The sequence below is a fragment of the Thamnophis sirtalis genome, unplaced genomic scaffold (genome assembly GCF_051295495.1).
Source record: "Thamnophis sirtalis isolate CommonGarterSnake01/CBP01778 unplaced genomic scaffold, rThaSir2_p1.2 scaffold_5, whole genome shotgun sequence".
In the NCBI taxonomy this organism is placed as follows: domain Eukaryota; kingdom Metazoa; phylum Chordata; class Lepidosauria; order Squamata; family Natricidae; genus Thamnophis; species Thamnophis sirtalis.
This window is the reverse complement of record NW_028261385.1, coordinates 19,521,245-19,665,423: the sequence shown is the minus strand read 5'-3', so window position 1 is coordinate 19,665,423 and position 144,179 is coordinate 19,521,245. Positions and strand designations below refer to the sequence as shown.

At 39.6% G+C, this 144,179-nt stretch overlaps 3 protein-coding genes and 1 non-coding gene across 7 annotated transcripts; 3 read left to right on the top strand and 1 right to left on the bottom strand.

Moving 5' to 3' along the window:
- Positions 1-35,136: 35,136 nt before the first annotated feature.
- SUB1 (SUB1 regulator of transcription) lies at positions 35,137-47,374 on the bottom strand. Of its 2 annotated transcripts, none has more exons than XM_014066800.2 (6): positions 47,286-47,374; positions 43,061-43,127; positions 42,497-42,517; positions 41,704-41,829; positions 38,193-38,301; positions 35,137-35,465 (listed from the first exon to the last, which is right to left on the bottom strand). In XM_014066800.2, the coding sequence occupies exons 2-6, from the start codon at positions 43,124-43,126 to the stop codon at positions 35,386-35,388; spliced, it is 402 nt and encodes a 133-aa protein (XP_013922275.1). In that variant the 5' UTR covers position 43,127; positions 47,286-47,374; the 3' UTR covers positions 35,137-35,385. The 2 variants fall into 2 exon arrangements, with proteins under 2 accessions (XP_013922275.1, XP_013922276.1); XM_014066801.2 differs by having other exon boundaries at positions 41,704-41,823.
- Positions 47,375-51,014: 3,640 nt separating this feature from the next.
- ZFR (zinc finger RNA binding protein) lies at positions 51,015-94,369 on the top strand. Of its 3 annotated transcripts, none has more exons than XM_087715383.1 (20): positions 51,015-51,216; positions 51,347-51,431; positions 60,480-60,762; positions 62,486-62,624; positions 64,520-64,738; positions 66,142-66,389; positions 68,911-69,102; positions 69,250-69,544; positions 70,691-70,884; positions 74,660-74,779; positions 75,664-75,809; positions 76,005-76,167; positions 76,864-77,069; positions 78,674-78,824; positions 81,856-81,997; positions 86,268-86,365; positions 87,195-87,290; positions 89,941-90,052; positions 90,222-90,319; positions 92,952-94,369. In XM_087715383.1, exons 1-20 carry the CDS (start codon positions 51,180-51,182, stop codon positions 93,129-93,131), a joined length of 3,204 nt encoding a protein of 1,067 aa, XP_087571509.1. In that variant the 5' UTR covers positions 51,015-51,179; the 3' UTR covers positions 93,132-94,369. The 3 variants fall into 3 exon arrangements, with proteins under 3 accessions (XP_087571509.1, XP_087571511.1, XP_087571510.1); XM_087715384.1 differs by having other exon boundaries at positions 51,018-51,216; positions 69,250-69,532; XM_087715385.1 differs by lacking the exons at positions 86,268-86,365; positions 89,941-90,052; positions 90,222-90,319; positions 92,952-94,369 and having other exon boundaries at positions 51,017-51,216.
- On the top strand, positions 59,421-59,555 carry LOC148045295 (small nucleolar RNA SNORA66). The gene has a single exon (XR_015696850.1). It is a non-coding gene; the product is annotated as a small nucleolar RNA SNORA66 (small nucleolar RNA).
- Positions 94,370-100,625: 6,256 nt separating the features above from the next.
- MTMR12 (myotubularin related protein 12) lies at positions 100,626-143,959 on the top strand. The gene is made up of 16 exons (XM_087715382.1): positions 100,626-100,886; positions 111,153-111,207; positions 112,126-112,262; positions 112,783-112,855; positions 115,415-115,545; positions 117,199-117,292; positions 117,774-117,897; positions 119,002-119,077; positions 121,365-121,471; positions 123,542-123,666; positions 124,245-124,323; positions 127,035-127,105; positions 131,974-132,146; positions 137,228-137,395; positions 140,841-141,002; positions 141,272-143,959. Exons 1-16 carry the CDS (start codon positions 100,641-100,643, stop codon positions 141,845-141,847), a joined length of 2,397 nt encoding a protein of 798 aa, XP_087571508.1. The 5' UTR covers positions 100,626-100,640; the 3' UTR covers positions 141,848-143,959.
- The last annotated feature ends 220 nt before the right edge of the window (positions 143,960-144,179 follow it).

The window sequence follows — 144,179 nt, the reverse complement described above, 5'->3', positions numbered from 1 at the left end:
GAAGCCTAAGAGAATGCAGTCACTGGTGACCAACAACAAAGAAATTGCTTTGGTCTATTCACGGAGTTGTTCTAGTTCCTTGAGCCTGACAGCTTCCATTCTTGCTTCTTCTGAAGCACCTGTTCTGCATAATTTTCCAGGTGTGCCAGGCCTGCAGGAGCAGAACAACCTTCCATAACTACAATAACCCGCTCCCTCTTGAAAGGGAGGGATGCGGATGACCCTTTACAAGGTAGAGCTGAGGAATTTGTTCAGTTTCTAATGGATAAAGTCGCTCGGATTTGGACAGACCTGGACTCCAATTGCATGGTACCGGGGGAAGGTCTTGAGCGGAGCTTATGGAGCGAGTTTCAACTTGTTGCTCCTGAGGAAGTGGACAAGGCTATGGGAGTGGTGAGTGCCTCCACTTGTATACTGGACCTGTGCCCCTCCTGGCTGGTTTCGACCAGCAGGGAGGTGACATGCGGCTGGATCCAGACGATAGTTAACACCTCTCTCCGGGAGGGATCCTTTCCGCTCCTCTTAAAGGATGCGGTGGTGAGACCCCTCCTGAAGAAACCTTCTCTGGATCCAGACATTTTGGGTAACTATCGTCCAGTCTCCAACCTCCCCTTTGTAGGGAAGGTTGTTGAGAAAGTGGTGGCCTTTCTACTCCGGTGGTCCTTGGATGAAACCGATTATCTGGATTCCTTTCAGTCGGGATTCAGGCCTGACTACAGCACAGAAACTGCTTTGGTCGCGCTGATCGATGATCTCTGGAGAGCCAGGGATAGGGGTCATTCCTCTATCCTAGTGCTCCTTGACTTCTCAGCGGCCTTCGATACCATCGACCATGGTATCCTTCTGCGACGGTTGCGGGAGGTGGGAGTGGGAGGCACCGTTCTTCGGTGGTTCTCCTCTTACTCTCAGACAGGTTGCAGTCGGTGTTGGTCGGAGGACAGAGGTCGACCCCTAGGCCCCTCAACTATGGGGTGCCGCAAGGTTCAGTCCTGTCCCCCCTCCTATTTAACATTTACATGAAGCCACTGGGTGAGATCATGCACCGGCACGGGATTAAGTATCACCAATATGCAGATGATACACAGTTATATCTGTCCACCCCGTGCCAACTCAGTGAAGTGGTAGAAGTGATGTGCCAGTGCCTGGAGTCTCTTAGGGTCTGGATGGGAATGAACAAGCTTGCACTCAATCCCGACAAGACCGAGTGGCTATTGATGTTCCCTCCCAAAGATGGTCCAGCTATTCCATCGCTCAGCCTGGCAGGTGAAATTATACGCCCCTCAGAGAGGGTTCGCAATTTGGGAGTCCTCCTGGACCCACAGCTGACTTTAGAACACCATTTGTCGGCTGTGACCAGGGGGGCCTTTGCCCAGGTTTGCCTGGTCCACCAATTGCGACCCTTCCTGGACTGGGAGGCCCTTCGGATAGTCACTCACGCCCTCGTGACCTCAAGACTGGATTACTGTAATGCGCTCTACATAGGGCTGCCCTTGAAGAGTATTCGGAGACTTCAGCTTGTCCAGAATGCAGCCGCGCGAGCTATTGTGGGTGCACCTCGGTACACCCACGTCACACCTATCCTCCGCGAGCTGCACTGGCTGCCCATTGGTCTCCGGATACGCTTCAAGGTGCTAGTCATTACTTTTAAAGCCCTACATGGTATCGGACCTGGGTACTTGAGAGACCGCCTCCTGCCAATTACCTCCCAAAGACCAGTTAGATCCCACAGACTAGGTCTCCTCCGAATTCAATCTGCCGGCCAATGCCGGCTGGCAACTCCCTGGGGGAGGGCCTTCTCTGTGGCTGCTCCGGCCCTCTGGAACGATCTCCCCGTCGAGATCCGGACCCTTACCACCCTTCAGGCTTTCCAGAAAGCTACTAAGACCTGGTTGTTCTGGCAGGCCTGGGGCTGTTGAATCTTCCAGCCCCATCCGAGGTATGAATGTTGCCGTTTTTTTAAATTGTCTGTCTTTTTACTTTTATTTTGTACCCCCTCCCCCCAGATTGTTAGCTGCCCTGAGTCTCTCGGGAATAGGGCAGCATACAAATTGAATAAACCTTAACCTTAATATTTCTTTGCTCTTTTCCTTCCTCCATTCATGAAGCAGAAATGACTGATCATTTGAAAGATACTGGATCATTTATTAATTGGTATAAATCTTGTAAGTCCCACAAAACCAGGAAGGGAACGCATGGTCCCTTGAAGCCTCAACATTTTTGGGAATCATCTTGCAAGAGGAAGCAAGTCAAGCCAAACCTCTGGAGTTACCCCAGACCAGCAGGAACCAGAGGTTTGCCACACCTCAAATATTATACTAGCATCCGCAGAGACACTTGCTCAAAGCACATCAACCTCAACAGGATATGTTAAATTTACGCATGATGCGATGGGGCAGCACTAAAGGCTAGATGCCAGTGGGAAGCCAAATGCTTGCAACATCTGGCTTCTATGTTTTACCCTGTTCAATGATTGCAAAACATTACATACTATGTTACGTGGACAATTCAGATAGACTCATAATGAAATTTTCCTTTGATGAAACCTGAAGTACGATGTAAAATCTTTGGAAGTCTCTCTTTTTCTTAAAACAGGGAAGGTAGAAAGACAATACAATTTTTAAAATGCAACTATGTAAAATATGAGGACAAGCAACAAAAAATGCAGCAGATGTTTCCAGCCGTATTTTTATGAGAAGGGTTTTCTTTTAATAAACTAGAAAAAATGCTCTACAGATGTTTGATTCCACATCACAAGTGTCCAGCCTTGGTAACTTGAAGACTTGTGGAGTCCAACTCCCAGAATTCCCCAATCAATATAACCAGTTAGAGAATTCTGGAAGTTGAAGTGCATAAATCTTAAAGTTGCCAAGGTTGGATAAAGGTAAAGATTCCCTTCGTACATATGTGCTAGTCGTTCCCAACTATAGAGGGCAATGCTCATCTCCGTTTCAAAACTGAAGAGCCAGCACTGCCCGAAGACGTCTCCGTGGTTATGTGACTGGCATGATTAAACGCCAAAGGTGCACGAAACGCTGTTACCTTCCCACCAAGCCAAGTATGGATACCCTTGTTCTATATCAGGGGTGTCAAACTCAATTTCATTGAGGGCCACATCAGGGTTGTGTTTGACCTCAGGGGCCAGGGTGGGTGTGGCCAGGGTGGGTGTGGCCAGCTTGACATCACTTACGTTGAGGGCTCCTGTGGAGCTCCAGAGCTCCGTTTTCTGCTGCGATGGCCTTCTGCAACCCTCTGCTCGGGGGTCCGCCTGTTTTTGCTAGCAGAGGCACCATGGGCCAGTCTTTCACTATTCGCAGAGCTTCCCCGCCGGTCAGACCTAAGCACCCCATGGGTTTCATCCAGCTCAAGGCCTTGAGTTTGACACCCCTGTTCCAGGGGTGGGTTTCTCGCCCCGTTTCAACCGGTTCAGTTGGAACGGGGCCGGCGGCGTCCTCGTGCACGCGCGCGGTGGATGCATGCGTACTAGCGTCTGTACGATGCTCCAGCTGCTCCTGGAGGATCGTGCAGGCGCTGTATGCGTCCTGCGCATGCGGGAAAGCGCAGAACTCGTCAAAACTGGGTAAGGAGCGCGGGTGGGCCCTTCGCCGTTCCCGGAACTTACTTCTGGGTTCGCCGACCAACCGGTTCACGGGGACCGCCGCGAACCGGTTGAAACCCACCCCTGCCCTGTTCGGTATTATTAAGATTGAAGAGTAAAAATTAAACATGAGGATGGAGGAAATGATAAATAAACAGCAAATGCATCACTTCAAGAATTGATGTGTTCTTCTTTTAGGTAGCTTGATGGTAACACATTCTGCCCTAGCTAAACTTTCAAAGGGAAACCCGGGACATTACAATCACCCCGTGTCAAGAGGCAACATTGTCACCAGGTTCTTAAATATTACCATATTTTTTGGAATATAAGACGTACCAAGATTTTGAAGCGGCAAATTTTTTAAAAAAAAGTTTTTGCACTCTGTAAACCTCCCAAAAACAGCCTGTTTTTTGCAAAAACAGGCCCGTTTTTGTTTCTTTTTTTCAAAAAAAGGGCATGAATAGCCTTTAGGAGGCTTATAGAGTGCTCGGAGGGGGGGCAAAAAACAGGCAAAAAAGGGCTCATTTTTCACAAAAACAGGGTCATTTTTATCAAAAAAAAAAGGGCATGCATAGCTTTTAGGAGGCTTGTAGAGTGCTCCTGGGGGCTGTGGGGGGCAACATTGAGCAGAAATTGCCCATTTTTCGCTCATTTCTGCCCTCCCTAGCCCCCCAGGAGCACTTTGCAGGCCCCCTAAAGGCTATTCATGGCCATTTTGATGAAGGGGCAGTGTTTCGAGAGGCAAAACAAATGCTGTATTCAGTGTATAAGACACACCCAAATTTTCAGCCACTTTTTTGAGGGAAAAAGGTGCATCTTATACTCCAAAAATACGGTATATGGAAGTGTCACTATCTCAAAGGAGTCGTTATTGTAAAACCAGCCAAAGATATCCTTCACCCCTCTGCCAGATAAGCCTCAAGTGATTAAGCTGTATAAATAGTACCACGTACATGATGGGAGAAATAAGAATATGAATGGTGCTAAATAAATATCATTAAGACCTCCAAGAGGACTGAAATATTTCACACCAGACCTTTATAAGACTAGTGGCGTCTGCTGGAAAACACGGCAGTACCAAAATGACTGTACATGTCAGCAATGTGGCCATCTTTTTAACTCCTCCCTTAACCCAATAGTTTTAATTCTAGTTTACTTTATAGAGTTGCTTGACAGGGAGATGCGCAGCATATACATTTAATGAATAAAACTTTTTGGATATATTTTTTAAATACAGTTTGCTGTTGGATTGTGAATTGTTGAGTTTGATAGGCTTCATTGGGAGGCTATCCATATCAGTGTGGTCCAATCATTTCTAAAGTTTTACTAGAGCTAGTACTTCTAGTATTACTAGAGCTAATATCATAAATCACTTTTGATACTATGAGCCAGCACTGTGCAGCAGCTGCCAAAAAAGCCAACACAGTTCTAGGCTGCATAAACAGAGAGATAGAATCAAGATCATGTGAAGTGTTAATACCACTTTATAATGCCTTGGTAAGGCCACACTTGGAATACTGCATTCAGTTTTGGTCACCACGATGTAGAAAAGATGTGGAGACTCTAGAAAGAGTGCAGAGAAGAGCAACAAAGATGATTAGGGGACTGGAGGCTAAAACATATAAAGAACGGTTGCAGGAACTGGGTATGTCTAGTTTAATAGAAAGAAGGACTAAGGGAGACATGATAGCAGTGTTCCAATATCTCAGGAGTTGCCACAAAGAAGAGGGAGTCAAACTATTATCCAAGGCACCTGAGGGTAGGACAAGAAGCAATGGGTGGAAACTAATCAAGGAGAGAACTGAGGAGAAATTTCCTGACAGTTAGAACAATTAATCAGTGGAACAGCTTGCCTCCAGAAGTTGTGAATGCTCCAACACTGGAAGTCTTTAAGAAGATGTTGGATAGCCATTTGTCTGAAACGGTATTGGGTTTCCTGCCTAGGCAGGGGGTTGGACTAAAAGACCTCCAAGGTCCCTTCCAACTCTGCTATTGTATAAGATTGTATAAGATTATTGTGGAAAATTCAACAGGAGTACAAAAATACCACCCCAGAAACATAGTCACAGGATTGAACAATGAAAGCAGCGCATTTAATCAGGCAAAGTTAATCAGAAAAATAATGGATTGTTTTTCTGGACAGAGGAGTCAAGAGAGGAATAAGCCTGGAGTCGTTGCATTTCCACAAACAATTCAAGTCCAATACCCCACTCCACCCCCAGAATTCTGTTAATTCTTATCTAGCACCAATTTAGTGCTGACCATTAGTTAATTAGATTATTCTATATAGGTCTGAGTAATAAATCAGTTTAACTGGATTTTAATTCCAGTTGATACTGATTCTTCATGCCTCACTCTTTTCAATAAAGCTTGCTGGTTTCTCTCAGAAAGAGAATGGTTAGAATTTCATATACAAAGTTGTTTTCTTTGGCTTTGAATCTGAAGAAACCTTATTTTTCCCAGTTACAGCAGGCTTCATATGCAACAGCCAGGTTTTTCTGCTGCAATTTACTTCATTACATAACAATATCATTATGCAAACAATGCAATTATTGCCATTTACATCCATTCCAGTCTTCAGTGTAATAAGTAAATGCTTGAAAATCCTGCTCTCCAAATTAAAAGCTTTCCCTCAAAAATTTAGCTCCTTCCCTTCAATTGGTCCACTAAAACTAGCTTTCACTGTAATGGAAACCTAATACCTATGATCTATAAATCATCAATGATGGCTTAGCATGTTATATGAACTCTGTCAATTCTGAACAGTTTAATAAACTAGAACTAAACAACAATGCTGTAATGTGATCTGTATAAGGTAAAGTTTCCCACACACATGCGTGCTAGTTGTTTCCGGCTCTAGGGTTGGTGCTCATCTCTGTTTCTAAGCTGAAGAGCCATCGCTGTCTGAAGACTTCTCCATGGTTATGTGGCCGGCATGACTAAATGGCGAAGGCATATGGAGCTCTGTTACCTACCCACCAAGGTGGTCCCTATTTTTCTACTTGCATTTTTTACTTGCTTTCGAACTGCTAGATTGGCAGAAGCTGGGACAAGTAACAGGAGCTCACTCGGTTATGGGGCACTAGGGATTCAAACCGCTGAATTGCCGACCTTCTGATCGACAAGCTCAGCATCTTAGCCACTGAGCCACCGCATCCCTATGTGATCTGTATACCAAATCATAATTTCTCCAACCACTTTCTAGTTCTTGCAGCATAACACATACATGTATGTATGTATGTATGTATGTATGTATGTATGTATGTATTTATTTATTTATTTATTTATTTATTTATTTATTTATTTATTTATTTATTTATTTATTTATTTATTAGACTTAGACACCACTTCTTTTTTTTTTTCTGAATATTTTATTTCATTTTCATTTTCATTTTATACAATCACTTATATACTGTGCATAAAAAAAAAGAAAAAAGGAAAAAAAAAACCCAACATAACACTTCATTCCCCCATACACCCTCTCTTCTCCCCCTCCAACTTTCCTTTCACCCCTCCAGCATTCCCCTCTTCTACTTCCCTACCCCCTCAGACATCTCCCCCTCCCTCCATTTCACCCTCCTTACATTCCCTCTCACTCCCTCTTTACTTCTCCCTTCTCTTTCCCTCTTCTCCTCACTTTGGTGTATCCATACAATTCAATTTGTTTTTTACAATAAAAGTAGAAAAAGAAAAAAAGAAAAAAAAAGGAAAAACGAGCCGCAGTACACAAGTGAATTCTTATTGTTCTAAGGATTGAAACTGTAATTCCACCCTCCCCCCTCCCCTCTATAATCCCCCCTCCCTAACCCCCTTACGGCTTCGCAGGTCCCATGCCCGGCATAGTTCTTTAACAAGCATTTGAGTATAATAAGGTCAGCTAACTTTAAAATTAAAAAAAAATAAGATAAAAGTAAGGCCAAAAAGAAAAAGGAAAAATAGTAGAAAATAAGAAATTAAAAAAAAAAGAAAAAACACCCACACTCACACACAAAAAGAAGAAAGAAACAAAAAGGGTCAATAAACCCACTACGTTAACACAGCTTCCCATTATCTGTAAATCTTAAACAATGTGACTCATTCCAAATTTCGATTATTTTGCTACTTGCAGGGTTTCAAACTATATTAGAGCCAGGTAAGTTGATCAATTAGAATTCCCCAACTAAAAATCTCCTTGCTTTGTCTATCTATTCAGACCTTTAATTTATCTCTTTTTTATCCAAATATCCAAACCTTTCTATAACACCATTAAACTCAAATACTTCTTTCATTTTTCATTTCCAACACCTCCCTTTCTATCCTTACCCACCTCCACATATAAAGTTTTTACCTTCCACCCTGCCTTTATCCATATCCACATATATATTTTATCCACATTCATTGCTCCTCCCATGTTTGCTCCACTTTCCTGAAGATTCTCCGACCAATCTTTCTTAACCTTATATTGATATAGCAACTCAAACAAACATCAGCTTGCGTTCTAGCCCCAGGTAATCTAATTAAACTTTCGCTGCCCTTCCCTCTCCCACGCACCTCCCAACTCCGTTCGTTCCAAACCGCAACTCAAAAAGATCACAATTTCCGTTCTCCTCGCCTAAGAAAATAGTTCATGCACAATTTGAGTTAGAGTTCAGACAAAACTTCTGTAGAATATATGTCCACAATCAGCAACGCTTCTTTCAGTCTCCATGTCTCATCATCAATATGCCACTTTTCCATTTTATCCCAGACGGAAATCATAAAGCTTTAAAAACATCGCTTAGTCTTTATTCTTTAGTCTTCTGCCCTTCCGGAAGAGGAAAGCAACACCCTCCGCCTTGTAGCCACGTGTCTCGCTGTTTGTCTTCTCCTTCTCCTTGTCTCTCCCCAGATCCGAATGAATCAGGAAGTCCCGCCTTCAAGGTCTCGTAGTAAAATTTTCGGGCTTCACAGACGGAGTTAATGCGGTGTTTTTGGTTGCCAAATGTAACTGTAATACCAGCTGGGACTTCCCATTTGTATGAAATCTGAGAGTTTCTGAGCTCTTCAGTTAAGAAAGCGTACTGTCTTCTTGTTCTTAATATTTGAAATGGTATCTCTTTAAAAACAATCAGGTCATCCCCATCAATTCTCAACCTCTTTCCGTAGACCCTCTGTATTATCTCATTTCTAGATTCCCTTGTAGTAAAGTATATTATTATGTCCCTCGGAAGCTGTCGCTGTTTTGCTACCCAGGAATTCTGGCGGTAAATTCTTTGAATCTGCCAATCAAAATTATGTCCCGGACTTCCCACCAAGCGACTGAAAGCTTCAAAGAATGTCTGTTTCAAATTCTCCTGTTGGTTTTCACGCAGCCCTCTAACTCGTATAGCAAAGGCAGACTTGTTATAATTTATCATGACAAGTTCTTTTTGGGCAGATGCAATTTCCTGTTCTAACGTTTGAATTTTTGATATCAGATTAAGGTTAGTTTCTTCCAAAAGTTCCAATTTGTCCTCCGTTTCAGCAATATAATCTGTCATGACTGTCATTACTCCGATCATATCCTGCTTTGCCTGAGCAATTTTAGCATCAAATTGATCACATAAATCCGATATCAGTTGATTAATCTCCTGTCTGAAATCATTAAGCGTTTTGAGAAGGAATTCTTGTGTTAGCAAATCTCCCGTGGAGGGTGTAGGAGACAAGGGTAGCGACTTCATAGCAGTTTTTGGAGATATGTTATTAAGGAAGCGCTTCTGTTTAGGTTTGGGAGCCATTCCAGAATAAAAATAAAAGACAAGCAATCAAGCGAGCCAAAAATCAAAGTCTGTGCTCCCCTCAGTTAATCTTTTAGCAATTAGTACGGAGAAGCCTTCAGGAGGGTAGGGTCAACTAGCTGCGTCAGATCAAACACAAAAGCTACGAGATCGCCATCTTGTGACGCAGCTAAAAAAGAAAGGGAGCCTTTTGCGAAGTTGAAGCTGGTATTTTAAATAGTAATAGAAGAAATTCCTCGGGAATGGTCCCCGCCCGGATTGGCTTTTAAATAGCTTAGTTTTGTCCTGGGGGGGGAGGCAATCTGCCTAGGCTGCAAAAAAGGCAGCGCGGAAAACTGGCCGGAGTAAAGGCTCAGCTAATGTTGAACCTCTTCTCCATTCACAGCAAAAAGAAAAGCTATGAATTACAAAGAGATCCTAACGACTGACCTTCTCCCTGCCCCTTTCTGCCAGAAAGGGGAGATATCTATAGATCTTATAAGATATACGAACCAGAGTCCTGGCAGGAGCTTTATTGAGCTCCCGACGGCGGCAGCTCCTCCCCTCGAAGCCGACTTAGACACCACTTCATAGAGCTTTCAGCCCTCTCTAAGCAGTTTACAGATTTTTAGCAAATTGAGTCAGAAAATTGCCCCCACAGTCTGGGTCCTCATTTCACCCACCTCGAAAGGATGGAAGGCTGAGTCAACCTTGAGCCGGTGAGATTTGAACCGCTGAACTGCAGATAACAGTCAGCTGAAGTGGCCTGCAGTACTGCACCCTAACCACTGCGCCACCTCGGCTCCTTATTCCTTATTCCTCATGGGCTAACCTAAAATAGGAAGGAGAACCAACATATTCTATATCAACTACCCCTGTTTTCCAAAAAATAAGACCCAACTGGAAAGTAAGCTCTAGCATGGTTTTAGGATGCTCATAATATAAGCCCTACCCCCCCCCCAAAATAAGCCCAATTAAGATTGTCAGCCAGATGGATGCATTTAGTACTGTATTTTCCCCAAAATAAGACCTAACTGGAAAATAAGACCTAATCAATCTTTTGGGGCAAAAATTTATATAAGACCCGGTCTTATTTTCAGAAAAATGTATCTTTTCCACTAAGAGTCCTCCAAAAGATGGAAGTAGGAATTAATAATGGGATGCTTTGATTATGATTGTGTCCTCAAAGGATTTTATTCATTGCCATTGGTTTTTTTTTAAAATTTATACCCCTGACTTTAGAGTTATACACATGGTCTTCAAACCAACCTTTCCTTGTGCTTTATTTTTGTATTTGTGAAGAATTGTCACGAATTTTGCTGGAGTCCCAAAATTATTTGGAGCAGTGGTGAAGTTCAATTTTTTTTTACTAACAACTCTGTGGTTGTGGATTGGCGGTGGGGTCCTGTGATTGAGTGGGCATGGCCAACTCAATGTCACTCATGGCCACGCCCACTCAACCACATGCCCCCACCACAGTGGTGGGATTCAAATAATTTAACAACCGGTTCTCTGCCCTAATGACCAGCTAGGTAGGTGGAGCTTGGTAGCATTGTGACTGGGTGGGTGTGGCAAATTCAATGTCACTCACGTAGATGGGCTTCACCTTAGCTGTTACAATGTAATAAGGGTTAACAGAAGAGGCAGTTTCTGTAAGCAGGGCAACAAAGATTAGGCTAGAAACAACACCAGAATATTTCCTTCCTTATAGGATTAGCTCTGTAAAGTGGGGAAAAAAACAAAATGAGATTTCTTCCAACAACCGGTTCTCTGAACTGCTTAGAAAGTTAACAACCGGTTCTCACGAATAGGTGCGGGCTGGCTAAGGTGGCGCAGTGGTTAAATGCAGCACTGCAGGCTACTGCTAGATCAGCAGTTCAGCGGTTCAAATCTCACCGGCTCAGGGTTGACTCAGCCTTCCATCCTTCCGAGGTGGGTAAAATGAGGACCCAGATTGTTGGGGGCAATATGCTGACTCTCTGTAAACCGCTTAGAGAGGGCTGAAAGCCCTATGAAGCGGTATATAAGTCCACTGCTATTGCTATTGGCTGAATCCCACCACTGCCCCCACCACCACCAAGCCACGCCCACAGAACCCAGTAGCAAAAAAATGTGTGCATGAGTCCATTCACAGCAGAGCTGCTTCTCTCTTTATGGTGCCCCCTGGTCCCCTCCCTTCCAGGAGTTGAAGTACCTTAAAGGGACAGGTTGCAGCAGCTCTGCTGTGAACAGGGGGGAAAATGTTTAGATAGTCTCTGCTGCATTTAACATTGAATTCTGTGGCAGAGACAATCTGAACATTTCTCCCTCTGTTCACCGCAGAGCTGCTGCTCCATTTATGGTCCCCTCCGGCCCCTTCCCTTCCTGGGTCTACCTTAAAGGGACAGGCTGCAGCAGCTCTGCTGTGAATGGAGGGAGAAACATTCAGATTGGGTGGGTGGGTCGAGCGGCTAGAAGAGGTGAGCGGCGACAGGGCGAACAGGGATTTTTGCCACCGGTTTGGAGAACTGATGCCAATCATCCCTGCCAGTTCGACCGAACCGGGCCGAACCGGGAGGATTTCACCCCTGATTTGGAGGCCTCCACCCATTTGTTATGTCTTTTACTGCACTTACCGGTACTTACTAGCACTGATCATATTATCCAGGTTGGATAATAAAACATCTGCAAGAAAACAAGCAAGCTCAGAGAGCACTGAGGACTCCTCGCTGTGCTTACTGCTTAATGAAGGCTGAAACGATTCTTCAACTTGGCATCCACAATTGCTATAAATTACTGCCGCAGCCTGTCCTCTGCAGACTGAATTGTTACAGACCTCCTGAGAACTGAAGCAGAGCAGGAAGTGTGTATCCAGATAAGAGATTGTGCAAGAAGGAAGATAGGATTCATGTGGGATTTTAATCTCTACTAGAACAAATTGGATAACAAGTGTACGGTCGGGAGAACAGAGAATGCATCTCATTATTGCCAGATCTCCTGTTTTGACTTACTCCCCCTAGCATGGTTTTGCGTATGTTCTTAATCAGAATTGATAGCACAACTTCTTTTAACAAGCAGGCCCTTCTGTCAGTTCAGGCTGGCGTTATCTATGCTGTTACAAGATTGGCCCTAGGAAAGTGATGGCGAACCTTTTCAGCGCCGAGTGCCGAAAAGGGAGCGCGCACACATGGGCCGCTGAGTGCCAAAAAGGGAGAACTTTGCACGCTTGCTTCGCACACAAACATACTTGTCTCGGCTGCAACCAGGAAGAGAAACTGCCTAGGGGGCATGCGCAGGCTGGAAAAAGTACTTCTGATTTCCAGCACGCACATGTGCGCTGGCCAGCAAGTCTTCTGGTTACTGCCATAAAAATGCATGCACCGATCAGCTGGCCTCTGCGAATGCTCCCACCGCAAAATGGAAGACCAGCTTCCAGCACTGCTGCATGCGCAAGGGCCAGCACGCCAGAAACCCGGAAGAGGAATGGACGACACCGCGCATGCCAGGTGACATGGCTCCACTTCGGGCATGGGTGTCATAGGTTCACCATCACGGCCCTAAGACATGACCAGACTCAATTTGTAGTTGCACATATTGACCAACAATTTTTGTCAGTCTTCTTGATAATACTGGCCTCCAGCAGTGGTGGGTTTCAAAAATTGTTGGAACCTACTCTGTGGGTGTGGATTCCTTTGTGGGAGTGGCTTGCCACCCATGTGACCGGATGGGAGTGGCTTGCTGCCCATGTGACCGGATATGAAATTATGAATTAGTAGTTAGGTCGGTCCAAGTAGCTATTCAGAAGTTAGTGATTAGAAGCAATCGTAAAGCAAGATATGGAATTAAAACCAGAAATATTTTGTTGGCTATTTGAAAGGGAGTATAATATAATATATATTTAATTTTATACATGTTAGCAGCTGTTGGAATTGTGTTTGCACAACAGTGGGAAAACAGAGATATGTAAATGAATAAATATTACAATGTGCAGGAATAAATAAATTGACAATGAAAATCAAGAAGGCTTTGAATACTTTTCACGTAGGATTGGTTTTAGCAATTGCCAACTAACGGAAACAGAAATTAGAAATCCAAAAATATGAAAGAAAACCCCAATTATGTAAGGAAAGGTCCCTAAAATGTATAAGGAAATATTACTAGATCATTATTAATGCGTATATAACTGCGGGACATTACACACCCACCACTGTAGTTGTGGTCTGCTTTCTGGCTCCACTGGTGGAACTTCTTCTAACCGGTTCGGTAGATTTGACGAACCGGTTCTACCAAATAGGTGTGAACTGGTAGGAACCCACCTCTGGCCCCCAGGTACCATAGTACAACAACTTCTAGAATGGCTAGAGGAGGCATTTTGCCTTTGAACATCATCAGTTCATCAAATAGCTATTTCAAGATGGGTGAGAGCAGATACCTGCACACAATGAAAATTCAGGCAGTCCTTGACTTATGCAGTTCGGTTAGTGACAGTTCAAGGTTACAGTGGCACTGAAAAAAGTAACTTATGACCATTTTTCACACTTATGATCATTTATTTATTTGGGAGATTTATATTGCCAGCTATTTGCACATGGTGACTCAAGGCAGCTTAAAGGTAAAGGTAAAAGTTCCCCTTGCGCATATGTGCTAGTCATTCCCGACTCTAGGGGGCGGTGCTCATCTCTGTTTCAAAGCCGAAGAGCCAGTATTTTCCTCTCCTAGGAAAATGAGATATTTTAAGAAATATTAAAAGGACAGAATATTTCCCCTAAAAGGGAGGCAGAAACTCACCCCCCCCACCTTTGTCAATGGGGCATTAAGGCCTGAGTCAGTCTATCTACATAACAAAGATCTACCTCCTTCAGGCAGAGCCATAATAGGAATCCCAAAGCCTTTTCATTACAACGTCACCCAGCAAGGCTCAACCAAGGCTGGGACTCAGGACAGCCTACAGAGTTTCCCCTGCATGGCCCCATGGGAGTCTGACAACCAATCAGAATAAAAACTCAAATTCAAAAGCCCAGAGAGGGTCTAAAACTCAGGAACTCTCAGCATTTCTTCCCCTTTTTTCTTAAACCAAGATCTTAAAGCATGTGATCCTGTCCACCATTAAAACCACCTTTCCAAACAGTCTCCATGGTTCTACTGTCTTTTTCCCCACTTAGAATGAAACCCAGATGGATGTTTCTTCCAACAAAGCTATTAGCAGTGCCCCATCAATGATACCTGTTGGAAGTCAGGGGAATTGGGACTCACTCTGATCATCTGCTATGATGGGAGGTTGGCTATGCAGAAAGTAGACAGCTGAAAATAGACACCTTCGAGAGAATCTCTCCCCTGGTATAGCTGACAAAGGGAGGAGAGCCCTTGGCTTAGAGGTTAATACATCTACCTAATATGTAAGTAGCCCGGGTTCAGTTCCCACAAAGGTATGGCTAGCTGACCAGAGCTAAATAGCTTGAAATAGATCTATACTAGTCTCCCTTTATTTCTTTGTCAGTAAATATAAATTCAACACAAAAATAGTTTGTCACAAAAGCGACTGCCCGCGAAGGCTGCTGGATTGGGGCAAAAAGGCAAAAGCGGAAGCAGTATGCTCCGCCCCATATTTGGGTAGACAAGGCTGCCTTGATTTTTTTTAAAAAACACTTTCCATTCAAGGTCCACTAGTAGGGCCAACTTGAAGTCAAACCAGATGCCTCCCCAATGGAGAAAAGGCAGTTTTACAGACCACTGGGTCAGTGGTGGGTTTCAAAAATTGTTTGAACCTACTCTGTGGGTGTGGCCTCCTTTGTGGGAGTGGCTTGCCGCCCATGTGACCGGATATGAAGAGGCCGATGACACTTGTCAGAACCACCTTAAATTACCTCACACACAGCACTGGCATGCATAAGAATATGATGTAAACTTGTTTTTTAAAAGGCATCTTTGGTTTGCGTTAAAACAACTTCAACACACACAATGTTCTGATTGCACCACAAACGCAGTAGTCATCCTTACCTTTCACAGAGGCACTGAGTTTTATAAATATGAGCATGATAGTGTAGAATAATCATATCCAAGGACCAGTGGCGGGTTTCAAAAATTTTTGGAACCTCTTCTGTAGGTGTGGCCTGCTTTCCGGGTCCACTGGTGGAACCTCTTCTAACTGGTTCGATAGATTTGACGAACCGGTTCTACCAAATAGGTGTGAACTGGTAGGAACCCACCTCTGCACTGGGTTCATGTGGAAAGATTATCACTAAAATGTGGGTCATGTGAATCGTGGCCAACACACCAATATTTGATTTCTGCAGTGAAACTATCAGCTTACAAAGGAAGCATCCGTGTTTTCCATGTAGGCTCAGCCAAGCTGCACTCGGACTTAAAAGGCTTGTGAGGATATCAAAATTTAGACTCGGTAGCAGCTGAGTCCAGAACAGCCAACGGGGGAGTATAATGCTGGAAATAAAGATCTGCAAAATAGGTTTACGAGGAAGGGTTTAATATGCAGGTGTTTCATAGTCACAGGCAGGAAGTGATAATGGGGTGAGTGGGAGAGACTCTTGGGTAGATGACAGCTGCAGACAGATATCGTGCTTCCTTGCACGTATGCCGGAAAGGGAGCGCCTTTTAACATAATGGAGTATTTTAAAAATGGCCTCCAAGGGATGTGAACTCCCTCAAGCTCCTCTGCCAGAGGTCTCTCTCTCTCTCTTTGCTGGATTCAGATATTATATCTCCCTAACCAACACTGCTGGGTGCAGTTGAGCTTGACTATCGACGGCAAGATGGACATGTCCACATGGTAATGTTTCTTGGTAGCAATCTAGATCTGATTTGCTGTTGTCTTCTTCTGCATTGTTTTTTAACTAGTTGAGTCGAGCACTCAAGGAGTAACTCAGAGGTGGTATTCAGCCGGTTCGGACTGGTTCGCCCGAACTGGTAGTGGAAATCACAGGTGGGCCCACTCACCCGCCCCATAGCTCTATGCTGTACTATTTAGACACATTTTCAAGCCAAAGCGCATGTGCGAAAGGCTGAGATCATGCATGGATGGGGTGTGTGCGCTCACATTCATGAACCAGTAGGACACGAAAGTGAATACCACCCCTGGAGTCACTGATTCCCATTCAAGTCCTAACTCAGTGGGCCCCAACCAGGGGTGGGTTTCTGCCGCCGTTACTGCCAGTTCGTTGCATGCACAATTTGCTGAACACATTTGTTAAGCGAATCACTGTGACTTTGGCGTCCCCATAGACTTTTGCTTGTCAGAAGGTTGCAAAAGGGGATTGTATGACCCCGGGATATTGCAACCATCAACAATGTGGAAAATGGTCATGTCGCTTTTTCCAGTGTCATTGTAACTTCAAAAGGTCAGTAAGTGGACTGTTGTACGTCGAGGACTATCTGTACAGCACATAGCGCTCTGAAGCTCACAGCAAATATAGTGAATTAGAACTCTCAGAAACTCTCATCACTTACTGTTGTGGCCCAGCAGGAGCCGTTGGAGCTGCCACCAGACTCCGACAGGGAGGGGCCCTTTGAGTCGGCTCTGGAGGATGTGGAGGACCCTGGACAGGGTTCCGACTCCTAGCAGAGCGCAGAGAGACTGGTTGGCCACCAGGAGGCACCTAAGCCGTGGACCAGTGGGGAGGAGACAAGGGAGTGTGATCCTGATGTCAGCAGTGAGTGGTTCCTGGATGCCCGGCACCCAAGAGCTAATAGGCGTCAGGAACAGTTGCGCAAGTACAGGGGGTAATTACACTCAGCTGCTGGTAATTAGGCTCCTCTCCAGACTGTAAAAGGACTGCTTGTGCACACGCCCCTTTTGCAGAAGTCAACGCAGGAACTAATGTTGGAGAACGTTATTGTGAGCTTGGCAGGCTGGATTGCTGCCACGGCTTATCTGTGCTGGATTGCTGCCCAAGCTTGTCTGTGCCGGTTTGCTGCCAAGGACCTGTCTGTCTGTTAATTAAATGCCATAACTTATCTTTGGCTCGGTGTGTGTTGGTGTGGGACGAGGAGGGCAGAACAACTGACCATACTAATGGTGATAAAATCTGGACTGTCAGTGACAGGTGTATATGTACTGAATGGGTTTTGTCATTGCAGTAAGCCATAATGTGATGTGATTTGATTTGATTTGAGCTTAGACCAGGGGTGTCAAACTCAAGGCCCGCAGGCCAGATCCGGCCTGCAATGTGGTTGGATCCAGCCCCACATGGGGTCCTTCTGGAAAATGTAAGGGGGGGGCAGCCCACATCACTTCAGCTCGGTCTACCTGCGTCACTTCGGCCTGCTCTACCCAGTACAAAGAGGAAACATGCCAGCAGTTTGGGAAACAGTGTCAAGCTGGCCACCCCCACCGAGTCAACCATGCCCACACAGTTGGCCACTTCCACCCAGCCCCCCAAGGTCAACCACAGCTCTGATGCGGCTCTCACTGAAATTGAGTTTGACATCCCTGGCTTAGACGGTTTATGAATTCAATTATTTTAAAAAATAATCACACTATTTAGGATACATTTTCATTCCATCTCTTATATTTTATTCCAGTCTGCTACAAGACATGTATCAGGCTAAGCCATAAGGCACACTGATTTGATTTCAGCTGAACGCACTGCAGGAAACCAGGCATTGTGGCCTGTAAACCGTGATTTAAGGCATCGTATCTTCCGTGAATGCAGCCAGCTGTAGCTTATTCAATAAAGGTATGGAAAGCAGCCCTGGTCAACTGGCACCAATCTGACCCACGTTTCAGCCTGAATCTCTGAGGAGAAAACTTTTTTTTTCCAAGGTAAATTCCCAGAAAACCTTGTTCACGCTTGCAGTTGCAGCTGTGTCTGCTGATTTTGGGAGTGATGGAAAAGCATGATGCCTTCTGGATGAACTGAAAATGATCAGCAGAGGCTGAATGCTTCTTTTTTCCCCTCTGCCGTTTCCCTTTGTCCTCCCTACGGACTGAAACAATTTGATCGGTGTCATCACAGCCATTCTGTTGCAAGTTGTTTTTACGGGTACACAGAGAAGGGGCCAAGTTTAATGCGTGAATCCAGCAAAGTTAAGCCTTTGGTTCACGAGCAACCCGCCCCCCTCCAAAAAAATGCATCCCCCAAGCCTTGATAGAGCAAACCTCCAGTCTAACACTCATCCTCCCCTCTCCCCTAACTCCCCACCCCACCCCATAAAATGAGTATGTTCATTGGCATGGCTGCCTGTTTACTTAGGTGGATGTTCCGTTTCCGTTGTTATTTGGACCAAAACCATCTCCTTCTATCCATTCCAAGGGCTATTTGCATGCTGTTTTGAAGACATCTCCTAGACATTTTGGGCACCAGAGGGATTAATAACTTTATCCAAATGTTTTCCCAGAGGTTGGTGTGCAAGAGAAAAGTATTCGTATTATCTGCCTTTAGACAAAGTTGAGTTGACAAGGCTAATTCAATCTGTGCAAGGATTAGTTAGGAATAAAAAAAGTTAAAATGGCTTTTTGGAGTCATCGGAGCTTCATGTTTGCTCTCTTGCCTTTTCTTCTATCCAGACATTTCCTTATGGCAGGCAGGGGACGTCCAAACTTCCAAGACCTCGATCTGTGAATAAGCAGGTTGGAAGGCAATTCAGGTAAATAAGCCTTAGATCCAGAGCACATGACACCATGCGTGGAATTCATAATACTGGCTAGCAATGTCAGAGCAATTTCACACCGCTGCAAGGCAGGGGGTCTCCAAAGTTGGCAACGTTTAAGATTTGTGGGTTTCAATTCCCAGAATTCTGGGGATAGCATATTTGGAAGGGGGGTGCACACAAATGTATAAAACAAAATTGTGCCTCACAAAACATTGTGTGATTTTAAATGGAAAAAAAACCCTTAAGGATTAAATCCAATAAAAAAGGAAGATAGATAGATTGTGGTAGCCATATTCCCCAAGGATCACTGTCCCAATACACAGAAGAATGGATGGATGGATGGATGGATGGATGGATGGATGGATGGATGGATGGATGGATGGATGCAGGGGTGGGTTCCTGCCAATTCTAACCTCTTCTATAGAAGAGGTTCCACAAATCTACGGTGCTGTTTAGAACCGGTTCCAGCTCTCTCCCCCCGCCCGTCCACAGCACACTTGCCCCAGCCACCGCTCACTGATTGGCTGGCTCACCAATCGCCCCACCCGCCTCTAAGAGTCCTATCTAAACCTTAAAGTCTTAAAGATGTCAAGTTTGAACACCCCTGGTTTTTTTTCTAAAGGATTAGGGGTGCAAGCGTTTTGTAACTTGACAGCTTTAAGACTTGCACACTTCATTGTCAGAGTTCCTGAGCCAACATGACTGGAGGAGGAATTCTGGGAGTTGAAGTCCACAAGTCTTAAAGCTGTCAAGTTTGAACACCCCTGGGGGGGGGGGTTTTCTAAAGGGTTAGGGGTGCAAGGGTCTTGTAACTTGACAGCTTTAAGACTTGCGTGCTTCAAATGCCAGAGTTTCTGAGACAACATTTTGGTTGCTAAGCAAGAGCGCTGTTAAGTGAGTTTCACCACATTTTACAAGTTGGCCATGCCTACCGAGTCACATGGCTGGCAAGCCACTCCCACCCAGTCACATGGCTGGCAAGCCACTCCCACAAAGCAGGCCACACCTACAGAAGAAGTTCTAAAAAAAATTGAAACCCACCACTGGATGGATGGATGGATGGATGGTTGGATGGCTAGATGGGTGGGGGGTAGTTAGGTAGGTAGATAGATGGGTGGGGAGGGAGGGAGGGAGGGAGGGTGGGTGGGTGGGAGAGAGAGGCAAGCAGACAATGTATACATGTTTGCAATTTTGTCATAAGGCACCCATTTATTACAGAACGTTTGGAGTCGGAAACTCTTAGTTAATTAAGCAAATAATTCTGGGCTTTCTATTTCTTTCTTTTTTGGAGAATTGTCTTAAATTCAGAGTTATATTCTTTCTCGGAAAACGCAGCATGTAGAATTGAGGAGTTCTTGAGGAGAACTCTATGACAATTCACCACAGCCAACTCGGCACAGGACAACTCAGTGTGGCATAAGAATTACACTAATATCAAAGAAATTGTGGAATGGAATCGTTAAAGAAAGGATGCAAAAGGAGAGGCAGAATGAAATGTGAATGGCAGATATTAAAATGTTTTTATTTTATTTTAAATAATTATATAGAATTGTTAAATGGCCCCGCAGCGAATAGTCCTGTGGCCACAGCAAGTTGGCTCTGCCGAGTTGTCCCAATCCATTGAGGAGTGCCCTCCTTTTAACCCTGAGCTACAAATATTCTCCTTTTATTGGCAATGTGTAGAATTATCAATCAGGGTTTGAGCAGCTACTGTAAAAGCATTATAGCTCAGCATCCCAAACCAAAAAAGGAAATCGTGCACCAGAATAGATTCATCTCATCGGTCCTGCCGGATCCCGGATTTCATCAGCTTTCCTGCCAACTGGAATGTCTTGGCAGGAGGATCTTGCATTCAGCGGGGCTCCAGAGTTATGCATTCGTTTTTCCAAACCTGGCTGAGAATTCTGGAAACTACAGAGCCTATTTTCTGGAAAGCACCAGGCTCGGGAAGGCTGATGTCTAGGTTTACCTGCCAGTAAAAAATACTGAACACAATGGAATGTGTTGTCCAAGAGCTTAAGAGTGCTCAACAATATATTAGATTGCACTCGGTTTGCCTGAAAGAATCCTTCAAGATAGGAAGCCTTTCCTTACGGAGGCATTTCTGATGTACAAGCGTTCGGTTGTGGAATCCCACAATTTTAACCTGTGGTGGTATGGTACCACTCAGAAAGCAGAGGCTGCATCATTATACTTAGCTCTGCATTACTTTTTCATCAGAGCATTACTAACTTAGAGACATGCAAATTGTATGGTTTGTCCAGAAAATCCAAGATAAATGTTGAGCTCAAAGTGATATTAATCAACACACACACTTAACGTATCTCTTGAGCTTTCTTCATTTCTGAATCTTCAAGATTGCCGGTACAGAAACGTTTCGGAACAGCTCTTTGAAATGCTGAGAGCATGTTGTCAATCTTCAAAATGACTGAAAATAGCTGTTATGGAGAGTATCATAGACACAAAGACAGTATTTTCTCATCACGCTGCTCCTGATTACCATAGCACTGTCTTATGTCTAAAGACATTTACTTGTGTAGTATTGCTATTGTCCTTCTTATCTTTTCTACTACCTTCTCCTATCGGTATTGTATAATTATGATCCTATTATTTTGTTGTTTGTATGTACACTGAGAGGTTATGTACCGGAGACAAATTCCTTGTGTTTTCAATCACACTTCACCAATAAAGTTTTCTATTCTACTCTATTCTGTTCTGTTCTGTCCTGTCTTGTCCTAGCCCTTACTATCCATTACTATATCTACCCCACCCCATCCTACCCCACTCCACTCTACTCTATTCTACTCTACTGTACTCTACTCTTTACCAAAAAGCAAGCTTCCTGAACCAAAACTAAAAGACATTAGTTTAGGATGAGTGAGACTCAGATTTAAGAGTGTCCTCAGCCATTGGGTGATTTTAGCCCAGCTACATGCTCTCAATCCAACCAAACTACAAAAATATTGTTGGGGAAAAGAAAATACAGAGCATTCTGTAGAGTCTTGAGCTCCTAGGGAAAAGAAGCTAAACTAAATCAGCTGGTGAGATTTCTTCTAATGCTCCCTCCCAACTTGAGGCTGTTTATTGCCCTTCTCTACATGATACAGGCCACCATTAATTTGTCCTTGAAAATTAGAATCCTATTTACCGTGTTTCCCCCAAAATAAGACAGAATCTTATTTTCTTTTCCCCCTCCCCCCCGAAATAAGCACTTGGCCTTATTTCGGGGGAGATCTTATTATTTTCAAGGTGCAGGAGGCAGCAAGCATGGTCACCTCATGGCTGCTGCTGTGTTGCAATATTTTCAGGGAGGGCTTATTTTCAGGGGAGGGCTTATTTTAGTGCATGCACTCCAAAGCCCAATTGGGTTTATTATCTAGGGAGGTCTTATTTTGGGGAAAATAGGGTATGATTAATCTAAATGCCACTCCGAAACCTATGGTCCCATTCAGACCCTACTAATTTAGATGACATCTGAGGGACAATAGCACCACACAAGCTCACTCCTTACCTTTACAAGAGAGGCAGCTTCTTTCCATTTTATCTTTAATTTCATTTTGCTGGCACCTTAACTTCTATAGCCTTGCAGCAACAAAACAGCATTTTTTGGCAATTTTGGACCCCATTTCTTTTCACATCCCAAATCAGCTAGATAGGAGTAGTGAGAATCATCTTTTTATAGCAGCTGTCACCCCCCCCCCTTTTTTTTTCCTTATCCAAATGCTGGAGAATAACACTCCACCCTAAAATATTTGGGGGTTCTGAAAATGGCTGTCTAGATTGACAGTATAAAAATAGGAGCCACAGTTGCTATGAAAGGACATTTTGCCATGAAGTGCTGCTGCTGAGAAATTAAATAAGACAACACTGAGCCAACATCTACAAAGTGGGAGCAGAAGATTCCACAGACAGAGACAGACGGGCTCAGGAGCCAGAACAAGTGAAATTGGAACAATTCACAGCAATTTGGTCTCTAACTACATTTCAACAAGTTTCTTCTAGGCCACATCACCTGCGACAGCCAGGAATCAGTTTTCCATCTGTTTGGATTCTTTTGCACGATAGTCATAAACACATTACATGTTCTTCATTCACTGGCCATTTTTCTTTTTTCTTGAGTTTTTTTTAAAATGATTTTAAAAGGACAAGGGAAAAAAATGAGATGTTCTGAAATTGTAATAATGGTATTTTTGGCAGCGTCTTCGCTCTTTCATGAAGGAAAAAAAAAAAAGCTTCAGACAGCCGAGCCCTATTCCACTAAGCCTAGATGCACCTGGAGAATTCTCCAAGTTAGACAAACCCTCTTAAGGGGCCTGGGGAATCGCTCTCCATTAGGAACAACCACAACAAAGGTAAGATTAAAGATACAGGTGCAGAGTGAGAAATGACGAGCCCGTCTGCTTGGAATTGTAACTCGTACAAAACATCACTGGAAAAGCAAATGACTTTCCTTTTTCCTTCACACTCTACATTTCCATTCTCACCACCAGGATGCAATCCATCAGTTTATTCTGATCCCTCATCATCCAAGCTTTGGCCCAAGCGTTTGGGTTTCCATGAAAGAGGCACGGTAATGCATGAGGCAGTATAGCAGCTCAGGTTGGATTTCAAGGTTGAATTTCAGGCCCAATGGCCCTGTTCCCCCATCTCAACAGAATGTGAAAGGGGATGAAGGCACTGTGTCCATAGCCACGTAGCCTTGTTATCCTTTCAGAAAGAATATTACATATCCCAGCATTTCTTCCACCTTATTTTCAAAACAAAACACTTTGTCCTCAGGAAAAGGGTGTGAACACAGTTACAGATGGCTCGTTGTGTTACTTTTGAGGAAAAACTCCCTATGCTTCTCTAAGGAAAAAAAGGGAGGCTTTCCTCAAGTCAATGTGCACACTTCATTTGAGTCAAGGAGCTACCATCATGAAGGTTGCTTAGACAGGCTGTTGTTTTCACTAACAATTGTGAGGGGGTTTTTTTCCTTGCTTGTTTTAGCAAGGAGTCAAATGTGTAGCAGAATTGTAAATCATGGAACAGCAATTGATTGGAAGGAAAGATATTAGCTGCATCTTTCACTGAAGTCACAAATATGGCCATCTAAAGTAGGGCACAAGACAAGACAAGATAGAAAGACCTCTACATGGATTAGAGAACAAACAAAATAGCAATAGCAATAGAAATAGCAGTTAGACTTATATAGCAATAGCAATAGCAATAGCAGTAGACTTATATACCGCTTCATAGGGCTTTCAGCCCTCTCTAAGAGGTTTACAGAGTCAGCATATTGCCCCCAACAATCCGGGTTCTCATTTTACCCACCTCGGAAGGATGGAAGGCTGAGTCAACCCTGAGCCGGTGAGATTTGAACAGCCGAACTGGAGAACTGCAGTCAGCTGAAGTAGCCTGCAGTGCTGCATTTAACCACTGCTCCACCTTGTATATGATATCATCAAGAGAGGAAAAGAATTGAACTGGAAATGGGGGGGGGGTCACATAGCAAGAAGGTCTGATGGCAGGTGGATCAAGGCAGTCATAGAATGGATCCCATTTTTGATAAAAAAAAAGTGTTGATGAAAGAGACCTAAAACAAAATGGATTGAGATATCAGCAGGTGTTGTGGACCCAATTGGCAAAAGAAAGCTTAGGACCCTATTGGTTGGAAACATACTGCAGTACATAGAGAATGATGGAGAGGGAGATGATGGAGGAGGAAGAGGAGGAGGAGGAGGAGGAGGAGGAGGAAGAAGAAGAAGAAGAAGAAGAAGAAGAAGAAGAAGAAGAAGAAGAAGAAGAAGAAGAAGAAGAAGAAGAAATAATTAAGCTAGTCTTTAAGACCATTAATAATGACCTAAAGTCCAAGATCTAGCAATATCATTGACACTAGCATGTTCCAAGCTAAGATGGCAGGCAAGGCAAACAACTTCCAAAGTGTAAATGAAAAGTTCAAACAGATATTTCTTTGGTGAAGTTACAGCCAGAAGAGGCTCTGCTGTCTTTGAAGATTTGTTTGTATAGATTAATTTTGGGTGGGAGATTTCTGATGTGAGAATTTTGCCTTCTCACCGAGAAAAGCAAAGTCAACACCACTTTTGGCATAGCTGAAATTCTCTTTGACATTAGTAAAAATAGGAGTCGATCCACGTACAGACAGCACAACCAGGCGGAGAGCTTGCGGAGGTCCAACAGAAGAGGAGGGCTGATGAGCTCCCAACAACACTGTAACTTATTGGGGATTCACAGCAAAGCCGTCTAAGTGGGAAGCCATGACTGAACAGTCTTCAAAAGTTTTCTTGGCTTTTGGAAAGCTCTTCCAAAACAATTTCATGGAAATTATGTATAATTAAATGGTGATGCAACAACCGAGAAAGCACACTGCCATGATTCATATCCTTCCATTTAGCTTCCTTTAAAAAAAAAAAAGTATCTGGCAAAATATTCCTGCTTTTTTGGAACCAATATGGGTTTTATCTGATATTATATAAGCCATGGTCAATAGTTGCAGTAATTTTTCAAGCATTCTGCACAGCACCTGCTGCTGCCAAAAGATGAACAAACAAAAATGTTGGCCCCCACCATAATTATCTCAAAACCCCTCCCTTTGGAAATGAATCTAGCGGCCAAACAGCGGGATATTTCCAAAATATCAAAACTCTCCCAAGTGTTTACGAGTTTGTGGATTTTTGTTTTTAAATGGAGCACACAGTGTAAGCAACAACTGGAGGTCAAGGTTTGGAAGGAAGACTCCGTCCTTCCGTGATAGAAAAATCAGTCCCGATGCCATTGGTTTTTCACAGCCTGGACGTTGTTAATGAACAAGATGTATTTCCCAACCAAGCAAACATAATTGGGGTGAGCCCTTCCAGTGGGACATCTGTGGTGCTCCTACTTTAACAGCTGCTTGGGATCGACCTCCTCCATTTGTCAAGAAAATAGTATTTCAGTGTCTATTTCAATGTCTCCAGCTCTCCTTGGAGTCTATTGAGTTACATTTCCAAACACCGTACTCCAAGCCTGGTTCATGCATTGCACTGAACCATTAAGCGGTTTGGCTTGACTCGGCATATTGTGTAAGTCTACTGTGGGTTGTACCCAGTGGTGGGTTTCAAAAATTTTTAGAACCTCTTCTGTAGGTGTGGCCTGCTTTGTGGGAGTGGCTTGCCGGCCATGTGTCCGGGTGGGAGTGGCTTGCTATCCATGTGACTGGGTGGGCATGGCCAACTTGTAAAATGTGGTGAAACTCACTTAACAATGCTCTTGCTTAGCAACCAAAATGTTGAAGCATTTGAAGCATGCAAGTCTTAAAACTGTCAAGTTACAAGACCCTTGCACCCCTAACCTTTTAGGGGGAAAAAACCCCAGAGGTGTTCAAACTTGACAGCTTTAAGACTTGTGGACTTCAACTCCCATAATTCCTCCTCTCGCTCTTCATCTTGATGATGTGCAGACGGGCAGGGGGAGGGAGCTGGAACCGGTTCTAAACGGCACTGTAGATTTGTGGAACTTCTTCTATAGAAGAGGTTAGAACTGGCAGGAACCCACCCCTGGTTGTACCCCACGGTTTTTGACTTGATGCACTCTTTGAACCCAATTTTGATTAATTCTAGAAACCAAGAGTGAATAAAACTAAGGCAAGGGTGTCAAGCGTACGTCGTTGTGTCGTCGTCACATGACGTATCGTGACTTTTTTCCCCTTCGCTAAACTGGGTGTGAGTGTGGACAGCGCATGACACATTCAGCCCATGAGTTTAACAGCCCTTAATTAAGGCATAGTAGGATATGAGTGGATCCATCACAGCCATTCTAAATTATTCCAGTGCAGATGACAGCAAATATTATATCATGAGGATGGAGGCAGTCTTTGCCAAAAAAAAGTCCTACATTTAATCCATGGCAACTCCAGCTGAAAAGCATCCAAGGACAGGTGATTGGAGAGGCACCTCCAGTTCAAAAAGATACTTCTGATCTAGGAGGGCAACTTTCTTAGCAGTCAAGGAGCCTCTGATGTATGTGCTATGAAAGTAGATGATTGCAAAATAACGTTACGTTCATAGAGGGTACTGGTAAAAGGATGCTGAATGAAAAGGCATAGGGCAGGGATGTCAAACTCAAGGCCTACGGGCCGGATCTGGGCTGTGGGCTGTTTAGATCTGGGCCATGGGGCCAGCCTGGAAATATCAACGGACAGCTTCTTCAGCTCTGACTGGATGGTAGGGAGCGGAGGGATTTATATCCCTTGCAGACAGCTGGTCATTTGCATTCTTTTAGACAGTTGTTGAGGCCACTTGGAGGTTTATCTGTAAATCCTTCCATTCCCCCCACACACACATACACACCCACACAGTCAGGGATGAAGAATCTTTTTGGATGAAAAGTGAAACGTCTCCAAAGAAAAACAAGAAAGTCCAGTTGCCTCTTGAAAAAGCACTTTTGGGACAGGTATATGAACCCTTTGTTTTTCTAGATCACGTTGTGAACTTTGGATGCCTCTTCAGTCTCACGCATCTCTTAGCAAGATGGCCCAAGCACCCTAGATTAAAATAGCTCTACATATTGGAGCATACTGTATTTTGAGTGTCAGAAACACCGAAGCTTCAGGCTGGGTTGACCTATTACTCAGGGCAATTTCCGGAGGCCAGCCAGCCCCCTACGAACAAATGGGGTGAACAATTCCCCTATTCTCATGGCATAAGGGCCTCAAAGGGCAAAGGGCAGGTAGAAAGAATTCTCCACTTATCTCCTGCAGAATCAGGAGGCAAACTGAGAGGGCCTTGTCTGAGGACTGTCTTCCAATCCTGGGCCCACCATTGCTCACATAAAAGAACAAAATTAGCCCCGAGAGATTTTCTTACTTCACTTCCCCCTCGATTCGTCTATCGCAAAGTCAGTCGTACATTTAAACCTAAACTTTCTAACAAGAGTATCCAGATTCCACTCTTATATCCTACTGTATGTGAATTTTCTATGGAAGAAAGAAAAGGTTTAGTGTCGTAAAATGAAGGCGTTTCATCAAATGAAAGCACAGAGACCGAATAACCAATAAAATTTTAGTCTTCCATAATAACCCTTACTGATCATTCAATAAAAAAACTATATCCATACCATAAAAGCAAGGCAAAGAGCTGTGCTGCCATCTAGTGGCTGCTTTTTTTGTTATTTACAGACTGACTAAGATTGCAAGGTAACATTCCCTTGCAATGAAGGAAATTGGTTGCGTGCTGACGGAACAAAACAACTTACAAAAAGACTGTACAAGAATACGTAGCAAGGTTCCCAAGCTTTTCTCAAGGTGATGGGATGACCGGTCTCAGGACTCACAACATAATGCTAATGCAGCTCAAATACAAGTCCTCAACGCCTGACCATTCGTTCAGCAATCTTTCAAACTTACACCTGTACTAAAAAAAGAGGGACTTATGACTGTCCAAAATTATAAGTATTGCCGCAATCACAATGATCAAAATTTGGGTGTTTTGCTGCCTGTCTGCACTAAAAACCACAGAGAGGCTGCAACTCCTCTCACCCATCTAGTTCTCCTGTGCCTTTTCGGTACCCTGCCACTTTGTGCTCTGTCAACCCATCTGATCTTTGCCTTCTCCTCGTTCCCACTGCTGACAAGTGCCTGGTCTGCTGCTGGGCCAGGCATCGGTTGCTAAAATAATAATAAAAGGCCAAAAGCAGTCCCAGGGCTGCAATGTGTCAGAAAGTCCCTTTGCATTGCAATCCTGGGCTGAGTAGGTTGGGCGTTGCAAAAAGAAATAAAATATTTATTTTATTTATTTTCATCCAGTTTCCTTATATGTATGTATGTATGTATGTATGTGTGTGTGTGTGTGTGTGTGTGTGTGTGTGTGTGTGTGTGTGTGTGTGTATGTATGTATGTGTATATATATATACACAAATATAACAAAAGGCAACAGTAAAAATATTGGGTTTCTGTCTGGATGGACTCTTGTGACGAGCCTAATGACAGAGAGTGGAAGTGTGACCTTCCTCCCACACTTGGGCATACCAGGGGTTGTGACTTTAAGTATATACCTCCCACCCTGGCTGGCTGATAAGGAGTCGTTCTCTGTAGCTCAAATGGTTAACTCCCTGCCTGGGAAGGCAATAGAGCACAGGTTCGAATCCCAGTAAGGATATGGCTAGCTGATGAGAGCTAAATAGCTTGAAATAGATCTATACTAGTCTTCCTTTATTTATTTATCAGCACAAATAAAAACACAAATATAACAAAAGGCAACAGTAAAAATATTGGGTTTCTGTCTGGATGGACTCTTGTGACGAGCCTAATGACAGAGAGTGGAAGTGTGACCTTCCTCCCACACTTGGGCATACCAGGGGTTGTGACTTTAAGTATATACCTCCCACCCTGGCTGGCTGATAAGGAGTCGTTCTCTGTAGCTCAAATGGTTAACTCCCTGCCTGGGAAGGCAATAGAGCACAGGTTCGAATCCCAGTAAGGATATGGCTAGCTGATGAGAGCTAAATAGCTTGAAATAGATCTATACTAGTCTTCCTTTATTTATTTATCAGCACAAATAAAAACACAAATATAACAAAAGGCAACAGTAAAAATATTGGGTTTCTGTCTGGATGGACTCTTGTGACGAGCCTAATGACAGAGAGTGGAAGTGTGACCTTCCTCCCACACTTGGGCATACCAGGGGTTGTGACTTTAAGTATATACCTCCCACCCTGGCTGGCTGATAAGGAGTCGTTCTCTGTAGCTCAAATGGTTAACTCCCTGCCTGGGAAGGCAATAGAGCACAGGTTCGAATCCCAGTAAGGATATGGCTAGCTGATGAGAGCTAAATAGCTTGAAATAGATCTATACTAGTCTTCCTTTATTTATTTATCAGCACAAATAAAAACACAAATATAACAAAAGGCAACAGTAAAAATATTGGGTTTCTGTCTGGATGGACTCTTGTGACGAGCCTAATGACAGAGAGTGGAAGTGTGACCTTCCTCCCACACTTGGGCATACCAGGGGTTGTGACTTTAAGTATATATATATATATATATACTTAAAGTCACAACCCCTGGTATGCCCAAGTATGGGAGGAAGGTCACACTTCCACTCTCTGTCATTAGGCTCGTCACAAGAGACCATCCAGACAGAGACCCAATATTTTTTACTGTTGCCTTTTTTGTTACATTTGTTATATTTATGCTGATAAATAAATAAAGGGAGACTAGTATAGATCTATTTCAAGCTATATTATAGCTTTCAAGCTTGAAATAGATCTATACTAGTCTCCCTTTATTTATTTATCAGCATAAATATAACATATATATATATATATATATATATATATATATATATATATATGTATGTATGTATGTATGTATGTATGTATGTATGTATGTATGTATGTATGTATGTATGTATGTATATAGTTAAATACAGGAGGGAAAATGATGACAATCTATATATATATGTATGGGTATAATATAAGGAAACTGGGTGAAAATTGCAAACAGTGATCTGGAAAGGAGGATTAGAAAAGTTTGTTACTAAATATTATGGATGTTTAGCTAGAATAGGACATAAGGATTCAGTGCTATTGGAGGATTTTAGAAATATTAAATGAAATTCCAGTATGTAGCTATTTATTAAATTTTGGTATATTTTATGATGAAGGACGTTTAAACAATCACAGTCAAATAAAAATGGAGGTATAAGGGTAACTTGTATAAATATCTGAGTTAAAATACTATGGCAGAAGATATAAGATTGTTTTGTTATTGGAAAGTTACAGGCTGATAGATGGAAGAATATAACTTAAAACTAGTTAAGATCTCACAGGTTGGGCCTCCTCCGGGTGCCGTCGGCTGGACAATGCTGGCTGGCGGCCCCTCGGGGGAGGGCCTTCTCTGTAGCTGCGCCGGCTCTATGGAACGATCTACCCGTAGAGATCCGGACCCTTACCACTCTCCCAGCCTTCCGAAAAGCCACCAAAACCTGGCTGTTCCAGCAGGCCTAGGGCTGTTGATTAATGTCCAGCCCCACTTAGATAGAATGGATGGTGTGAAATTTTTAACAACTGTATTTTTATTCTTAAATTTTTAAATGTTTTTTATCTTGCTCTGTAAGCCACCCAGAGTCCCACAGGATTGGGCAGCATACAAATTCTATTAAATTCTAAATTCTAAACTTAGTGAAATCTAGTGATAATAGATATAGTTAAATAAATAATTGATAATGATAATAATGTATACAATGTGTAGTGTTATGATAAGTAATAATTGGATATGAATATTGAATGGTACCCATGAAAGGAAGATTAGAAATCCTTTTGGATTATATACAAAAGTTAATAAAAAAGAATTAAGTTAGATACAGTTAAGTCTTGATTATTAGGTGTAAAATGTTATGATACAGGATATAGTCAAATAAATGAGGGATGATGACAACCTATAAATATGTATAGGTACAATATAAGGAAACTAGATGAAAATTGCAAACAGTGATTTGGAAAGGAGGATTAGAAAAGTCTGTTATTAAATATTATTGATGTTTAGCTAGAATAGGACATAAGGATTCAGTGTTATTGGAGGATTTTAGAAATATTAAATGAAATGCCAGTATGTGGCTATGTATTAAATTTCGGTATATTTTATGATGGATGTTTAAATAATTATAGTCAAATATAAATGGAGGTATAAGGGTAATATGTATAAATATTTGAGTTAAAATACTTGAGTTAATATGAATTATGCTTGATGACTGTGGAAGAGATGCACGAAAACCTTTTGTAACCAACTGATGCACTTTCTACAGCAGTGTTTTTCAACCACTGTGCCACGGCACACTAGTGTGCCGTGACATAGTGTAAGGTGTGCCGTGGGAAAAGCACTTTATATATAGTCAATATAGGCACAGAGTTAAATTTTTTTAACATTTTCTAATGGTGGTGTGCCTCGTGATTTTTTTCATGAAAAAAGTGTGCCTTTGCACAAAAAAGGTTGAAAAACACTGTTCTACAGTATGTAAAGAAGGAAGATTTTATGTGTTGTGTTTGTTTTGAAAATAAAATTTAAAATATATATTATTATTTTTTTAAAAAGCCAAAAGTAGTCCTTGAGCAGTGGTGCGCCAAAACATCTCTCTGTAAAATCTTCTGGAGCAGAAACATCAGGGCAAGATAAGAGGCAGCTGCAATTCAAATGTCCAAGGTTCTCTTATAGTCCTATCTGTCTGCTAGGAAATGTGCTGCGTTTAACGCAGTAATCCCCAACCTTTGCGCCTTGACTGGGGGTGGGTGGGGTTGAGGTGAACTGGGCCAGGCAAGCGGCAGGCTGGTGTGCGCATGCAGCTCAACTTGTATATTGCATGCTGGCCCATCGCTTGTGCGAGTTGAGCTGCGTGCATGAACGTCAGCCTGCCTCTCGCACAGCCCAGTTCCGAATAGGCTACAGCCCTAGTGGGTCGCAGTCCAGGGACTAGGAACCCCTGGTCTAATGAAATTCATTGGAAGCTCATCTGGAAATGGTCTTGTCCCTACGACTTCTCTTCTTGCATTGATTATTATTATTTATTTATTCTGCCAATTTCAGCCAAGGGACTCTGGGCTTATCATTCTAAGAGTATAAGAGGGGTCTCCAACCTTTCTGGTTTTGTGGACCGGGGTTGTGTGGTTTGAGGATAGGGGGTGGTTCTGTGCAAGCAGCGGGCCTGTGCACTTGCACAGATCCATTTACGGAAGCAGCGGGTCCCGCTGCTCACACAAATGGAGCTTCCCACGCGAGCGTGTTCACCCACCACCTGGTTCCAAATGGGCCACGGGTCAGAAGTTAGAGACCCCTCCTGCAAAATAATTTTAAAAATAAACATCCCCAAATTAGAAACATATAGCAGCCAAGATAGTTAACCAGCTAACACTGAAGCCAAGAAAACAGGGCCTTTAACAACACACTCCGAGTCCCAGGTCTATATATCCAGCCAGCTTTTTAAAGCTTTAGAATAAGCCAACAGTCTAATCTCTTGAGGGCCATCAACTTCTTATCAATTCCTACCAACCATATAGATTCTCTCCCCATGACAATCTGCCCCTAACCTTCTCTTTCGGGTTTTCTAACAGAGCACTCATCACTGCAATATGCTTGCATGGTGTGACAGAATTGCGGAGTATTAGTTCTGATTGCACAAGCTTTGGGGGGGAAATGGTTTGCTTTGCTGTCTGTCACGTTACCTCGCAATCTTCATAATACTAAGCCAGAGGACACTCCCTGTCAGAAGTGCCAGTCTCAGATAGGACCATTAGCATTAGGTTTGAAATAAAGCACTCTGTGGTAGTAGCAGTACCTGGAGGGTGTTTTTCACAGCTACCATTATTGTAGTCGTGCATTAGACAAAGTTGTGGGGGATAATTAAGCAGCTATTACATTACGCTTGAAGGTGGCATTATGCTTTGTGGTTAGTTAGCCTTCCAAACTAGGACACCGGACTTATGAATGCTAATACAATACTACTTTCTTGCAAAGTTACAGTAACAGAATTTTGTGAACCTGAATGCCCCTTTATCTTCATGACCACTAGGGAGGGTTATGCAAGACACCCTTTAGCCAATTACATTTCTGCCCCAACTCAATTTTTTTTAATCTAATGAATTGCGGCTCTTCCTCCTGTTCCTCAAGTTCATTCCTAGTGCCCATTAGAATACAGGTAATCCTCGACGTACAATTGAATCCAAAATCCGCTTGTTAAGTGAGACATTTGTAAAGTCAGTTTTGACCCATTTAATGAGGTTTGTTATTAAGTGAATCACTGCAGTTGATAACGTGAATCTGCTTTTCCCATTGACTTTTGTCAGGTCACAAAAGCTGGTAAATGAGTCAATTGCGAAGCATCTGAATTTTGATCCCAGGACTATGGAAATGCTGGAAAGGTCTTAACTGTGAAAAACAGTTATAGGTCACTTTTTTCAGCACCACTGTTAACTTTGAAGGGTCACTAAATGAACTCAAGGACTATTCGTACACTTGGAATTCCACTGGTAACTAAACACCATAGTCTATGTGCAAAGTATCACAAAACCTATACAGGTAGTCTTTGACTTACTACCACAATTGAGCCCAGAATCTGTGTTGCCGAGTTCGAAATTAGTTAAGTGGAATTTTGTCCCATTTTACTTTTCTTTTTACACATTTATAAAATGAATCACTGAAATTGTTAAATTGGTAACACAGTTGTTAAGTGAATCTGGCTTCCCCCCCAACTTTGCTTGTCAAGCAGTTGCAAAAGATGGACACACACATGATCCCGGGACACTGCAACCGTCATAAATATGAACCAGTTGTCAAATCACATGACCATGGGGATGCTGCAACGGTTATAATTGTGAAAAATGGTCATAAGTCACTTTTTTTCAGTGCCTTTGTACACCTTTGAATGGTCACTAAGTGAACTGTTGTAGGAGTGTCTGTAGTAGGCAAAGGAAAGTAAATTAAGATTAACATGTGCAGAGTTTAATTTTAGTCAAAAGAGTAAAGAGTTTTCTGCTTCTGAATACATGCAGCATATTTTGTTGCCCCCTTTTGGCTAGTAAGAGGCCAGAAAACAGTTGAGGCGTAATTTGCTGGGATTTGCTTGTGTATTGACAAGTATAATATTACAGTTAGTAAACCACGTTTTATAATTTGATTACTCAGTTCATCTAAACCTGGTTACTGAATTAACCCATTTTCTGGGATTTGCCCTATTATTCTGAACAATCAATTAACCAAACATGCTTTGGGAAACAGAAACTAAATCACAACAAAGTAACAAATAGATTTTCTTACTATAGGATATAGTAGAACCAAATGGTGCTAGCCATTAGTTGAATAGATTCCTGTGCACAGGCTTGAGCAATTGTTGTTATTAGTTGCAAAGTTGTGTCCGACCCATCGCGACCCCATGGACAATGTTCCTCCAGGCCATCCTATCTTCTACCATCCTCTGGAGTCCATTTAAGCTCATGCCTACTGCTTCGGTGACTCCATTCAGGCACCTCATTCTCTGTCGTCCCCTTCTTCATTTGCCCTCAATCTTTCCCAGCATTAGGCTCTTCTCCAGTGAGTCCTTCCTTCTCATTAGATGGCCAAAGTATTTGAGTTTCATCTTCAGGATCTGGCCTTTATTGCATAGGCAATAAGTCAGTTTAACTTCACGTTCGTGCCTGACACAAAAGCAAGTGTGATCTTTTCTCATGTTAGTTTTTTTGAGTCAAGAAGGGCGCCAACAACTATACTCTTACTCAAGTGTATTAATTAAATGTGTTTTATTTTACATCATGATGTGAGAACATAACACCTATTTAATAAAAGTATACACATTTGTAACTTCACTCAGAATACACTTTTAATGCACAATAAAAAAAGCATTCCATCTTACAAATTGTTTGCAATCCAAATATACAATAGCTTGGAAAACAAATAAGTTTAGAAAAAACGAATGCTAATGTAAAAAGACTACTTAAACCTATAAGAGTAGAGTTTCTGTATGGCTCTTCTTTACAGTTTCCTTACTGCGTCATCAATATCAGAAATCTGTTCCTTCAGCTGGCTCCACTGTTCTGGATTTAGAGAGATGCCTGAAATAAACCCAATAAATCATTGGAAAATAGTAGTTTCACAGTCATATAACCATAGTTAATTCTGCAACTGCAGAATTTGCCACTGTTTCTAGGGATCATCTCCCGACAACCCATAGCTCTATGTTAAGAACATTTCAAATTTAAACATGCATAATATGAAAGACAAGTTGGGGATAGCTGAATCAGATATTAAGGTGCCTTGCATAACTGAACTCCTCAGCTGACAATAGAAGATAAGAAATTAATTACCAGAAGAAGAAAATATCAATAGTACTTAGACTTATATACCACTTCATAGTGCTTTTACAGCCCTCTCTAAGCGGTTTAGAGGTCAGCCTATTGCCCCCAACAATCTGGGTCCTCATTTTACCAACCTTGGAAAGATGGAAGGCTGAGTCAATCTTGAGCCTGGTGAGATTTGACCTGCCAAACTGCTGGCAGCCGGTGATCAGCAGAAGTAGCCTGCAGGACTGCATTCTAACCACTGCGGATCTTATTGGGTAATTACCCAAAATGGGTAACGTTTGCATTAATCAATTGTGTAACTGGACAATTACTGTTGAAACAGTAACAAACAACTTGACGAATACTCCTTCATCCTTAACACTGAATTTTCTAAAAGCAAAACTCATGGCACTGTACCACAGCTTTCTTTAAATAATGAATACACTCAAAAGTATTGATTCCTATCTCTGATTTTCATCAAACCAAGTGTTCACATGAGTTGTCAAAAACAAGATGTCAAAAAGAAGTTGCTGGAAAACAGTCAAGTTGATTTATAAAAGCAGGCAGGTCTGGTAACATTACACTTTGCAGAACACACTGTTTCAAGAAATCACTCACATTATTTTCCAGTCCTGTTTAAAATGTTTGGACATGCCTTTCACAGGAGGTAAGAGCAATTATATAATTAAACTGTAATAGATTTAGCAACGTAAGTTCTGAAGTCTTACTTCATGCAGAAATTATGCCAGTTATCATCCAAAGCTAGGTTAATAAAACAACTTAGACCTCCTGTCAAATCAGGAAAGCATCAACTCAGACTGTTGTAACTACCCACAAAACTCTGACCTTTTCTGAAACAAAACTTCTGATGCTTCCAATTAAAGCTGCACAGAGTGCAGAACATAAATAGGAATTATGGAAACACACTTAACAAGTAAATCTATTAATAGCACTTTATAATAATTGGCATCTAATTTCATATATTTTGCATTTGGATAGCATATCTAGAAACATGAAGTACCTTGTTCAAGCCTATAGCTTGAGAACTGTGATGCGAGAGTATAGGCTTTTTTCCAAATATGGAGCTAAAGTTTAGAATTACCTTGCCAAATGAGTTCAAAATGAAATTCAACTCACATTGACAACGCAAGTCTTGTGTAATGGCTAAAGACAGATGGACAGACTTGGAGAATACCGTATTTTCACGACCAAAAGCCGCACCGGATTATAAGCCGCAGTATCAATTAACGTTAATTTTTCAAACTTTTTCCACATATAAAACGCACCGGGTTATAAGCCGCACGTTTTCCGACGCTTCTGGACATCTGTTGCAGTCGCGAGGAGCGGCACGAAGGTTCTTGGCGCTCCAGGAAGCCCCGAAAGCAGCTGGGAGAGGCGCACGGCTTGGTTTCTCCTCCCTGGACGTCGCAGCAGCAGCCCCAAGCGCACCGATCTCTGTGTTTTTCGCATCGGGGCATGCTCTTGCAGCATGCCCCGATGCGAAAAACACAGGGATCGGTGCGCTTGGGGCTGCTGCTGCGACGTCCAGGGAGGAGAAACCAAACCGCGTGCCTCTCCCGCTTCCCGGAGCGCCAAGAACCGTCGCGCGCTCTTCTCCACACTCTCCTCGGCTCCTCACAACTTCAATAGACGTCCAGAAGCGGCAGGGGCTATCGAGCTGGAAATCCAATCCCCATTAGCCCCAAAAGCCGCTTCTGGACATCTATTGCAGTCGCGAGGAGCAAAGCAGCTGGGAGATCTTTTTCCACATATAAAGCGCACCGGGTTATAAGCCGCACTGCCGATTTTGGATCAAATTTTAGGATTTTCAGTGCGGCTTATAGTCGTGAAAATACGGTACATTCATTTTCTGATTTCTGGAACAAGTGTGATAAGCCAGAAAAAAGCCCTAAAATTGGCAATATCAGAAAAATGACAACCTTCCAATAAATCTACGTCCAACATTTTTGAAACAATCTTCAGGAAAAGACACACTATTCAAGGGAGCAACAGAAGCACCAAATGTATTCATTTGGCTACTTCCTATAAATAAGCTGATTGATACGAATCCTTCACACAAGGCACGGATTCACATGCCAAAATACAGCTTTTTGATAGATGGCTTTCATAATGGCTAACCAGATAAAAACAATAGAATGAGGTAGAAAAATCAGCAGCATTACTTCAGTCAACAGACAAAACACATACCTGAAAGTTACTCTATGTGTAAACACTTGCAAGTTAAAAAAAACCTAGCATTTAAGAAAAAGTTTTTATCCCAACTAAACTCCTTCCTATTATACAACTGTCCTACACTGCACTCAGTACTGCACTGTTAAAAGACATACCTGTTGGAAGTCTGTACAAGTTTTTTCAATAATTTCTCTTGTAAGTTAACTAGAATGCCTTGTATTTAGGTCTGGGGCACATGGGCTTAATATTGCAAATAAATAAAATAACATCTAAATGTTGAAACAGCATATGCAAGTGGATAATTACCTTTTCTGCCAGGTTTCATTTCACCTTCTTGGTCCATCCAATATTCTCTAATATCAATTAGGACTTTACCTTTAAAGTCCCGAACATTGACATATCTCATTTTACCAATCTGTCAGGAAATTAGAAAGTCCAGTCATTACTTCAATAAGCACATATAAGTACTTTCTTTAATCACTGCTAATATTTTGAACATTCAGCAAAAATTGTAATTTATATTCTAAAACAAATATGACCAGACAACGGTGGCTCCTATATTTTTGGCAGTGTAATTCTCATTTTTTACCTAAGGACAAAAATTCATCCTGTAAACTGATATCCCCTCCAAAATGGCTGAAAATTTCAACTCCACCCACTTTCAGGATGTCACTGGATTAACAGTTACATCTCCCTGATATTTGAAAGAGGAAATGAACATATCCAATATGGATCTGGCTTCAAAAACACTGCCTAGCCATTCCAGAGGTTGGAAGAAATATTTATTCTCAATAAAACATCTCAGAGGAACATATACTGGCATTGCAGAAAGACAGAATTAGCATTTTAGGGGGGGAAATGTTAAGAAAATTGTATTTCAAAATGAAATTTTATGGCTGCATTTTTCAGAATAGCAGAGTTTCCTTGGGAGGACTTATTACTAAAAAGTGTAGGAGAGCATAAGCATTATGTTTTCAAAAATGTTTGTTTTTTAAAAAGATGGGGGAAAGGCTGCCTTAATTGCTCAAGAGAGAATGCATTACACCAATGAGTCCTTTCAGAAATATAAATGCTTAATTTTTTTAATTTCATTTTTGAAACTACATATTTAGCAAATGTTAATGTTCCAAAACTAATACAGTAACAAGGGGATTTAGAACCGGAGCAGAGAGAATTTAAAGATTAAAATTAATTGACCAATCTATCATGTCAGCAGGAACTAAAAAGACAGCCAGTTTCGAACTGGGAGAAAAGTAAAAACAAGAGGGCATGTAAATAATTTCTAGAAACATTACCGTCAATAAGGCACACAACTATTGGCATTCAATTTCACATCTTTTAACCACTAAGTACAGGCTTACTTATTTTAGGGCACCACCACGACATGAAAATTTAGAAATGAATGATCAGAAAGCAACAGCTGCAGAACAAACCTCCTGAAACCATTCACGGAGGAAACTATAACATTAACATACTACTACAAAAATTAGTTGTCTTTATTAGCAACTACTATAAAAAAGGAGGAAAACCCTTAGAGAGTCATTTTAATAACCTGACCAAGTTTTACACTGTTGATTTAGCCCTTTTTTCTTTTTACAATGAGAATGTAAATTGACCTTGACTTTAACTGGACATATTATACAGGTGGACATTAATTAACAATTTTTACAATAATCAGTAAGGGTATTATATCATAAAACATGAGCATTAACATGAGTGTAGCTCTCCCTGCAAGTTCAAAGTTTCAACTGAACTAAGATATAACCAAATAGATAATATGCTAATCATAAAACCTTATTTTCTAAATTTGATCTCAAACGAATATTTAAGAATAGTACCCACACTTTAATTTGTGTTCCATAAATAACTACTTAGCCAAAACTAAAAATACAAAGTTTAGCATAACTCATTTAAATGTATGTGTTTTTACCAAGTGAAATAATATTTCAGAATCTTATATTCTAGATCATTGTTCGGTATGTTTTCCCTTTGAGCAATCACACAGTAGCGCCTAATTTTTAACTGGAGAGGATTATTTAACCTGCTTCTTTCAGGAATAAACATTTTTACACCAGATAAATCTCTCCCATTTTCTATTGTAACCATTAAATGTAATACTGTAAAGCACTTGTTCTTACAGAAAACTCTACTCCTTCCTAGACCTAGGTCAGGGGTCGGCAACTCACAGCTCTGGAGCTCTTTCATCCCTCTGCTGCAACTCCCTGTCGCCGGTCGGCTCCAGAATTAATAGGGCTTTTGGTTAGGACAGCAGGAAAAAAAAAGGATGCTGCACTAAAAGACTCTATGGTGGGAGAACCGGACTTCTGGTCTGCTCCAGAATTGAACGCGGGGGCTTCTGGTTAGGACCTTTGCGGCTCTTTGAATATTTAAGGTTGCTAACCCCTGAACTAGGCCAACACAACTTTTGATCATTCCGAAGCTCTGCCAAAAGATGGTGCGCTTTGCAAAATCGGTTGAGAAACAAATTTTGCAAAAACTTAAAGCTCTAGGCCAGTGATGGCGAACCTTTTTTGGCTCATGTGCCAAAAGCGGGGGGAGCACAGGGGGGGCGTGCACACACGTGCCACACATGCACGTTTCCACCCCTCTGCGTGCATGCTCGCGCAACCAGTGCTCCTCCCCTGCTTTGGGGGCTCTTTTTTCACCCTCCCCAGGCTTTCTAGAAGCCTGGGGAATGCAAAAACAGCCTCCCTGCCCCCCCCCCCCCCCGGAGGCCCTCGGGAGGCTTCAGGAGCTTCCCTGAAGCCTCCAGACCACGAAAAACTGGCCCTACAGGCAAACCGGAAGTTCAGGAACGGACTTCCAATTTGCGCATAGGGGTGGTTTGAGCCCTCTGGAGCGTTCAGGAGCTCTCAGGCGGCTTACCTGAAGGGTCCAGAGGGCAAAAAATGACCCTACGAGCAACCCAGAAGTGACTTCTGGGTTGCTTGTAGGGCTGGTTTTAGTCCTCCAGAGCCTTCAGGGATACCACCTGAGGGATCCTGAAGGCTCCGGAGGTCTAAAACCAGCCCTACGAGCAAACCGGAAGTCTGTCCCCAAATTTCCGGTTTGCCTGTTGGGCCAGTTTTTCGCACTTCAGAGGCCTCCAGAGGACAAAAAATGGCCTCAAAAGAAGGCCAAACTGAGGTGGCCAGCGCGCACATGCGCGCTGGCCAGCTGAGAGGGCAAGCCTCGGGTGCCCTGACAAATGGCTCCACATGCCACCTGTGGCACACGTGCCATAGATTCACCATCATGGTTCTAGGCCATATACAGCTTTTCCCCCCTTTCAACACTAATGCTAGGGAATGAGGGCAGTACCGTATTCCAGATGTGAGAAAATTCTATTATCTTGAGTGCATGCAACTTCTAGTTGGTCAAATATTAGGAACATGTTAGCTTGCAAAGTAATTTCTGGATAGAAATCCTCTCTTGCTTTGTGCATCCTGCAAATGAAACTGGGTTTTAGTTTACTCGTGGCACACTGTCCAAAATATGCTAAATTGAACCAACAAAGCAGGATATAAAGATGTGGCAGAACCAAGGATAAAGAGGCATGTTGCGATAAACTAAATTTAACTACATTTTCCTATTTCACACTTATTTTCTTTGGCTTACTATTTCTAGCCATTTCCTGCACTTTTTAAAAAGTTACTGGTTATATATGTAAGTGGAACATTAATTGAGCTTATGGGCACCTTAGGAGTAACATGTTACCAAGTCCAGAAAGCAAGGAATTGATGCGTTTCTCCAAACAGGGGAATTACAAAGTACACATCATGCTAACCCAGATTCCAATCAACAAATCAGCAGTTACCTGAAACATATTCTCATCTCTGTTGCTACTTTGCACAGAGGAGGCTGCACCTCTGGAACTTTCACCAGTCTTCTGTTTCTTTACGGGTTTTTCTGGGGCTGTCTGTTTTTTCCTTTTTTCCTTGGCATTTAATAATAAAAAAGAAGGACTTACTGGAGAAGTAATTAGTTTCAGTTCACACAACTAGATCTTTTCCTCACAATTATATGAGAATGGAGAGAGGGGATTCCAAACCTGAATATTAAGCCTCTCTGCTTTTACTCAATGTTACAGCAAGGCTATACATTATTTCCATTTCTACAGCATGACCTAGAATTGAGGCTTAAAATAAATCTAATCTGCTAAATAGGACAGCAAGATAAACTGGTTGGAATTAATTTTAAATTATATTTCACAATCTGTAGTTAAGCTACAGATATGTTACAATTGAACTGAATTTTGGTTTATTGCTCTTCAGTTACAAGAGAAGAAACAACGTGGGCCAAATCCTCCAGTTGGTTTCATTTCTTTTTACAAAAGGAGTCCCAACTTATAAGGCTACTATCTGCCAGAAGTGATCTTACAAAATAAAGGCTACAGTTTATCTATGGGAAAATATTTAAATAAGAATTTGAAAAGCAAAGGGCACTATGTTCCAATTATAATCACATTTATTATATCTAGAGAAGATAGGCCTGAGCATAAATCTGGAAATGGAAGGTTTTTATCTGCAGAATAGTTATGAATGGGGAGAAGGTCAATTAACCTCTTTCTACAGGAGACAATGAAACAGAATATACATTTAATTACTTACTGACAGCAGATGATTTGCATGCTGAAATTTAAAAGAAGACAGAATATTAGTATCTCATTATACAGTCTATTTAGCTTAGCAATCAGAATATTTGTCATAAAAAGGCAAAATACTTAGCAAAGGCAGAAATCCATCCCTCTCTTGTTCCAAGCTTGCTTTAAAAAACCCTTTGAACTGCAACAGTTCTTTGAATTAGGTTACAGTTCATATCCATTCAGCAAGAATATTTTAGAATTTTATTTTAAACTGGATCAATAGACTCAAGAATTTTGAATAAGATACAAAAAAAGATTATAAATGTGATTTCAAGAATGACACTTTCAACTTAAACCACAAAAAATAGCACGTGTAAATATCAGCAAATATTTATTACATAACAGCAAATCATTTTAATTTATATTTTAATAAAAAGTACAGGTTAACTGAAGTATTTTTTTGCCAAAATAATATTTATATGGTTCACTTCATTTGTAGCTTTTAAACATCAATCCAAAGCCTTGGTTCTTCAAGTTCTGTTTATAGTTAGAAAGATAATTCAAAAAGTGTTTTATATAAAATAATCACCGCTGTATCAGCATCTGAATCACTGCCAGATGAGCTTGAAGACACAAGTTCCTTTGATTTAGGCATTCTAGGAAGAAAAAATGCAGTGAAAAATTAGCATGTTTCCAACAAAATGGGACTAACAAATATGCAAGCATACATTATCGAGCCATTCCTTCCACCACTGTGATAATCAAGCATTCAAGTTCCATCAAATCAACAAAGGAAGTAGGATGCAATGGTTAACATATTAAACTAGGAGCTGAGGTTCCGACACACCAATCCATTCACAGAAGCCCACTGGCTGACTCTTTATCCCACCTGCCTCATTGGGCTGTTTTTCTAGAAGAAAAATAGCAAGGAGCTATTTATGGCATCTTAAACACTAAAATGAAAGATGGATTATATAGAAAGTCTTCAACTTACAATTGGTGGCTTAGTGAAGTTATGACAGACCACACAAAAGGGACTTACAACCCAGTTTCAAAGTTCCAATGGTGTGTGTATTGCAGTTATATGATCATATTTCTGGCACTTGACAACCAGCCTCCATGTACAGCCATTTGCAGCATACTGTGGTCACGTAACCACAATTTATATTGATTTTGCTGAAAACTGGCATTTATGCTGGGTTTTCAACAAAAACAGCCCATAGCAAACAATGAGTTCACTTAACAACTATAGCATTCACTTAACAATAATCACAAAAAAGAGTCATAAAAACATGTCGGGTCACATCATGGTTCACTTTACAAACGTCAAAAATTATGCAAGTAATGAGAAGGCTCCATTATACTTCTAAGTCAAGGACTACCTGTAATATCTAGTAAATACCACAATAATATTTAAGGATTAGGATACCAGCTTATTTTAGCATTGAGGTTGTATGAACAACAAGGTTCAAAAAAAAGCACAGGTTTTCCATTTCTTAAGTAATACCTCAATTCCTTCTTTCCTCCATGATTTTCATTCTGTATTATAAAGACAGTGTATCTGTATGTCTCCAAAATGTACTGCATCATTACGTGGCTATCAGAGAGGATGAACATATCCCAAAGCATCTGGAGACACACAGATACCCCACCTTTATAGTAAAGAATGAAACAATGTGGAGAAAAGAAATAGATCAAAAGGTTATGAACATAAATATATAAACAGGGTATCCAGATTGACAGAACAGGTAGAGTGCAGGAGGTGGGCTTCAAGTGCAAGGTTAAAAATAAAAAAGAGTGTGCTAGGAAGGAACCATAGGCAAGTTTTAATACTCTCCACTTTGCTTGGGATATACTGTATTTTTCGGAGTATAAGACACACATTTTTCCCTCAAAAAAGAGGGTGAAAATCGGGGTACACCTTATACACCGAATACAGCATTTTTGGCCTCCCAAACCCCCACCTCCACCAAAATGGCCGTGAATAGCCTTTAGGATGCTTCCAGAGTGCTCCTGGGGGCTGGGGAGGGCAAAAATGACCAAAAAACGGGCCGGGTTTTGCTCATTTTTGCCCCTCCAAGCCTCCAGGAGCACTCTATAAGCTTCCTAAAGGGTATGCAATGCATGCCCTTTTTTGATTAAAAAAACGGGCCTGTTTTCACGGAAAAAAAAGTCCATTTTTGGGAAGTCTGCAGAGTGCAAAAACTTTTTTTTTTAATTTGCCACTTCAAAATCTTGGTGTGTCTTATACTCTGAAAAATACAGTAATTTCCCTTAACAGAGCTCTATAGAAAAATACTATTTGCTTTAAGAAAAAATGTCCTTTATACAATACTGATTGTATTATATTTAAATATAATTGTTTATATTGCACACTATCATGGATAATTACAACTTTTTTTCCCTCTTTAGTGTTCTTGCCTGAAGAATTCTGAGAAATTCTAAAGAGCACAATATTTAACTTCAGTAATCTGATAAAGATTTTGCCTTAAAGTGGACTTTGAATTTTAAACCCTAACACTGCATAATAATCACATTTGTTTTTTATGAGAAAAGAAATATGCAACAGAAGAAAAAGACTAAGACATCAAAATTTCAGGATGAAAAAGTTATAGGCATATTATGATAGGAGAAAAGCATTTTTATATATTTAGAATACAGGAACAGATTCATGGAGAAAGTTAAAGAACTGTGTATGCAGAATGAAAAAGAATAGACAAAAAACTTGTAATTGCAAGAATTCTTGTTCTCGTGCTTTCTTTTAATTGTACAGAAAGTGAAAATGATTCTGCTGTACATCCCTGCAAAATATTACCTGTCATTAAAACAGGAATGCAAACCAAAGTGCCAAGTAAATACTCTGGGACATAATAGCAAAACCATAAAATAGCAGTTATAGAAGTATAATTATGCTTGAATTGTGAAGTGGCCTGCAGCACTGAAATGTAAAACACAGACAATAATGAAGGTATACTCGTCCCATTCAGAGTTTTAATGTACTTTCTGATGTGTTAAACACATGTTTTTTCTTATAAAAATGTATTAATTCATTAATGCAAGGGTACTCATTACTTGGCACAAGTACTTAAAAACCCTTCCATCAACATTTTCATCTCAAGAATTTCATTTTATTTCCTCTTTACTCTTCCTCCTTTTCCCCAAATATTAGCAGACATGTACAGTTAATACGCAGTCAACGGAAGTTATAAACACGTAGGCCAATCCTGCCAATCCTTAAAACCAATCCTTAAAACTGTCACGCAAGGCCTGAGCCAAATGAAATGGAACAGCGTATAAAGAAGTAAATAATTGGAGATGAAACTGAGGCCACAAAGACAATAGTTCAGTGGGTTACTCTCACTTATTCTTTCTTAAAACTTTCTTTTTAACCTCACGACCCCATTTTAAAAAACTATGGAGGACCCAGGACAGTTTGTACAGGTTATACTTGATATTTACCATATCAAAAATTAAAATTGATGCATTTGCTGTCATTTCTCACAAATGTTTGATGGGTTTTGGATACTGCATTATATTCCAATGTAGGCTGGCAAATTATTTTATTTTTGTAGATCTCAGAGCTGGCTTGAGGGACGCCCAAAAGCCTCCTTGAATCACACTTTTGAGAAACAGACCCCATAAATGGACAGAATGGCCTTAGCATCCTTGTATAATTTATGTTGATGATTTATTTAGGATTGCTTATTTAGTGTCCATGACTATCCCTAAGTATTGAATCTAATGTTTCATGATGGATGTATTTTTACAATGACTGTGATCATAATAGGGGCTCAGTGGCTAAGACTCTGAGCTTCTCAATCAGAAAGGTTGACAATTCGAATCCCTAGTGCTGCGTAAGAGTGAGCTCCCGTTATCTGTCCCAACGTCTGCCAACCTAGCAGTTCGAAAGCATGTAAAAATGCAAGTAGAAAAATAGGAACCACCTTTGGTGGAAAGATAACGGCTTTCTATGCTTTTAGTCATGCCAGCCACATGACCACAGTGACATCTTGGGACGATGCTGGCTCTTTGGCTTTGAAATGGAGATGAGCACCGCCCCCTAGAGTCGGGAACGACTAGCACATATGTGGGAGGGGAACCTTTACCTTTACCTTATCATAATCTATCACTATTGTTGTATGTACACTGAGAGCTTATGCACCGGAGACAAATTCCTGCGGGTCTAATCACACTTGGCTAATAAAGAATTCTAATTCTAAAAGGCACAGAAGGGTTTGGAAGTTGTGCGAAGGAGGGAAAGGGTCCAGTATCAAGCGAGGGAACAGAAGCCAAATGGGTTCCTTCTATGACAACCGGACCCAGCCTCTGCCCCCTTGGGAGGCCCACACATAGGAGGGCGATGTAAGCACGAGAGAGCAGGCGAGGGAGAGCGGAGGCACCACAGGAGCGGAGGCGAGGGCGGAAAAAGCCCGCCAGCACCCCGCCTGGGGGAATCCCCCCTCAGACCGGCCCGGAGGGGGCGGATCCCAGCCGCCATTTTCTCCCTCCCTTCGAATGCCTTCGCTGCGCCCCCCCCCCCTTCCTCATTGCCCAACATGGCAGTTTCAAGCCAGAAACGGGGGAAAGGCGGGTCCGGCCGGGGATCCGCTGGTTCCCCACCACACCTTCTCTATACCGAACAACCCCCTTCTTTTCCCCCGGCCTTTTTTGAGGAACTCCTTTGAAGGCAACATGGCGGCTTCGAAAACTCCGCTGCGCGAGGCAGCCCGCACTCCATTCCCGCCTCCCTGATAGAAAGTCGGCGCGGAGGTGGGAGGGGGGAGGGAGGGAATTAAAGGGAAGCGCGCACTCACATTCCACTCGGATCCTTCCACTCCGGTCTTTCTAACGGCTCCCGACCTCTCAGTAGTCCCAGCGCTACTGGAAAAGCGGAAGTGACGTTTGTTAACAAGCCCCGCCCGCCCCTGGCCCCCACGTGGGTGGTGAGAAGGAGGCCCGCTCAGCGGCGCTAGAGACGCGCTGCAGGAGGGAGGGCGGCTCGCGTGCTGCGGTTGGTTTATCTTCTTCAGCCGTTTTTCGCTTCGCCCCCTTCATTAAAACGGCCTTTCCTGATAAGGCAACCTCGCGAGGTTCTGAAATTAGTCATCGTACCTTCGGGTATCGTTGGTGGCATCTTCGTTCACCCCATCTGTAGGATGTGCCTGTACATCGGTACTAAGATCTGTCTTGAGACGTTTGGTTTTTGGATACTGTAAAGGCAGAGCCGCCCTCTGTGAGTTTTTAGGCTCTTAGTTAACAAACCGACAAATGTCCATCCCTTTGTAGCTGCGTCTTGGGGAAAGAGGGGGCGATAGATTAACAGAATTCGAAGGGACCTTATAGGTCATCTAGTCCAACCCCACCCAACCCGGCTCAAGCAGGAGACCCTGCACCAGTGATGGCGAACCTTTTCTTCACCGAGTGGTGCATGTGCACTTGCTGGAGCGCCCAAAACCCAAAGACCAGCTGCCTGTTGTTTGGCTATTTTTCGTGCTGTTTTCAGGCCAAAAATGGCATGAAAATGGCCCAAAAATGGCATGAAAACGGTCTGTGTTTTTTGGCTGTTTTTTAAGTCATTTTCAAACCATTTCCTGGCCATTGCCAGAAGAGTAGCTGGCAATGGCACCTGTGCCCACAGAGAGGGCTCTGCGTGCCATCTCTGGCATACACGCCATAGGTTCACCATCACAGCCCTACACCATTTCTGACAAATGGCAGTCCAATCTCTTCTTGAAAATCTCAAGTGATGAAGTTCCCACAACTCCCGAAGGCAAGCTGTTCCATTGGTTGATTGCTCCCACTGTCAGAAAGTTCCTCCTTATTTCTAGATTGAATCTCGCCTTGGTTAGTTTCCATCCATTATTCCTTGTCTGGCCTTCAGTTGCTCTGGAAAATAGCTTGACTCCTTCCTCTCTGCGGCAGCCCCTCAAATACTGCTATCATGTCTCCCCTGGTCCTTCTCTTCAGTAGACTTCACAATACCTGCACCGGCAGAGTTTCCACATTGTTGGCTGTGTATTGAATAAAGCACTGGGCTTAAAGAGCACTTGGAGACTTAGTACAATATGTGAACTGGCCATTTTCTAGCAAATATATCTAATTATACTATTACCTTACAATTTTCTATGACTAAGTCCAGAGCCTTTCAGACTATGTATATAATTCTAGTGTCTAAAGGCTGTTAAGCACAATCTTCATCCTAGAGTTTTCCTGCATGTTCAGAGTCATCTTTTCAGTTCAAAAAATGCCATTTCACACAATCAAATGCTGTAACCTGGTCCAACTTGGATGGCTTTCAGGTCTGCATTGTGTGCCAGCCACCTTTGCTTTGGTCTTCTGCGCAGGCATTTGCCATCAGTGTTAAAAGTGGTAGGCGGTGCAAGCAATAATGAAATGCTGCTCCTAGAATGTAGCCCATAGGACTGTAGGTGCTTTTCCCACCTTTTCTTTATTATTGATACAATATTCATCTGCTGCAGGAGTATATCATTGCAGATGTGATCAAGTAATGTCCAATGACCAATGAAGCATGCTTATCTCTGTGGCATATAAAACACAATTAGTTTACTTGATTTTGTGGCTTGTAAACCACTTTGTAAAAAATAGTGTTTGTATTAGAAGAATTAATCAGAATCCAGAATAAAATAAAGGGTCATAATTGCTAATCAGAATTGTACTATTTTTCATGGAAAATTAACAGGCCATCAATCCAAACTTTGGTCCAGCTTTTCTCTCTCAAGAATGAGAAACTGAATATACAGGACATTTATCATTTGAGTCGTTGTGTGACTGACCTATGCTCCAAAAAGTAGAACCATCAACCATGTCAGGTGTTGGAACCTGTAAAGGAACCAGCTGGCTTTTGGGCCTAAAGTTGGACTATAACTTACAGACTCCTGGTTGGTCACTAGACCATTATATTAACCACTAGATCAAACTAGTTCTTTGTAAATGGTTTCAGTGCTGAAAGTTAAGCTTCCATGCAGAAATTATTGTTGAAAAATACATAGCATTATTGCTATGCTACTGGCACATGCTAAAATTAGAATGTAGAAATAGTATAACATAATAAATAACATGAAGTAATAAAGTGAGATCTGCTAATAGCATATTTATTCATTTGACATATTTGTCATAGAAACATGCTTTTAACTGGGCCATTTCCCTAGCGCACCATTTGTTAAAAGTGTGGTCCTAGGACTCTCTTACAGGTCCATGAATTCAGAATTATTTGCCAGACTATGTTGAAAAATAATGCAGTATTAAAATCCTCTCAAACAATTGTGAGAAGTAGTGGTGGGTGGCAGAGGATTGATAAATACAAGCCATACAAACAAAAGCTCTTCTAAGGTCCTCCACATTTTTTAACAGTGAGAATTGATCCTAACTTGTTCAGAACAACAGGAATATCACGAGCCACATTTTAGTGAATCCTCTAAAGCAGGGGTCCCCAATCTGTGGGCCACAGCCGACTACTAGGGTGTGGCCTGTTTGCAACACACTCATGCAGCCATGTTTCCTCTCCCGACCCCCAGCCGAGCCACCAAGGTTAGGGACTGCAAAGGTTAGGGACCGCTGCCCTAAAGAAAGACCTGTTTTTAAAAAAATACTCTCTAAACCTATCCCAGCCACACATAGTTAACAACCATTCATTTAGTGACCATTTGAATTTACAACAACATTGAATAAAGGGACAACTGGTGTTCATACTGACAGCCATTGCAGCATCCCTGTGGTCACATGATCCAAATTAGGTCACTTGGCAGTCTATGAACTTACTTTGTGATTTTCCCAGCTGGCTTCCAACAAGTAAAGTAAATGAGGGTAGCTAGATTTAATTAATGACCATGTGATTCACTTAACAAACAGGGTGATTCACTTAATAATTGTGGTAAAAAAGTTCATAAAATTGAAAAATCATTTAAGAACTGTCTCTCTTAGCAACGGATGCTCCAGTCCCAATTGTGGTTTAAGTTGAGGACTATGTATATGGTACAGCCCTAGCCAATCCTTGCAATCCTGGATGTTAAGGGTGGCCCTCCTGCTGCTGAAAGGATGCTCGTCACAGATTAAGAGCAATTGTTTTCAGAATCCAGTATAAATTAATTATACTCAACTCGCTGACACCTCTTTAAAAACTGATTATAAGTGTAAGGAATGCTGTATATAAATCTATTATAGTTTATTCCCCTCCAAACTTAATTAATGTGGCTTGGTTGAGGCTTAGAATGTTGCAAGAATGTCACCATTTATATAACCAATCATTTAAGGCGTTATCCAACCCAGTCATTTTTAATCATGTTTCAACAAGCTATGACAATACAATATGCGAAAACAGCGATAGATAATATAGATATCATGCATCCGCAAGACATTTTTCTTCAGATAATCCGCTTGGATGCGGAGAGGTAATTACACATAATAAAAACTACATTTCCCAGGTGGCTTCACGCCTCCACGCTACGACCTAGCGTAAGTAACCCGGCGGACGAACTACATTTCCCGCCGGTCTTTTCTCGCCTGTCCCAAGCGGCGCATGCGCTGCGACGAGGCCTGGCTCCTTCACAACGCCGTTGGAACCGCGTCGGTGGATGGTGCGAACGGGTGCTTGGCGAGGCGGCTAAGCGATCGCGCGCGACGGCCAAAGACTGTGACCGATAGACCGAGACCGTTTTCACCCCCGCCGCCATTTCGGTCAGCCCGGCTCCATGATTCCCATATGCCCGGTAGTCTCTTTCACCTATGGTGAGTAACGGCTTCGGGCAAGCCGGGGGAGGGGAAGGCCGGGGGGAGGGGAACGAACGCGTCGTCTCAGGAATGGTTTCTAACGAGGTCTTTTTCGCTCCCCTCCTGCACGCCATGTCGTCGCTTGCAGTGCCCAGCCGGCTGGGGGAAGATGCCAAAATGGCCACCGGCAACTACTTCGGATTCACCCACACCGGGGCCGCCGCTCAATATAGGTAAAAGGCGCTTCGGGTCTGTGGCGGGGAGGCCTGGGGAGAGAAAGGCGGCTGACCCCGCCCCAGCCTCGTGTGGGGCTGTTGGTGCTGGGCGCGCGGGAGGCCGCGCGGGAGGCGCAGGCGCCCCAGAGAAGCAGGCAGGTTGGCTGCCTTCGTCGCGCGCGACCGGTCGTCCTCGCCGGCACGTTTCGGAGCCCCCCCTTCCCTCTCCCTCCCCCAAACTCAGGATTTGGGGACCGTTACTCACCACCCCCGCTCTCATTCAGTCGTCCCCCAGCAGGGAATGCAGCACAGCCGAGGCTGTGGGGGGGACTCCCGTCGCTCAATCGCACCCCACGTCCCTGTAGCCCTTGAGCCGCTTTAATGGCGACGGGCTTCCGACCCGAAGGCGCTTTGCTCAAGTTCTCCCAAAGTGCGTTTCTTTTGAAGGTCAAGGGTCCTCAGTGCCTTTTTGGTGTCTACCTTAAATGGCTTTCCCGATTTCAACCAATCTCATAAAATAGACATTGAATTAAATTGAATTCTTCACTGGCCAAGTGTGAATTGGACACACAAGGAATTTGTCTTCAATGCATAAGCTCTTAGTGTACATAAAAAGACAAGATACATTCGTCAAGAATCATAAGGTATAATTGTACATATGTTGTAGACTGCCAAATAATAATAATAATAATTATACAAATTATTATTGTTGTTATTATTTATATATGACCCTTAATACTAGCAAGTGACTGGTGAATGATCTTAGAAATAAAAACAAATTACCACCATGAATACAAAAATTGAAATGTGCAGTCCTTGGAGCTACCACCTCAGACCATCTAGCAGTAAAACAATTGAGGAACTACAAGGAGAAAGCAACACCACCCACCCACCCCAATCACAGATGGGGCGAGCTACTTTATTTAAATGGACCAAATCCTACTTGTAGTTCTGAAAATGTTATTTAGCTGGGTAAGGAAACGTCTGCATGGGGGAAAAAACCAAGCTCCAAGAGCACTGAAGACTCCACAACTCAATCTTGAGCTGTGGATCTTTTTGTTCTTAACATGAAAATACACCGTATAAAATCATTGTTTCTTATAACCTTCAGGAAGAATACAACACAAAACCAGAGTTCTGTACTTTGAAAGGTAGTCCATCCATGTCTGTACTGAATTAACTTTCAACAAGTTAACTGAATTCAGCCCACCCCCAAAATAAAATTTTTGGTCTTATAAATTATAAAAGTTTTAAAGATATTTTGGAAAGACAGCTTTTTATTTGAAATAGTGTGGGACTGGAATATCATACTTTTTCTTCCATGTACATTTTTTTTATATATATATATATATATATATATATGTGTGTGTGTGTGTGTGTGTGTGTGTGTGTGTGTGTGTTTTATTTGTGCTGATAAATAAATAAAGGAAGACTAGTATAGATCTATTTCAAGCTATTTAGCTCTCATCAGCTAGCCATATCCTTACTGGGATTCGAACCTGTGCTCTATTGCCTTCCAGGCAGGGAGTTAACCATTTGAGCTACAGAGAACGACTCCTTTTATCAGCCAGCCAGGGTGGGAGGTATATACTTAAAGTCACAACCCCTGGTATGCCCAAGTGTGGGAGGAAGGTCACACTTCCACTCTCTGTCATCTTGTGACGAGCCTAATGACAGAGAGTGGAAGTGTGACCTTCCTCCCACACTTGGGCATACCAGGGGTTGTGACTTTAAGTGTGTGTATATATATATATATATATATATATATATATATATATATATATATATATATATATATATATATATATATATATATATATATATATATATATATATATATGAATGATAGAATTATTTATATAAATATGTTTATCATTTGTATACCTCGGTAAGTAGTCAGTTAAAACATTTTGTACATTTATAAATATCTCCATACTTAAAGTCTTAAATCACAAAAGGAGAGGGGAGGGCTTCTTAGAAATGGGCCTTGCACCATTTTTATGAAAGCTAGGCAAGCTGATGAATGCAGCGTTTATTAACTACTACTCATTTCTCCTTTTGATAACTGGCATTGTAAAATGATGGTAACAAATACTTTATTTATTTATTTATTAATCATATTTATATAGGTGCCGATCTCATCAAAGGTCACTCTGGGTGAGGCAAAACAATCATATTATGCCTATCCTTTGGAACCTGTGGTGATTGCAGGATAATTTATTTTCCTGTTAGATTTATAATAATGGTGGCAATGTTTTACAATACAAGTGGTATTACCAAGTTCACAATGTTTCATGCTCAAAACACACGTGGTATGGTCAGAATACTAATATCAGACCAGACCATTTTAAGCTTCAGCCATTTTGAATATGAACTATTTTGTATACATTTCACAAAAACTCAAAAGAGATTGGGATTGGGATGAGAAGTATTAACTGGTATGAAGTCAGCAATCAGCTCAGTTATTGAATCAGGACTTGAAGTCAAGCCCTTCTAGTCTAATTTCTTAAGCTCTATACTACCATGTGTATAGCCACAGAATTAAAAACCTAGCCATTTCTTTTTCATATGGTTTATGCATTTTATTTATTATTTTGACTTGGCATGTGACCCAATAAACCTCACTGCATTCATTTGAAATAAACCTCAGAACTGACAACCTTCAGCATTTAGCAGATTTTTTAATCTCATGTGTAGTTTAATTCATCAGTTATTCATCAATTATTTACTTAGCTTTTCTCATTTGGTTTTTCTGAAAGATGTAGCTATATTTTGCTGCCCATATCTAAAGACATACATACATGAATATCTTTATAAAGAGTAAGATTTCATTGTTTAAATCTCATATAAACAGAGATAGGTAAAATAGAGAAGCAAAGCAGAAGATACAAAATAAGAAAAAATCTTAATTTAATTCAGTGTCATTTAAAAGCAATTAAAATAACTGAAATTTGTTAAAAATAACACATTAACATGCATAATCAGCAAAACACTTGGCATAAGTATATAGTTTCATAATAGTTATTTTAGAAAGAAAAGGGCAGTATTTTTTTTCTCTCTCCATTGAGATTCACTGAATTGTATGAGCAATTGCTAAGGTGAAGCCTGAAACTGAATGACTTCTAGAGACCCAAGAAATTATAGTAACTTATATATTAAAATCTGATATACACAGTAAAAGAAAAGTATCTAAATAATATTTAACATGCAGTGTGGTGGTCAGTCTCTCTCCTGTGCTTAAGAATAGGGCGTTTTATTAGGAAACATTCTGGACCATGTAGTCAGATGAAAGTATGATTTTAAGTTATAGTTGGATAAATACAATGATAGCATTAGAAATTTCACCTTAGTTCATAAAGTTTTCTTCATGTACATTTGAATATATTTTTAAATTTTGAATTTGAGGTAAATTAAAAGAATTTAATTAAAATAATTTGTAAGTTTTTTTAACTGAATGTTGACAAAACTTTACATTTTTTGTTTTATGGATTTTACAAGTATAACACTTTTACTTCTAATATAAGATTTAGAAGTAAAAGTGTTAAATAGTATTTATCAGTTGATCCTGGGAATATTTACAGTAAACATGTTTTATTTATTTATTTGCTTACTTACATTTATGTTTAGTTTACGTTTACTCCGCATGTTTTACTCCAGACTGTATGTTTTTAGCTAAAAATAATCTGAGTCTGAAAACAGCTTTTGTTCACACAGGATTGTTCATTATGCAATAAGATAATCCGTTGCTAATTAGTAATAAACAAATATGTGTTAATCTCTGTAGTAATTTCCTCTAGTTGCTTGCTGTAATTACCAACTACTATTAAAATAACTAGGAAATCATTTGGTTAAAATAAACAAAAAGTTAATATGTTTCTATTGGTTTTATAACTGTTTTCCTGATTTATTACTCACTTAACAAATTGAAATTTATTCTTCGGTTATGATTCTTGGCTTGCTGCGAAGTGACAAACTAGAAATTTATCTTTGGATGTAAAGCTACTTGATAATTAATACTTTGGCTTAGCTGCTTCTAGTGCAGCAACTATTGAGCAATATATCTTTCTTGGCTGGTATTCATTAGTCTTAATTATGGGATATTATTGAATTCAAACTGACCAAAAATAGATCCTGGATTTTTGTTTGATTTCCTCTTTGCTTTAAAATTTTGTTTTTCGTGGCCTTCTGAAAGGCTTTGGAAGAAAGGACAAAAAAGCTATGTGTTCAAAGAACATTCTGCACATGTCGTTGAATTCTGGTATTAAAATTGGAATGCTGCCTTTATTTCTGAAAAATAATATGGAAAACTTTCAATATACTTCCTTTGATTTGGTTTCTGGTTTGTATCACAGAAAAGGAAGAAAGTTCTTTAGAATTCTGTAGGAATTGGAGACTTACATTTTAAAGTACATGAATATTCTGTTCCATGTATAAGAATCCAGTGGATATTTTTTCCAATCAATAAATTAAAAATTGATTTTCAGGTTGGCAAAACTTCACAATGCATGTTTCATTTCACCCAAAATTCTTTTTCCAGTTCCATAATTATTAGAAAATTGCTATTGTTAATAGATTTTCCTTGTCATGTAATGATATGCTGACAGTTTAATCAACTCAATCCCTCGTTAGATAGTCCTTCACTTACAACCAGTCATTTAATGATCGTTCAGATTTACAATGTAATAAAGTATGTGTCATAAAACATTGCATTGACCCTTCTCCCCTTTGTGGTCATGTGATCATGAACTGGGTGCTTGGCAACCTGTTTGCACTTGCAACCAGTTTCCAAGCGCCCCACAATCTTGTGATCGCCATTATAGTCTTCTCTGCTAGCTTCCTCAGAAAGTCAGTAGGGAACCTGGCAAGAAAGGTTGCAAGCAGCTGCTGCCTGCTGAAGAATTTCCCCTCCTGTCCATGCATGGTGAGGGGGATTGGACATGTATGGAAAGAAACCTGTGTGCTGGGCTGGAGAAACAAAGCTTGCATCTTTGCAATTCCTGCATTATTTGTCCAACCCAGTGGACAAGTTCTCTTCCATTCACAGCAGGGAAGGGAACTTCTCGGAAGGATTGCAGAAACAGATCAGGTCCCCTGCATCAGAGCCCTGTCTCTGCATCTCCTCAAAGGAGTTCTTCTCTGCACAAGGAGGTAAGGGGAACTCCTTCAAACGGCTGCACAAATGAACCTTAGCTCTTGAAGATTTGAGCTTCATTTCTGCAGCCTGCTGTAGGCATTTCTTTCTGCCCGTAGGGAGGGCAAAAAGAAATGCAGGCAGTTCTTTTGTTTTATCGTTTAACAGCTGTAACTGGAAAAGCTGGAATTGTGTCTATTGAGTGAAGTTGTTATACAAGCGTCTCGCTTAACAACTGCATTGTCAAAGACTGAGATTCTGGTTCCAATTTTTATAAGTCAAGGACAGCTTGTATATTCTGAATTTTGCACTCAGTAGAAAACAATTATTTAGGGTTTTTTGTTTCTCAGATTGGTTCTAATTTGAATTTCTCAGAATTGCTTAGAAACCCTAGGGGAAAAAAAATAGATGACAATTCTTCATGCAATTAAAGCAGAGTAGGAATTACATTCAGTAGCGCGAGATAGGCAGCCTTCTTGGGGTAATATAAAATGGCTGCTGGAGGGAAAGAGTTTGAATGTTTGGTAGGACCCTTTCTGGGAAGAAAAAATGTTTTAAGAGCCTACTTACTCCCACACAGAACATTTCACATTATGTAACAATTCATTCTTGTGTTTTGTCTTATGCTGAAGGAAAAAGGGAAGATTCAAGGTCCTGTGATCCCACAATTGGCTTGTTTGTTTGCTTTTACATTCTTGCAGCATGGTGATACAGTGCATTAGCCATTGACACCCCAGGCTCTTGTTCCATCTCTGCTGCCCGTAGGTCGAGGGGAAAGATAATTAAACAGATTTTCAAAGACTAAGAAACATGTTAGATTTTTTTTTTTAAAGTCTGTTTGGTAGCTAGATTTATTGTTGCTTTAAATTTGTTCCTGTTCCTACATTATATATAGTACTTTATTTGTCATACAAGAACTCAAAATGCAAAATTATTAGACCTCAAATAATGCAGGAAGTTAATTTAATTATTGCTGTATTCTTCCTGAATTGTGTTTAAGTAAATAAATTGTTGCTTTACTGGATTCATTGTTATGAATTGTATTTCTCTAGGTAGCTGAGGATGAAAAAAAGCACACTTTGTTGTTACTATTTGTGGATTTTCTGGGTAAAATCATATTGCTTGCAAACAGTATCGGTTTTCCCCTGGGTCATGGTGATTTAAGAGTAGTTTGCAATTTTTTAAAGATTAGTTTACAAGACTATGTTTAAATACAGATAGTCCTTGCTAATTGGGACCAGAAGATGTAACTGAATGTGAGACTGTCATTGAGCTTGGGATGGGGGGCGGGGACACGCTGAATAGAGAACTGATCAGATAAAAGGGAGAAGAGTCTGCAATTGAATAATTGGTAGAGAAAGAAACTTAGAAACATCTACCTCAACTAATCCAATAGGTAAAAAGAAACGGCAGCAGATTTGTACTTTCAAGACTTGCAAGATTCTGTAATGTAGCCTTATGGCAAAGAAGAATTAGCTCATTTTGTCATGCTTCCTGCCTGATCTACTTGGGAGACTGACTGAAACGCCATTGTTAGGTGACACATCATAATTTTAAAAACCACATGACTATGCTGCTTAGCAATAGCAATTTTGGCAGTCTCCCTTAGTATTGTTAAGGACCTTGCATGATTACAACCTGCAGCTTCCTGCTGGATTCCCCATTCCCCTCACTTCTTGAAAGCCAACAAGGAAGGTCACAAATTGCCTGTTTAGGAATAAACATTTTATTTCAAACAATTGTATTCAGTGATACAGTGATATATTTCTAACTGCTAATAGCAATTTAAGGCATCTTCTGTATAGCAATCTGCAAATAACTTGGCCCCATGCCATGCCTTAAAGTAACTACCAGTAACTAGAATTGAACCTAGAGGCGTATTTGTAGCCACCATAAGATACAGAACTATCAGGAACACTTGTGAATCAGTTAATCAAATGCTGCAGTTGCCTTGCATATCTTAACTTAAAAGACAGAATATATAAATAGCCTATAATTTTATTAAATAATTTTGTCCCTTTGTTTTTTGGAAAGATATTTTAAAAACGAAAACAAACTAAATCTTTATATTTCAATGTAGGTTTTGTACAAAGACAGTAAGTCTGTGCAGTTTTCATAATTCATAAATTTAATCAGAATACAGTTGGTCCTCATTTAGCTGCTTTCTCATATAGCAACAATTCACAATTAGGATAGTGATGAAAATATAACTTTGCAACCAACAAAGGTCATTTACAACTTTCATAGGCCTACATAGCAAGCAAAATAACTTTGCGACCAATCATTTACGATTTTCATAGGTTTCTAAAGCAAAGGAAAGCTAATTATTAAGCACAGGCATGGTTTCATTTAGCAACCATTTCACTTTATGATCAGGTTTCTGGTCCCAGTTGTGGTATCTAAACAAGAGCTACCTCTAATAATCTAAGAAACAGGTCTGTAGAAAGTAAAGTTTAATTAGAATTCAGCTTTTATCTAGAAAATTACTTCGAATAATCAAGAGAATAAAATAATTCCCTTTTGTCAGTGCTTCTGTCAATTTAGACATGTTGCAGGTACAGAGAAAAATATCAACTTTCTTAACAAACTGAGCCCATGTAATATTTGCCTTTACTTATTTATACAGTTTATAGGCTGCCCAACAGCTCTAATACTTTAATACAAAAGTACAGAAGCAGAGTTGTTTGGAATGGGTAGCCGTAATAATTTAATAAAATGAATAATTAAATAAAAACATTTCTTACACATAAATAGCTCATGGCCAATATATATCATGGTAGAAAATCAGGAAGATAAAGCATAAGTGAAATAGCGAATTCTAAATAGTGGTTCTGGTAAAGACTCTTAGAGTTTTAAGAATTTCAAAGTGAAAGATCTTGCAAATTCGATCACTGGCATGATGTTGCAGAAGCAAGGGGAACAGATTTGCTAAAACAAAAATGGTAACAGAACCATACCTGCCTTAGAGAAAAAAACAGTACTAAGGCTACTCATTCTGTGCTATAACAAAACTTATTTTTACTAACTAAAACACTGCAAACATTCTCTTACTGAACTTCTTTGGGTATTATACATGTTATGCTTAAATACTGTAAAAGGAATATAAAGATATTCTGTGAAGGAGCATTAGGTGATTCAGCATAATGATTTACTGTATTTTGTGTTTGGTCAGAATCTTTGTACACATTTTTTCTAATGTGACATAGATTGAGATTAAAAGATTAAATGAATTTATATTGTATAGTTCTTGCAAATCTGCTATTCAGAGTTGCCAAGTTTGTTGAGAGGGAAATAAATAAAGAGCAGGTTCCTATGTGCAGGATTATTTATTGTATATTTATTATTTATTAGATGTAGATTCTGAAATAACCTATGTAAATAAGCTTACATAGTTAAAATGAATTAATTGCAAAACTGCATGAATTTCATGTTTCCTGAAATATGTGTCCCTTTCAGCTGTATGATTCTGTGAGGTTTGTCCATTGTATCTCATTCAGTCCTTTCGGAAAGCTGCATTCTTCAATCTAAAAAAAGAAAATTATGAATTTGATGTTATCAGTGTATAATATGAATTTATTATATGTGACTGCTTTTTAGAGGCTATAAAATTAGGCCTTATTAAAAATAACATTTAATTTATGTGAGTTTTACCTGATAAATTGAACCTTTAGAACTTCTGCTCCCCGAATTCAATTCTCTGAAGCTAATTTTAAAAGATAACTAGGAATCGGTTCCTTTGGTAGATGCACTTTCATTAATGGATGCTCATGATATCACTTAATACGTACTTTATTAGGTACAATAGATCCATAATACTGAATTTTTAATTTAACCTTTCTCAGATTTACTTAGACTTGAATAATTTAAGAGCATATTTGCTGGGTATTAAGTTTCATTACTACACAGTGATACTTCTTGGCCTATTCCTATTACAGCCAACAGCCGGCTTCAGGTGTAGCTTACTCCCATCCAACTACAGTTGCAAGCTACACTGTTCATCAGGCTCCTGTTGCTGCCCACACAGTTACTGCAGCCTATGCCCCAGCAGCAGCAACAGTTGCAGTAGCCAGGCCTGCTCCAGTGGCTGTTGCAGCTGCTGCAACAGCTGCAGCCTATGGAGGATACCCTACAGCTCATACAGCAACTGATTATGGTTACACACAGAGACAGCAGGAAGCACCTCCACCGCCTCCACCAGTCACCACACAGAATTACCAGGTAAATATATATATATATGGCTAAAGTATCATTCACTAATGGTGCAGTTCAATTTTTTGTTTAACCACGATTTATGGAATAACTAAGAATTTATTTGATTTGGCTTTCATGCTGGTATCTGTTTGGGGCAGTATTTGGCTTTAGGGTTTAGTGGCCATGGCCTAGACAACAGATTTCCTGATGTTTTACCAGCAACTACAGCTTCAATCTTTACAAGGAAGATGGTCTATTATGCAGACCCTAAGCTTTTGAAGTAGGAATTGATTGGACTTCTATCTTTATAGCCAGGTGTCCTGACTTCTGATTGATCTTTAGCCAAGTTGATTTCTGATTGGTGTAAATTGGTGAGGACTGGTGTTTCCCTTAGAAATGTCAGGAAATCTGTTCTCTAGACCAGTGTTTTTCAACCTTTTTTGTGCAAAGGCACACTTTTTTCATGAAAAAAATCACGAGGCACACCACCATTAGAAAATGTTAAAAAAAATTAACTCTGTGCCTATATTGACTATATATAAAGTAATTCTCCCACGGCACACCTTACACTATGTCACGGCACACTAGTGTGCCGCGGCACAGTGGTTGAAAAACACTGCATCTAGACCACAGTCACTAAACTCTGAAGTCCAACACTGCATAACCAAGAATTGTATTTATACTACATATTAAACTATAGTACTATATTTTATAATTTCAGCAGGGTAAATTCATAAAATGTACAAAGCCCAAACAGTTCTCAGCTTCAGATCTTTTTTATTTCAATGGCTAAATATGTAATATAGATATGCCTGGGAATTTGCATATAGTACATTTCCAATAAGTAACTGGAAAGCATAAACCTCAGAATATCTTTTTTGAGCATATATACTTTACAGGAGAGAAAAGCTGATTTATATATATACAAATTTTGAAGGTCACTTACTCTCATTTTGTCTATTGCTGAGATTTTTAAATGTTTTTTGTAGGTTTGGTCTAGTATTACCCTTATTTCTGTTCAATATTTATTAAAGTTCTAGCTACCGCAAGTTCATGTATTCAGAAAAATTATAATTTGGGGGAAATGACTTTTTACAGAGTATACATAATTCTCAAAAGGTTTGATCATGTCCTTCAAAACTTTAAACAATTATTTCAATTTGTAGCTTAAAATATTGAAGGATTGGGTATTAAGCAGTCTTAATGGGAATTAATGTTGAAGGTTTTTAATAATGCAGTGAAGTATATCATTACCAGATCTTGAACTCAGTCTTAAATTTACCTTGTCTAATATTTTCAGGAAATGTATACTTTCCCAAAAGTTCTGATCCTTTACTGCATAATCAACATTGATTAAAATAATTAAAATGATTCAGTAGTAATCCGTGGCTTAAATCCTATGATAATTAATGTAATTTAAATTTTATACAAGGACATTTTATCTTTCCCTCTGCGTAATCCTCAAACTATTTAAAAGGCAATGGTTTACTTCTGTTTTTAAAAGCGTAAAATTGGTTTGGAAAATAGTTGAAAGAGGAGAAGTAACCAAATTTAGTCTTGGATTCTAAGTTCATTCCAAAAGGGAAAACTTCCTGTTTTAAGAAGTTTTAGGAGAGTTTCACAAACCTTAGAAGAGTTTTTTTAGGAAGCACATGAGCTTCCAAATGTAAATTCCATTATGGCAGTTAATTTACCTTACAAATGAAATCCACATACAGGGTCTTCATTTTTCCCCCATATATTTCTTTAGGACTCCTATTCCTATGTTAGATCTACTGCTCCAGCTGTAGCTTATGACAGCAAGCAATATTATCAGCAGCCAACTGCAACTGCAGTGGCAGCTGCTGCCCAACCACAGCCTTCTGTGGCTGAATCATACTATCAAACAGGTGAGTTGCAAATCCTTTTGTTTTTATCTTATAATTTTAGATTCTAAAAACCATATAATAGTTTACTGCAAGGATTTGGGACTGAGTCTAATTCCTTCCTTAACCTACTTGGGCACAAGTCTGGGATTAAGACACCTGTGAAGCCTTTGTCATTTTTTAAAAAATATATTGTTGGCTTTTCTGGGTAGTTATGCTTTGTTTTGTTATATTTTTAACTATGTTTTAATTATATATTTGATATTTTGTAAGCACTTGGAAGTTTTTGGGAATTGGGTAGCCTTAACAAATGTGATAAATAGAATAGCACTTAGACTTCAGAGTGCTTTACAGCCTTCCCTAAGCAGTTTACAGAGTCAGCATATTGTCCCCAACAATCTGGGTTCTCATTTTACCAACCTTAGAAGGATGGAATGCTGAGTCAGTCTTGAACTGCTGAGAATCAAACTGTGGGCAGTCAACAGAATTAGCATGCAATACTGCATTCTAACCACTACACCTTCATGTCTCTAATAATACTCGTTTTAGTAGTTCAGTTATTACTTCATTTATTTCTTCACCTTGTATAGCCATATAGCTCATGATGACTCTGAGCCATGAACAAACAAAATAAAAACAATCACTAAAAATACATGTCAAAGGAGCAATACAAATTAGCAGGATGCTAGTCAGTAAACAGCGTTCCGTGTGCCTTTGGTGTTTAGTCATGCCGGCCACATGACCGCAGAGACGTCTTCAAACAGGGCTGATTCTTCCATTTTGAAACAGAGATGGGCACCGCCCCCTAGAGTCAGGAATGACTAGCACATATGTGCGAGGGAACCTTTACCTAATCAGTATACTATCCTCCTCCTTTAGAAGTATGCTTACTTAACATTCTCTTAGGGCCCAAGTGAGCAGCCGGATTTTAAGAATTTTACAAAAGACCAGTAGGGTCAGCCTCATCTAAACCTCAGGGGTAAGCTGTTCCACTAGGTGGGAACTATGAAGGAGTAAGGACACTTCCTGAATCCCATCAGATGACATTGCTTGGTAGAAGCAACCAAGAGGATATCAGCACTGTTGTATCTGGTGGTTTCATTTTCCATAGTGCTGAAAGATGTGTTGTGGCTGAAATGGCAGCAGTCACATTACAGTTACATTAGCATTTTTAAAAATATAAATATTCTCAGAACCAAAGTAATAATTTATACCTTCCTCATTCGTAGAAAGAGCACAGTCCTAGACCACTTTTTACTACTTTTAAATTTCCATACATCAAGAAAGCTTGTAGCTTCCTTAAGCACAGCGCATACCCAGAAAAGTTATTCATAATGTTTTTGGGATGAATAGTTAGCAGTCTCTTAATTGACACCTGAGTGAATTTAAAATACGCTGTGACCAAAGTACTTCATTCAGTCTTTTTTTAGAAGATCAGTTCATTAATGTAGTGCTATGCTGATAATTTTCAGCAGGTTTCAAGTTTATTAATATAACTAGTATGTCACCCTAACCTTAAATCAGTATAATGAATCAAATTATATGCCTTGCTAAACAAAAGATGTTTAAGTAAGGTATATTAAAAAGTACTAGTTACAAACTTTATATTCTCTTAGACATTTTGTGATCTGATTGACAAGTACAATAAAATCTTCAGCCACATAAACTTTTAAACTACAGGACATCGGCCTTTTTCTGCAATTGTGTCTGTGCTACTTTGTAGTGGTGGATTTCTTTTTCTGAAAGGTGTGCTAAATGTTATAAAATACATATTTATGGAACCTAAAGATAAAATAAGATTTGTACTCTTATTTTTATTTTAGTTATAAGATAAAAAAGGAAATTGCTTTTTAATATTACAGCTTGGAGAATTCTTGATTTTAACTTTTTTTTTTCTTTTTTTTCTTTTTCTTATCTAGCTCCTAAGGCTGGTTACAGCCAAGGAGCTACTCAGTACACTCAAGCCCAGCAAACTCGACAGGTAACAGCCATAAAACCAGCCACTCCAAGTCCAGCTACTACTACGTTCTCTATATATCCGGTATCTTCCACTGTGCAACCAGTTGCTGCTGCAGCAACTGTGGTTCCCTCATATACCCAAAGTGCCACGTATAGTACAACAGCAGTTACATATTCCGGTGAGTAATGCCTAAACAGGACAGGTGTATAAAATGGAGAAGTCAAAGCTATAAAATTTTGGAATGACATATCTGAGTTTTGTAGAAAAACTAGATTTTACATTCAAATTACATTGGAATGTTTATATGGTGTGCAGATTAATTCTGTGCCTATTTACTAAGAAGCGAGTTGGATTGTGTCAGGACCTTCCTTGAGATAATTATGGGATTGCAGCTTTTAGATTAGTTTTGGCCCTGATATGACTTGGTAAAAACAAGAAGCCAAATTCAGATTGGCTTATCTTAATCCATAGCAGATATGACATGCATACCTATTAAAAGTTATAGTGGTACACATGATGATGAAAAATGTCTTATTATTTTAGAAATCATCAGAACCATGCAAATTAAATTATTTCTTAATATGGCCAATTAACTCATATAGCACTTAGACTTACATATCTCTTCACAGTGCTTTTACAGCCCTCTGTAGTTTACAGCAGTTTACAGAGAGTCAGCATATTGCCCCCAACAATCTGGGTCCTCATTTTACCCACCTCAGAAAGATGGGAGGCTGAGTCAATCTTGAGCCTGATGAGATTTGATCTGCCAAACTTCTGGCAGCCGGTGATCAGCAGAAGTAACCTGCAGTACTTGCACTCTTACCATTTTACCAACTCTTATCTAAAAATCTAAATATTATTTAGATTTCATTGTAAATACAATAGAGAGATGGGCTTTGTGGAATTATTTGGTACTGTCGTGGTTCCTGAACGAAATAGTACTGGAAAGAGGATAAGGGGAGGTTAATATATGGATGGAACAGAAAAATCTTGAATCCTTCAGCGATACCCCTTTCATATCTCAGAGCATAAGTAAATTGTCTAGTTGTGTAGATTCAACTCAGTTTTCTCAGAAATGTCTGCAGATTTCCCAGAAATTAAGTCTATATATTTGGAAGATGTATTAATAGATCTTAAAAATTGCATGTCACTATGAAATTAAACTTCATTGTAGCAATGTTTCCCCCACCCCCTGAAATGAGGTTCCCCCAGAAACCTCATTGGTTCCCACCCTGCTATGTGAAGAGCCTTGAAGATGTGGCTCTTCATCCAGAGAGAGTAAAAAACATTTTGTGTCTTTCCTGATCAGTCTGTCATTCTCACCATCTTTTACTTTTTATGTATTAGTTATTCCCCTTGCCTTAGTTGCTATGAGTGACCCAAGGTCATTGAAAGTCATGTGGCTTACAAATTTTGATAAGTAAATTACCAACTTTTTGTGTACTATATTAATGTTGAAACATTCTTTTAAAGATGAAACCTTTCTTAACAAATGCTATGTTCATGCTGAAACCCTCCTTAAAAGATTAATTGTGGGTTGTATCCCACATAAATGTGACCTGAAATTTTTGTTGTTTAAAGGTACATCTTACTCGGGTTATGAAGCTGCAGTGTATTCAGCTGCATCATCTTACTATCAACAGCAGCAGCAACAGCAAAAACAAGTGGCGGCGGCAGCGGCTGCTGCAGCTGCAACAGCTGCCTGGACAGGAACCACCTTTACTAAAAAGGCACCATTCCAAAATAAACAATTGAAACCAAAACAGCCTCCCAAACCACCACAGATCCACTATTGTGATGTTTGTAAGATCAGCTGTGCTGGACCACAGGTATCAGTAAAAAAAATTCATTGAACTTTAAATGAAACTATATCTATATTGGAAGTATTCAAGAAGGTTTAAGAAGTTACAGTTTTTAGGGGTCTTTCAGTTGCAATAAATTACGATTTTTCTCTTTAGCACAAATAGTAATTGTATTCAAGGCATATTCTATTCAAATCTGAAAAACTTCATCAGGCTTGCTGCATCTACACCATGGGACTTGTTGAGATACAGAACACAATGCACACTATTCTGGAATGCTTTTATTTAAGCAGAATCTGTTATTAAAACTTAGATTAAGCTCCGATTTCATTGCAGGATGAAATCTGCAATGTACTGCAGAAAGGACTGCAGGATTATAGTTTTGATGGGTTCCCAGACACTGTATTTTGATCAAAGCAGCTTCTCTAGTTTATATTTCAAAACTGAAGGAAGCAAGAGAAATAAACTGTCCAAATTTGTGTTCTTTATAGCAGATGCCAGTCTAAATTGTATCGAATTTCTTGCTGGATATTGCAACGAGGGCATAACTTTAAAAAAAAACCTGAAGAATGCAGTCCCTTGTAATCACAGGCTTGTTTAAACAGGAACCTGCTTAAAGAGGCATTGGAGAACATCTAATGGAAACAAATTAAGAGAAAGGACTTATAAGTAATGCATAGGAAACCTGACCATAAATGGTCATACATATCCTGCATCATGCTTTCCATTGTCCTTTTTGCCGCTAGAGATCAAAAATACAAGGGAAACTTCCACATACAGCATGTGCTCCAAATTATCTACATGCAACCTACAAAGAAATATTAAGATTTCTACCAGTTGTCTTTGAAATTGCCCAGAACAACAAAATGTTATGACATGCATCAAGATTATATGGAAATGTTATACTGCCTGGTATCTGTATCCATTAATTGCAAGATAATTGCTTCCATAAATAAATAAATAAATAAATAAATAAATAAATAAATATAATTTGGTTCCTTCAAAATTAATTTCATGTCCTGTTGCTTTAAGGTGCTGGAAAAGGGAGGAAGTTTTTTTCTTTTTTTCTGACTCTGTTCTTGTGTTCTACAATGCATGCATTTATTCTCCTATTAGTTTGTCCAATGTATGTGGGATGGCAGATTTTGCATGGTATTTTGTAGACTCCTTGGTTTTCTAGCTCCCTTTTCCAGCACCTTAAAGCAGGGGTAGTCAACCTTTTTATACCTACCGCCCACTTTTGTATCTCTGTTAGTAGTAAAATTTTCTAACCACCCACCGGTTCCACAGTAATGGTGATTTATAAAGTAGGGAAGTCAATTAAATTAAAAAAAGGAAAGTGCTTCAGTATCGGACAAAACCCCTACCGCCCACCATGAAAGCTGGAATGCCCACAAGTGGGCGGTAGGGACCAGGTTGACTACCGCTGCCTTAAAGCAACAGGACATGAAATTAATTTTGAAGGAACCAGGTTAATCTCCAAAACTGAACACTTCAACAAGAGAATAATTATGGAAGCTATCGAAATAGAAAAACACCCACACAACATGAATAAACGTGATCTATCTACTGATAAGCTTTCCCTTCCTAGAAAAGGAGGGCCATCTGAAGCCACCTGCAGACTTTACAATATCTTGTGTTCCTAATCAACAGATAGAAAAACTGTTCCATATCATTTGGGGAGGATGTAATTTTGGTCAGAGATTTTCTTTCCATAGACCTGAAGTCAGTCTGTATTCAGTGGTGCTAATTGAATGGGTGCTTTCTAGTGGCACTATTCTGGTATATATCACCGTCAGATGCCCTCTTCCACAATAAGAAAATGAAAGACTGGAATTTTCATGACAGTGCTTTTTCTATAATAGACAATTCATGCAAAGTAGGTGTAGGAATCTTTCGGACTTCTCAAGAAGCATCTGTCTGTGTGTGTGTGTAATTTCCATTCAGTCATGTCTGATTCTCGCACAAACCCCTAAAGTTTTTTCTTGGCAAGGTTTTTCAGAAGTGGTTTATCCTTGCCTCCTTCCTAGAACTGGGAGGAAATGACTGGCCCAAGGTCACCCAGTTGGCTTTGTGCTTAAGATGGAACTAGAGCTTACAGTTGCACGGTTTCTAACCTATTGCTTTGCTACATCAAACTGGCTTTTGTGTCTATGTATATAGCTATACAAAAATATGAGTAATGTTTTACTACATTCAAATAAAGGCTATTAAGAGTCAAATTTTGTCATTCTGAAGGTTAGGATTGGCACATTCTCACACTAACAAATGCTAATGTTGCCAGCTTAAGTGATTGGGTGGGGTTACATGCTATAAAATGTAAATCCCTGCTATTAAATTTTATATACTGCTAAGCTAAACTGTCTAATGAAATTACATGAACAATAACAATTCTTTTTAGAACATTTCAGCAAGTTTGGACATTAAAAGTCTCAACATAATAATACAAATTCTGTACCCTTTCAAACTTAAGAATTACCTTATTTTGTTTACATAAAACTTGAAATAATATAACAAATGAACTAATCTCTTTTGTTTTATATTTTAGACTTATAAAGAACATTTGGAGGGTCAGAAGCATAAAAAGAAGGAAGCAGCATTGAAAGTATCGCAGAACACCACCAGTAACAGTGCTTCTTCCCGTGGGACTCAGAACCAGTTGCGTTGTGAGCTCTGTGATGTGTCCTGCACAGGAGCTGATGCTTATGCTGCTCATATTCGTGGAGCTAAACACCAAAAAGTAGGCCTTTCCCCTTCTTAATTTTTTTATAGACTTTAAAGTCAACTTTATACACATTTAGCAATATAAGTCTATTCTATAAGCAATGCATGTTTTATCAATTTTGTTATATTTTGTTATATTAACTATTTTTATTAATGGTTCTAGGTGGTTAAGCTGCATACTAAACTTGGCAAACCCATTCCTTCAACTGAACCAAATGTTGTCACCCAGGCTACATCAGCAACATCGTCTTCTAAGCCAGCAGCTGTATCTTCAAATATCGCAACTAGCAGCAACACTGTGAATTCTTCTGTAACATCTTTGGCAGTGAAAATTCTTACTCCTTCTGCCAATGTACTACTTAGTACAACATCAAACAGCAAATCTACAATTGTTCCAACTAACATTGCTGTAAAAAAGATATCTACACCCAAAATTAACTTTGTTGGCAAGTATAGAGGTCTTTATTGTTAAATTTATAAAAAAATATTAACACTATATATTCATTTATATGTAACTATAAAAATTGCAGTACATTTTATATGAGAGCCAATTTGGTATTAGGGGGAGTTAAGGTAGCAGGCTAGAAACTGGGAGATCATGAGTTCTAGTCCCGCCTTGAGCATAAACCATCTGGGTGACCTGACTTTCTCTCAGTCTTAGGAAGGAGATGATGATAAACCACTTGTGAAAAATCATGAAGGGACTTATCCGGGCAGTCTTTGAGAATTGGACATGATTGAATAGGCAGTCAGATCATTTATTTTTTTAACTGATGGTGATTGGATTTTTGAATAAGGTTCTTTAATTGGACAGATATTTTCCATTCATACCTTTTCCAGAAATCTTGATAATTTTCAAAATTGCTAATTAAGTGTTGAAATGTTAATTACATGCCAGATGTAATAGCCTTAGAAGTTGACCTTTCTAAGGCTTCTTAAAATGTCTTGGCTATGTAGGAGTCTCAGCTTTAAATTTACTTTTTAAATTCTACAGTCTTTAGAATTTGTAATTAGCAATGGAATTAAAAATCACTTGGTCCTCTCTATAACTGCTCTCTCTGAGGCTTGACCCAGCCTTTACATCTCTGCAGTGAGCTCTCCAGGGTCCTGATACAACTTTGTAGAACTGTTTGGAGTTTAATTATTCATCTACATCTCTTATTTGTAGATTTCCCCAAAATTTCACAGCCAATATGGCTATTGCTGAGAATTTTATAAAGTTATACATTTGGAGGGCACCAAGTTCCAGAAGGCTGTTCAATCTATAGAAACTGATGAGAATTGTGTTGTAATCCTCAGCCAGGAAAAGAGATTCCAGAGTAATAGCTTTCCATGTGTGTCATTTGGGCAGCAGATTTTCAGCAGTTGACATAGATATAAATGATGTTTGGACAACTCTTTTATTTGATTATTGTGTTTTTTTTAATATCTGGATTAATAATCTCCAAATAATTTGCAATAAATATATAAAAACACAAAACTAGTTAAGAATGAATAATCAGAATGTAAGTTTCTATGTTGCAGGGCAACTCAAACAAAGAAGCACTATGGGAAGGATTATTGTAGGCAATGGTCATTTTCCTTTTATACTATTTTATTATTAGGTGGCAATAAATTACAGACAACAGGAAGCAAAGCGGATGAAATGAAAGCTGTAGAAAATATCAAGACTACCCCTATTGCCACAGTACAAATGCAGGAAACTAAACCAGATCCCTCTGCTGAACCTGTAACTTCTACAGCTCTTGCTGCTTTGCAAAGCGAGGTCCAACCTGTTGGTCATGACTATGTAGAAGAGGTAATATTGTGAAAACTAAATCCAGATATATCACATAGCGTAAGCTAAATAAAGGCACATTAGCTAGCATAAATGTGTTAAAATTTGCAGAATTGAAATTACAGAATCATAGTATTTAAAGCTGAGCTATTATTGATGGTTACTTAAATTTCACCTTATTTGAATCTAGTTTCATAAAAATTAGTTGCAATGCTGTTTGGCATTTGAGAAAAGAATTCTTATCTTAGCAATTAAAGATTGTTTAAGATATGGAGCATTCTTCAAAATTGAATAATCAGAATTCATATGCAAGGCAACATATATTGGTATACTGTGTTTCCCCCAAAATATGACCCACCCCAAAAAGAAGCCCTATCATGTTTTTAAACACATGTGCTAAAATTAAGCCCTATCCCCAAAATAGCTTTAATTGAGATCCCAGGGTGCAGGGTGGGGTGAGGCACACAGGTGGAGCTGCCCTATTTACCAGGCCTCGCACACTGCGACTCTTGCCTCGCCTTGCAGGCCCACTTCTACAGCCACTTGCCGTTGCTTGCATGTGTTGCCCCCACCCTCCGTTTTGCTGCTGGGCTTCCGAAAAGCCCTATGAAACCAAGAAACGAGATCTGAATTGACACTCGTGTCACCCCCGGACTCCGTTTTGCTGTCAAAGGCTTCCAGAAAGCCCTTTGCAGCTGATAACAGAGCTCTGGTTCAATCCAGAGCTCTTTTATTGACTACAGATGCCTTCCGGAAAGCCTCTGAAAGCAAAATGGAATCCAGTGGGTACCGGACGTGTCAATCTGGAGCCTGTTTCTCAGCTGCAGAGAGCTTTCTGAAGGCTCCGATAGCGCAATGGAGGCCGTGGGCAATGCGTGCAAGTGGCAGCAAGCAACCGCAAAAGAAGTGGGCCGGCAGTGGGTTCCTGGGTGAGGCTGTTGCTGCCACTGCCACAAGGTAAGTCAGTAATAGACACCACCACCACCCCTGAAAAGAAGCCCTATTCGTTTTCTTTGGGGGGGGGGGAAGAAAATAAGGCGAGGTCTGTATATACTGAAATGTAGAGTTTAACTTTTGAAATTGAAAAATGGTGCAATGTTAGATAGTCTAGTAATAAATACTTGTTCTTAAATTGTACCGTGTAGATACAGTAATGTTTTCATATCGTTTACATTTGTGGTAATAGTTGCATTTTACATTAATGTGTGAGAAATAGTCCTGTGCTGGATTTGTATCTTACTGTAATTGAATAGTAACATTAAGAGAGGAGAAAGAAACTAGTTTGCCATTTAGGTTTTCTAAATAACTCTGCCCTCATTTCAAAGTTGTATTGGCAGAAATGGGTTAACATGAATTATTGTGCCTCTGTTGTTAGGAACAAAAAAAATCCAACTGAATTGTGTTATTTCTATATATTTTTTAAGTAAAAAAAATATTTTTTTAATATATTTTTTTCCAAAACAAACAACACATAAAATCTTCCTTTACATACTGTAGAAAGTGTATCAGTTGGTTACAAAAGGCTTTCGTGCATCTCTTCCACAGTCATCAAGCATAATTCATATTAACTCAACTATTTTAACTCAGATATTTATACATGTTACCCTTATACCTCCATTTTTATTGGACTATAATTATTTCAACGTCCTTCATCATAAAATATACCAAGATTTAATACATAACCATATACTGGCATTTCATTTACTATTTCTAAAATCCTCCAATAACACTGAATCCTTATGTCCTATTCTAGCCAAACATTCATAATATTTAATAACAAACTTTTCTAATAATCCTTTCCAAATCACTGTTTGCAATTTTCATCCAGTTTCCTTATATTGTACCCATACATATATATAGGTTGTCATCATTATCCCACCTTTATTTGACTATATCCTGTATCATAACATTTTCCCCCTAATAATCAAAACTTAACTGTATCTATCTTAGTTCTTTTTTTATTAACCTTCGTATATAATCCAAAAGGATTTCTAATCTTCCTTTCATGGGTACCATTCAATATTCATATCCAATTATTACTTATCATAACACTACACATTGTATACATTATTATCAATTATTTATTTAACTATATTATCACTAGATTTTCACTAAGTTTAACTAGTTTTAAGTTATATTCTTCCATCTATCAACCTGTATCTTTCCAATAACAAAACAATCTCATATCTTCTGCCATTTGTAGTATCAATCCTCTAATCATCTTCTTGATCAGCTTTGTATGGACTTCTCTTAGCAACTCCTTAGCAACTAAGATCTCTCATATAATCTTGATGCCCTCTTTCTGTTTCCTTATTCAGTTTGTCTTTGATTGTCAGCAGTTATTAATACTTTTGCTAATGGAATTTCTTTCTTTAAGTCCATAGGTTCTTTAATTTTATCTTCTTATATATCTGGACCTTTGAAATAAATTTCCTCTCCATTTAATTCCTCTTTCTGTATTCCATTCTTTCCATTTTCAGGAACAAACCAATTACCATAGATATCAGCAGGTTTAGTCTTTTTATATTCATTTTCCACTTTGGTTTTTTGAGTGGCAAAAGTGTTGGCTGTGGTCTCAGAGCATTGAGACCACACAACCATCTCGTTGTGACATTGGCTCCTCCTTCATGTTATTTCTATATTTTTTGAAAATATGACTCTGGATAATTTACATTGAATTCTGCCTTTAAAAGCAACAAAATCTATAACATCTTAGAAGAGCCTTACCTGGAAAGTGCTACTGGGCCTATATCAATGATGGTGAACCTTTTTTTGGCTCGCATGCCAAAAGCGGAGGGAGCACAGGGGGGGTCGTGGGGAGGTGTGCCACACCCATAATGCTATGTGCACAACCCCAGCGTGTATGCGTGCAAACCAGCGCTCCCCCAAGTTATGGGCATGCTTTTTTCGCCCTCCCAGGCTCCAGAGGCTTTATAGGAGCCAAGGGAGGGTGCAAACAGCCTCTCCCCACCCCACCCCCGGAGGCCTTCAGGAGCTGAAGCCTCCGGAGCACGAAAAAAACAGCCCTACAAGCAAACTGGAAGTGACTTCCGGTTTATCTATAGAGCCTTTTTTGTCCTCTGGGGTCTTCAGGAGCTTCCCTGAAGGCTCCGGAGGGCAAAAATGACCCTATGAGCAAACTGGAAGTGACTTCTGGTTTGTCCATAGGGCCGTTTCTCGTCCTCTGGAGCCTTCAGGGAAGCCTCCTAAAGGCTCTTGAACGCTCTGAAGGGCTAAAACCGGCTCTACGAGCAAACCGGAAGTCACCTGGTTTGCTCGTAGGGTCGTTTTTTGCCTTCAGGAGGCTTCTCTGAAGGCTCCGGATGGCTAAAACCGACCCTACGAGCAAACTGGAAGTATGTTCCTGAACTTCCAGTTTGGCCATAGGGCCAATTTTTCGCACTCCAGAGGCTTCAGGGAAGCCTACGGAGGGAGAAAAATGGCCTCAAAAGAAGGCCCAAGTCAGCTGGCTAGCACGTGCATGCGCGTTGGCCAACTGACAGGACAACCCTCGGGTGCCCTGACAACCCTTGCGTGCCCTGACACCTGTGGCACGCATGACATAGGTTCGCCATCACGGGCCTATATCATCCAGCTGACTGAAGATTGATGTATATTATTAAACAGACTGATTATATTTTGCACAGGAAGACAGTTTTGTGTTGATAGATTTCTCCCTTCTGGGCTAGTAGGGGGCCTTGAACTCAGTTGTTACCTTGAAAATGTTTTATTCAGGGTTGTTACCACATGATAAGAAGTAGCTGTAGCTGATAACTACATTTTCTTTCTTGCAAAGGTTCGGAATGATGAGGGAAAAGTGATTCGTTTCCACTGCAAGCTTTGTGAATGTAGCTTTAATGATCCTAATGCTAAAGAGATGCATTTAAAAGGAAGGCGTCATCGGTTACAATATAAGGTGAAAGTCTACTTTTGTCTGTTATGGAGATTATAAAAAATATAGGAATTGCAGAAGCCTTAAATAATAGAGATGATTTGTATTATGTTTTCAGAACATATGCATGTTTATTGAAAATATGTTTTGCTGCGTATTGTAAGACTTCATACAAATAGACTAATAGACTTTAGAATCAGCTATTTGAAATAGCATCCTTTGTTTCAAATACTTGCTATCATTACAAACTGATGCATATTCAGTGTTTACTTTTTAACAAAAGATCATTATAGTGAGATACCAATAGTTCTGAAAGACAGGAGGGTGGGCAGCATCTAAGAAAAAATTATTTAATCATGAAATGTAATTCATTCAAAAATAATTCTAAACATTCTTTATTGCTATTTTTTTAGAAAGATTTTTATTTCTAATATATAAACCCTTCATTCTAGGGCATACTCAGAACAAAACAATAAAACTTTTCATATAAGCTTAAAACAAAATAGCCCCATTAGAACATTTTGAGTGGGATTATTTTAATGAAATACATTCAAAATATGGCATATTGCACTATATAGAATAAAGAGGATTTAGAATAAGCTTTTTTCTTTTTACTCTAAAGCCACAAATGTAGGTAGGATGGTACACCATATTAATACAATAGCAGAGTTGGAAGATACCTTCTAGTCCAACACCCTGCCTAGGCAGGAAACTCCCTACTGTTTCAGACAAATGGCTATCCAACATCTTCTTAAAGACTTCCAGTGTTGGGGCATTCATAACTTCTGGAGGGAAGTTGTTTCACTGATTAATTGTTGGAACCGTATATTGAATTGTATCTATCACTCTATGCACAAAAACAAAATAGTCTTGGGTAAATGTATTCAAAATCTTCACATTTAAAACAGAAAAAAGTAAATCCAGACTTACAAGTAGAAGTGAAACCTAGCATCCGGGCAAGAAAGATTCAAGAAGAAAAGATGAGAAAGCAAATGCAGAAAGAAGAATATTGGAGAAGGCGTGAAGAAGAAGAACGATGGCGAATGGAAATGAGGTAATTTCCCAGCTAGATTATAATGATTTATACTCATTTGAACATATATTTTTTTGGCGGGGTGAAGTAGTCCTTAATGGACCATATTGAACTGATAAGAATCTCTTTTCAAGCGGAAAGGATCCTTCATAGTTAGGTGTGTACACACACATTGATATACAGTTGATATATTACTATTTGGTTTGTATCCTTCAGACGCTATGAGGAAGACATGTACTGGAGGAGGATGGAAGATGAGCAGCATCACTGGGACGATCGTCGTAGAATACCTGATGGAGGATATCCTCATGGTCCTCCAGGCCCTCTTGGACTACTTGGTGTTAGACCAGGAATGCCACCACAGCCACAGGGACCAGCTGTGAGTGTTTATTTACTTAAAACTTAACATGTTTGATACTAACTCTTTGTATGACTGTCCTTCATTTGTTTTAAGATTTCTTATTGGAAGATCTTTGACCAAATGTTACATGAAGACTTATTTTAGCAAAGAAGCATTGTTATGTAATAGTGCCTCACGAGAACATACCAAGGAAGTTTCGTAGCTTGCTGCAACCATTTAAATTGCTTGTATATGCAGCTATCAGAATGCTATATACAATCTACCTTTCCTCAGACTGTCCAAAGAGACAGATGTTACATTTTTCCACAGCTGAGTTCCAGGATATGGATAGCTCATTTAGCTGATGCATTGAATAGGCATTTAGGTGCAAAGATCCAGGAGTTCAATGCTGAAAGAGTTTTAATCCCTTAGAATAACTTCTCTCTATGAACTTCTAATGAAATCAATAATGTGCCTCATTGTGGTCAGAGTAATTGGTTATACAATATCTGTAACAGACATCATATTTGCTAGTTTGATAATTTGATTATAATGGTTCATTAGTCAAAACTCTGTCTGTTTCCTTCATTCTACCACAAACATTGAAGAGATGGAGATTCAGAATGCACATTGCAGCTTGGCTAACATTGAATTCATCTTTTATGTCAGTGATGTGGTTTGTAGCACAACTATTTGGAAAACTAACTGAACTTAAGAATTAACTTCTCTTTGTAGCCATTACGTCGACCTGACTCCTCTGATGACCGTTACGTGATGACCAAACATGCAGCTATCTATCCAACTGAGGAGGAACTCCAGGCAGTCCAAAAGATAGTTTCTATCACTGAACGTGCTTTGAAACTTGTATCAGATAACATGACTGATACTGAGAAAAACAAGACAAAGGAAGGAGATGATAAAAAAGAAGGCAATAAAGACAGGTCTGTTTTTTCTTAATCATTCAGTTATATCTCATTTCTTTTATTTTGAAAGCTACTATCAGCCATGTTAGGCATAGCAGATAATATAAAATAGAACCACATTTGTACTTGAGATCACAACATTGTTCAGAATTCCTGTCTTCTTCTTCTGAGGTTATTGTCCTGATTCTTATTTACTATTAATTCCAAGGCCTATGCTTAAACATCTTGGCTTCTGTGGTCAGAGTGTAGGTTAGGGTTCTTCTTTATTCAGCAACAATTCAAAAGTATGACAGCACTGACTAAAGAGGAATTATGGCTGAACTATGAAGTTTCAGCTGTTGCAGCATCAGCTACACTCAAATGAGCACAATCCAGATAGAAATTGCCAGACTTATAACTACAACCAGTGTTCCCTGCCAGCTTTCCTCAAGCAAAGTCAATGGGGAAGTTAGGAGGAAGTTGGAAATTGCAGCCTATCTTGCTGTTTTTTCACCTGTCCATCTTCCATAGTGCTTATTTGTAGTACCCCTGATCACCCTGTGATGTACACACATACACAGACACACACAGACACACACCAATCTCCTGTCCACAGCACTCCACCCACCCATGCACCAAATTGCCTATCACTCTTTTTGTCTGGGACTTCTTCCTGTATAATGACTAAGTGTGGATGACCTTGGGTGACAAGGGGAATAGATGCTGCCTCCGAAATAATCAGATGGGATTGAGCCATTGGCTTAATGGTCAGACAAAATTTTTTAGGAAGCATCTGCCCTAATTGACCAAGCAGTTTAAAATGATGATGGGAAAGTGTTACCTTCAGACTTACAACTTTCTATTAATGTAACCCTACAATATGGTGGAATTAGCTCATCTAGTCATGTTTCCTGCCTGGTTTACCTGGGAGGGCTGACATGCTAAATGCTTACATCTGGGTCCCAGGGGTTAATAACAGCTGCAAGGACATGCTGAAGCTAAGCAATGTGGTCATGTGACATGCTTTACAACCTCATCACTTAGCAACAGAAATTCCTGTTCTAGTTGCTGTGATAACGCCAGGGCTAATGCTAATGGAACAGGTTTTTTTCTTGCACAAACCACCAGGAAGGACCTCCTTGCCCCTCATCTGTGGTTTTCTTCTTGATCAGATAAAAAGTTATCCCAGCAGTGCAGTAGATACTTGCAATTTAAAAACAGTTTGGCATACTTTTCCTTGTTCGATGTTTTGTCATCGGGCTAATGTAGAAGAACAATGCCAAAAATACCTACCTTGTCACTCATCTCTTTATTGATTGATTCCTCTTAGTTCCAAAGTTAAGCTTTTTGCATCAGAAAAATAAAGATTGTTTCATATAGCATATAGTTAAATTATGGCATTTACTGCCATGCAATATAATAACATCCAAAAATATGAATAATTTAAAAAGGGAGTTGTTGCTCTCACAGGGCTAAATTTCATCAGCATGCCAACTGGAAACAAAAATATTGTATAATATTTTTAAGCATGAATTGAAAGAAATAACAAATTGAAAGCAAAAAATAATTAACATTAAATATTTAGGATGATAGCAATTTAAGATGGATTAACTCAATAGATTTACATTTAATTTTTTTTACAGAGCTTTGAAAGGGGTCCTGCGAGTAGGAGTATTGGCTAAAGGTTTGCTTCTTCGGGGGGACCGAAATGTCAACCTTGTCTTGCTCTGCGCTGAGAAACCAACTAAAAGTTTATTGAGTCGCATTGGTGAAAGTCTACCGAAACAACTTGCCGTATGTATGGTGTTAACTTTGGTTTGCACTTTTATAAAAATTGAAGGTTGTGACAGTAAATGAAATCCCTTTCATTTATTTTAAAGCAGGTAAATTAATTATGAGCTAATTTTCAAACAGAAGCTATTATAGCAGAAGAAAGGCTATGTCCAGCGAGATCTGTAGTATTTGTTGGAGTGGGGGCTATGAATAATCCAAAGTTCTAGAAAGTGGCAACTGGAAAGTGTTTTTCAATTTCCTTTCACTCTGCTTTTGAATGAGAAGACATATACTTCGGGAGAGTTTTTTAACCTTGAAGTGACCATCTTCTTTCCATTATACTATAAATATATAGGGTCTTAAGACCAATAGCCACGTTGCCTAATATCTAATTTTTCCTCCATCTCCAGTGAGAAGCCTATCTTCAACATTTCATAGGTCGTGGAAAAAGATTTTTTTTTGTAATTTATAATTTAATATCCATAAGTATCTTATTTTGAAGTAATGCTATATGCTCGAAGATTATAAGTACCCATGTTGAGAATTAAAGGGAATTGTTTACTCCATATTTTATTCACAATTATATATTTAATATAGTGAATATGTTTCAGTGTATATATTTGAAGCAAATGTATGATAAACCTTTAAATAAGTTTAAAATATAAGTTTGTATTACTGCTTTACAAACATGAGAAAGAGGAAATTTTAACAATTGAACATAATGTATTACAGTGTCAGGATTTTTAGTCAAGCTAGAGGTAGTCCTTGTTAACTGAGTGTTTAACATGGATGTGATGATGCTGACAAACAGTACTTATGAATGGTCCTCAGTTCTGGCTGTCACACCATACCTATGACCATGTGATTGCTGTGGTGGCGCAGTGATTAGAATGCAATATTGCAAGCTAATTCTGCCAGCAGTTTGATTCTCACCGGCTCAAGGTTGACTCAGTCTTCTATCCTTCTGTAGTCAGTAAAATGCGGACCCAGATTATTGGGGGCATTATGCTGACTCTAAACCACTTAGAGAGGGCTGTAAAGCACACTGAAGCAATGTATAAGTGTGTATGCTATTCCTATTACAATTTGTGTGCTTGGTAACCAGCAGCATTTACAAAGATCCCTTTGTCATGTTATCCCCATTTGCAGATTTCTGTGCTGCCCTCACTCACCCACACTTCAGGGTTGGTGTAGAGAGCTTTATTCATTCCTTTCCCTCAACAGTTCCATTTCAGGTTTTCAGCTAACCCCTAGCAGCAAACCTAGCACAGTAATTGGCTCATGACCAAATTGATAACCAAAAGCGAAACAAATGGCCAAACCAAAACAGTCTTGAAAATAAAGGTTTTGGCTGGATAGGTTACCAAAACAAACAGCTTAAAATCCCCTCCAAGGTTAGGGGCCTCTACTGAGGTCACTACCAAGGCCGGCAGCTCCCCTCCCCCTTCCTCATTGGGCTACAAGTTTTCCCCAGCCGAGGCATATTCAGCCGACAGCTCAGGGTCAGCAATACCACACGTGCCAAGAATGCTCTCATTCTTCCCCAAGGCCTCTGAGGAAGACGTGAATGAGCCATCATCCACAGGAGACATCACAATTTTCATTTCAGCTTTCCACAAGGAAAATCAATAGTGAAGCTAGTAGAGAAGGTTGTAAGTTGATCAGGCAAATCTCCCCTACCCAACAGCAGCCACCTCAGGCCAATAACACTCAGGTGCACTAGGTAGGCTAGATAATTAGCTGACACATAATTGCTGTCAGCTAAGGAATGCTGGCTGGTGGAACCTATGAGGGCTTTTTCTGCCCACCCTGTGAAATATTATTCTGCGTGAGATTAGATTAGTTGGTCTTTTGCAAAGCCCCCAAAATTTGGTTTTGTGCTCTGGTCTGAAACCATACTCAGAAGCATGATGGAGTCCGTCTCTTGACTTCCTTGTTGGTTATTTTATGAAGCTTTGCTGCCCTGTGTTTTTATTTTATATTATGTATCCTGTTCATTTTTATCTATTTTGTTATCTGCCCAGTCACATATGTGAAGTGGGTGGCTATATAAGTCAAATAAATAAATTAAATATGTGAGAGATTGTTGGGGGCCTGGAAAAGGAATGGAGAAGAGAATCATTGTAAACAATCATGAAATAACAGGCAAGACATTTAACAGCTTATGTCATAAATAGCAGTTTAGCCCAAGGTGGAAAGAAAGCTGAGAAGAAACATTTTAATCATTCAAAGTAATTCTCCTTTAATTTACTATAAATGAAAGTTGGAAATACTCGTTAAGAGTTTCCAAAATTTAATATTTTCCCCAGACTAGGATAAAATATACAGCAGCTTACTGAAATCTATATAATTCTCGCTTCCTTGATCTTGCCCACTTGTATGGGCTTGACTATATATAATAAGTGTGTGTGTGTGTGTGTGTGTGTGTGTGTTTGTTTGTTTGTTTGTGTGTGTGTTTTAGATAGATGATAATAGAGGAAACATAGCAATAAAATACAACAGACTATCTCTTCCAGCTGGGTGCTTTCCAAGTATTTTAACTCCCGTATATATCAGCTGAAGGACCCCAGGTTGGGGTACCGTTTTGTACATCACAGGCACTTGGATCCTATACAGAACTTAGGGTTCAAGTCACTGAATTCTAGTGCACTGGAAACCATAGAACAGTCTTGGGGAGAGGGGTGTATTATTTACTAAACACATTTATATGGCTGCCCAACTCATACATGGTAACTCTGGGTGGCTTCAAAATTAATTACTAATTATTATATCAACAGTACAAAAACCAACAAACATTTCCCACTTTTGTGTGTGTGTGTGTGTGATATAGAATATATTATAAGATAAACTAACTTCCCTAAGCACTGAATTTTACAGATGTTCATTGTGTTTGTGTTTATTTTATGTTAGATTGTTATTTGTAAGACTATCCCATTCAAATGATGTGACTCTCAGCGGCATACAACATAAAATCAAGCAATAAATCAAAGAAGGGGGGGGAACAGTACTTTTCTAATTTATGAAAAAGTATTAATGTTTTTCCTTCCTTTAGGTAATCAGCCCTGAGAAATATGAAATAAAATGTGCTGTACAAGAAGCAGCAATCATTTTGAATTCATGCGTGGAACCAAAAATGCAAGTGACGATAACTTTGACATCACCAGTGATTCGGGAAGAGAACATGAGGGATGGAGGTTCGAAATCTGTTAAAAGATTTTTATTTTCAATTTTAATTAATGCTATTCTAAGATTGCATTAAGTCCTGGAAGGCAACATGCTGGCATGTGATACACATTCAATTCAGTTATGGGCAATTTTTGCAAGAGTGTATTTTTAAAAATACCTTCATTCTTATTTTATTTACTGTAATTAACAACCTCAGATTTCTGGAAAAGGTTATTTATTTTTATTTTACTTATTTTTTTAATTCTACTGGAAAAATATTCAGAAAATAAACATTTTGTTGCAAGTATTATAAGCCCATCACGAAGAAATGTTCTTCTGTAAAAAGAAATTGCATTAGAAATCATATTGTGTCTCTGACTTTAGATGAGTCTTGTTATCTAATATATGGGTTGCTGTATTTAATGTCTAATTGCATAATTTATTTTTAATTTAAAAACACTTATGACTTTGCTTGGAGCAAGGTATGTATTTTTTTCCAGTTTTTTGAGGTTGATTTTTTTATCTAGAGTGTCATTTATGGAGCTCCTGGTGTTGATCAGAGTGTTTTAACCGAACGGTACACATGCAGTGTGTTTATAGTACGAAGAGGTAGCTGAGATCAGAAAAGTAGATACTGGAGCTTTGAAAAGCAGTATGGATTTATAATCTCTGCAGTCATACTGTGCCAGCAGCGTTGCTTTAGGGTCACTTCTGTTATCCTTTGAAAGCTACAGATATTTTAAAGCCAGCAAAGCATGATAATTTAATGTCTGCAATGTGTTGGCTCTGTATTGGATCAGATAAAGTGAACTTTATTTTCTTTTTCTTACATCTGAAAACTAAGCATTTTCACAGTTATATTATTGTCTAGGAATGTAAAAAAAAGCCATAAGCATTAAAAAAAACAGTTTCATTGTTGACTGGGTTAATATTCTTGGTAGAGGCCAGAGATAGTTGCATATGTGCAGCCATAGAATGAATTCATAACATTATGCATTTTAAAAGTATAATTTAAGAAAACTTTATCCAAAAGCTTCTTTGAAAAAAATGGCTGAACATTAGTGTACATTTTAATTGAATGCTTTATATGCAATAGAAACATTACATGTAAAGAGAAAAAAGTTTGCCTAATTGCCATGGGTTGAATTTTTCATAGTTGTATGCAAATATAATCACATGTGGCATATAAAGATTACCATCCAACATTATTTATGAAAATAACACCATTTAAAGTTTTTTTTCACTAGAGCATTTGAATTCTGCACACATTGCTCTCTGTCTTAAAAGAAAACAAAGCTCTATTTTTATCTGATCCAGATTTGAATTACAGTTGCTATTCTAAGTTTATTCACTTGCTAAATATTACCTTGAAGAAAGCAAAGCTTTTATTTTGAATAATTTCCTCAAGACACTGAGCAGCTTTAAACAAATATGCAAAAAAGTTTGAAATGTCTAAATGATGATACTTAAAAGCAGATTTGCAATAAACAAGAGTCAGTAAAGATTGTTGCTTATTTGTTGCAAAATATTTTTTTTTACTCCAGCTAATGCTCGGTGTCTTAAAAAGGTTGATGGAATTTAGCTGGCTTTGGGAGTTGAATTCAGGTGACAAGGAAGGCTTTGTTGGAAGAGTCAAATATTTACTTCAATGTATTCTTGTTTGATAAATGATATCTTTAATCCTGTGTGATCCTATTCAGTTACAAACTGAAGAGGGAGATGAAAGAAGGAGAAGGTAACACAAAACTGTTAATTATATAGGAATTTTGCTTTGCAGTTTTGTGCATTCAACAGTAAATTTTACTGAATTTGCTCTGGATATATTACTAAAAATGCTCGAAACAGCTGTGGAATGTGTTTCTTCAGCAAAATATTTCTGTTTTTATGTTTGTTTTTTATCCTTAGCTTTGTTAGTCCCCATCCAAAGCCTTCTAGCAGAGACAATTGAATCCTGTCAGGGATTACTACAAAGACATCGGAAGGATTTTTGACCAAGGTTTTTAAAGCTCAGTGTCACACCTGCCATATTTGAACAATGAGGGTGTTTGGTTGCATAGTCCTAGCATTTACTGTTACTTTTGTGTTGGTTTTTTTTCCTTCTTGTCCTTGTCTTTCTCTCTGGAATTACGCAGTGTTCACACTAGTGTTGAAATAGTTGACTGGGTAATACTTAATACATACCTGGAATTGAAAGAGCATGACCTACCTGTTAACATTTTAATAATGAAATAGTGTGGACACAGCATGTCTTACTAAAGATTAACCCCTTATATACAGAATACGGAAAAGCAATCACTTTAAAAATGATGGCTAATGTGTAATTCATTGATTAAGGACTAGAATTTAAGGGGTTAATCCATTTGGAATCTTAAAACAGATGCAAAAATCCACGTATAGGAAAGCTGCTTTTATGGATATCCAGCCTAGATGTCTTCCCAATTTCTGTAGCTGCTTTGGGATCTTTTGGTGACTCCAAGTTTCAGAACTGATTTATGGAGGGATATTATTTATCTTACACTGAGGTCAATGGCAAGATGTTAACTAATTTTAATAGAGGTGAATCATATATCTTCTCTTGCTCATTGATTATATATGATTATTAATAAACATTATTTGTACTTATTTACATAGTGTTGGAAATGCTAGTGTTCTTTTTTAAATATTTAACAATAATTATTTAAGACTTCAGCAATAAAGTAAGTGAAGTCAAAAGTACAAGCTATATAAAGTAGAATACACTGCCTACATTGACAATATTTATTGCTATAAACCTTAAAAATACCTTACCAAATAATAATAATGACTTTGGCCTCAGTTGCTCCTTTTATCTTTAAATTTATTTTGCCTTTCACTTGACAGTATCTATCATCTTAATGCCTTCTTTCACTTGCTTTTAAATCTCCAATTAGTAGATATCAATGTTCACTTGTATAGAGATAGCCAGTAAATGACAGAATATAAACCCAGTAAATCTCATGGGAAAATATTCATAAGGATTTCCGCAGACACATCATTCTCTATAAAATTGAAATATTCTGTACTTAGATCAAGTATGACATAATTTCAAGCTTGACATTTCCTCTTGACCTGTTTCTCTTCATGTCTTCATTGATGATGACTGTCAAGCCTGATCTGTTAATTCCTTGGCTTTACATTCTTTCCTTGCTGTGTTTTTGAGTGTTTGATTTGCTGTTACAAGTATGTTTGCTTACATTAGATTACATTTTAATGTTCATTTGTGTCTTGTGGCACATTAAATGTTTATTGTAACAGCAAGCTAAGTTTGGCAAAAATAAAAATCTGTTGCTAAGTTATAGTTTCAAAATCACAGTTACTTAAAATTGATATAAAATTATACCTGCCACATGTTTAGACACAATTGGCAAAATCATTTTAAGGTTTTGACTAGGTTTTTTTTTTCTATAGAACTTTTGGTGTTCATGGTTTCGGGTTTTTCCCACCTTTTTCTTCTCTTAAATCTTTCTAGTTTTCTCTTGGTATCTTTCTAAATGAAATTGGGATGGATATATATGGCATACACTTTAATACTCTAAGTCCAAAACTGAGTAAGAAATATGAAAATGTACAGATGCTCCTGGCTTAAATGTTTGTACAGTACTTCACATTTCTTTCAACTCCATAAAATTAAATAGCCTTGATTGTTCTATAAGTACACTTTGTCCTTACTTAATGTGAGATATTGTAGTACCTTTCGAGTACTTGAGAATTTCACTTTTAACTGGGAATTTGTTTCAAGATGGCATGTGGTCATTTTAAGTTGTCTCAACAAACACAAGGCACAATTCACTGGGAACGTTTCCTGCACAAGTTTCATTAAAATGAATGGGAAGTCTGTACAAATGCCCATTCAGTTCAGTGAAGCCTGCACAGGAGAATTTCCAGATAGATTTTGCTCACAGTTTGTTGTAACTTTTACTTCATTCAAGTGGATTTTTGTGTTTCTTCTGTCTTGTGTTTCCCGTGCTGGTGCACTGTGTCCAACCATTCTTCCTTCAACATGTTAATTTTAGGGGAGAATCATTTTCCCAGTAGATGGTTTTTCACTAGTAGATGAGTGTAAAAAAGATAAGATTGAGAGCTAACAGTTTGTTATGCTCTTGATTATTTTTCATATTGGACTAAATGATACACAGTTTAAGGAATATTGCTGATGACATTGGAGACAGGGATTTCAAAATAAATGGCATGTGTGACATGGAAGCTATTTTAAGGAACTGTCTTGCTCACCTGGTCAAACACCCATTCCTCACTGCATTTTGCCAATTCAATCCATTTTAGATGTAACTTCGGGTATGGTGAAAGACCCACCGGACGTCTTGGACAGGCAAAAATGCCTTGACGCTCTGGCTGCTCTACGCCACGCTAAGTGGTTCCAGGTTCGGAACATCATTTTACTTTCTTCTTGTAGCCTTATGAGAGAGAGTAGTTCAGTTGTATGTTAACTACACCAAAAAGGGGGGGGAAATCCAGGTTGCCCATAGTGAATATATGTACACCTATATAAAATTAAATGGCTAGACGTGGGGGTGGAAGGGGAAATCATCTTTGAAGATTTGTACAGAAGAACTGTTTGTCAGTTCTTGCCAATTTGATGTCAACTTGTTTTTCTGACCAGATAGCGAGGTTGAATATTTGGCTCGCTCTGGGGGAATTGTATGTTTGGTATCTGTTATGTATTCCATAAGGCTGCAGAGTAACTTTGCTTTAAATAACAGAATGTGTGTTTAAAGCTTTGTGTTTTAGGTGTAAGACTTTTACTTTTTATTTTTTTAAGCTCATTAAGTGTAGGGAATGAAAGGTGAGAAACTATTTGGTTCTGTGACTTTGCACTTCAGCAACGGCACAAGCTAGAAACCAAACAGATTCCCACAGCCTTTCATTCTCTCTACTTGTTAGCTCTTTACTTTTTGTATTTCTATTATAGGAAGGTAATTGTATTTACTGTTACAAATAAATCTTAGGTCAAAGTGTGCAGGAATTCAAGGCATATTAGACTTGTAATATAACCTGTGCACCTTGACTTGTTAAGCTACTAACCATGGCCTAAAATGCTTCTGTAAATGGCAGCTCCTGAAATGTCTCCAAGTGGCTTATTTATTTTCTGTTTTTGAGCTTCCATTGAACAGTGGCATTTTAGCTTTTCTAAGAGGCCTCTTTTTCTACTGCTGCTGGGATTGATTAACTTGATTTTGTGTTGCTCTCAAGGCTAGAGCTAATGGTCTGCAGTCCTGTGTCATTATCATACGTATTCTTCGTGACCTCTGTCAGCGAGTGCCAACTTGGTCTGACTTTCCAAGCTGGGTAAGTAGTATTTTAAAACCATGAGCTATTATCACAACTTATGTATCATATTTGCATTGGTATATTTCCTATAAGAGGCATTATTTAGTTTCTCGGGCCTTGTTGATTTTTTTCAGAAGCTACATTACAATAGACCCTTGATTTTATTGACCTTGATTTAGTGGGCTTTAGATTAAAAATAAAACAAAACTGAATTTCCAGCAATACGTACTTTGCCAAAAGCAAGATGAAGTTCATTGTATAGCAGATAGTTTGAACAATGTCTTTACTTTTTATGTTCATTATATAAGTGACTCTTTATGCACCTGTAAAATCCCATTGCTATTTAATAGACATTCAATTCTAACACAGGCACAGCTTTCCTCAGAAGGCTATTAAAGTGAAGATTCATTATCTACGCATCTATTATGTTAACTCCGTTGATAACATACATAAATCAGGATGATCATGGATGGCTAAAATGAAATATATAAAAATTTAATAAAGATAAGATAAAGCAATAAATGAGTGATAAATTACCATGGGTCTTTTGGTATCAAGTCAAATCTCTTGAGCAATAGAAATATTAGACCTTCAGTTACAGTAATATCAAAATTTTAATATTTCACTACTTAGAACAACCAAAAGCAACAATCTCAAATATGTGTAGGTTATATTGCAATCAGATAGAAAATCCACCATATGGCTTAAAGGAAGTTTGGAATACTGATTTTAATAATCTCATCCAAGAGATGCTTTGGTAGATATTCTGGAAATTGGGTGGATTCCCCTCAGCTTCAGTATAAGAACTGCAAGATGATAAATCACTGGCATTTGACTATTTAATTTTGGTTGTAACTCAAGGACTACCTGTATTTCAGTTTGTAAAATGTCTTCCCCATGTTTGTTTTTCAAGAAGATTCTTTTTCTGGTAGGAGTTGCCTTTTTTAAGAGGATTTTAGAACTATTAGTTCCATTCAATTAGAGGGCACAAGTTGGTTTTTCAGAGGGATACTATAATTCTATGACCCAGGCTCTACACCATTCAATTGCTAACTTCCTTCTGAAAAATCATGAATATCTGGCTTGTATCATAAGACTTATTCATAAATGACCCAGCAAGCCTTGCAGGCTAGATATGTTTCCTTTATTCAGCATTATCTTTGTGGTGATGTTAAGACATTTGATGTACAAGGCTTTCTTATAAAGTAAGTACTATAAGGCATCTTATAGTACATTCTGCAAGGAAGACAGCAGTATTTGCAGCATTCTTCACAAACCAGCCATTTGAACTTTACCTAAGCCCATGAACTAAAGTTGATATATTCATTTTTGTTGAATAAATTTGTTAGAAGGAGCATTAAAGATAATTCCCAATTCCTAAAATTCAGCCAAAGCATTTTGCTTGTATTCCGCACATTCATAATATATACTAGGACATTAGTTACTAAAAGTTTTCATAAGTTTAGAATGCTAGGTAGAATCATCCAAATACCCTCTCAAGCAATAGCAGAGTCTTTCTGTCAAATGCAAACAACCAGCACCACTAAGGAATAGTCTCAAGCAGAACACACGTTACCTATGTTACAATAATTTAACCAGGCTGCCATTCCCTTGTGAACAGTCAGCTAAGGCTTCAAAGATTCTGGGGGACGTGCTGCATTTTGCAGCACAGGAACTCTATGCTCTCACACACCCTCCAATCTAGCTGGAGATTCCACCACATTTTTCCAGATCATACTATCATCACTGTTCACTCTGTTGGTCTCTCACAGAGGCTTTCTTTTTACTTACCGTATTTTTCAGAGTGGAAGACACACCTTTTTTCCTCAAAAAAGAGGCTGAAAATCTGGGTGTGTCTTATACACCGAATACAGCATTTTTTTGCTTCCTGAAGCCCCGTCCCCTTCACCAAAATGGCCGTGCATACCCTTATGAAGGCTTTCAGAGAGCTCCTGGGGGCTGAGGAGTGCAGAAATAAGCAAAAAACGGCCCGTTCTTGGCCTCCCCCAACCCCCAGCAGCACTCTATAAGACTCCACAAGGCTGTGCATGCATTTTCTTTTGACAAAAATTGGGACCATTTTCACAAAAAATGCACCATTTTTTGCTTGTTTTTGCCCCCCCCCCCCCAGCACTCTGCAAGCCCCCCCAAAACTATTCATCCCTTTTGGGGGGGAACGGGCCCATTTTCACAAAAAACGGGCCGTTTTGGGAAGGTTTGCAGAGTGAAAAAACTTTTTTTCCCTTTTGGAAAGCTCTTTAACTGATTGATGAGAATTACATTGATCAAGTGCTGTGCCAGCAGAAACTAAGTCTTAGGTGCTGCAGATTGTCAGAGATTTCCTTCTCCAGTACATGGATAAATACACCTGGAAACATCTACCTACCTACCTACCTACTCTCTCTCCCTACCTACCTATTGTATTTCTATATATATATCCCTCTATCTACCTACCTACTTTTAAAATTTGCCTCTTCAAAACCTTGGTGCGTCTTATACTCCAAAAAATACGGTATCTTTTCTCAAGCAAGTTTCTTGATATAGTTGGTACCATAGTTTAGCCATGGATGGAATGTGATCACTGAACTCTGGTGTACTAAACCAAAAGGAACGCTATGTGATTTAAATGAAAATGTAGGCAGTGGCTTATTTTTGCTTATTTATTTAGGCAATGGAATTATTAGTAGAAAAGGCAATTAGCAGTGCTACTGGACCACAAAGCCCTGGAGATGCATTGAGAAGAGTATTTGAGTGTATATCTTCAGGAATTATTCTAAAAGGCAAGTTGATTGATAACCAAAATCAGTATTTTCTTGATAATTAGTTTTGCTGATTATTTATTAAATTTATACTGTTTTTCTCACTATCCAAAGTGACTCTTTAACATATTCTTTTTTTAGATTTTAGTAAGGATGAAATAATATTTCTGGTATATCCGGTTTCTTGTAGGTGGTCCTGGACTTCTTGATCCTTGTGAAAAAGATCCTTTTGATACCCTGGCTTTAATGACAGATCAACAAAGAGAAGACATTACTTCAAGTGCACAGGTAATTTAATGTTGTGAATTAAGAACTTTTTGAAGATAAACAAGCCAACAATATAATTTGAGCTGAAAATCAATGTTTTACCCAGTAGTATTCAACACTTATTTTTAAGTAAATGGAATACGTTTTTATATAACTTGGTAATTTATTTAAGTTTTCTTTGAGTCAGTCTTAATTTGTATTGATTTATGGACACTTACATACAGTTCTCTTGTCAATGGTATCAAAGAGCTTGCTACTGCATTGTTTATGGGTTGTTGTTTTTTTACTTTCCTGTCTAGTTTACAGCTCTAATATTCCCTAGTTGTCCTATCCATGTGCTAACGTTTTATTTATAATTGCTCTTGACTTTTAAAAATGAAGTCACTAAGGAAACAATAGTAGATGAGCAAAAATGAAATGTTATGTAGGAAATTCTAGCTGGTACCTGCTTGCCTCATTATGCATATAACATAGTTACCAAATACTAAAACACCTGCTAGGTCCACCATGGTGTCCTATCATTCATGTATATTGGGCAATGTGTCTATCTAGAGCTCAATTCAGAATCTTCTAGAACTTAAAAAATTAACTAGCTGGTATCCTGTTTCCCCCACTCACCTCCCCATGCCATACAATTAAGTATGACTTCCATTGTGAACCCCTTTTTTTCAACTAACATAGTATTGGTTGATCTGATTTCCTGGGGTCTTTTTTTCCCCTTCTTCACTCGACTCTTCTCAAAACTTCATCATAACAAAACAATCATGATTGTCTTGTTCATCAGGACCCATCTTTCAGACTTATTACCCTCAGAATCCATTTTGCAAATGCTGGTATTGGAGCATAATAAATGCTTTTTCTGCTTGGATGAAGAGCATATACCCAGACTCTCCCACTTCCTGGGAACAGCTTTTAAAGGTAGCAGTTTCCAAAGCATTTGTATCCTTTTAGCTTCTTTCACACTCCCATTGCCCATAGAGCATTGGACCCTGCATTACGGTTATAGGTTCAAAGCATTCTGAGTGGTCTGCCAACCAGTGGTAGGTTGCAGGCAGTACGCCCCAGTACGGGTGTAGCGGAGCCTGCCCAGAGCACCAGGTACCGTTCCGGTACTGTGCTCCGGAGGGCCCACCCGAGCTCCTTACCTGTTCTTTAAAGTCTTCAGCACTTACGTGCATGGCACGTACAGCACCTGTGCGACACTCTGCTGAGCAGCTGGAGCGTCACGGTTTGCAGAGGCGTCACTGGCAGGTATGACTCATGCGCGCATTGCGCATGTTCATGTGAAGGATGGCGGGCTTGCAACGGGATCCAGAACCCACCACTGCTGCCAACCTAATTCCATGCAAGACAAAAAGAAAAAGATGGGTAAAGGCCTGTCACTTCCCTGATTCCAAGCCTCTAATTCTTCTCCATCATGTCCTTCTCTAACCCTGATACACAAATTCTGTTATTGATGGCCTTTTTAGCTCATATTGCTCAATTGACCCCAATTTCTCCTCATATAGAAATCAATCTCAGAAGAAGAGACCTGAAATAGGCTTGCCTTAAGATCTATTACTCCATAATACCTTCTTATCTCCCTTCATAAGTCCTGTTTGGACAAAGATCCTCGTCTTTATCTCAGTAATTTAGCCCTGTATTTCCTGAGATGACATGTATCTTGTGGAGTCTCAAATTCTAATGCATGCTGTTTTCATTCTGTAGTGGGGTTAATGTCAGTGTCTCTGAACTTGATAATAATGATTCTATAATGCAGTTATCTCGAATATCTTTTACAGGCTTTAGATGCTTTCTATAACAAATTTTCATCCCACTCACATTTTGACCAAAGTATCAAACTTTCAGCTAGAAAAAGTGTTAACATCTCATATCAAGATGTTTTAGCTAGATGTTGGCATTGTTTAGACACAAAACATAGCAAATTTACAGGCATCCAAATGACCATGATTCAACTGTGATGTTCATTTATATCATAGATTTTGGGATCTCACGGCTCACTTTTAAGATCTGTGTGATTCCATAACAGAGATGATATTTAGGTTTTCTGGAGCATTTTGCAAATTTATCGTTTTAGGTTCTAGGTTAAATTTTTACTATATCATACCATCATTTCTAAGCATCTCATTTCTTCCTTCTTGGAAAAAAATCTCTTGAGGACTAGATTCCTCTCATTTTTTCTTTATTTGTCTTTTCATAGGTACTTTAATATTTCTAGGAAGGTCACCAGTTAGGGACCATTGCCATCTCAAATATTTTTGAGACAGCTTTTTTAAATCAATGCTCTCACTACTGATATATTCATGTCAGCACAGAGAGTTTACATCCAAGACTCTGAATATAAACATAGACATCACAAAATGCCACTTGAACTTCTCATAGTTTGGAATTCCATGATAATCAGATACAGCAAAAAGTCCGCACACTAAACTCTTTTGTAAACTAGCAATTTCCAAATGTGTAGAGATGCATAACTTATGTAATTCACAGATGACTGGAGTTCCAGGTAAGTTGCCCAATTCTTGTACTGAAAAAAAAAGTGTTAAGTAAGATTTTTGCTGCTGAAAATACATATTAAAATTAACCGGCCTCTATTCTCATGAAGTTGAAATTCAATCCATCTGATTTCCTTTTTCCTTCCTTCTGCTGTCAGTTTGCACTGAGACTTCTTGCATTCCGTCAGATCCACAAAGTTCTAGGAATGGATCCTTTGCCCCAGATGAACCAGCGTTTCAATATTCACAGCAATCGAAAAAGGAGAAGGGACAGTGATGGAGTTGATGGATTTGAAGCTGAGGGGAAAAAAGACAAGAAAGACTATGATAACTTTTAAGGAAGACGTTTGTGTGTGCATTGTTAACACAACAAAGTGAAAACGGAAGCCATTTGTTGTAAAAATAATTCTTAATATCTGTTCAAGTACAACCCCCCCCCCCCAAAGGTTACAAATACTTTTGTGCGGCATTCACACCATTTTAAAGGATGTGCAGACTTAATTATGATAGAAAAAGATTACTAATGAAAACTGTATTTTAATTTTTGGTTTGTTTTTAACTTGCCTCCTTTAGGTTCTAAAATATAACTCTTGATTTATGTTTTTTATGTTAACTGGTTACTGTGTACTTAAGTTGTACTGTATTTAATACATTGTTAACGTGTTTCAGTTGCTTTGTGTATTTGCAAATTGTTTAGAATTTGTACTTACCTTTCACACTTGTAAGTTGCTTTGTATTACAAATAGTAAATACAGCTCCTCCTTCACTTAATATTTTATAGCAGAACACTTTTTTGTAAAGTGGGGCTGCAGGACTGTTTCTCCTTAATGTGAAGCATTAACAAACTCTTATCCTGCTATTTAAGTGCTTTCAATTTAATGTTTCTGCCAATTCCATGGCATTTGTCTATCTAGTGATATAATGGTGTAATTAAGACAGATTTGTGTTAATCTAATCAGGTTTGTTAGTTACACATTAGCAGTATAAAATAAAATGTATGCAGTATGAACAGCAATTTTAGCAATTGATTAAAAATGGCATGATTTTGTTTTTTAATAGAATGGCTTTTAAAAAGTATTGTTTTAGGCTTCATGTCTAGGGCTTTGTTCAGTTGACTTTCACATAGCAAGGCCAAAAAATAATTTTCTGAAATATTGCAGAAGCTGTAAACAAGAGGACAGTTCTTCCCGTTTGGGTAGAGTTTGGCTAACTATTTTTGGAGAGCTTTATAAGTATGGTAATAATACCATTAGCTCTGAATTAAAAATAAGTGTTTGCCACATCAGTGCCTGTGAAAGGGTTTCTTTGCTGTTTTTGTACCAAATTATATGGTGATTTTCATTTAAACCTAAAATTGAAGATAACTATCTCACATAAATTAAAAGCTATGGTATAAAGGAAAAATAGCAGAAAATTATTTGCGGCCATAATGTATGCTTACGTCTCCTTCAAACAGCTAAATATTATAGCAGTGATGTAATTCAGTCTACATCTGCCTGTTGATGTATGCTTTGGTTCACAGGTGTGATTTGTTACAACACTACAGTTGAATACACAAATAAAGAGTAAAAATGTACTAAGTGATGTACTATTGATTGTAGACTCAGGATAGATACTCCTATTTCACTAATTTAGATATATCAATTTAGCAATATTCATAGTATTCCTAAAGATGGCCTGAGAAACATGACATTTTGAATCAGTCTAATTTCAATAAACTACATTAAGCTTTCTATTCTAATTAATCAGATTGTTTCAAAATGTTTGTTGCTTTATTTTTAAATTATTTTTAAGAAGGATGATGCCTAGTGAAGCATTAAGAGAAACGACTTTGTAGGAAGAAGTGTCGTGTTCATTGCCACTTCAAGTTAAGTGAGAAGCTCTTTACGAACAAAAGTTATGTATTTATGCTTATTGTGGTGTTGAGTCATGGCAACTGGACTTCTTTTCCTGTTGGTTAGAAACATTTCAATGCTTATTTTAAACCAACAAGAAAAGGAAGTCCACTGATCATGATTCAACTTCCAGATAACTCTACCAGGATGACTGAGAATCTTCTTGTACTTGTACTTGACGCCTCTTCACCCATCGTGGGTATAGGCGACTTCCATGGAAATTTGACGCCACTGTTTTCGGTCCTGTGCTAGGGTTGTCATGTGGTGCAGCCAGTCGCTATTATATGATTTTACTTTTAGCGAGAAGGGCCTGCTTCCCTGTTTGTAGCAATGTTTGCACATTGAGGCAACCGATATACGGCGATCCATGGAAGCTGTTTCGGCTGGATATACCCAAGGGGGCGCCAGTCCCAAGGGTCGACAGAGCCCGATTGGTGGGAACGAGGGGCACCACGTGAAGGCCGGGTTGTCGTTTGATAGCTGAGAGGCTTTGCAATAAGCGTTGCAATGTATATTTTGCGCATCTTCATTGATATATGTTTGCTTTGGTTGCAGTGTCAAGCACAGTATTTGTTAGTACAGGAGGGAAAAAATAACTTTCTCGCTGGCAGAATCGTGCATATCGAACTGCCTTCTGCACATGGTTGCCAATCCTTCTCAAGGCCTCATGTTGTTGGATGTATTGGACATTTGCAATTCTCATTTATTCTGACATTTAACCATCTTAAGTTACAGATTATGGTGTTTAAAATTACAACAGCACTGAAAAAATGACAGCAAGGCCCTCATATATACGGGTGTCACAGCATCTCCACTGTCACCTGATCAAAATCTGCTGCTTGGCAACCAACCTGCATCCCCAGCAGTTGTAGCATCCTGGGGTTATGTGATCACGATTTGTGATTTGCTTAACAATTGGACACAACTACTCAACCACCACCTTGCTTAGCAATTAAAATTGTGGTTGTAAGTTAAGGACTACCTGTGTAAAAATTCAGATAGCTTGCCTCCAAGAAAAATTAAACCAGAACATCTGGGTTTGTATGGATTTAGCATTTAAATATATATAACAATGGTTTGGTTGGGTTATAATGAAATAGATTGCTATCTGCTGAAAAGAGGTATGGAATAAAGCCCCCCATGCATATATCAGTAGATTGCTCTGGCTAATGATGTATATATTCATACTGAATATTTTAAAAAAGGACTAACCTTGAAGTTTTGAATGTGAAGGCCTAAAAATTACGGTAGATTGCAGTTCTATGTAGCCTTGACTGGGAATAAGTTCCCCCAAATGAAGTGAGATTTCTTAGTAAACACAAATAAGATTAAGCTGCAATTATACATAGATACAAATTTCTAAAACTCAAATATGACTTCATTTTCTTCAAAGAATTCAGATACAGGATTATCAACATTTTAGAATTTGGGAGATAATGGTGCAAACATTTACTAAATACATATAGACTATTGATTACATTTTGTTCCTTTGCTTTAAAAAATCTACAACACATTCAAGATCGGTGCCTTACAAATCTACTGTTTTTTATTAGTTTAATTGCTGAAGAAATTGGTTCACATACGATGCTATAGAATAGATCAAGAGCAAACAAATCACTGCATGCCTTAGGGCAACATGTGAATCAGATTTCAAATCTTTTAAAACTTTAAATCTCTTTTAAGTCCCAGTCAGCGTAGCCAGTGATTAAGCAGGTTGTAATCCAAAATATCTGGGAAGCACCAGATTTCATCAATGATCCATTATGCAATGTTCAAACAGTACTGGGATTGTTTATTTCTACTACAGAACAAACAAAATGTTAGCATGCTTGTTTAACCAAGCAATAATTCAACATTAAGGACATTGTTCCTAAATTCCAGTGGAATTAGAACACACTTTTCACTTGGATCTAACAATCATATCGGTGAAAACATTTTCTTTTGTTAACAATAGTGTGAACTGGCTGCTATCTAGCTAGAAGCAGCTGTTTTGCTGGCCTTGCTGGGTCATTTAATATTTAAGCCATATTGAGATATTGCTACTGCTGTGTTCCAGGAAATACTGCATTTCTTTTAAGCTACAGTTGAGACAGAAAATAAGTTACTGCATTTAGAAACCTTCCAAGTTCCCCAACTCCTGATTTTTTTAAAAAGGGAAAGCTTTTTGCACATACATTGATCAATGACTTCCACTATTTTAAGAATCACCCCCTTATTCAGACTAAGTTTTATAATTACTATTACCATCAGAGCTATTTGGAAATCAATTGTACGAGGACTCAAAAGAGCACTACTACTGCCAAGGAATCATAGTTATTTCAAGCCCTCTAGAGCTTATGCAATAATGAAAAAGCTGCTGGTAAAAACTGTTCTGAATCATTCCATCTGGGCTGTCAGAATTGTTAGGATATTTCCTCCGCAGTCAGGAAAATTAAAATTTGCTGCAAGGTTGCATTTTTAAGGGGGGTAAACAAAGGGAGAGAAGCAAACAATGGTAGAATTCACGCCCTACCATAGGCCAAAGTCCCCTAGTGTTTCAGCAACCACAGCCAACTCTGGGTTATTTGATAAACCATGGATAAGAATGGATGTGCATATTAATTCACTGGGAACCTTGCAGGCCATTGGAGTTACATTCAAATTCTGAAGAAGCTTCTTGGATGAGAAGTGAAACGTTTTCAAGGAAAAAATGTAGTTGTCTTTTGGAAAAGTACCCTTGAGACAACCATGACCTGGATGCAGATGTGGGTTGCTCCCAGTTCGGCCTGGTTTGGGCGAAAAAGTAGTGGTGGCAGCAGGAGGCTCTGCCCACCCACCCGGATGCTTCTGTACATGGGCAAAAGCATTGTGCATGCGTGTGCATATAAGCACGCGTGAACCAATAGTGCCAGGATTTGCAACCCACCTCTGCCTGTAGGACTGGAATCTCCATTGACATTCAGATTCTGAAGAAACTTACAACACACACACACAAAAGCACCAAATATGAAATTAAAAAATAAGTTTTACTGTAGCGGTTCTGGTACTTCTCCCTAGATATAAGCAGCTGGTCTTTAGTGAAATAATTTTCATTATAGTCCAGTCCCAAAGATAATAATGGTTTCCATGTGTCAGCAATAAATGGGATAATCATCACTGGCTTCACTTGGGAAGTAAGTATCTTAGAACCCTGTTTCCAGCGCAGCATGGTTTGTCCCCACCACTTCTACTCATTTCAGTGCTTGCTCCACTTTTTAGCCCCTTTCATTTCTATTTTGCAAACACAAATGAACTGCAGATGCTTCACTTGTATAAAGGGAACAAAATGGTGCTTTTTCTAGTTTTTCAGGGATGTAGGCTAAGCAAAAGTGTTAATCCTGATTAGATCTGATCTCTTGCACAACTCTAAGCTACAATATGATTTGTTTTTGGCTTAGTGAATTGTATTTTGCCAGGGTTCATACATCCTTAGTCATAAATTGGTTAGGCACAAGCCTAACCAATTATGGTGCACAAGCCCAAATAATTCTGGATAATTAAACAGTCTTAAGCAAAGTATGGCTTAGTACAGTATATGTATCAGGCATTTGTGTTATCCGTATAAATAAGGCAGGAGCCATTGTCATTGGCCTAGGTACAATGCTTATATTTGGAGGTTACTGTCATTTCTGAAAATGCCACCTCACATAAAGGATACAACAACAATCTAATACAGAGGTTATCATAGTGAGAGTGATGGATGACTGCATCTCTCTCACTATCCAGAACAGTTGCAACTGAAGCATCAGCCTTCATTGTTGAATGGTATCCTATGCTCGTGAAAACTTAAAGGGGAAAGAAACACAACATGGTTAATGCAGATTAGCCATTTGTAAGCTATTTCAAATAAAGCTGCCTTTTGCAATTGACTGATGGTGATTTGGTCAATGTCCATATTGTTCAAGTGGTACTCCAGATATTTTGGGATTGCACCCAAGGTGCTATTAATATTTTATCTAGGATGTGTGTGTGTATGTGTGTGTATGTGTGTGTGTATGTATGTATGTATGTATGTATGTATGTATGTATGTATGTATGTATATTTGTTTTCGTAGATTTTCACGGGTATAGGTATGCAGGTCTTGGCATTCCACACATTCCACACCCACCCACCTATATTTATAGAAAAATGGCAGCTCCGATCACAATTTGCTCGCACAAGCACGAAGCCAAAAGCATCAACCTGAAGATGATGAGTGTGACCTCGTCGAAACATCGCCAAGATACTATCAATCTTAAATGAGAAAAGACCCGAATACGCCAAGACCTACATGTGTGTGTGTGTGTGTGTGTGTGTGTGTGTGTGTGTGTGTGTGTATATATGTATGTTTTCATAGATTTTCACTGGTAAAGGTATGCAGGTCTTGGCATATTCGGGTCTTTTCCCGCGTAAGATTGAGAGTATCTTTGATGAGGTCACATTCGCCATCTTCAGGCTGGTGTCTGGCTTCGTGCTTGTGCGAGCAAAGGGCGATCGGAGCTGCCATCTCGGCTCTGATCATGCTTTGCTCGCACAAGCATGAAGCCGAAGGCACCAGGCAGGCGTACCGGAGTCTGCCCAGAGCACCAGGTACTGTTCCGGTATGGTGCCCCGGAGGGCTCATCCACCCACCCAAGCTCCTTACCTGTCTTTGGCGCTTCCACGCATGTGCATGCCGCGTACAGCACTGCGTGACGCTCCGCTGAGAAGCTGGAGCATCACAGAGGCTTGCAGAGGCATCGCTGGCAGGTACGACGCATGCACACCCGTTCAGGTGGAGGACGCCAGGCCCCATTTTAACCATATCAGTTACAACGGGATCCGGAACCCACCACTGGTTTGGCTCCACTTTGATTTTTCTTGCCATATTTGTTAAGTGAATCAGCAGTTGATAAGTTAGTAACCCATTTGTTAAGTGATTCTGGCTTCCCCATTGACTTTGTTTGTCATAAGGTAGCAAAAGGTAATCATATGGGGACACTGCAACCATAAATATGAACCAGTTGCTAAACATTTGAATTTTAATCTTATTGCCATGGGGATGCTGTAATGATCATGTCACATCTTTCAGTGCTGTCGTAACTTTGAACAATCACTAAATGAACTGTTTCCCCCTGCAATAACCTTGTAAGATATTGGGCTGAGAGAGACCCACTGGTTCAAAGTCACCCAGCTGCCTCTCAGTCATCTTTTACAATAAATGTGTGTTACCTACAATACCGTATTTGTACATAAACATTTTAAAACAGTAACAGTTGGAAGGGACCTTGGAGGTCATCTAGTCCAACCCCCTGCTCACGCAGGAGACCCCTACTAGAGATTCGAACTTTTATGACTTTTGTGATCGACAAGCTCAGTGTCCTAGCCACTGAGCCACCTAGTCAGGCCTTATAATAATCGAACCCCTAAGAATATTTTTAAAGTAGAATTATAAATTTTAGAATTAATGCAGAATTTTAAAAAATGTATTGAATTTTTTTCATCGTATATTTGACTTTAAAAATGCACTGTGCGTGATAAAAAGAACTTCATTTGAGCGCATTTTTACGTGTGTGTGTGTGTTTTTGTGTGTGTGTGTGTAAATAAATAAACAACGAGCACTGGCAATCAATTCAAAGTCCGAACTTCCAGCAGAAAAAAAAGGAGAAGGAGCCAATCAGGGAGCCACAGGGGCATTTGCTTCCCTGATTGGACAAAGCGACTATCAATCGGAGTTCGTTCTTGAGGCTGTGATTGGTTCCTCTTCTCGCTCTTCCCAACCCTCCAGGATCAGAGCGTAAGGCCCCCACCCACCTCCTTCCTACCTCGCGGCATGGGCGGTCCAACCGCCTTGATTGAAGTCGCGCCGGCCCAATGGCGTCGCCGCCTCCGGGTCCGTTCCTCCAGAAATGGGGAGGATCGGGGAGGGCCCGCCGCGAGGCGCGCGGGAGAGCAGGCAGAGGCCCGTCGCGGCGATGGGAGGGATCAACTACTTGAGACGGAACAGGGCGGCGTTGGCGGAGGATGTGGAGTCCTCCTGGGAGGAGCTGCCGACACCGCCGACGACGTTGCCGACGCCCCTGCCCGCCGGCACCGGCTGGAGCAGCAGCAGCAGCAGGGCCGCCGGGGGGACTTCGTGGGGGCAAGCCATGCTGGGCGCCGGGGTGGGCGCGGGGGCTAAGCCGGCCAAGCCCTCCTTCGTCTCCTACATCAGCCCTGAGGTGAGGCGAATGTGGCGGGGGGGGGAAGAGACGCGCTCCGAAGAGTTCCCGCGAGACCGGCGGCGGCGGCTCGGTTCCCGGGTTTCCTCTCGGGCGGCGCCAGCGGCGGCGGCTGCTGCTCTTCCGGGGCTTCGTCGTCCTGTGAGGGGAAAACTTGGCTGCTTTGTGGGCGAGGGGTGCCGCCGCCGTTCCAGCTCCGCCCGCCTCCCCATCCCTAGTCTACGAAATGAGACCCCTCTTCCTTCTTCAAGGGAGCCTTGTTTTGGGGGGTGAGGAAGTGTGGGGTTCAAGACCCATAAGGAGCGTTTTATTACTTTTGGCAACTGGCGTCCTCTCCGTTTACGAACCCTCGGGAGGAGAGAGGACTTAGCAAACGGGTTTGGGAGGGGAACAGATTTAAATGTGAAAGAAGGGCGGTGGGGGTGGAGGGGGGCTTCTGGCGCTGCCAAAACAGGATAATAGAATTCTATATTGGCGAAGTCCAATTGGACACACAAGGAATTTGTCTTTGGTGCATATGCTCTCAGTGTACATAAAAAGACAAGATATATTCGCAACGAATCATAAGGTACAGCAGTCAATTGAACAAATAATTCTCCCATCACTGTCAAACCATTGGCTAAGGCTGCATTACTATTACTATCAGTCTTCTCATCGTTCCTATCCACCATCTCCTCCCACTTATGACTGCATGATTGTAACTATGTTGCTTGTATCCTTACTATTTATATTCATATTGTTTCCTGGTTGCTTATTTGTACTCTATGACTATCAATAAGTGTTGTACTGTATGATTCTTCAGAAATATATCTTGTCTTTTTATGTGCACTGAGAGCATATGTACCAAAGGACAAATTTCTTATGTGTCCAATGGTTCCACCACAAAACCGCGGTAGACAAAAGCGCGTATGTGACATCACAGCGCGACGAAAAAGATCGAAAAATGTAAAAATAAAGCGAAAACCTTACCTTAACCCCCCCAAACCTAACCCTAAACCTAACCCTAAACCTAACCCTTAACCTAACGAAAAACCTAACGCTAACCCTTAACCTAACGCTAAACGTAACGCTAACGCTCTAAACCTAACCCTAACCCTTAACCTAACCCTAACCCTAAACCTAACCCTTACCTTTATGTGAATCGGCTTGCTGTAATTTAATTTTTATTTCAATTTTTCGATCTTTTTCGTCGCGCTGTGATGACGTCACATACGCGCTTTCGTTGACCGTGCTTTTGTGGAACGCGGTTTTGACGGGTCACGGTGTACAATCACACTTGGCCAATAAAGAATTCAATTCTGTTCTATTAATGATGGTCATAGGGTACAAATAAGCAATCAGGAAACAATATCAATATAAATTGTAGGGGTACAAGCAAAAAAGTTACAGTCCTGCAGTCATAAGTGGGAGGAGATGGATGATAGGACCGATGAGAAGCTTAATAGTAATAGTAATGCTGACTTAGTAAATAGCTTGACAGTGATGAGGGAATTATTTGCTGAGCAGAATGATGGCGTTGAGGCAAAAACTCTTATGTCATTTTCCCGTGTTTCCCTTTTGCTAATAAGAAAGGCAAAAGAAAAAACGGGAGCAGGGAGTGTAAAACATGGGAAGATTTGCCTGTGACCCTTTGAGAGCTGTATGCAATGAAATTTCATTTTAAGGTATTCCAATTAGTGTACTTTCAAAGTGACAATAAAGCTATTATTCTATTCTTCCCGGGTGCATCTCTCTGAAGGAGCATACATTGCCCTCTGGAAGCATCTGCTTCCTCAGGAAAAGCATGCGGTTTTTATATACTTTAATCAGTGTATTACTATGGGATGGGCTTACAGCCAAGTCCGTGTTTCAAGTTTCATTTTAAAAGCTAAAGATAGGGATGCAGCAGAGGAAGAAAGAAAAAGTAAGTCTGAAGAGAGGTGTGTTAAGGTTTAAACTCTGCTTCAGTTTCAGAGCTCCTACAGGAATAAGATTGCGGAAAGCTGTGTCCAGAACTAATAAAATAATACTTGGGTGAAATTCTTTATTTCTGGGCATAGGATTTTTTCCCTTAGGGGTCTTTCAAAAGTGTCTTAAAATGCTTCTATTGTACATCTGTAAGATTGAACAGGCTGGTGTCTTAGTTAATATTTAAGACTCACTGTAGGTAGGTAGACTAAAAAGGAAACTGCAGTGCTGCAAAGTAAATGTGCCACATTTAAAAAATTGTAACTTTGTTGTGGTTGTGCTAAGTTCTGTGCCTGCATTCTCCAGACCCCCCCTTCAATAAATTCACTGAGATTTTAGTATGCAAATACAGCCATACTGTCCTAAGCATTTTCTTCCCATTATCTGGTGACAATCCTAGTTTACTTTAGATAAAATAGCATACAGAATCCTAAGTACCACTGGAATCTGCAAGACTGTATGAGATAGCTTACTTCCCTTGGAGAATTTCCTTTTTCCACTGTAACATAAGTTTACATGAAGATCATGCTGAAAGGGATATATGTTCCAAAGTATTTTCATTTTTACATGATTGCATCATGACAAATTCCATTAATAACATCAGTGTTTTGAAAAGCAAATTTATTACATATTGCTTAACAAAATTGGTTGTATGTCAATAAAATGTGGGTGTTGTAAAAAAAATTGTTGATTGGGCATGTTGATATAATGGGCTAATCTGCAGCTCAAGGGAAGCAGATTCATTTTTGGAGTGCCTGACTAGGTCAGTGCTTCCTGTTTTTTTTTTTTCCTGGGAGTTAAGATTTTGGATCCCCCTGGGATAAGTAAATGAAAAGAAACTTATCTTTTCTTCAGCTGTTTCACTTCCTATGTATGAGCTGCAGGGTATTTGTGAGAATACAGAGGACCTGAAAAGTTTGTTAGGAGAGTACTTCCTTTCAGAAGCACTTGTTGTCCAAAACATCAAGATGGTGAAAATGATTGAAGCACAACTCCTTTTTACATAAAAGCAATGTTTGAGATATGTTTTTAAAATATGTTTCACTTGCGTCCTTGCACCTGCTTTTTTGACACCTCATTCCCTCATAGATACCTTTAAGTAGCTTCCTGTTCTGTATTGTAGAGCTGGTCTGAACAAAAGAGGGAGCTCAGGTCACAAAAGTTAACTTGTTTTAAACTTTGGCTTAAAAAAAAAATAGATAATTCATTGTAATTTAACTGTGGCTTGATCCAGCCTCCAAGTCTAGATGCATCATATCCATTTATTATGTAGATTAGCAGATTACTGGGCCTCCTCCGAATCCCATCCGCCAGTCAATGCCGACTGGCGACTACACGGAGGAGAGCCTTTTCTGTTGCAGCTCCGACCCTGTGGAACGATCTCCCCGTCGAGATACACACCCTCACCACCGTCCAGGCCTTCCGCGTAGCCCTTAAGACCTGGCTATCCCAACAGGCCTGGGGATAAGTCTCTAATTTGCCCCACCCGAGTGTTGAATGTTGAATGCAAGTTGTGTTTTTATTACGTTATTTATTTTGTTCACATATTGTTTGTTTTGAATTGCACCCCCTCCCTAATGATTGTAAGCCGCCCTGAGTCCCCTCAGGGAAAAGGGCGGCCTATAAATCCAAATAAAATCCAAATCCAAAAAATCACTTGAACAACTGAACTGTTATTTATCAAAAATAATCGTTAGCTTTGAGACCATCTTATTGCTTTCAAGCGCATTTATTAAAATGGCAGCCACTTATTTAAAAAAATGAAATTAGCAGAAATATACCTTTCTATTTTTGAGGTTTGCCATCTATAAATGATATTTACCCAAAAAATTCATTCTTGGTTCTACGAAAAATGAACGGGGTTGGAAACAGTGTATTTAAAGTATACCTTCCAATATTTCTAATGAATGGTGAAACAAGAAGTGGTAATTTGTCACAGAACCAGATTGTCAGCATATGGCCAAAATATGAACAAGGGCCTGGTATAATGAATGTGTATTTGAATGATGTAGTCATTGTATGCAGGATATAAATAATGGCATTGGTTGTGCTCACATGAAACTCCCATAATTAAATATACCATAGCTTACTCAAGTAAGTTTTTTGTATTTTTGTGATTCACTGAACCATAACTTTCTGGCAACATGAAGTTGGCTACTTTATATTCAGTATATCATAATAAGAATACTGTTTATGTGGACTCTTTCTCACAGGTTTCTATCCTTTGGTTAGAAATAAAGTACCGTGTTTTTCAGAGTATAAGATGCACCTTTTTCCCTCAAAAAAGAGGATGAAAATCTGGGTGCATCTTATACACTGAATACAGCATTTTTGGCCTACCGAAATCCTGCCCCCTTTGCAAAAATGGCCATGCATAGCCTTTAGGAGGCTTCCAAAATGCTCCTGGGGGCTGGAAAGGGCAAAAATAAGGAAAAAAGGGGCAATTTTTCTGCTCATTTTGCCCCTCTAGCCTCCAGGAGCACTCTACAAGTGTCTTAAAGCAGTGGTCCCCAACCTTTTTATCGCCGCGGACCAGTCAGCCTTTGATAATTTTACCGTGGCCCGCTGAGCGCGCGCAGGGGTGGGGGGGCGTTGTTCGCGATGACACATTGATTGTTTATATATCAGATTGTTTTGATTAAACAACTTTTATTTTATTGTATTTAAACATGCCTTACAAAATAAAATACAATTACATAAATATAAAGTGCTTTAATATGCCCCCCCCACCCGGACAGACTTATGTTTCTCAAAGACCATCCTGAACCCTCAACCTGGACCAACCTTTCTGCCCGCCCTCCCCCTCCCCACCACATTCGGCGGGCAAAGAACAGAGCGCGCGCGCGCGAATGCCGTGGAGAGAGAGAAAATAAATATATATATATATATATATATATATATATATATATATATATATATATATATATATATAAACTGTTTGGGAGTAAAAGCGGGGAGGCGCACCCGGCGGGGGGGGGGAGGAGGAGGAAGGAGGGTGGGAAGGAAGCTGGCAAGCGAAGAACAGAAAGTAATTAGCAAGGATTAAAACGACCTGCCGGAAAAAGGAGAGGGGAAAAAAAAAAACCAGATCTGACGGCTAGTGCAGCCTCCACCGGAGGGGCTGCAGAAACACACACCGCCAGTCCTGTCCTTCCTTTCCAACCAGTCTCTCTCCGCGCGCGCATACACACACACACACACCACACAAACACACACCCGCCGGCAGATATGCACGCACACACACTTTTTTTTTTTGCAATTGGCAGAACTACGGTTTTCTTTCTTTTAAAAAAAAATAATTAAATGGAGGTGGGGGGTGTGTGGAGAGAAAGGGAGAGAAGCGGACACATAAAACCGAGCCGCACTCGCGAACCACAGCATGCATCTGGGTGACAAAATTGCAGGGAGAAAGCAGGAAAAGCCGAGGAGAGAGCAAAAAAAGAAAAGAGCCAGACCAAGCGCGGCAGGGCGGGAAGGAAGGCGATGATGATTGGGGGAGGTTTGAAAAAGCAGATCCAAGCGCAAAAGTTACTGAGTCATTTCAGCGGCGGCCGGAACAGTTTTCTTGACTCCCTCCCTCTCTCCCTCTCTCTTTCCCTGGCGATGGATCGGTGCGGGAGGGGGGGGGAGAGAAGGGAGGAGACAGCGAGGGAGGGAGGGAGAGAGAGCCGAGGGTGGGACCAAAGGGGGGGAGAGAAATGCATTTAAGAGGAGCGGATTTAAAAGAGCGATCATGGCCCCCGGCCGCTGCGCGGCCCGGTGCCAGGTACTCCACGGCCCGGCACCGGTCCGCGGACCGGGGGTTGGGGACCACTGTCTTAAAGGCTATTCATGCCATTTTTTGACAAAAAAAATGGCTGTTTTTGGGAGGTCTGTAGAGTGCAAAACTTTTTTTTTTTAATTTGCCTCTTCAAAATCTTGGTGCGTCTTATACTCTGAAAAATACGGTAATTGTTTGAACACTAGCAAATAATTTTTTTGTTGGAACAATTAGCACAGATAAAATCACTTTGTTTGGATTTTGACCATGAGCTTATTATAGTTAGTTTAAAATGCTTGCTGTAGTAGGAAGGAATCTGGAATACAGTGAAGATATATAATCTGCCAATAAGCTCATAAAAAAGAATTAGGATATTAGATTATTTGGTATAAACTAGGGAAGAAGCCATTGAAAGTAGAGAGGCTTGCATTTAATGGAGCCCAAAATAGGTTTCTTCCTTTATAGCTTTTTGATTAATGCTTGAAGAGAAAATTGCAACTCTGTTCAGAATGTTCTGATTACGTGAAGTGTAGCTAGGAGGATTTTTGGTTAGTAATTTAGTAATAACTCAATCTGCGCACATACAGGGAACATCCTGTTGTGGGCAGTTGAAAGAGTAATAAACTGATTCTGGAAAACTTAAATCCTAGATATAACAAATGCAACAAGTTATATTTGAAGATGGATACTGTTAATGAAACTGAGGAGTCCTTGATGCTGTCTGAGCTTGGTTGATCTTGTGCAGTTACATTATCCAGCTAGGTAACATCTTCAATTCTAGAAAAGAATGGGGTTCTCTATACAGTAAGTTGCCCTGTGAATGTTGGTGGGGGTGATGTTTTTCCTTGGTAGGTGCCTGATTGGGCTGTTTACTGCTTGTTTGTATGTCTGATGTTAATCAAGTGAGACTCGTTACTTGTTTGGGTATAATTGCTGGCTAGGAGGCATTCTGGTCTTTGTTTCCTTTTTCGCTTTTTTATTGTCTCTTTTGAATGGTATGCAAATATTTATGTGCCTGTTAATGGCTGATTTGTGAGTCCCAAATTTTCCCAGGCTTTTTTTTTGGGGGGGGGGGGTTAGCTTGATCTAGATGCTCACAGATTTCCAGTTGATATAATGGTTAAATCGGTCTATGTATTGTAAAATTAAGTGGTTTTCATAATCTCTTCTGACAGTTTAGTTTTAGTTTTATTATTATTTATAGGCCGCCCTTTTCCCTGAGGGGACTCAGGGCGGCTTACAAAATATAGATACTGTTCTATACAGATACAGTTATGTTCTGCTAGTACTCTACCTTTCTGTCGTTTAAAAAAATCACTTTAAAGTACTACATTTCAAAAAGAGATAAAGTGCAAAGTACAAAAATGGAGGGGTTTGGAAGGGGGAAATCAAGGACAAAAAGAAGCCAAAATTTACAAAAAAAAAAGTGGAAAAAAAGAAATACAGAAATATTTCTGCTATTCTTCTGCTTGCCTTTATAGTACTGTAACTGTTTCTTAATAAAGATACTTGAACCTGCCCTTCAGGCCAGCTCCATACTGGTTATACTTGTTTTTTAGTTTCATTATTCATGCCTTCCTAGAGAGAGACATAAAGTAAATTGAACAATCTGAATTTCATATTTAAATAATGTGATGTTCAAATTGTCTAAATTCTCAACATCATCATTTAGTATGTGAATTTCTTTAAAGCTTCATGATAACTCATTATGGGAGGAAGAGTATATGGTAAAATAAATTTAGATGGTGCTAAGCATAACATTAGTTGTTGCAAAGATAATGTACAAATTTCATTTAAGGAATCCTCCCTGGATAATAAGGATACATAGCTTTATTGTGCAGAATAAATTATGTGAGAGAGACTTTTTTGGCTCGCATGCCAAAAAGAGGGGAGTGCAAGGCAGTTGCACGTGGGCGTGCCACACCCATAATGCAATATGCGACCAACAGCGCGCATGACCAGTGTGGGGGCGGCATTTATTTCATGATTTTTTGCCCTCCCCAGGCTCCAGAGGCTTTATAGGGGCCTGGGGAGGGCAAAAACAGCCTCCCCCCCGGAGGCTCTCCAGAGGCTTTAGAAGCTTCCCTGAAGTCTCCAGAGTGCAAAAGACCGGCCCTATGGGCAAACCAAAAGTTCGGGAACGGACTTCCAGTTTGCTCTTGGGTCATTTTTTGCGCTCCGAAGGCTTTAGGGAAACTCCTGAAGCCTCCGGGGGGCTCGGGGAAAGCTGTTTTCATCCTCCCCAGGCTCCTATAAAGCCTCTGGACCCTGGGGAGGGCGAAAAATGGTCTCAAAAAAGGCTGAAGTCATGTGCCCTGACAAATGACTTTGCAAGCCACCTGTGGCACATGTGGCATAGGTTCGCCATCCCGTAACTAGGAGATATAGCAAAAAAGATTATTCTTATTAGAGAGAAACAGTTTCACTATAAATTTAGAGTCTTGGTGTTTGTTTGTATTTTTGCTTACGAACTAGCTCTGTATTAATATAAAGGAAAGCATTGGTTTCTATTTTGGTTACTAGTATTTTGCCTTTTTTGTGTTTTTTAAAGTATTGTCCACATTCATTTTGGATACTAAAGTGGTAAAATTAAAAAGTTTTGGGGAGCTTGTATTTTTCTCTGGAAAAATATTGAGAACATTAATGTCCTTTATTTTTTCACAATACAAAACTTGCTGGTATGCAACGTTCATGGTTAACTATGTTTATATTTGGCTGGCTTCCTGTTGATAGTTGTCAAAATATTTTTGATGCAAAATGCAACAATCTTTAAAACAAATTAGCTCTTTTCTCTAAGGTAAAAAGGAACAGTCAGAACTGAAACTATTACGTATTGACCTTAAACATTTATTCATGGCATAAATTCAATTCCTGATTCCATTATTAGTATAAGTATAAAGGTAAAGGTTTCCCCACACATTCATGCTAGTCGTTCTTGGCTCTAGGGGGCGGTGCTCATCTCCGTTTCTAAGCCAAAGAGCCAGTGCTGTCTGAAGACATCTCCATGGTCATGTGGCCGGCATGACTAAATGCCGAAGGCACACGGAACGCTGTTCCCTTTTTTTCTACTTGCAATTTTTACGTGTTTTCGAACTGCTAGGTTGGCAAAAGCTGGGACAAGTAACGGGAGCTCACTCCATTATGCAGCATTAGGGATTCAAACTGTTGAACTGGCGAACTTCTGATCAACAAGCTCAGCATCTTAGCCACTCAGCCACCGCATCCCATAGTATAATATAAGTATAAATGATAGTAAAATTGTAAGTGGGAGAAATAAATCTCTGAATGGTGTTTCTTTACTCATTTAGTTCATATTGGTTGATATAACAACTTTTAGTTAACCTGAAATATGTAGTGAAGGTGCATTGATTTGTTTTCTTGGCTATGCAGACTTCAGGTTGTTGTTATAAGTTTAGACTAAATGTTAAGACTAACTTGTTTGAACTGACATTTGGTGTGGGTGATTGATCTGGAATGAATTTATAATGTAGAAATTGTTTTTTTTTTTTTTCATTAACCACCTTGAGCCATTTGAAGAGTCCGAGTGAACTATTTAGAGATTTATATTAGAGTGACAGAAATATCACTGTAAACATGAGGTTTTCAGCTAAAGGTTCTGATTGCGGAGAGGTTGAAAGCCAGGTTCAGGGAGCTTGGACCAGCTTGTCCCAATAGAGCAGCAGCCTTGTGGATTGGGCTCCTGCTTTGTGGTGGTATTGCTGGGATTTCATTCTTCCCTCCCATTCCTGCAAGAGACCACAAGGAAGAGAACAAAAGCAGGAGGGATGAAGAGTGGCTCTGTGAGTCTTCCTCCCTCCTGATTGTGTGAACCAAAATGGAACTGCTTGGAATCAAATAAAATTCTAGAAGCTATGATTTTGTTTCCCACTTAATTTGTAGGGAGTCAAATCAATAATTTGTCATTTTGGTGGCATAGAAATTTAATATTTTGATTGCCAGGATTTCTCCCAAATCTGGAATGAATGGTCTTTCCTAGTATTGGTAAGCAACAAATAAAATAGAAAACAATCAAACTTGGGGCCTTCAGCAACCAAGACACATTTTCAAACATTAGAAATCCTTAGTTTATACTCCTTTTCGCCATCACACCAGGTTTTGCTAGTTCCTTAGGCTTGATGACCATAATGTATTATATACTAGGTGCAGTTCTTTTCTTGAGTAATTTGGGACATGATCATTCCTCCCAATGCTTTCTTAACACTAGTTAAATATTAGCAATTTTATTGGGTTCTTGTTTGGGTTGTGAGCTTTGTTTTCCTTCTTTTAATATTTAATACTAAAAAGAGAGCAGGGGATAGTACACATCAGCAATAGATTATTGTAGGTTTCTTGTAATGGTAATCTGTGCTGTTGCTATATGCTTATAATTCTCCACATTTTTGTTAGGTTGGTTTCAGTTACTGTATAACTTTGGTAAATGTTTTCTACATGCCAATGTAACGCAGCAGAAGTTATTTGCCTTCAAAGTATGTTTTCAGTCTATTGAATATGTAACTCTTTACTTAACATCTGAACTAATGCAATGTCCTTTCTTTTAGGAAGTATATGTGAGGCAACCCATAGAAAAAGAAGTGGAACCTCACTTGTTACCAGGTAATTCTAAAGAAATAATATTGCACAACATTGGATGCTGTAATTGTGCATTACATGATACAATTAAGTAGATAATCTGAATTCTAAGGAATATATGTAAATAAATGAACTAAATACAAATATTTGTATTTATTATTGTATTATTTTTATCATTATCATCTTTTTTATTCATTAAACATGAAACTCAGTCAACTGAACATTTAAAAATATATCACAAATACCATTGACTGGCTCTAATGGCTGATACTGTTGCTGCCAGCATCCTAGGTATCAACCAAGTGTCTTCTTAAAAGGTACAATGTTCTGAGTAGCTCAGTTTTCTGCAGTTCCGTTGGTGTCATTGCAGGAAGCTGCAATTTCTTGATGTACTTTATAAGATTCTTGGACATGGTACCAAGTGTCCCAATGCTAATCGGTATCATTGTTACATGTTTCATCCATAATCATGTAGTTTTGATGGCCAAGTCGCAATATTTTGTGGTGTGTTTTTTTTTTCAGTTATTGTACTTTTCAATTTATGTAACTTTGCTTTAAAAGACACATGGTGTTATTTTGAAAAACGAACCTATTTGCCTTATATTTATAAAAATAGCAGTGACTACTGGTTAAATGGATGCAAGTGCAGAAGAGAGGTTCCTTTTTATAATACAGTCCTAATTTAGAAGTATTGTACAAAATTTCCTTAGAATGTTGTGTTTGATTTCAGATTAAGGCTAACTGTGCCCTGTGTTTAATTCTGATCTGATAGTTCAGTTTAAAGTGAATGAGTATTTCTCCAGTTTAGAGCAATAGTAGTAGCAAAATCCCTTTAATTATGTAGCTCATTATATCTACAGTGATGGCATTTGAGCAACTTGGAATTTGAGAATCTAAGTAATTCACTGCAATGTACTAAGAAGCAAATTTAACTTCTGTTAGGTGAGCTGGTGCTTTGTGAAGCAAACATGGTTTTGAAATTTGTACAAGATGATGGATCAAATCGTGGCACTTTTGGAAAACTTATTTGCACAAACTTCAAGATTTCATTCCTTGGAGAAGAATCCACTTTAGAGGAAGTAAGTCAACAAAGTTAGTTTTTGTCTGTTAGGTGGGCAAATTCTCTCTGTTACATGATGGTTGTGTACTTTTTATCTTGGTAATGAATCAGGCACGATGTTTTATAAAATAATATTTGAAAGTTAAGCTATTGCTGTCCCTATAATGAATTTAGTACAATTTTACAACTTATAATTTTGAATGTGTAATCTATTTAAAGACTTTAAGAACACTTTTGGCAGAAAGTGAAAATATTAAATCCTTGGATCTACTTGTGGAAAATACCAGGGTTGGTTTTGGCACAGTTCTGGGAAGGATTAGAAGCTTTAAAGGGGAAAAAAACTGTGGTTAAAATTCAGCTGTATTTGGTAATCATTTGTTGATGATATTTTATTTCATTAGTTCTTAGAGGGTTAATACTCTAAAATAAAAAGAGCTAATTAACTTTTTGAATACGTGTTCTATGGTATTGATAGTAAAAGAGAAATCTTATTAAATTGTGTTCTGTTAAGCAAAAGTTAAGGCATTTTCCTCTTCTAGGAACCACAGTTCAAAAATAAAATCTTGGAAGAAAATGACATAACCCTTCAATGTGTAGATCAACTTTATGGAGGTAGGTTAGCATTAATAATTGCTTTATCTTAATTACTACACTTGGTAATCAGAAATACATGTTCAGTTTTGTCAAACCTGGGTGATTTAGATATTTTTTAAATGTAATGTTAATATTTTAATTGTTTTTAATTACAAAATTATGCATATTTGTGATATAATACATGCAAAGTGATGAAGAGTAAGAAATAGTAAGCAAAATCACATTTGGATATAAAAGCAAAGTGTAATTAAATCTACTGGGACTGATGAACAATTTTCACACTTACAATGGTTGCAGAGTGCCTATGATCAAGGGATTAAAAATCAAGTATGGTATTTGGCAGCTAGAATGTATTTATAACAGTTCCATTGTTCCTAACTCATGCAATCACCATTTATAGCTTTCCCAGCTGGCTTACAAAAAACAACAAGGAAAGCCGGATTCGCTGAACAACCACACAATTCACTTAACAACTGCAGTGATTTACTTAACTGTAGCAAAACATGTCACAAAATTGGGCACAAGTCATTTAACAACTATCTTGCTTAGCAGTGGAAATTTTGGGCTCCATTGTGATCATAAGTCCAGGACTACCTGTACTTGGAAAGGAACAACTCATTATCTGCCCTGATATATTTTTGGCCATGTGGTTTTTAGGTTATTGTCTTTGCCTCCTCTGCAGAGATCATACTGCACTAGCCCAGCCTTGAGGTTATCACTGCATGCACGAGTCAAGAAAAGCAAAAGACTTTCTGTTCTAGTTAAAATTAAATTGAGCAGTAAATTGTTGTGAAGCACATATTCAAGTATTGTTTAAATCTTCAGAAATACAAATATTTGAGGGGTAAGGTTTGGTATTGTTTGTATTTTCAACAACAATTGCAGGAGGTAAAGAAGGTAAATTGCAGGTGGTGATTAGGATAATAGTACCAAAGTAAGGTTGCAGAGATAACCACATTAGCAACAGCCCAAACCACAGTCTGCACACCGATTCTCTTAAGTAATACGGTATTTTTCAGAGTATAAGACGCACCCCCCCCAAAAAAAAGAGGGTAAAAATTTGAGTGCATCTTGTACACCGAATGTAGCCCCACCCAGCCCCACCAGAGGTCAAAAACGCCAGGCATGGAGGCAGCAATGGTCTGTGGCAACCCCTGCAGCTTGGAACAGCTGGTTGGGGGTATTCTGGCAGTCCCATCCACCCGTCAATCAGCTGTGCTGAATCAGGCTGCAATAACTGCTGAAGCTGACCTGGCTGGTAAGAGTTTGCAGCAGCAGTTGCATTCAGAAAGCACACACAAGTAACTGATTCAGCAGGATTCAAAATAATAGTAATAATAATATATAATACAATACCAGTTTCACTTTCAGTCCTCAGCTAAGTCAGGCTCCTTCCTATCTCCTTGTTACTCAAACAGCAAATACTGTTTCAGAGTCCAAATAGCCCTCATTAGCTACCTTAGTTGCTATGCTATTACCATGTGTTCCAAGTCATGAACTCTCACACACTGACAGGAAGCTAGCCAGCTGAATACCATGGAGGCCTTGTAGGCAGAGGCAGAAATTATTTTCTTCTTATTTTCCTCCCCAAAAACTAAGGTGTGTCTTATACTCCGGAGCGTCTTATACTCTGAAAAATATGGTTACTGTATATACTCGAGTATAAGCCTAGTTTTTCAGCCCACTTTTTGGGCTGAAAAAAGCCGCCTCGGCTTATACTCGAGTCAGTGAAAAATTTGCCCGAAATGGAGGAGAAAAAGGGGCGGGGCCATGCCGCTGGGTGACACTCGTGAATGGCCCAGTGCCCCTGTGAGTTTCCCCTCCCTCTGTGTCAGTTTGCCGCGCAGCGCGCACCGCACCATCCCCCCTCCTCACGTTCTAATGTAATGCAGGGCTGTTTTACGATTCACCTTCCTCCCCCTCCTGCCGCTCTGCAACGATGTCCCACCTCCTCCTTGTTATGGCAAGCAGCCACATAGCGATGTCCCACCTCCTCTGGTACAGTGATCCAATGATAGGAATCACTGTGCCGTGTGTCATAGGAGGCGGGACATCGCTCCCGCGGCTGCACGGGACGTCATCATCACAGCGGGACATCAGCATCATGAGGTGAGTGAAGTATTTCATTGAATACACCGCTAGTTTACTGTTTTTCTTTGAAATAAATATTCAAAAACATTATTGGTATCTATTTTTATTTTTGAAATTTACCGGTAGCTGCTGCATTTCCCACCCTAGGCTTATACTCGAGTCAATAACTTTTCCAGTTTTTTGTGGTAAAATTAGGTGCCTCGGCTTATATTTGGGTCGGCCTATACTCGAGTATATACGGTATACTCTTTCAGGTGTATTTCACTCATTATGAAACGGTATATATCAGCATTTCACATTTTTAAATGGTTCTCTAGTCTCTTAAGCAAATTGAAAAAAATGTTTCCCAGCTTCTCATGATGATGGCTATAAATTTAGGAATATTTTTTGGGACAAGAAGATCTAAGTTTACTTATTTGCTGGATGAATAGTGGTAAGTTTGTTTACCTGAATAAATGTTAAAACTAACCTGTATTTTCCTTACAGTTTATGATGAGAAAAAGAAACCTTTAAGTGGTCAACTGAGAAAATATCCAGAAACAATAATAATCTACTGCAAAGATCTCAGAGTGTTTCACTTCTGTTTAAGATATACCAAGGAAGAAGAAGTTAAAAGGGTAATTATGGCCCTACCTATTTCCTTTTTAAAAAACCTTTGGAATATGACTACTCATTCATAAAGAGCAATAGTTACATCTGAGTTACATTTTTAAGAAGGTCTGAAAATTACATGGGAAAGAAAGCCCTGCCTTGTTGAAGCATCTTTGTCTAGCTGTGGCTTCGCCATATTTTCAGTTAACTGCAAAAAATTAAACCATTGGTTTACAATCTGCATGCCAAATTAATGGCAAACAAAACCTATTATAGATTAGCACAGATTTGAATCCACTTTTTGCCTTCATTTGCCTTCATTTGTGAATCCACTTTTGCCTTAAATACCTATACATTTCAGTCTAAGGAATAGAGTATATCCTAATTGCTGGATTCCATTTACAAATTAATTGTGCCATGTGAATATTTCTCATTTGATTTAACATACAATGAAGAAAAATGGGGTATTGTGTGGCATTGATTTCATGACTATTCCTTAATTTTTTTTAAGATGAGGAATCCTTTAACTGTATAATAATGTTATGCTTTTAGGTCCCGTGGATGTTAATAAGTCTTGGGTCTCTGTGTTTTGATTTGCTTTGAACTCTTACCTGAGTGTTGGAAACATATTGCAGTTTTGCAGGTTATGTTGACTTAGTTATACCTGCTTTGGTTACGTTTGCTAGGAATGAAGAGAGAGACTATGAACAAAGATGCAGGAAATGTATGGCCAAATCATGGTACTGTGAACATTCTCAATCATCTCCAAACCTCCCTTTCATAAAAATCATTATCCTTATAACTAGAGATAGGATTACAGAGGAAATCAACTTGGGGTCCTAATTTTCAGCCGCCTCATTCATTCACTCCTTTAATCTGACTTCTAGAACTTTCTGCATATGTTTCCATGTGTTATTGTCCTGACTTAATTGTTAACTCCAACACAATTCTACCTACTGACAAATAGCTATACAGGCCACTTGTGAGATTTGTATATCCTTTGTGCTACAGCAGTGGGAGTCAACCTGGTCCCTACCGCGCACTAGTGGGCATTCCAGCTTTCATGGTTAGCAGTAGGGGTTTGCTGTAACTCTGCTTTATAAATTTTAGAAAGTAAAGTTACTTCCCTACTTTATAAATCACGATTACTGTGGAACTGGTGGGCGGTTAGAAAATTTTACTACTAACAGAGATACAAAAGTGGGCGGTAGGTATAGAAAGGTTGACTACTCCTGTGCTACAGTATGCTAGACAGCATCTCCTAGACAAATATGTTAATGCAAATGACCCATGGTGGCACAGTGATTAGAACGCAGTATTGCAGGCTACTTCTGCTGGCTGACGGCAATTTGGAAGTTCGAATCTCACCAGGCTCAAGGTTGACTCAGCCTTCCATTCTTCTGATGTTGTTAAAATGAGGACCCAGATTGTTGGGAACAATATGCTGACTCTATAAACCACTTAGAGAGGGCTGTGAAGCGGTATATAAGTCTAAGAGCTGTTGCTATTGGTAATAGGGGAAGTCCATATACAGTATTTTAATAGAATTGATATTTAGCCTTTTGAGTATGTATGGTCACTTTAGGAAATTCTTCAGTCTAGGAAAGTTGGACGGTACTCGGTTCTTCTAATTAACATGAATGACTTACAAATATGATGATTTCTTGTTCCTTTCTTAGATTGTCAGTGGCATAGTTCATCAAACACAGACCCCTAAGCTATTTAAACGCTTGTTTCTGTTCTCTTATGCATCAGCTGCCCCAAATGATTTAGGTAAGCATGCACAATATATCTTCCTTGCTATTTTGATTCTAGGTAACTATTGTCTTGACAAACTTTCTTTAAAACAGAACTTGGTCATATGTTCTGTCCTATCCTGTCTAATACTGATGAGAAATAGATTGCATAATAGCTGTTCATGAATAATGACCAAGAGGTGAGCTTCAACAGATTCCTGTAAAACACTTATCAATATTCTATATGCAAAATTTGATTTAAAAATGGCACTGCTACTTCTGTTAAAAATGAAAATGTATGCATTCCCTATTAATTATAGTGAATGTGAAATATCTCAGAATGGTAATTACTGCTCCTAAGGTCAAAAGCTATATTAGAATTGTAAAAAAAAAAATCCAGTGTGTTTATCCTACTAAAAAGCATATTTCACAAAAATCAAAGGCTTTTTGGTTAAGTTGCAAAATCCATTTGAAAAGTTCAAAATTCTCCAGTCTGAAAGAAAATTATATTTTAACAGAGAAAGAGAATCAAGTAGTATGGTTTGATTCTATTAAAGACTGGCGTCAAGAATTGGAGCGGACCAAAGGAAATCTAAAATACAAAGCAGTGAGTGCTAATGAAGATTATAAAGTCTCTAAAAAGTAAGAACTCATCACTTTTTAAAAATTAACATTGTTGACAACAATGCATATGGTTTGCATTTTATGTCTCTTGTCTTCCCTGCTCCCCTTCTCTGCATTCACCTTGCCAACCCTCACCATCTTCCTTCCACTGCTGACAAAGCGTGTCCAGATATGGCTGCACCATATCTTCTTCCCAAGGCAGCTTGTCCTTCTCGCAATGCTTCAGAAGGCTTCTGAGTCCTTCTAAACCCCCACAAGAAGGCTGTACCTACTGTTATCTAAATTCCGTGGCCTGTTTTCATGATAGTGAATGGCTGGCACAGCTTTCTTTGCAGTGTTTCAGAAGGCCTCAGAAGCATCACAAGCAACCTCAGAAAGAAGGCCTGGCATAATTCAAGGAGTACCTGTGTTATAAATTAAAATATGAGCAAGTAGATACCGGTTCATGAAATTGACTGTGATCAGTAGATGACAGATTCAAAACTCTTGTACAGAAATAAAATACATTTTCTTTAGTTCAAGATTCATGATAACTTTTGTTGCTACGTTCAAAGATTGCTTCTGTTACAGGATAATCCATTAGGATAATAATTACAGGATAATCCATTAGGTACCACGCTTATGATAGCCACCAGCTCTTTAGCAAGAATGAGGAATATAAGCTAGATTTCTATTTAATAGAAAGTTTAAACCCAAAGGTTTATAAGATGTGGGCTGCAGTTTTCATTGCCACAAGACAACAGGTGAACCGAGGTGGCGCAGTGGTTAAATGTAGCACTGCAGGCTACTTCAGCTGACTGCAGTTCTGCAGTTCAGCTGTTCAAATCTCACCGGCTCAGGGTTGACTCAGCCTTCCATCCTTCCGAGGTGGGTAAAATGAGGACCCGGATTGTTGTTGGGAGCAATATGCTGACTCTGTAAACTGCTTAGAGAGGGCTGAAAGCCCTATGAAGCGGTATATAAGTCTAACTGCTATTGCTAACTGCTAACTGTTTGAAATGACTTCAGCCCTTCTGTACAATAAAAAAATTCCTAACTAACTGAACTGTACTGAGAAGCCCCAACTGAGAGATATGTCTTAATAACTTGCAGATTTTAATTTGTTAAATTAACTTTTCTCAGGTTGCCTGCCTATTTTGTTGTTCCAATGGCTATTTCTGAAGAGAGCATTTTGCAGTATCAAGGAAGAGGAATTCCAGTGAGTATATTTGTTTACAAGCTTGAACAAGGTTTTAGTAAACATATACACATGTATATTTATTACATTGTATTACATATGCATATAAATACGCATACGCACACATATATATGCATACACACACACTGCTTTCTTTATTACTACTAAATGATTGGGTAACATCAAATGAATGCAATTTAATAATATAGCCTTAGCACAGTCAGAGATAAGCAAAACAATATTACAGCTTTTTTCAGCTATTACAGCTATTTATATAGCTTGATGTATTGTTTGCTTCTGGGAAGTAGGGTTAATGGATAAATACAGTTAATAGATCAGTTTAAACAGTCCTTTGATTTGAATGAGTGGAAATGAACTTTGTACTTCCTTCTTTTTTTAAAAAAAATGCAAATTAGCCTTTTTCAGATCAAACCCGGTGACCTGATTCAAATTGAGTTTCCAGTTCCAATTTAGCAAACTATAGCTCTGCTTTAATATTCTGATACATGAAGAGTCAGCTATGTGTAGGGAGATGGGAATACTGTATTTTTCATATTATAAGACTGAAAACTATCACCAAGACTATCACCAAGATTTTGAAGAGGTAAGTAAGAAAAAAAAAGTTTTTGCCTTCCCTCAGCCCCCAGCAGCCCTCTGCAGGCTTCAGCGGGGCTGGGACAAGGCAAAAACGCCCGATTTTTCCTTGTCCCAGCTCTGCTGAAGCCTGCAGAGGGCTGCTGGGGGCTGAGGGAAGGCCAAAAAATCTCCGTTTTTGAAAAAAAAAATGGCCCGGTTTTTGCCCGGTTTTCACAAAAAACAGGTGCATTTTTGCCTTGCCCCAGCTCTGCTGAAGCCTGCAGAATGCTGTTGGGGGCTGAGGGAAGGCAAAAAAAGCCTCGGTTTTTACAAAAAATGGCATGTTTTTCACAAAAATGGGATGCAGGGGCGGGGCTTCGGGAGGCCAAAAATGGTTGTATTCAGTGTATAAGACGCATCAATATTTCCACGCTCTTTTAGGATGGGGAAGGTGCATTTTATACTCTGAAAAATACGGTATATCCTAATTCTTGTGTTGCTTACCTCTAGGATTCATTTTGCATTATACTCACAATGGTTCATGCAGCAAAGCTACCAATATGTGATGTGACAAGAAGTTTTACTGCCTCTCTGTTGCAGAACCTAGCACTGATATAGACCAAGAGAGAGGGACCAATCCAGGTCACCCAGCTGGCTTCTGTCCCTAAAGAGGACTAGAAATTGGGTTTTCCTGACCCTGGCCTAACAGCTTAACTGCTACATAGTACCAGCTTTCCTAACAATCCCATTCATTTATATTGATCATATTCATCTCCCACTTGGCTAGAACAGATTATGAAGATAATTACAATTTCTAAAATCTTACAGGCTGCTATTGCTAAGAAACTCCTTGCTCCAGTTGTTAGATCAATGGGATTTCTTCTGGATTGGCACACTTAGAAACTCTAGTGATGTTACATGTGCTAGAAGAAAACTGAAAAAGTTCAATGAGTGATATCTTTCATTTTGGAAACCAGTTTTTTTTCAATAGAAATAGTTCAAATTGCTAGAGAAAAGCATATATGCTCTATAAACATTTATCTTCATAAAAGCTGATATTGTAGGAGGAGAGTCATGCTAGCCTATGATGGCAAAAATCAGGAAGAATCTGGAAGGACCTTTGCCAACCAACACAGTTTATTAAAAGGCATACATTTTTTGTGAATTACATCTGGTGCGTAGAATACTAAATTTAAATTGGGGTCAGGTGAGGGGGGAAGCGGGAGAGATGGGTTGATTATGTAAATGCAGGATACATATGAGAGAGGTTACAAGTACCTTACCAAATAACAGTTGTAATATGTTAAAACAAAACCTTGTTTGTTGCAAGCTTGTGAGATTGCCCAAAACATTTTGATTTATACCAGTTCAGCAATTTCTTATTCAATGGTGCTTTTAAAATTTTTTTTTTTTTCAAAACAAAAAGGATGATAGAAAACGTAGCTGCTGTTACAGTTAGATATTAATTCTTAATGCAAGTAGGAAATCCAGATACATGGCTAGATCTAATGAGGAAACAGCATGGGACCATATTAAGATCATCCAAATTGCTGTTTGAAGGATTATCCAAACCATTTCATCCACCTTCATGTTAAGTGCTCTTCAGGACACTGAATTTCATGCATGGTTAGTGGAATACTCTTAACTTGTGCTGTATGACTCCTCTATTACTCCATAACAAAATTAATGTTTTCTGATACATAACCAAACCTCATGTAAATACCTTCTGCAGATTTGGTGTTGGTCTTCCCATAATGGCGCTGCTCTCTTCAAGATGTCAACTTTTGCCAAAGAACCAGATGACAACACTTCTCAGCTGCACAAACTATTCTTGGATGGGTAAATAATGGTTCTGTTTCAACTTAGTACATTTGCATTTTCAGCTGCAATAACTCTATGATTACTTAATTCCTAATGGCAAGCTGTCATTTTCTTTTCCATTGATAATATACTAGACATTTCTCCTTTCTATGGATCACTATTCTGGGTGGTCTGGCACTTTTCTGGAATCAAATATGAACATAAGCCGTGTGGGGTGTTCTGAATGTTGCAGAAGACTGCTAGACTACCGTGTTTCCCCGAAAATACGACCTGTCCTGAAATTAAAGCCTTGCCACATTTTCCGCATGGGCAAAAATATAAGCCCGCCCCCGAAAATAAACCCCTTGGACATACACACACCCATGGCCAGGTAGAGCACCTCTCACCGACATAGCGGTATCCTGAAGGCGCCTAGCTGCAGGAGCTGGGGGGGAGAAAGGCGCTCACATTGCTTGGTGCCTTCGGGATACCGATAGGTTGGGGAGTGGCATTCTGCCTGGCCAGAGGGGGGAGTTGCTGGGCGGCTGCTCCCTTGCTAACTGGCTCCCGAAGAGCTGGACACAGCCTCAGGGACGAAGCAGCCATGAGGTGACCATGCTCACGAGCAACCGCCCGGCAAACCCCCTCTCCAGCCGGGCAGAGCACCATTCACTGACCTAGGGGGTATCTTACAGAGCCTTTCAGCAGCCAGCCCACAACCATAGAGCGCACTCTTAGAGCGGCTGCTGTTGGAAGACTCAGCAGCCAAGTTTTGGAGTTTGGAACCGGAGAAGACCTTATGCTCGGAGCGCGGTGGTGGTGGCTGCAGGAAGAGCTGGGCCTCATGTTGAGGCTAAGAGGCATGCCTGCTAGGGGGCGGAACAGGCGCAACCCTCTTCTGCAGCCGAGCAGAGCTGCATGCACTGACCTAAGGGGTATTCCTAATGTGCCAAGCCTGGGGAGCGGGCAGAGCGCCACATGGCTTGGCGCCTTAGGGATACCCCCTAGGTCAGTGAATGGCACTCTGCCCAGCTGGAGAGGGGGTTTGCCGGGTGATTGCTTGTGAGCTTGGTCACTTCATGGCTGCTTCGTCCCTGAGGCTGTGTCCAGCTCTTCGGGAGCCAGTTCACAAACAAGCAGCTGCTCAACAACCCCAAAACAATAAGCCCTCCCCTATAATAAGCCCAAGGCCATATTTTGTAAGTAAAAAGAAAATAAGACCCTGTCGTATTTTTGGGGAAACACGCTTTTGTGAAATAACTGGATCAATCTGGTCACATAAATTATCTAGGCTTTCCTCTTTCAGGAACTGCAAATTTTTAACAACCCTATAATATGTATTTAATTCCCCATTAATTTAAATCACAAACTCTTGGGCAATAGGGAAAGATGTTAGAATTGTAACAATGTATAGCAAATATTTTCTATTAGAAATTATCTGCTATTCATATATACTTAATACTTCAAGAAAGTTTAAGTTTCTTCACAATAAGATATACTTTTCTCTATAACAATGCAGAGAAGGAGGTCAGGAAGATTGGCACCCACAGATTCTTTGTTATTTGTAGTAAACTTGTATGCTAGCTAAAGAATTCCAGAAACAGGATTGTATAAAATTAGTGAAATTTGACAATTTCACCACTTTTGTCCCAAAAGTTGCTAGTTCTTCCCTTTTGATGCTAAATAAAGAAGTCTCCATTTAATGCATTCTAATGTACTCTGAAGGGACGCAGTGGCTCAGTGGCTAAGACACTGAGCTTGTCGATCAGAAAGGTCGGCAGTTGGGCAGTTCGAATCCCTAGTGCCACATAATGGAGTGAGCTCCTGTTACTTGTCCCAGTTCTGTCAACCTAGCAGTTTGAAAGCATGTAAAAATAAAAGTAGAAAAATAGGAACCACCTTTGGTGGGAAGGTAACAGCGTTCTGTGCGCCTTCAGCGTTTAGTCATGCCGGCCACATGACCACAGAGACGTCTTCGGACAGCACTGGTTCTTTGGGTTTGAAACAGAGATGAGCACCGTCCCCTAGATTCGGAAAAGACTAGCACATATGTGCAAGGCGAACCTTTACCTTACTGTGTTCTGAATGTTGTTAATCTGTTCTATTTAGAATGTATAAAACAATTGATAAGCCTCCATATGAAGCCTTGAAAATTGAAGACCTTTCAAGCAGCCTTCCATCTTTGCAAGAAATCCAAGTTGCATATACTAAATTTAAACAGCTGTTTTTAATAGGTATGTAGAAAATATAAGGAAAATCACATTTTACAACTCTAATGGGGGGTGGGGGAATGCATGAAACCTAAAACTGCTATTTACTATTGATACTTGAAAGGCTTGTTTTTAAAGCTGCAGGTGCATATTATATCTTAAACCAGGAATTAATGGATCATTTTTCAAAAGAGCCAGATTTTGTTGTCTTCTTTGCTTTTTACTGCTTTTGTAAATTACTTTATAAGTACATTTTTCAGTAAAAACGTATAAAGTATTAATACTAATCAGTATTTCAGGATTTTTAAAATTATTTTAAATTTCAACTTCATGTCAGAAGGTTTTCTTAGTCCACTGATTGGTATAAATATTCAGTTATTGTATGCCTTTCTATAGCTACCCATTATTTTAAATTGTATTGTTGAAATTATTTAAATGCAGAGTAAAACAATAAAGCCTGTACTTTGACTACTTGGGTTGTTCTGATGCAAAAATATAACACAATTGTTAATATGCCTCAGACTCTTTGAGCTTCACTGCCATAAATACATTCTATATTTCATATGCAAATAGCTAAAATTATTATCTTGTGTTTTTTTCAGATAACAGTGCAGAATTCTGGGATACTGATGTAAAATGGTTTTCACTGTTAGAAAGTACAAATTGGCTAGAAATCATAAGGTAGGTTAACTTCCTAAGGCAGTGATGGCGAACCTTTTTTTTTTACGGTGTGCCAGAATTGCGCGCTCGCTCGTTACTACACCCCCTCCGCGTGCCCACTCAATTCCCCATCCAACTGTGTATGGGCATGTGACACACACACACACACACCTCATGCACATACACCCCCTCCCCCCAGGCTCCGGAGGCTTTCCTGAAGCCTGGGGAGGGCAAAAATTGCCTCCCCCGTCCCGCTAGACGCCCTCTGGAAGTCGGAAACAGATCGTTTACGAACTTCCAATTTGCCTGTTGGGGCTGTTTTTTGCCCTCTCCAGCCTTTGGAGGCTTTCCTGAAGCTATTTCCAGCTTCTGGAGGGCCTCTGAGAGGCTGGGGGAGGGCGTTTTTGCTTCAGGAGTCAGTGGTTGTGAGCCTCGGGACTCCTGGGCGGCCGATGTGCACAGGGCACTAGGCTGTTTCCAGTTGCAAAATGTCAGAAAATTCCCCATTTTGCAATGCGGCTCCCAAAGAGAATGAAGCGGGCCCGGGTGCTTCTTCCAAAAGCCGAGGGCTTGGCTCCTCTTACTTCCTCAGCTGTTGGAAGAGCGCTGCACCCGTTTTATTCTCTTTGAGAGCCACCATGCTTGCCGCAGCACGAAGTGAGCGCTGCTGGGGAGAAATCAGCGGGAGGGAGAGAAGAAAACAAACTTCTCCCTCTCCCCCTGATTTATCCGTGGCAACATTCACCTCATACCTCAGCAAGTGGTGTGTGTGTGTGTGTGTGTGTGTGTGTGTAACGGGGGTTGGCTGGGACTGATCTGCTGCGAGGCTGGCAAAGAAGTGGCCCTCGGAGGAAGAAGGCAGGGATGTTGGCTGGCATTCGCTTCCCTTACTGTTCATCCCCGCTCACTCCCTCGCCACTTTCAGCTAAGCAGGAAAGGCGGGGCCTGGGCTTCAGCCACCAGGGAGGGGGTGGTAATCCTCTGTCCTGCAGGGGCGGTGGTGGTAAACAGTAAGGGAAGTGAATGCCAGCCAGCATCCCTGCCTTCTTCCTCCGAGAGCCACAGCAGTGGGGAAACCAAGGCTTCTTTGCATGCTTCTCAGCTGATCAGTCCCAGCCAGCTCCCATTACACTCACACACACCTTGCTGCCGCATGAGATGAGCGTTCCCAAGGTGTCCCAGTACTGGGGCCGAAGAAGTGGGGATGGCGAGGACGGGCGGGCCCAAGCTTCCCTCCCCGCCCTCCCAGGCATCTTGCACAGCTCTAGCCCATGGTTCTGATGAGGATTCATGGTCCAGAGTGCTGCCGCTTCCAGCCAGGATATATTCTGCCAGGCCCTCGGCAGCATCTTTATGCGGGTAGCTCACCTCCCCACCAGCAGCTCCTCCGCCAGCATCCCGGTTGGAAGCAGAAGCGCAATAGCCTCTGTTGGGGAAGGGATGAAGAGGTGGCGGTCACTTGTTCTCGCCACCACCACCCCTTCGGCCCTGGTAACGGCGATGGTTGCACTGCTGCTTCCAGCCGGGACGCTGGAGGAACTGCTGGCAGAGAGGCAAGCTACCTGCATAAAGACGCCACCGAGGGCCTGGTAGAATATATCCCAGCTGGAAGCAGCAGCGCTCCAGACCACGAATCCTCATCAGAACCATAGGCTGGAGCCATGCAAGAAGCCTGCTCTGGTGGGGAGGGACGGAAGCCCTTTCCTGTCCTTGCCACCGCCACCCCCTCGCCCCCAGCGGCTGTCACAGTGCTGCTTCTGGCTGTGTGGGAGTGGCTGTAGGGGCCGGCTGGCCACTCCTGTCCTTCCACTTGTGGATGTTGCTGCTTTTCTGAGGTGCCCAAGCCAGCCAAGCACTTCAGATCGCAGATGAATGATGGGCTGGAGGACTTGGGCCATGCAAGAAGCCCACTCGGGCAGGGAGGGAGGGAAACCCCAACCACAGCTCTGCTCTGCTAAGAAGTGATGGCCAGGATCTCCTCTCCACATCTTTTGGCACGCGTGGCCGTTGCTCTTCCTGTTGGTGGTTTTTGCGTGTGCATGCGTGCCAGGAACCAGATCACCAAATGGCCAACATGCATGTGCACACTGGAAAAAGATCATTTTCCTAGCGTGCGCATGCGCACTGGGTGGCTCCTCTTCTGCTTTCTGGCACACCAATGCACGTAAAGACCAGCTGGCTGCTGCGCCCAAACCAGGAAGAGCAACTGGTGATGCTCTGCGTGCCAGGAGAAATAGCTCTGTGTGCCACTTCTGGCACGCATGCCATAGGTTCGCCATCACGGTCCTAAGGTGTGTTATCTAGATATTCTTAGGAAAGCTTAAGCAAACTATCTAGCGTTTAAGATAATACAGGACAACATGATCTATCCTCAGATTTTAATAACTTCAACAAATTTCATTTTGAGATACTGGCATTTATCCAAGATTCTTGAGTTAACAGCAGGCTATTTCTGCCGGCTGACTGCAATTTGGAAGTTTGAATCTCACCAGGCTGAAGGTTGACTCAGCCTTCTATCCTTCTGAGGTTGATAAAATGAGGACCCAGATTGTTGGGGGCAATAGGCTGACTCTATAAACCGCTTAGAGAGGGCTGTAAAACACTGTGAAGCTGTGTATAAGTCTAAGTGCTATTGCTATCATGATCCCACTTGATTCCAAAATAGAAATATGCCTTTACACTTCAACATTCCAGAGTTATATTAAAGCTCTAATTTGTCCATATTCTTCCAGGCGATGTCTGAGAAAAACAATAGATATCATTGAATTGCTTGAAGTACAGAGCTCAAATGTTGTTCTTCAAGGTAAGTTCCCCCTTTCCAGTCAATTATAAGTAGATGAAATAAAATAAAACGTAGTTCCTTAATCTTTTATTCATGAATTGCTTGCCATCTAAATATGTTTAAAACAACTTAAACTTGATAGTGTTCTGACCTTGGATGCATATAACCTCAAGCTGAATTTCTTTTTTTGAAGAAGCAGAATAGTTCAAAACATACTGCTGAGTCAATGTTCACTTGATTCCTAAAAGATATTCAGAACATCAGTTTTCAAATTGTATTACGTAATTTCCTCATGCTGTATACATGAAACATAATCCAACACTGCTTCAAGTATAGCCCAGAATATCCTTCCTCCCCCAAATTATTCAGAGGTCAAGCACATTAGCCAAATGGAACTATTTTAGGATGCTTCCAGAGTTACTTGAAGATAATTTGCAATGTTTGATTGAAATTTCTAAATTATAAAGCAGCCTCCTTGGGGTGTTCGCCACTCACTTGATTGCAATTTAAACAGGCGATAAATCCATATGAATAAATGTTAATTCCCTCAATTTCTAAGGAATAACACGTGGGGTGTAATTTCATTTTTTAAAAAAGAAACAGGATTTTATTGTGTTAACTGAAAGATACACAAATCATTTTACAAGTGGATAATGGTGGGCTTGTAGTGATGCATGAAGAATTAAGCTTGTAACATGAATTATAAAAAAAATGTTAATAAGTTAACTTTTTCTTAAAAATGGATTGGGTCATTTCTCATCTTGTAGATTATTAACTACATCCACCCACATCTTTTGTGTTTCATTGGATAATGTAACTATTATTCCTGCAGGGAGGGGCAGACAGACAGATATATATATATTAGATTTTCACCCTGGCTTCGCTGATAACGGATAAGAGCCTGTGGCCTAATGGCTAAGATGTCTGCCTAGTATGTAATATAGCCCAGGTTCAAATCCCAGTAAGGGTATGGCTAGCTGATGAGAGCTAAATAGCTTGAAATAGATCTATACTAGTCTCCCTTTATTTATTTATCAGCACAAATAAAAAAACATATATATATATATATATATATATATATACCTTCCTCCCACACTTGGGCATACCAGGGGTTGTGACTTTAAGTAAGTATATATATATATATATATATATATATATATATATATATATATATATATATATATATATATATATATATATATATATATATATATATATATATATATATATATACACATACATACACACACACATACATACATACATACATATATGTACACACACACACACATATACATACACACATACAATAATATGTACTTTAAAATTAGCTCCAAATACAAACTAATTTGTATAATGAATTAGTTTGAAAGGTAGAGTAAAATTCCAGCTGTTATTCCATCTGGATCAGTTCATCCAAATTGCTATCTGTGTTGTCTGTTGCATCTCATTTGTCACCAGTTCATTACTGAATCCAAAGTACAAGTTAAAATAAGTAAAAATAAAATTCAGGTAGCCTTGAGTTAATGACAGCAATTGGAACCAGAATTACCATAGCTAAGTGGTTTGATCATAAAGCACAACGACATAAACATGCCACTCAGTGGCAGTTCTGACATTAACGGTTGCCACCATTAACCAAATCACTGTGGATCATTAAGCAGGGACATCATATAGTCACCATTTGCAGCCTCCCTGCCAGCATCCCTGCTACCTTTGGATGCCAGAAGCTGGGAAAGAAGGCAGTAAATGATGACTATGAGAAACTTTGATGTAGTTGCCAGCTGGGCACCAGAGGACTGGCCATACATACCACATGTTCAGTGCCATCACAAGTTTGAACAGTCACTGAATGAATAGTCGTAACCAAGGACTACCTATAGCTACAAAGAAAAATTCAGCTGCTTAAAATTCTAATGTCAGTGTAGATCAAACCTCTGGAGAACTTTCATGGCAGCTACATGTGTTACAGTAGCATAAATGTCTAAGGAGATTCTCAGTCATCCTGGTCATGGTTGTCCCAAAGGTGCTTTTTCAAGAGGCAACTGGACTTTCTGGTTTTTTTCTTTCTTTCAGGACGCTTCGCTTCTCACCCAAGAAGCTGAAGAAGGAGAGCTGAAGAAGCTTCTTGAATGAGGAGCGAAACGTCTTCAAAGAAAAACCAGAAAGTCCAGTTGCCTCTTGAAAAAGCACCTTAGGGAGTAGCATAAATGCTTGACCGATTACAACTGCAATGCCCAATATCACTTTCTGGAAATGATCTTCCAAGTAGAAGTATTATGTCAACTAAACTATAGCAATAGCAATAGCAGTTAGACTTATATACCGCTTCATAGGGCTTTCAGCCCTCTCTAAGCGGTTTACAGAGTCAGCATATCGCCCCCAACAACAATCCGGGTCCTCATTTTACCCACCTCGGAAGCAATAGCAATAGCAGTAGACTTATATACCGCTTCATAGGCCTTTCAGGCCTCTCTAAGCGGTTTACAGAGAGTCAGCATATTGCCCCCAACAATCTGGGTCCTCATTTTACCCACCTCGGAAGGATGGAAGGCTGAGTCAACCCTGAGCCGGTGAGATTTGAACCGCCGACCTGCAGAACTGCAGTCAGCTGAAGTAGCCTGCAGTGCTGCATTTAACCACTGCGCCACCTCGGCTCTCTAAACTACTACTTATACCCAACACAAACTTTAGAAGAATCTCTTGCAAGTTACATTCATTCTGGTTATAAGCCACAGGCTGATTGGGTGTCATCCATTCCAAAAATATGCCTAATAGAACAGACCTGTTTAACCGTTTTTATCAAAGAGTGTCCAATCACTATCTGCCCACCCCTTGTTCTCTTGATCAGCTTACCAAAGAAAAGTAGGCAGTTAATTACAATTATTTGTTTTAATTGTTTTCAAGCTTAGAGGTTTTTTCCTCCCATTTTTTTCCAGTGGAATTATGACTACTTGGAAGCAAGTTCTAACCATGTTCCAATATTATTATTTTTGATTCTGAATAACTCATACTTTTTCAGTTAAGCTATATATTATAAATGAGGGTTAGATAATTTGCATTCATTTTACAGAGCATGTCAAGCATGCAGGAGTCCTAACGAGATTCCTTTCTTTCCCTCAGTTTCAGAGTTCTTTTACATTAAATGCACAGTCTACATCAAGGTCTACACTTCTCCCAACATCATGTACACCTTTCTGTCAGTCTCTTGCCTTAAAAACAGCATCAGTGTTTGAATATTGAAAACCACTTTGAAAAGATTTGTCAATAATAGTCCCTTCTCCTATAAATGTGATTTTTGTTTTTGCATCTGTCCTATTTCTTTTAGGAAAATTTATATTCAAACATTGGAAAAAAATGCATCATATCATCTTTTATTCTATTCCTAAAAGAGGATTGAGCCTACCATATTTTTCGGATTATAAAATGCACTAAGGTTTTGAAGAGGCAAAATTTTAAAAAAAGTTTTTGCACTCTGCAAACCTCCCAAAAATGGCCCTGTTTGTTTTTTTTCAAAAAAAGGGCATGAATAGCCTTTAGGAGGCTTGTAGAGTGCCCCTGGGGGGGGGAGGACAAGCAAAAAAGGCCAATTTTTTGCAAAAACGGCCTATTTTTCACGAAAACTGGCACACTTTTTGTTTTAGGTCTCTAAAAGCCTCCTAAAAGCTTTCCAAAGCCATTTTAGTGAAGGGGGCGGGATTTTGGGAGGCCCAAAATGCTGTATTCAGTGTATAGGACGCACCCAGATTTTCAGCCTCTTTTTTGAGGGGGAAAAGGTACCTCTTATACTCTGAAAAATACAGCATTTGTTTGATTACTCTTCCCCCCCCTTAAATGTAATAGAAATAGAATAGTTAGGAAAGAAATGGGTTTAGTCACTCTTGAGGTGTTCTGGTCTGTATATATTTGTACATGACTATAAATTTCTGACTAAGATACACCAAAGAGTTGTCTTATATTTTAAAGCATGACCCTTCTAGTGCGTTTCTTGGATTCTGGTTTAACACCTGCATCTGTCCTCTGTCTTATCTCCTTGTTTTCCTTTCAGTGAAGACCCTGTCTTCTGCTGTCTCATTTTTCTCCACCTGTGAGTAGTACGGTTGGCTAGCCTGCAGGGGGCTAGTTTAGATGGATTGGTGTTTAGCATGTCAGTCTTGTTGCTCAACAGGATCAGAACTGGTACAACAAACTTGCTAAGCTCATTCATAATTCAGTTGTGGAATTTGATTTGTTTAATCCTGGCTTACTCTGTGAACTCAGTTAGCTTGGCTTCTGTGTAGGTCATCGTTAAATGAACCATGTCTAGTGTGATGGGTGAACCCAAGTTACTGGCTTTGATACTTACAAAGGTGTGCTTTTGGACAATACATTACCTTGCTTTTCCTGGAACTTCCTGAAACTTGGTCCTGTATTATATTTTGTACCATCTGCTTAACTAATCTGTTGTGTAGGTTCTTGCACTGTGTTCATGCTGTCCCATTCTGACATAATGCCCAGTAATCTTTTTTGCTTTACCACTGTGAAATGCTGCTTCAATGCATGTTGCTTTGGAATATATTTCTTTGGTTTATATGATCATAATCGACCGAGAAATGTTGAATGACATACAGTATTAGATAAATTGATAAATGCTGTGTTTCTGAGAAGGTAATAATCTGTTATCTAAATCATTTGCTGCTCTGTACTAATTTTGTTCTTTATTTGATTTTAATGGAATAGTTCAGATTCAGAATGTTCAGTAAATGCATTCAGAGTGCTAACATCCCACTCAGTAGCCATTAATGTTTGCCTGAAAGGGACGGTAATAACACAAACATAACCTTCATTTAAAGTGGCCACAAACACTTTTCTCTCATCTGAAATACTTCTATTTCTCTCTTTCTATTTAGAAGAAAATGCTTCCGACCTCTGTTGTGTGATCTCCTCCCTGGTTCAAATTATGATGGATTCGTACTGTAGAACAAAGCTGGGATTTCAGAGCCTTATCCAGAAAGAATGGATCATGGGAGGACATGCTTTCTTGGATCGCTGCAACCATCTGCGGCAAAGCGATAAGGAAGAGGTATAACTCAAAGTTTTACGAAGATGTTCTGAGAAACAAATATATCCAGGGAGAGAAGCTGAGAATCATGAAACTGGGAACGGTGGAGCCTCTGCATAGTTTGTCCCAAAATATGTCAGGGGCTCAAGTGAACTCTTGTTCAGGAGCAGAAATATTTTAATGAGGGAACAAGAAAGGCAGGCAAGGCTTTGTCACCTTTGATCACAGTAAGCTTTTGGCCTTCAAGAGCCCAAGAAATGTATAGCACAAGCAGGCAAATCCCTACAGAGCAATTGATATAAATTAATCTATTCATATAATACTCTAGCATTTCAAAAAAAAAAAAAAAAAAACTTCAAAAGCTATGAATAGGCCCACAGTTTTGGCTTTAAATATAACAATTATGAAATCAAATGTCAGCCACACTAAAGAGTTGTTTATAATAACAGAATATAGGGAAATGCCGTACTTTTCGGAGTATAAGACGCACCTTTTTCCCTCAAAAAAGAGGGTAAAAATCTGGATGCATCGTATACACTGAATACAGCATTTTTGGCCTCCTAAAACCCCACCCCCTTCACCAAAATGGCCATGCAGAGCCTTTAGGAGGCTTCCAGAGTGCTCCTGGGAGCTGGAGAGGGCAGAAATGAGCGAAAAACAGCCCATTTTTTGCTCATTTTGGGGGGGGGGGCAGCCCCCAGGAGCACTCTACAAGCCTCCTAAAGGCTATGCATGCCCTTTTTTGACAAAAAACAGACCTGTTTTTGCAAAAAATGGGCCATTTTTAGGAGGTCTGCAGAGTGCAAAACCTTTTTTTTAAAATTTGCCTCTTCAAAATCTTGGTGTGTCTTATACTCTGAAAAATACGGTAGTTGTTTAATACCACTGGATTCAAGGCTGTCTCTGTGACGGGTGAACAACTGGTGCTTCTTTCTGAATTCCTGGAATCTCCCTTTTCCTCCAAGATGCATTAACTATTCTGTGGCTCCAACTCCTGATTCTTTCTCTGGTTGCTTTAACCAGCCAGATGCAGCAAGATCTTAATGCCAGAGCTACATCACAAAGAACTCTGTCCACTTCCTCAAGATTCAGAGGTTCAGAAACCTCCCAGGTACATCACAATACATCACCTCATCAGATTTCTCCATCTTCAAATTTAGAGAATATGAATGATTAGTTGCAAATATTTGGCCAGGTAATCACTATGTGAAGAACCACTGATTGGTTCTTCCTGCCCCTCCTTCCCTTAAAAGGCTCCAGGACCGTGATGGTGAACCTATGGCACGTGTTCTACAGGTGGCATACAGAGCCATTTGTTAGGGCATGCGAACGCATGCACGCACTGGCCAGCTGACTTTGGCCTTCTTTTGAGGGCGTTTTTCACCCTCCGGAGGCTTCATTGAACCTTCCATGCCTTCAGGGAAGCCTCCAGAGCCCGAAAAAACTGCCTTACGGGCAAACCGGAAGTTCAAGAATGGACTTCCGGTTTGCTCATAGGACCGTTTTTCGCCCTCCAGGGCCTTCAGGAAAGTCACCTGAAGGCCCTGAACGCTCCGGAGGTCGAAAATCAGCCTTATGGACAAACCTGAAATCACCATTCCCAAACTTTCGGGTTCCCCATAGGTCCATTTTTCGCCCTCTGGAGCCTTCAGGGAAGCTCTTGAGGCCTCCGGGGGGATCTGTTTTCACCCTCCCCAGGCTCCTAGAAAGCCTCTGGAGCCTGGGGAGGGTGAAAAAACTGTGCCAAAAGCAGTGGGGGGGGGTCACATGCATAGCATTATGAATATGGCACGCCTGCGCATGACCCCCCCTGTATTCCTCCTGCTTTTGGCACAGGAGCCAAAAAAGGTTCGGAATCACTGCTCTAGGACATCTAAATAGTGTAGCTGAGTGACTTTTTGTAGGTGGAGTGTGAAATAATTCTGCTTTACCATAATTCCCATAGTTTCAAGCTTACACCCATATCTGATCACACGCACTTCTTCTCTGCTAGTATTGCTTCAGGCATCTCTTCTTACTTTATTTCCTAGAGCAATTCCTAAAACTAAGTAGGATAAATAGGCAGGGAGCAGCCACTTGGGAGCAAACGTCTGCAGTGCTTGCTTTCTCCGTTTCCCAGAGTCTAACAAAGTACACAGTAAAACTAACTTTTAGATCTTAAGAAAAATCTCCAGATATATCTGAATATCCTTTGTATCAAATTCTTAGGGCATCTAATCAACCCGACTTCTCCATGGAGGCTTGTACCTCTGTTGTCATCAGGGAGTGATCCATCAATTACAAACCACTGATGAAACAGAGCCCCCCCAGAAACACATCATGTCTCAGGCCATATTTAATATGTGGTTGGTTGATGGGTGGAGCCAGAGCAGGGGTGAAATACTACAGGTTCAGACTGGTTCACCCAAACCGATAGTAAAAATGCTACTGGTTTACTCAAAACGGTAATTTAAAAAATGCTATTGCTTCAGGCAAACCGGTATTTCCGACGATCAGTTGTGAGGCACGATTTATATTAGCTAGAAAGCAGGATTTCCTGCTTTCTAGCTAATATAAATCATGTGGCACAGCGGATTCCCCCCCCCCTCCGTTGTTCACTTATCTTTGCAAGCGTGCTCGGTAGCAGGCTCCGCCCACCCACCCAGACATCATCATGTCTGTTTTTCACGCTCTGCGCATGCATGGTAAGTTCTGCGCATGCTCACATTGCTACTGAACCAGTAGCAAAGGTAAGTTGCTTTCACCCTTGGGCCAGAGAGAACCTGGGATAAGCCCATGGTTTTCCTGGGGTTGAAACTAATGCAGTAGACAACATCTGGCTAAACAAATTCAGAAGATTGTCTAATGAGTTACGGGTAAGGGGACCTGAAATAGAAACACAAACCCGATTTCTAATCTGTTCTTCCTGAAATGGCTCACCGCTATCTTCGTCCAGAATTAATTATTCGAAGTCAGCTTAAATTTATCAATAACAAGTTCGGCTAGATTGCCTTCTGTCAGTTTTGATTCAGGAATTTCTTTATCAGAATGTGTGGATGAATGCTGTGGATAAAATATATCTTAATTTTAGCAAAATATCCATGACATTTTGATTGACAAGCTAATTAAGCGTAGGACAGTTAAGCCATATGCAAAAATGCTCATGTATAGTTTTCCATTAAAATAAAGTTATGAGTAGGATCCCACAAGATTCAGGCCAGGTTGTTATACTTTGTAATGCTTTTATGATAATTTGGATGAAGAGGTAAGAAAATCTCATCAGACTGGCAAATGATTTAGAATTGGATGGGACAGCTAATATCCTAAAAGTTAGAAATACCTTTTAAAATGTAATTGTTTAGAAAAATGCATTGGAAAAAAATGGAATTAACTTTAACATGAACAAATACAGAGTTCTCTTTGAAAACAAATCAGATGTAGAAGTAAAGAATCAGGTTCCTTGGTAATAATTTTTGTGAAAAATATTGGAATAGTTCTTGATTGAAAGTTGAATATGGTCAATGTGATGCAAAAAAGGCATTTTTTATGCTATATCACTAAAAGTGTAGTTTCCAAATAATGGGGAATAATAGTTCTACTTTGTTAGTGGTCAGACACAATCTTGACTGGTGTGTCTGGTTTTCAGTGTCATGCATAAAAGATGCATAGTAATTAACAGATATGGAAAGACAGTGAGAATGATCAGGAAAGTAGAAATTAAGAAAGTAAAGGACTTTTAAATGCTATAGACTTCTAGCGTGATTACTGGGTGGGTTTTGAAGAATTGCCAGGCCCAGAGAATAAAGAATGACAGATGAAGTCACTTCTAAGAAGAGATAGTCCTCGACTTATAACAACAAATGAGCCCACAATTTCCATTGCTAAGCAAGGCACCTGCTAAGTGAGTTTTGTCCAATTTTGCAACCTTTTTTTTGGGGGGGGGGTGTCACAGTTATTAAGAGAATCTCTGCAGTTGTTACATGAATCATAGGGTTGTTAAGTGAATCTGGCTCTTCTCATTGACTTTCCTTGTCGGATGCTGGCTGGGAGGATTGCAAATGGTGGTCACATGGCCCTGGGACAGTGCAATTGTCATAAATCTACGCCAGTTGCCAAGCTTCCAAATTTTGATCATGTGACCCTGGGAATGCTGTAATGGCTATAAGTATGAAAAACTGTTGTAAGTCACTTTTTTCAGTGCCATTGTAAGTACAGCCACTAAACAAATGGTTGTAAGTAGAGGACTACCTATGTTCACCTCTTTTACAGAATCTTGCCAGACTAAGGCAATTATCAGCATAATTGTAAATATACTCTGAATTGCTAGGGCGGGGCCGTTCCAGTCCTTTTCATGCCTACCAGAAATTCCAAGCACTGCTGACTGGGACTTTAGAATATATTCCTCCAGAGGGATATATGAAAGCATTTTTCATATACTTGAAATGATGTCACATAAATGGAATGATAAATACAAATTATAGAAAGGAAAATTCTTATTAAACATTAGGGGAACTGTTTTAAATAAAACTCTTCCACCAATTATTCAGGGAAGTAATATTAAAAGGAAGATTAGGGAGCTGTCCGTTGGAAAAAAATTAATTTCCATTCATAATTCTGACCATTGAATTGGATTAGATTGGATGGCCTAATTGGCTGTTTGTAACATTTTCATTCTGAGATTCCAGCTATGCCTACAGGCCTTAAAATATTAAAACCCTTTCCCTCACTTATGCCTCTGATTAGGACTGCAGCTCTTTAATGACTTTAGTGGCAAGAAGTGATAATAGAAAAAATAGAGTTGCACGACTTGCCTTCATACGAATGCCATGTAGTAAATGCAGCTTACTAAAACTTAATAAAAGTGAGATACTTAAAATGGCATAAAAGCAAATATTTATGAAAGTAAAATGTCAAGAGATGAGGGGTAAAATTGATTTGGTGGAAAGAGATTCCCCTTCCCCTCCCCATTTTTTTTAGTAACGATTTTAGCAATTCGTATGGTGGGATAGACCCTGACTTGATAGAAGCTTTATTATTCAAGTCTTGCTGAATGCAGCACTTCAACTATGGTGCTCCATTTACTGTATCTTGTACTGTTATAATTTCCTCATTTTCTTTTTTAGGCTCCAGTTTTCTTGCTTTTCCTGGACTGTATTTGGCAACTACTTCAGCAATATCAACCAGCGTTTGAATTTACAGAAACGTACCTTACTGTTCTGTCTGACAGCCTTTACATCCCCATATTTAGCACCTTCTTCTTCAATTCTGAACACCAGAGAGACACTACTACGGTAAGAGGGAAATAATCATGATTACCCAATGCAGCAAATAGAAACAGTATTTTCATATAAATTATATGAAATAAATTATTTTGAAAATGGGTAAAAAAGGGCTAAATGAGGACTGCCTAGTTGAAGGAATTTAATTAAAAAGTTAAATGAATCAATGATCTGGGATGAAACTGAAATGAAATAATTATTAGAAGGACTATGTCCCAAAATTTGCATGGGAATAATAACATATTAACAAGTGTCATTGAGTGAATGTTACAACCAAGTAGGTAGTCCTTGAATTACAACCACAATTGAGCCCAACATTTATGTTGCTAAGTGAGACATTTGTTAAGTGACTTTTGCCCCATTTTATGACCTTTCTTGCCATGGTTGTTAAGTGAATCATTGCAGTTGTTAAGTTAGTAACATGGTTGTTAAGTGAATCAGGCTTCCCCCATTGATTTTGCTCATTAGAAGGTCGCAAAAGGTGATCCCATTACCCCTGGACACTGCAACCGTCATAAATATGAGTCAGTTTGCAAGTATCTGGATTTTGATCGTGTGACCCATGGAGATGCTGCAACAATTATAAGTGTGAAAAACAGCCATAAGTCACTTTTTTCAGTGTTGTCATAACTTCAAATAGTCTCTAAAAAAAACTGTTGTGAGTGGAAGACCACTTGTATAGGCTTAGGCCAGAATTAAATAAGATATCAATATGTGCAGTAATAAATAGCCTTACAATATAATTTGTGTATATTAACATTAATTAGCTCTATCTCTTGGTGGTGATCTTACGAGGTACACCCATCCAAATAATGACCAGAACTTTGCTACCAGATGAGTAGCAAACTCTTACCTGTTTAAAGCTTTAGGGGCCTGGTTACTTGAGGGACTTCCTGTTTCTCATAACATTTGCCTGGCTGATTTGAGAGTTGACATGCTCTGCGGTTCCTTTGCTTAAACCATGTCATCTTTCAAGACCTCAGAAACACTCTAGCAGCACCTGCTCTTTGCAGTGAGAGTCCCCCCCACCTTCAACATCTGGGTGTCCCCTGCTCTGCTGTTTTTCAGAAGAACCTTGAATACCTGGCTCTTCACGGAGAGCTTTGGTGAAGGAGGGGGAGACCCTTCACTTCATTGCACTAGCCATTTTTTTTTCTTTTTTCTTTGATTTTAATGTCTTTGTTGGGAGTTGTCATCTTGAGTCACTGATAGTGTGGCAGCTTACAGGCTTAATAAATTCTTATTATCTGAATGCCCATGGAAGTTCTTAAACAAAGGCAGAAGTAGCATTTGTATTGAATCAGAATAAAATAAAAAAATATGCTCACTATATTCAATTTTACTTGTGCCACCTGTAGATAAGCTTTATAGTAGCTTATTATAACTTTGTGATTTATTAAATCTGCCTCTAAAATTGTTTATGAGACAATATAATGGGCTTTGGAAACTGCCCATCCACATTTTAAGAATGTGCAAAAGAATATTTTGCAAAGGAGGACCTCTGTAACTTGAGGAAATACATTCTTATGTTTTGACTCAGCTAATTCACAAACTCCTTTATCCTCTGGGTGTTGTCTGACAGCATTCTTCATTTTCTCTAACCCTAGAAGTAAAGAAACTCACATGATATTGTATTAGTATAATGTATTAGTGATCCTTAACTACCACTGTGGTGTATAACTGGCCCTTCAGGGTAATGGTAGTAATCTCAAAATGGCTAAATTAAGTTTTAGTATAAGTGGTATTATTGTTTGCCAAGATTTAGCCTTCCTTCACATACAAATTAACAATCACTCATATACCTTCCTCACCCTCATTTCCCCCATTTCCTGAAGATGTTGCCTAATATGGAAATGACATGCTGGTGATGCAAATTCTAGCTCAAATATCTACCCTGAGCTGGAGTCTCAATTCTGGGAAGCCCAGCCTCTTAATTACAGGGCCATATTAGGGCCACATCTATCGCTCAAGAAAAAATCCTTTAAACAATATGCTATACTTTCTCATAGAGGCTAAAGTTTGAATGAAGGCACCGTTATCCCCAATATAATAGTGACTACGATAACTCTTCCTGTCCAAGAACAAATAGATGAAAAGGGAGTCAAAATATTGCAAGAATGTTTTTAAAAATAGTAATGCTGCAAATGTAAATGATTTAATGGGAGAAATGTTTTTAAAACATGCTATGATTTATGGAGTATCTTTGTTTGCAGTTTTGTTAACATGTATGTGAAGACTGCCTTTATGGAATTGGAACAATGCTGTTATTCTTTCAGTGTATAACAATGGCACTTAGACTTATATACCACTTCCTAGTGTTTTACAGCCCTCTCTAACTGGTTCACAGAGCCAGCATATTGGCCCCAACAATCTGGGTCCTCAATTTACTGACCTTGGAAGGATGGAAGGCTGAGTCAACCTTGAGCTTGTCAGAATCGAACTCCTGGAGTGAGCAGTGAGTTAGCCTGTAGAACCGCATTCTAACCACTTCACCACCACAACTCTATTTCTATAAATGGAAAGATAGTGGGAGTAAATAACTTCAGGGGCTGAGCTTCTTAGGAAGGCGTTGAAAGAACTCTGATTCAAAGGGGGGGGGAAGCAAATTTGAATTTAGCAAAATTTATGGCAGAAGGTATAACAGATCAGATGTTTATTTTTCAGCAGGTCACCACAGAATGTATAAATGTGAGACATTTCATTATACATATGTTAATTTGGGGACAGTATATAGTAAAATGAATAAGCTTGAAATATGAAGTGTTTTACTGGAATCTGGAATTGAAGGTTGGTTGCTGAAAGCATTAAGAACAATATTTGATGGTAGTACAGCACGAGGAGAGTTAACAATTGCCTGTTGTTGTCCCCTTAATTATTTCATGGTCTTATAGATAAACGTATAAGGAACACTTTTGGTGAACAATCTAGATTGTTTACTGAAAAATGGAAAAATTGGGGAAAATTTAAAATCTACAAATGCCAGGTAATTCTTCAGTTATAACCATTCAGCTATCATTTATCCACCAACTATTCGAAGTTAACATGGTGCTGAATGAAGGCCTTCAAAGTTCTGGCCATTGCAGTGTCCACTATGGTGACATGATCAAAATTTGGGTGTTTGGCAGCCGACTCTTACTTATGATCCAGTTGCAGCATCCCAGGGTTATGGAACCTGACCCAGCATCACCCAGATCACTTTCATGCCTAAAGCAGGACTAGAACACACCATTTCTTGTTACGTAGGTCAGCACCTTAACTACTATACCAAACTGGCTGTTTGATGGCCAAGGTTTACTTTGTTTAATGGTTTGGGTTAACTTTGATGGTCAAAGGATTTGACCACTTTAAACTGAGACATTCTAGTCTATTAAAAATTGAAGTATTGCAGAGTGCTGATTAGAGAAAGTGCATTTCTGAATTAATTCCAGACTTGTGGTGTTCTTTTTTAAAAAAACAGTATGGCGGAAGTCTTGATACAGAAGGCAGCAAACTTAATTTTCTTTCGGTTTGGGATTGGTCTGTGCAGTTTGAACACAAGGCTCAAGCTTTGCTTAACAACCCTCTTTATGCAGAAAAGCCAAAACTAGACAAAAGTCTGAAAAAAGCTTCCCGATTCAAGGTAAGTTATTGGAATATTTCCACTGTAATAACTGGAGGAATGATAGAGATTGGGGCTACTAATTCATGATAATATTGTTCAATTAGGGTGGAGTATGTGCATTAAAATAATTATAAACAGTCAATTTTGAGTCTACAAAAACATTTTCACAAGGACTCCTTACAAGAAGTAAAAAAGAATGATTCAAACTTTTATGCATTTTGTTTTAACTTGGAAACTGGAATTGAGTTCAGGTAATTCTGATTTTGTCTTCTAAATTTCTTTTACAGCATCAGAGGCAACTCTCTTTGCCCCTGACACAAACAAAACCTCCTCCAAGAAGGGGATTTTTTAAGGAAGAAACAGATCAATTAATTAAAAACATCTTGGGCAAAAGAATCAGCAGGTTGATAACTTCTTCCGATGAACTTCAGAATAGTTCCAGAGAATTCTATGACAGTTGGCACAGTAAACCTGTTGACCTTCACGGACTCCTCCTGCCATGTCTAGAAGGACCGGAAATCAAAGTATGGGCACAGAGATATTTACGATGGATTCCTGAAGCTCAGCTCCCTGGTGGAGGTGCAGTTGCCACTGCCACAAAAGTCCTAAATGTAATGGAAGATGTACAGGGTTTGCAGAGAAAAATAGATGAAAGACATCGTCAGGCTGAGTCTCATGATGATACCGAAGCTTGTCCCTTTATGAGAAATTCTGCTCGTTTGTCATCGTTATTTCCCTTTGCTTTGCTTCAGAGACATTCCCTTAAACCAGTTTTGCCTACCAGCATTTGGAAAGACTTGGAAGGCGAAGAAGATTTGGCCAGGAGAGATGATGAGTATGTTGATCTAGGAGGTGGTGATTAATGTAATGCTTCTTTTCAATAATAGAATTGAACCATATTTCTGTTCAATTGCCGGAATAAAATTGGTTTCAGGGAGGCACATAATTTCCTTTGTATTCTGGCTAAAGATAATGAGTGAAGTTTTAATACAGAATCTCCACTTTGCTTGAGGACATGGATGTATTTTCCATAGACATTGGGGAGAGGGAGGGTTACAACAGCCTTATTCTTGATTAGGTTCTGGTGCCACAGGAAGTAAGATCACTTTTTTTATTATCAGTGTGCTGAGACAGCATGCAAGATAATACTACAGCAGCAGGATTAAACAAAAATGAATATATATATATATATATTTTTCTCTAGCAAGAATCTGTTCTATGTCCTCCCTCCTCCCCCCCCAAATAAATGAGAGTTTTATCTCCCTACCCCCAAAAAGTGATTGTTGAGCAGTCATGGAAAAAATTAAGGTGTTGAAAATATAAAGAAAGATCTATTTGAGCCTGCCTACTTCAGTTTTAATAAGTGGTGGCTTCAAATGTTCATCAGCAATTGGAAAACAGCCTCATCTGGGAAGGTAATTATTTATTTTATCCTTGATAAAACTGATCTTTGTAACGAGAATCTTATTTTTTTTAAAGTACTTTGAATTTGTTAGTTGTTTTAAATTTGATCTTGAGAAATAAAGAGTAAAGACGATCACAAATCTTACTTGTTCTGATCATCCTCTTTAGGGTTCTAACATTTTCATAAAATAAATGGTCTTGAGTTCATCTTCGCCTTATCTCGTAGATGGTCTCTGCTTATTGTGCGTTTTCTGATCAGTGGTGACTTTAGGTAATTTATTGCCCAGTATGAGAAGCAAAGGAGTTTATAAGGTATCAATAAACTAGAATTGTGTTTGTCAAAAAATTTTGTATGATTGTTATGTTGATCATTCTCACCAGTACTAGTAGTTTGCACTGAACCTCTAGTCCTTCTGTTAAGAAGGCATTTAAAGAAATGAAACTGGACTTGTCCAGTATTTGTGCTTTCTTAAAGCATGGCATTAAAGGTAATAACGAGTCTGCACGTTGGAATCTCAGATTACAGACGATTGCTACAATAATACTGCAGTTACAAAAGCCATATAGAAATACTTATTAAACCTGGTCTGCTTATTTTAGAGAGCTGGACTTGTTAAATGAACTTCAACATCTAAGTGTCATAAAAAACGAACATAATCCAAAGTTAGAAGTAATACACAGGATAAAACTGATTCATAAACAGGACTATTTTTTGGAGGGTGACGGATAAATTGATAAAGATAGTACAACTTTCACCAAAACTTCCACTTCTTGATTATGCTGGTTAAGAGTCTGGGAAAACAGTTGTCTAATCCAGTCAGCTGTAGAATGAAGAAAAAAAACCATAATGTCCAATTTCTGAATTAGTTCTCCCCAAGTGCATTTTTTTTGCTTTGGATTATGTTCTCTGTAACAAACAGAGTCTGCTTGTTCTTTTAGTTTTGTTGGAAGCAAAGATAATGAGTGTTTATTGGAATATGTGTATACATTGGTGAGGATAAAAGCCAAAGTGCTAAAGTCCATGTTGCCTTATGGATCTTGTTAATATGAACTCTTTTGAGTTTTCACAATTTTGAAACACAATAAAAACTTACTTGTATATGAGCCTTCCAAAAGCTAGCATTTCATATTTTTCCTTGTAATGTCTGCAACATTTGGTGCGGTTCCTATCGCTACTCGAATGTATAGCTGTAATTGTAATTTGAATACTTTTTAAAAAAAACACTAACATTAAGCTTAAATATTTTTGACAGTACGATTGTAATATATTGATCGTGGAAATGTATGTATATTTAAGCTGTCAAATGTTTATAGAAAAATATATAGAAGAATTTTTATAATAGTTTATGGAATTGCTCCATTCTAGTCTTGATCAGAACACAGCACTGTATGAATGGAAACTATTTAAATGTATTTTTTCAGGTATTGCGTTATTACCTCTCAGTTTTTACACTGAATACAAGCTTAGCTTTAACAGTACTTAAGGAAAAATATTCCTGTAATTCACTGTAGTCTGTTTGGATACCTGTATTTGTTAATAAAATGTACTTTTACTAATAATTTAAAAACAATGTTTGCATCATAGTTGTGTTCTTTGTTCCCACATGGTGTCCATTTTGAGTTACTTTTGTATGAATGCATTATGAATAATGGATCAATAGCGAGCATACATAGCTGATTTCTACAGAGAATTCAGGATTCATTTTACTTTTTGCTTTGAGGTAAATGAAGCCCCAGATCATTGGGGCAAATATGCGGACAATTGTAGACTGTCTTGGAGAATGCCATAAA

What these genes read in the sequence shown, in the direction of transcription:
- ZFR (XM_087715383.1), top strand. Translation starts at nt 51,180, where the DNA reads ATGATTCCCATATGCCCGGTAGTCTCTTTCACCTATG. An exon ending in GTGGAGCTAAACACCAAAAA is followed by an intron (nt 69,103 to 69,249) that starts GTAGGCCTTTCC and finishes TAATGGTTCTAG; the next exon opens with GTGGTTAAGCTGCATACTAA. An exon ending in GCCACGCTAAGTGGTTCCAG is followed by an intron (nt 86,366 to 87,194) that starts GTTCGGAACATC and finishes GTTGCTCTCAAG; the next exon opens with GCTAGAGCTAATGGTCTGCA.
- SUB1 (XM_014066800.2), bottom strand. Translation starts at nt 43,126, where the DNA reads ATGCCTAAATCAAAGGAACTTGTGTCTTCAAGCTCATCTGGCAGTGAT. An exon ending in ATGCAAATCATCTGCTGTCA is followed by an intron (nt 41,830 to 42,496) that starts GTAAGTAATTAA and finishes TTATTATTAAAT; the next exon opens with GCCAAGGAAAAAAGGAAAAA. An exon ending in AATGAAACCTGGCAGAAAAG is followed by an intron (nt 35,466 to 38,192) that starts GTAATTATCCAC and finishes GGTTTATTTCAG; the next exon opens with GCATCTCTCTAAATCCAGAA.
- MTMR12 (XM_087715382.1), top strand. Translation starts at nt 100,641, where the DNA reads ATGGGAGGGATCAACTACTTGAGACGGAACAGGGCGGCGTTGGCGGAG. An exon ending in AATTGGCTAGAAATCATAAG is followed by an intron (nt 124,324 to 127,034) that starts GTAGGTTAACTT and finishes ATATTCTTCCAG; the next exon opens with GCGATGTCTGAGAAAAACAA. An exon ending in GGCAAAGCGATAAGGAAGAG is followed by an intron (nt 132,147 to 137,227) that starts GTATAACTCAAA and finishes TTTCTTTTTTAG; the next exon opens with GCTCCAGTTTTCTTGCTTTT.